At 51.3% G+C, this 136,353-nt stretch overlaps 9 protein-coding genes across 14 annotated transcripts in view; 6 read left to right on the top strand and 3 right to left on the bottom strand.

The window, feature by feature from the left end:
• Positions 1 to 6,158, top strand: part of POU3F1 (POU class 3 homeobox 1) — a 7,136-nt gene extending 978 nt beyond the window's left edge. Inside the window, exons 1-3 of one of the 3 annotated variants that reach the window (XM_082233570.1) lie at positions 1 to 670; positions 2,676 to 2,749; positions 5,972 to 6,158. The exon at positions 1 to 670 is cut by the window's left edge and continues 978 nt beyond it. In XM_082233570.1, coding sequence (XP_082089696.1) covers positions 1 to 316 — 316 coding nt within the window. In that variant the 3' untranslated portion in view covers positions 317 to 670; positions 2,676 to 2,749; positions 5,972 to 6,158. Of the gene's footprint in view, positions 671 to 1,070; positions 1,522 to 2,675; positions 2,750 to 5,971 lie in introns of those variants that run through there. The other 2 variants (XM_082233571.1, XM_082233572.1) reach the window with 2 other exon arrangements.
• Positions 6,159 to 22,332: 16,174 nt separating this feature from the next.
• On the bottom strand, positions 22,333 to 29,250 carry UTP11 (UTP11 small subunit processome component). The gene is made up of 8 exons (XM_082230902.1): positions 29,135 to 29,250; positions 28,170 to 28,231; positions 26,907 to 27,009; positions 26,014 to 26,127; positions 25,392 to 25,485; positions 24,801 to 24,931; positions 23,166 to 23,276; positions 22,333 to 22,811 (listed from the first exon to the last, which is right to left on the bottom strand). Exons 1-8 carry the CDS (start codon positions 29,195 to 29,197, stop codon positions 22,728 to 22,730), a joined length of 762 nt encoding a protein of 253 aa, XP_082087028.1. The 5' UTR covers positions 29,198 to 29,250; the 3' UTR covers positions 22,333 to 22,727.
• Positions 29,251 to 34,270: 5,020 nt separating this feature from the next.
• On the bottom strand, positions 34,271 to 56,326 carry FHL3 (four and a half LIM domains 3). Of its 3 annotated transcripts, none has more exons than XM_082233567.1 (6): positions 56,196 to 56,326; positions 38,190 to 38,377; positions 37,073 to 37,247; positions 36,732 to 36,901; positions 35,614 to 35,800; positions 34,271 to 35,478 (listed from the first exon to the last, which is right to left on the bottom strand). In XM_082233567.1, exons 2-6 carry the CDS (start codon positions 38,343 to 38,345, stop codon positions 35,327 to 35,329), a joined length of 840 nt encoding a protein of 279 aa, XP_082089693.1. In that variant the 5' UTR covers positions 38,346 to 38,377; positions 56,196 to 56,326; the 3' UTR covers positions 34,271 to 35,326. The 3 variants fall into 3 exon arrangements, with proteins under 3 accessions (XP_082089693.1, XP_082089695.1, XP_082089694.1); XM_082233569.1 differs by lacking the exon at positions 56,196 to 56,326 and adding an exon at positions 55,993 to 56,016; XM_082233568.1 differs by lacking the exon at positions 56,196 to 56,326 and adding an exon at positions 45,385 to 45,545.
• A 4,695-nt stretch (positions 56,327 to 61,021) lies between these two features.
• Positions 61,022 to 69,094, top strand: SF3A3 (splicing factor 3a subunit 3). Its single transcript, XM_082233244.1, has 17 exons — positions 61,022 to 61,206; positions 61,320 to 61,367; positions 61,979 to 62,031; positions 62,286 to 62,391; positions 63,612 to 63,684; positions 63,931 to 64,022; positions 64,423 to 64,505; positions 64,843 to 64,981; positions 65,165 to 65,233; positions 65,635 to 65,702; positions 66,240 to 66,347; positions 66,593 to 66,662; positions 66,764 to 66,928; positions 67,031 to 67,141; positions 67,437 to 67,527; positions 67,897 to 67,952; positions 68,837 to 69,094. Exons 1-17 carry the CDS (start codon positions 61,111 to 61,113, stop codon positions 68,912 to 68,914), a joined length of 1,506 nt encoding a protein of 501 aa, XP_082089370.1. The 5' UTR covers positions 61,022 to 61,110; the 3' UTR covers positions 68,915 to 69,094.
• Positions 69,095 to 71,123: 2,029 nt separating this feature from the next.
• On the top strand, positions 71,124 to 79,482 carry LOC309538023 (uncharacterized protein). The gene is made up of 9 exons (XM_082233249.1): positions 71,124 to 71,522; positions 74,879 to 74,950; positions 75,501 to 75,560; positions 75,697 to 75,764; positions 76,129 to 76,227; positions 76,694 to 76,859; positions 77,138 to 77,202; positions 77,685 to 77,780; positions 78,266 to 79,482. Exons 1-9 carry the CDS (start codon positions 71,339 to 71,341, stop codon positions 78,515 to 78,517), a joined length of 1,062 nt encoding a protein of 353 aa, XP_082089375.1. The 5' UTR covers positions 71,124 to 71,338; the 3' UTR covers positions 78,518 to 79,482.
• A 506-nt stretch (positions 79,483 to 79,988) lies between these two features.
• Positions 79,989 to 100,443, top strand: INPP5B (inositol polyphosphate-5-phosphatase B). Of its 2 annotated transcripts, XM_082233237.1 has the most exons (22): positions 79,991 to 80,151; positions 80,265 to 80,335; positions 80,706 to 80,803; positions 81,300 to 81,329; positions 82,112 to 82,228; positions 86,736 to 86,838; positions 88,028 to 88,198; positions 88,688 to 88,789; positions 89,508 to 89,622; positions 90,389 to 90,505; positions 91,323 to 91,510; positions 92,511 to 92,622; positions 93,141 to 93,250; positions 94,862 to 94,997; positions 95,596 to 95,706; positions 96,352 to 96,514; positions 97,499 to 97,734; positions 98,116 to 98,232; positions 98,576 to 98,660; positions 99,224 to 99,351; positions 99,463 to 99,574; positions 99,936 to 100,443. In XM_082233237.1, the coding sequence occupies exons 1-22, from the start codon at positions 80,095 to 80,097 to the stop codon at positions 100,058 to 100,060; spliced, it is 2,604 nt and encodes an 867-aa protein (XP_082089363.1). In that variant the 5' UTR covers positions 79,991 to 80,094; the 3' UTR covers positions 100,061 to 100,443. The 2 variants fall into 2 exon arrangements, with proteins under 2 accessions (XP_082089362.1, XP_082089363.1); XM_082233236.1 differs by having other exon boundaries at positions 79,989 to 80,366.
• A 1,571-nt stretch (positions 100,444 to 102,014) lies between these two features.
• Positions 102,015 to 118,156, top strand: MTF1 (metal regulatory transcription factor 1). Its single transcript, XM_082233242.1, has 11 exons — positions 102,015 to 102,163; positions 102,944 to 103,404; positions 106,132 to 106,370; positions 107,882 to 108,013; positions 108,811 to 108,884; positions 109,319 to 109,452; positions 110,492 to 110,569; positions 110,838 to 110,940; positions 111,486 to 111,997; positions 112,184 to 112,247; positions 113,528 to 118,156. Exons 2-11 carry the CDS (start codon positions 102,994 to 102,996, stop codon positions 114,007 to 114,009), a joined length of 2,229 nt encoding a protein of 742 aa, XP_082089368.1. The 5' UTR covers positions 102,015 to 102,163; positions 102,944 to 102,993; the 3' UTR covers positions 114,010 to 118,156.
• Positions 118,157 to 119,418: 1,262 nt separating this feature from the next.
• YRDC (yrdC N6-threonylcarbamoyltransferase domain containing) lies at positions 119,419 to 122,731 on the top strand. Its single transcript, XM_082229159.1, has 5 exons — positions 119,419 to 119,984; positions 120,336 to 120,450; positions 121,319 to 121,438; positions 121,691 to 121,833; positions 122,144 to 122,731. The coding sequence occupies exons 1-5, from the start codon at positions 119,596 to 119,598 to the stop codon at positions 122,238 to 122,240; spliced, it is 864 nt and encodes a 287-aa protein (XP_082085285.1). The 5' UTR covers positions 119,419 to 119,595; the 3' UTR covers positions 122,241 to 122,731.
• Positions 122,732 to 123,113: 382 nt separating this feature from the next.
• On the bottom strand, positions 123,114 to 127,089 carry MANEAL (mannosidase endo-alpha like; the record flags this gene model as incomplete). Its single annotated transcript, XM_082229158.1, has 4 exons — positions 123,114 to 124,348; positions 124,892 to 124,968; positions 125,508 to 125,617; positions 126,609 to 127,089. The coding sequence occupies 4 exons, from the start codon at positions 127,087 to 127,089 to the stop codon at positions 123,712 to 123,714; spliced, it is 1,305 nt and encodes a 434-aa protein (XP_082085284.1). The 3' UTR covers positions 123,114 to 123,711.
• Between the last annotated feature and the right edge of the window lie 9,264 nt (positions 127,090 to 136,353).

Here is a 136,353-nt window from a genome sequence, read left to right as displayed (position 1 = left end):
GGCGCAGGGCCGCAAGCGCAAGAAGCGCACCTCCATCGAGGTGGGCGTCAAGGGCGCGCTCGAGAGCCACTTCCTCAAATGCCCCAAGCCCTCGGCTCACGAGATCACTTCGCTGGCCGACACGCTCCAGCTGGAGAAGGAGGTGGTACGCGTCTGGTTCTGCAACCGGCGGCAGAAGGAGAAGCGCATGACGCCCGTCGCCGCACCGCACGCGCCCGCCATGGACCAGGACCTTTACGCGCAGGGCGCCGACGCCTCGCCGACGCTCCAGCACCACCATCAGCACCCGCACACGCTCCAGAGCCCCGGGCAATGACTCGGCCCGGGCGGGGACGGCTCCCGAGGACTGGACTGGCCTGCCTGGGACTGGCTGCGGGACCTGCCCGCAGGGCCAACGGACTGCGCCCTCGGGGGCCGGCCGAGAGAGCCCCCGGCGCGGCCCTAGGACAGACAGATGGCCGAGCCGCCCCGCCCGACGACGACGACGCCGGACCGGGCAAGCAGCAGCAGAGCGCGCAGAGGCGCGTTAATTTATTCCTACGCCTGCTGGCGACCGACTCTCTTTCTAATTTAAAGTCTCTGTATTTATTTGAAACTCCACCGACCGAACCTGGAGCAGCAGCAGCAGCAGCAGCCTTATGGCCGGCGGGAGAGACGCGAGAGGCCCAAGGTTTGAGCTGGATGCGGTTTCGTCTTGCGGGGGGCGGGGGCGGGGGGGCGCAACCTCTATTGCCAGCCGGGCGGTGTCTGGGAGAGGCCGCCTGGGTTCCCCAAAGCGACCCACAAGGGACTCGGCGCTCGCTTCCACTTTGCCCCTTGAATCCAGCAGGCGCGGAGGTTGAGGGACCGGGTCCGAACTGCCAGCACCCAACTCCCGCCCTGGCCCTCTGTGACTTCCCTTTGCTCGCACGCCAGGTCCGCCCCGGAGCCGGGGCCCGTCTGTTGGGCCGGGTCCGCCTCTGTATCATCCTGCTCCGTTTTTATTTATGTTACAGCCAATATTTTATTACTCTCATAAAACATTTATCCAGGAACCCGCCTCGTGTCTTTTTCTTTTTTGTCCCCATCAGCGCCGGAAAGAGGAGGAGGAAGGTAGGACAGGGCATGACAGGACAGGACAGGGCGCGAGGCAGCTTCCAAGGCGGCGGCGGAGACTCTGGACTCGGGCAGAATTAAGGCGCTGGGGCCCCGGAGACAGCTATCGCTTCCCGCAGCCCCAGAGGTTTTCTTTCCTCCGCCTCCCGCCCCAGTGCCTTAAAACTCCCTCCAACAGTGGAGAAATTTTCCCGTGCCCCCGCTGAGACCCAGCGCCGGCCCCTTCAGGCCTACAGGAAGCGTCGGCGACCCCAGTCGGGCCGTGCGTTTGGCTCTCTCGGTTTCCCCAGAAAACGGTATTCTCCGGTCCATCAGGGTTCCTGAAGAAAGGGCCCGCTGCTCTTTGAATGCTCCCGAGGGCTCCTCAACTTCCCTGGGAGGCAGCCATGGGCTGCCGGGCTTCTCTAGCCGGTCCCGCTCGGGCGGGCAGAGGCGCTCGCTGGCCGGGTCGGGGCCGCTCACCTGCCTGCCTGGTCTCCGCTTCCCCACGGAGGCCCCTTCTCCGTCCTCGAAGCGCTTCGGGGTGGCAGCGAGGCGCTCCTCCCGGGTGCAGAGAGCCCTTCCCAGTAGATTAGGAGGTTGTCGGGACGAAGCCGGCCGGGGAAGGCTAGTTCAGTTCGGGCTTGCCAACCAGGTTGCGAAAAAGTCAGTGGAATGCGAGGCGACATTTTTTGTTTTGTTTTGTTTTCCTGTTGGGACCTCTCGACCCAGCTTTGTGGTCCTTGCGGAAAAGTTCTTTCTTTCTGGAGGGTTTTGAACTCTTCCTTTTCAGCGTCTGCCGCGGGGGGCGAGAAATCCTGCCCCCACTGGCAGCATCTTTTGTTATGTAGGAGCCTGGACCAATTTGGAATCCCCGCAGGGCAATAATTCACCAAGTAAAAACAATCTAGCAAACACTTTTAAGACAACAGCCTTTGAAAAAAGTTCTTAGCTTATACAGTGAACTAATTGAAACTGGGTGGTTTCAAACTGGCGGTTAGCTCATTTTATTTAGGACAATGCTATAGATGCCTGCGTGAGCTCAGTGAGGCATGGGCACAGAGAAGCGTAAGTAGGAGCGCAGCCGTCTGAATGCGCTTCTATGCCACCTTATCCGCTCATCTCTGCAAGGTGGCGCTTGTAAAACGAGGAGCCCCCAGTGTTCCGAGGCCGATCCAAGAGAAAGTTCTCCTTGCCTGAGCCTCACTGAAATGAAAGGGCGACCCAGAGGGCGGGGAGGGAAGCAGACAGACCCCCTACTCCCCAGCCTAGGCCATCTGTCTGCTGGTTCCCCTGAATTCTGCTGCGCCACACGCAGCTCCAAAATTCGCCATTGTCTCCTGGTGACGCCGCTGCCGGGGTCACTTTCTGGCATAATCCGCCTGCCCGCGCTTGATGCAAATGAACACATTTCAGAGTAGAGGAGAGAACATGCATTTGGAAATCTGCTTCCCTCTCTGGATTGCTTTTGTCTTCCTTTTGATAATGCAAATGCCCAGGCGGAAATGAAAATGCAACTTAAAAGAAAGAAAAGAACCCCCCCCCCCCCGAAAAGTCAAGGAGACTCATTCAAAGTGTTTGTTTCGCTGCTGTATCTCCAGGTCAGGGAGAGTTTGCGGTGGAATCTGATAGCCCAAGTGGGGAAGAGTTTAAGGAGCATCATTTGGGGAAGACGGTAAGTCTTTTTGGAGTTAGTCAGTCGCGTGGCCTTTCTCCTCCTCCCCGCTATTCACATACTGAAAATGCAGAATCCGAGGGGGAAACCAGAGGACCCGCAGTCCGCAAAGTCGGCTGTGAAATAGCCCAAGAGAAGCCGGTAAGGGGCAGGAAGCCCCTCCCTCGCCCACCTCAAGCCAGCCTCAGGCCCTGCTGCTTTCTCCGTCCTTCAGCCTGCACCCCCCGCCCCGCCGCCTTTCAGTCTTTCGAGGCCACCCAGGGAGCCCTTTTCCTCTCTTTTCTGTGCTGTCAAAGGTCGTTTTAAGACAACTTTTGTTTAGCCCTGAAATGGCATTTCGTGCGAAAGGCACGACTCGACCAGGGTTGCTGCTGCTCGGAGGGGTTTCTTTTCCTTTTTTTTTTTTTTTTTTTTGCTTGGGTTTTTCTCTAGGCTGCCGGAAAGCTGCGCTGAAGGGACCCTCTTTTGGGGGAACTAGCAGCGCGCCCCGATGCGGCTCTTCGGCAGAGCCACTTTCTAGAGTTGTCTCTGCCCGGATGGGGCTTGCTAGTGGCGGGGAGTGGAAGGTGCTGAGCCCTACCACGCCGGTTGCTTTCTCCCCTCCCCGAGAAAAAGACGAGGCCCCTTTCCTTGCGTGAAAAAAGAAGCCCTTTGCAAGAGGTGGGGAACTAAGGGGACTCCGTTCAGCTTTTCTCCGCTAAGAAGTCAGAGGAAGGGACGTCTTGGTCGCTCTGCTTAGGCGAGCGGGTTTTCTTGGGGCGGGCCAGAGGTCAGGAGTCTTCGCTTCCAGGCAGCGGCCTCCTCTTCCCTTTGGGAACGTGGGAGCAGCCTCTGGAGATGTGGAGGGGGGCCGGGGTGGTGAACCAACCCTTTGGCGAACTTTCCGAAGCTGGCGACCAAGCCCCAAACGCCTTCCCGGTTTCCCTCCCCAGGATCCTCCTTTGTTGGGGAGGAGAGCTGACCGCTCCAGCCCCTTCATTATCCGGGTCCCCCTCTCTTCTGTATCCCGAAGGCTTCTTCTGACGCAAATGGGGACCATGCGAGAGCAGAGGGCGGCTCCCTTTGTCTCCCCAACAGTCCCAACACCCCGCTTTTCTTTTTTCCAATGGAAAGGGTCTTTCCTGTCCCCATCCTCCCCACCCCCTCCTCCGCGTTCTGGCCCATCATGGAACTGAGCCCTGTCCCCGCCCATCTGCTGCCTCCCCCCCTCCCCCTGAGTCGCGCAAAGAACCGGCTGCTTCCTTATTTCCACCTTTCCAGAGAAGATGCGCAGGAGATCTTCTTGGTCTTGTCGGCCAGCTGTGTGCCTGGTGGCCCTGTGAGCTGAATGACTTATGGAGCCGGCAGCTACCTCAGCTGTGGTGGGTCTCATGGACTTGTCCAAAGGGCCCCTCGAGTGTGCGAAAGTGCATTGTCCCCCAGGGTCACGCGGGGGGGGGGCGTTTCTGTGAAGACAGAGTGCCCCCTACCGCCTGGCAAAGGAAGCGCAGCAGAATACTAGGTCACTCTGGCAATTTGTGGGGCGTTGCGGGGGGCGGGGGTGCTTCTGCTGGAAGCAGAATATATATGAGTTGGTAAGTTCCATCAGCTCACGAATGTTGATGAGACGGAAAGCAGGTTTCGGAGTGATATGGAATTCTGGACACATAAGATGCCGCGGGAGGGGAGGCGGCGACGTGGCTTTTTCTTAGGCAGCTGTTTCTGAGCGTGGGGAAGATCCAGGGTAGTTCAGGCCACTGACTTCCTGACATTTGCTCTTGCCCGGCTGCTGTTAAGCAAGCTCCCCCCCCCCCCCATTGTCATGAGCCATTTTCATTTCAGATGTGCTCCAAAATCTTTACATTGTGAGAGGAGAGGGCAGAGGGGGAAGGGAGGGGGCGCTCAATCCGTGGCAACCAAAAGGCAGCACTAAGCCCCCTTCTCCTACCCCCACCACGCCCCACTGCGCCAAACCGTGTCCCTGTGAGCCAAACTGGGCTTTGTGGATGCCACCAGACGCGGCCCAGTCGTGACAACCCGAGGGAGGGGGTCCCTCCTCTCTCCCGCAGGATCACCCCAGAGCGCAGCAAAGGGGTTGGAGCAGATGGGGCGCGCGGGGGGGGGGAGCACCACCGATTCAGTGGGGCTCCAAGAAGGGGCAGGGAGCTTGGCCTCCGCCTTGGCACCGTGTCCCGTCCTCTCACAGCTCCGCCAATGGCGCGCTGCTGTTGCTTCTGCCACCACTGCACAAATATAAATAGACGGTGCCTGCAGCTTAATCAGGTGTTTTCCTCGGTGACTCACATCAGCTCTATCTGCAAAAGTTTCAATTAGATCTAATAAGAGCGGGCTTTGTTGCTGTGAGTAATCACAGGAAGGGCTGGGGAATTGGGAGGCTGCAAAGGCAGCATTAAAGTGCGCCGGGCTCGGCTTGCGGGGAGGAATAATGCGCGTGTTAAATCAGGCCTCCTGCATAATTCATGCCACTCGGTATCACGTCCCCTTTTCCCGGGTTGCCCTAAACCAATGTGGCTTCCCATAAAGCCCAGGATCATTGTCTGTGGTTGCTGGAGGTGCTTCCCCAACAGCAGGGCAGGCTCTGGAGCGGCGGCTGATGCTGCTCCTCGTTCTGGGCTTTAAGTGGAACAAAAAAAAGGGCTTTCCTGGGTCACATTTCTGGTCACCGGTGCAGAAATGCCCAAAGGCTTAGCTCCAGCATTCAGCTCCCTTTTGCTTCCTAACAGACAGCGGCCCTTTCTCATTCTGTGGGTAGTGGAATGCTGTTCACAAGTACAAAGATTTAAATGAGCAGACACAGGATTTCCTTCTAATGATGAGCTTTTTATTTTTATATTAAATTGTGCTCTTCAGGCCACAATGGTTAAAATGTTGTTTTTCAATTTCCCTTTTCCCAGTAGTAGCCCTTTACATGGAATGATGCATTTCTCACTTGTTTTAAACAACTGTAACCTTTTAAACATAACCATTATTGGAGTATTATTCTCCGTGTTTTCATGAAATGAGCTAGAAAATGTGTTTTATTTATTCATGAGGATATCGTGAATTGCACTTAGGACATTTCAATTCAATTAAAATGTACGTGTGCATAATTTTATAATAGTTCATTTGAACTAAAATAAAATAAAATAACTGGATACACAAGATTAAAATAAATTAAATACCAGGAAGCCTTTTTGCTAAAACTAGAATTCGGAGAAGTCAAAAGCAAAATGTTTTCCCCAGGTAATAACTTAAAGGACATCTGCTGGAGGGCGGGGGGACAATTCTCATGATGCTTCAATCTTAAACTGAGTTGTCAGTATCTGAAATTCTTTGCTTAACTTTGCCTTTGCCTGGACTGCCATGAATGTTGCTATAAACTGCGCACAAAAGAAAACTTAAGCATTTTGAAGGATTCTTGACAGAACTGGGGGGGAAATGCACTGCACTTGAAAAAAAGGTGTCATTATTTGAATTACAATCATTTTTTTCTCTCTTTTAATTTCATTTGTTAAAATGGAGTTTAAAATTCAAGGAGCTCTTATGGATACAACATAAACAGTTCCTTGTTATTCTTAAGGATTTTAATTGTAATCTTGTAATCCAGGTTTTTAATTTTAAAATGGTCAGAAAGGGGATATATTTAAATTTACATGTACTTCTAAATTATTTGGACATGTGTTTAAGTCTGTTTCTAAATGATTTGTGAAGCTGCACAGAGCCCACTTGCAGCTCTGTAGTTCCTTGGGGCAGGTATTTCAGGTCCTCAATTCTGGCCATGCATTTGGAGAAAGAAGACAAATGCCTCTCTCCCACCTCCTGTCCTGTGGCAAGTCTCTGATGGAGGGGGTTTGGTGCAAACTCTTCGGCTGCTACAGCCCTTTCTCCTCGACTTGGGGGGAGTCAACCCCACAAAGCACTCTATAAGCCTGAGCTGAAGGACAAGAACTGGACAACGGTGGCAAGCTTTGATTAAAGCCCAAATTCCTCACAACATCTTCATTCTGTTCTGTTTTTCACCCTGAAGGTTTTCAAATGTCTGTCACTGAAAGATGCCCCAAAGGGCCCCTGGGGAAAGGGCTGTTTTCTTCTCCTTTGCTGTGCTGGGGCAGGCCAGGGTGGCAGGCAGAGCATCCTCCATGTAAGTTTATCACCCCATTTCCTCCAGTATAAACAAAGTCAAACAGAACTAGAATGCATCGTCTTTACAAATAGGTTTCTAGGGAGAACCTTCACGCAGAAATGTTTCTTGTTCGTACCTATTTTGTTTTTAAAAAATGTTGTGGGTTGTTGTTTTTTTAAAAAAATCCTGCCTTCCTATATAAAAACATGCAAAGTGAAGTTTGGAACCTCTTAGTTTGTAAAAAGTAATATGAAATGGGGTGCACACACATGATAGAGGGGTGTAAAATTGTGCATGGCACAGAGGAAGTGGAAAGGTGGAAGTTTTCTCGCCCCCAACATTCTCATAATAGCACAGAAACTCAGTGGGGGGGGGGAGGTGACGGACGCTTCTTCACACAGCACCCAATTAGGCTGTGGGAGTTGCTCCCACACAGTGTGGCGTTGGCCACATTGTGGGGCTTTGGCCTAAAGGAGGATCCGGCAAATCCAAGCCATGATGTCTGCCTCCAGCCTCTAAGAGCAGAGAGCCATGCCTCTCAAGGCTGGTTGCAGTGGATCAATGGGGAGCAAGAGCCCTTTTCCCCACGGACTGCCTGTCAGCTTCCGAGGGGCATCTGGTTAGCCACTGTAGAAACAGGATTTATTTATCACTTATTTATTTAAAAATGTACACTGCAGTATCATTTTATAAAAATAAAAAATCAAAGCAATTTACAGCAATAAAAACATAAAACTATAAAGTTAAAAAAAAGCCAAGAATTAACCATCGTGGAGGAGCGCATTCCGAAATGCCTGGTGGAATAGAAAAGTTTTCGTTTAAAAGTTGGCACAGAAGGCGACTGCTGAACCTCTATTGGCAGAGTATTCCACAGCATTGGGCCCATGATACTAATGGCCGATGACACTGAAGAATGATGCTGGCCTAGCAGCAAGCCCTTTGGTCTGATCCTACAGCCAGGCTCATCCTTCCACCACCTCCTGGGCAGGAACATGGAGCAATCTGGCAGCTGATGGCAATTTTGTTTTAATTTTCCTTTGACTTTTCCACGCCAGAGTTTGCTCTGCTCTAGGGGGGGAAGAGCTGCAAATTGCCAGCTCTGCGAGCTTTTCTGCCCGACTCTCAATCCATCGGCTCAGTCTGCTGCAGAATACAAATATTGCTGGAGGAAGATTAAAAACAGGCCTGGAATGGCAAGCAGCTATAACTCTTCCCCTTCACACTAGAAGTTCTTGGCTGTCAACATCCTAAGGGTGAGAACAACGGGCCCTGTTTGTGCCAAAGCCAAGAGGGATGGAGGCCAGGTGAGGGGTTATGGCAGATCTCACTCTTGCCCATCTCATCCAGAAGGTCTAACAGAATCCATGGGCAAAAGATGGAGGAAGTCAAAGGGAGCAGCAGACTTAAGGAAATCATAAGGAGGGTGGGGGAGGGACTGAAAAAAAATAATGAAAAATGGCCTGGTCAATTGCTCCACAAAGCCGGCAAAGTAAGGAGCCACTCAGCAGCCTCTGAAGCATGGATAAGATCTAAGAGAGAGAAGTCCCAACTGCACCCCAACCTTGTTGCCTTTGGGCTTGCATAAAACACATCACTACTGGTGGATGGGGTGGGGCTCTCCTAGCAAGCGTTCAGGATCCACAGTGAATGACTTTTTATGCACAGTTGGTTAGAGCATGGTACTGATAATGCCAAGGTTGCAGGTTCGATCCCCATATGGGAGAACTGCATATTTAGGTTGGATAAGATGATCTTCAGGGTCCCTTCCAATTTTATGAATCTAGGTCTCATATGAAGCAAATATGATCTTATGCAAGAGAACTGGAAGGATGGCAGAAATGGCAGAAAAACACCAAGGACCTTTGAAGAAGGGCTTTGGCTGTTGGTTGAATGTTTGTCCTTCCTTTCTACTAAATGGTGCTTAACATTTCTTTGCTTTTTTTTCTTTTTTTCCTCCAAGGAGCTCAAGGTGGCATACACAGGTCTCTCTCCCCTTTTTATTTTCACAACAACCCTGTGAAGCTAATAGACAGTGACAGGCCTAAGGTCACACCCAGCAAGCTTCATGCCTGAATGGAGATTTGAACCCTGGTTTCTCAGGCACTAGTAAAACCATTTCACCACGCTGGTGTTCTGTTAACAGCAAACACACACAATGGGATGGAAAATAGCAACTGGGACATAAAAACAGGTCTGCAAAGCATTATTAAAACTAAACTAGTAAAATTGAAACAATTCAAAATTGAACCACTGCCCATTGAACCAATGCTCCCCTTCACCATAGACCTGGCTTTCTGCTTTGTTGATGGGCAGGGAAATTCTCCTACCATTTTGGAGTCCTGGGAAGGAAAGGAGGGAGGTGGCCTCTGCATTGTTTGATGAAGGTGTTGAAGAAACAAACTGCAAAGCTCTCAGATCTCGGAGTCAACTGTTTCCATGCCTTTGAGTGGCTGGTTGTGGCAAGGGCAGCCCTTGAGCTCTGCCTGCGTTGGCAGTCAAAGCCAGGCTCAAGGGGCAGGGACCTTGCACCCTGGGCCACCCTTGGAAATTCTGCTGCGCTGCCCAGTGGAGTTTTGGCTCTGCCTTTAATTGCTCTTCCTGGAGGCTGGGAGGTGGGAGCCAGGAAGAAATGCCAAGGGATGATCAATGCGACATGAAATCCTCTTTATTGACCACCTTTCACCTCTGCTTAAACTAATGACGGAGCCTCCACTTATCTGTCCCAGGGCTCTAGGCACATCAATTTCACAAGGCCACATAAATAACCAGGGGTCACAGGGCACCCCAGAGCGGCCTGTCAAGTGACCTGCCTGTCTGTCACGGAAGGAGTGGTGGAGCTCCAGCTACGGAGGCCAAAGTGGGCCCCAGATCTCTCACCAGGCCAGGCCTTGCAGCGTCTGGGTCTCCCTTCTGTAAGCTGCAAACCAGAAACTGCTGGGTCCATCAGCCACCAAGGGGCAGTGTGTTTCAGATGGACAGTGAGAAGAAACTGGTGGGGTGGTAGCCAGCTAGGGCGGAGGCAAGTGACTCAGGTTGTGTGGCTCACAAACTGGGCTAAAGGCAAGGGGCTCTCAGAGGCACGCAACAAGGCAGCCTTAAGGAGGGGATTTGCATGCCGAGGTGTCACCAACATTACCCCATTCCAGAGCAGCAGGATTTTCTCTTGGGTTCTGCCGCGTGTGAGATGTCTCCACCAGTGTACTGGGTAAAGAGGCAGATGGAACGTGCCCTTCACATTTGTTGCTGATGCAAGAAGGGGGAAAGTGGAAGTTTGCCTCTATTCTCCACCCAGCAACCACAAGAGCTGCTCACAGCAATGAGCATAAGACTCATGGGGAGGGGGTGAGATGAGGGGATCAGAGGATGGGACTTACGATTCAAAATGCCCTCAGGCTGCTTCCAGGTGAGTGTTTATTGTGGGGGTGGGAGATACTTCTCATCTGTGCGAGTTTTTCCACAGGGTTCACATGGCATCATTGCATCAAAATGTCATCTTGCACGTACACACGCACATTTAATCTGGATTTATCCTTTCTGGGGGAAATCTTATGACAAAACAAAATGGTAGGTGAGCCACCTGCAATGTCTGGAAGACCCATTGATAGCACTAAGCCCCCATCTGGAATGACCCTCAGTTGAAAATCCCCTGCTATAAGGAACAAGTTCAAGAAAGATAAAAGTAAAGGGAACACTTCTCGGCCAAAATGACAGAGAGGCTGCTGGGATCTCTGGCCCAACCGAAGTAAAGCAGCATGACAACAAGGATCTTGCAAAAGCATCACCTGCAAGGAATGTCATTTGGGGCTGCACCAATAATTCCAGCATTGCAAGCAGGGGGTAGTGCCTGTGTTTGCCCTAGTGGTAGGTCATGGCCAGCGTGCTCTGTCCAGTTCTGGCTAACACCTTAAAGAACTGGAGAGTACAGAGTCAGAGGAACACCACAAAGATTCTCTCTCTCTCTCTCTCTGTCACACACACACACACACACACAGACAGAGAGAGAGAGAGAGAGAGAGAGAGAGAGAGATCAGGCAAAGGCCAGAGCAACTCTGGGTATTAGCTTATGCGATTGATGCAGCGGGGCACAGGTTCTATGCAGCGGCATAGCTAGAACAGGAAGCAGGGCTAGCCATCCATGGGGATGGGGCAAGTCACTCACCGGCCGGGGAGAGCCGGGGCAGGGGCCGTCCACCTCCCGCTCAGCTGGAGGGCGGCTGAGATGGAGCTAACTGCTCCGGCACCTGGAGCGACGCACATGCTGTGCACCCAGGGGTAGGGCTAGCCACCTGTGGGCCGGGGCTAGTGTCCCAGAGGGTGGGATGGCGATGTCACCTCCCCAGGGATGACACCCGGGGCAGACTGCACCCACCGCACCCCCCTTTCTCCACCAATGTGGCTGCAGCCAGGAAGGAGGGGGCAGCTGGAGCGCGCTGCAGGCCGCGCGCCACACACATCCCATGCTGCATTTTCAGGCAGCACTGGGCCCATCCACTGGAGGGCGCCCTGTAGCTCCAGTGCTGCCTGTGGCCCCCGCCACCCCTTTTCTCCGCAACTGGTTTTAAGGATGCTTCGCTCCATTCTCCTGAACTTGCTGTATGGATCAGATTGTTCTTAGATGATATGGACACGTTCTGTACTATTTACCTCAAGGTGAGCTGTTCTAGACAACAAAACATGCACCCATTTCCACAGAGGTGCTCTAAGAAGGCCCATGCGGTGCTTGTCTGAGACCCAGGTGGGAGTTTTGTTAGAATAAAGTTATAAACTCAAACCAAAAAGTAGCTGGTCCCTGACAGCTCCCCGCCCCACACTGGCCAGCTTAGCCCTCTAAGGATTGGAGCAAGTGTACTTGGCTGTCCCCCTGCGCCTGCCCCCCACCTTTGCACAAGCCTGGCCCTAAGTGTGTAAGTTGGAAGGTGGTGGACTCTCCTTCCTTAAGCAGAGATTGGATAGTCATCTGTGATGCTTGCATCGCAGGGAGTTAGACTAGAAGACCCTTGAGGTCCTTTCCAACCCTAAAGTTCTGTGATTCTCAGTTCATTCTGAAAAATGGTGTTCAGAATGCCCAGATCCTATTAGCAAAGACATTCCATTCCATTCCCAAATCAGTCGGGCAGTTCTGTGCCAGCTAAAATAGGCAGAGAGGTCAGGAACAACCCAGCAGTAGGCTCTGTTTCCGATTCTCCTGACTAAAGCCTGACCCTGGAGGAAGGTTCAGGATCCGGTGGCCGCACAGCAGCTCCTCTCCCCCTTCTTGGCAGCCTGGCCAGTGCTGTGCAGGAGGGCCTCAGCCCCACGCCAGCCCAGCGCGCGTCACTGGCTCAGGGCATCCCTTCCTTCTGACGACAGTTGGCAAGCGGCTGCATAGATGGGATGGTTGCTGCTTCCGTCCACCCGAGGCCTCCTGGCCAGAGTTCAGCTCTCCCGTCCTGGAATGCAGCTGGAACACGGAGTGCATTCAGCTGGGGCTGGGCAGGGCGCTGCACTTCACCCAGATGTGCAGCAGGCAGGCGATGCCCCCCTGACTGTTCCAGAAAGGAGAGAGGCTCCCAAAGCGATCCCACGCACAGGGCTAGCCAGATGGGTGGCATTTGCCTGTCTGCATCTGGCAAACACAGCTGTCCCTGTGCCAAGGGCAGTGGGCACATTCCAGCAGCCCACTTTAACTACTATTTATTTATTTCATAAAATCTATACGCCACTTGATTGGGGGGGGGACCAACAATCTCAAAGCGGTTTACAAAAAGGATAAAATTACACAATCACCACTAAGAAGAATTAATAACAATTTATTTGGAAAACTGTTAAAAGGATATGCAATGAAATTCAACCAAGGGGAAGCGAGGAAGTCACTTAACAATGTTAATAAGTGTAATTTTCAATAAGGTTATGATTTATGTTTGTTTGTCTTATGTGTTTGTTTGTTTATAATGTTGTGAAAACCAATTTAAAAAATTTGGGGGGGAAATTAATAACAATTTAAGACTTTCAAAAAGTTAAAATAACAATAGAGTAAAAAGAGATTAAAACTCGCATCCACTTTCTGAATCTGTGAGTAGGCTTGTCTAAGCAAGGATCCTCTTAGCAGGCGTCAAAAAGAGTACAGTGAAGGCACCCGCCTGATATCAATAGACAGGGAGTTCCAAAATGCCAGAGAACCTTTTGGCAGCCATGAACCCTGTGATGGCCTGGACTGAAGGGACCCCTCTTGCCTGGTCCTTCATGCTCCCACCACCTGTTGTGGGATGTGACATCACTGTAGCAGTCAAATACACCATTTGCTGTTTGCCCAGAGTACAGAGTGGACACACAGGGGGATGTTACTCCAGCCAGGAGGACTTCCTGTCACACCTGTCTGGAGCATCCTCCCCCTGCATGTGACCAGGTAGATGGGCAGGCGACCCTGGGAGACCCCATAAAAGGGCTGGTCACGCAGCCATCTTCCCTTCTTTCGCTGCTTCACCTTGTTCCATCTTGTTGTTCTTTTGCTGTCTGCTGGCTCTCAGCCAGCAGCACATGGGCTTAGTCCCCATATGGGATGAACCCACACTCTCTTCTGTAACTGCAAGCTAAAGCCTGCCTTCAGGATCACACTGTGAACTGAATGTAAGTAAACTTCTTATTACTTTTAAGAGAACACTGCTGTGTCTTTATTCTTTTTAAGAGGGAATCAAAGGGGAATTTACCAGGAACAAATCCAATCTGGACAAGCCAGACTGGATTGCTTAACTCAAGAGATTCTAACAAATCTACCAACTAGCTTCTTGCGATATACAGGGGAATGTGCTCTGCTACCAGCTCACTAGCGAGAGTGAGGAAAGATAATATTTAATCAAGATATCCTCTCCTACTATCCTCAACATTCCCACACCTGTCACCCTGATGGGATCTAGGCCAGGCAACTCTGTTAACAAGGCCCTCCATGATCCCAAAGCGGAACACTCTGCCCCTGACCTAGGCAGAAAAAGGGGTGGGGATGTGACTTTTCCAAGAGATGGGAGTGATGGGGTTCTGGCACACCTTGAAGCCCTTTCGAAAGGGTACTTGGCACATGCTCAGAAGCCTCTTTTGGGAAGCAGGTGTTTCCTTTTCAGAGGAGAGCTGCATCCTTTGATCTGGACACTTTGTGCAGGGGGGCTTACTGACTGCTTGAGGGGTGCTGCTGTGCCTGGCTGCTGAGCTGCGCTGCATCCTGCCCTCTGTCATTTCTGGGGGTGGGGGGGTGGACTTTCTTATTTTGATCTTCCCTTTCCCATTGACTTCTCTTACTTCAGCCCCAAATGGCCCAAACAGTGCCAGGCCCACAGCCCTCCCCTACTGTTGCCTGCTCTGCTGCAGGAGCTTCTGCCCTCATGGAGCTTCTGCCAGCCATCCCAGGGGAGCTCCACCAGCCCAGCAGCTCATCCACTCATAGGAACATCGGAAGCTGCCTTATGCATCTGGCTCAGTATTGTCTACACTGAGTGGCTCTCAGTGATTTCAGGTGAAAGTCTCTCCCAAGCCTACCTGGTGATACTGGGGATTGAACCTGGGACCTTCTGTATGCAAGGCAAATGCTCCACCACTGAACCTATGTGATTCCTCCTTAGCCTTGGACTGGTGGATTGCAGCCTGATCCAAGAGCAGTTGCAACAGAATAAAAGATTAAGAAACAAGTCCCCCAAATGCATGGTTAGGTTAAAAGTGGATCCTGAATCTGAAAAGGCTGGATATACCTGCTCTATGGGATTGTACCCCGAGTTTGTGGTAATTGGGCCCCTTTAAAATCAAGTTTGCATAGGAACTGAATGGAGCCAGCCCAAGATTCATGGGCAGCTGTGATGAGAGATTTCACCTTTGGGGGGCCGAGACTAGGCTCCCAAGAGAGCAAGCGAAAAGCCTGACGCAGGCAGCCACCTCCCTTTGTGTGCATTTATATTATTATATGCAGCAGAGGGAACATTCTTGCCCAGAAGATGCCCGGGGAGGGGCCGAACGGCCGCCTGAGCTCCCTTTGTGCAGCCTCAGCCTGCGTGGGCTGAGCCACGGATCGGGGTCCCTCCATGCAGCGAGCACAAGGGCCACCCTGTGAGCAGAGCGGGCCTGGGAGGGTGCCAACAATCCTCGGAAGAATCAAGGCTTGTTTTGGAAGGTCAACCCCCTGGCCCTCATGTAGGTGGGCAGCAGTAGATAAGAAGGAAACATTATCTCTCACCACGCAGGTCTGCAAGGCCCATTTCGCAAGGCTGGCACAGGCCACAGAGCCCTCAAGCCCCCGGGGAACAAAGTCCCCAGTGTGGGCATTCAGCAAAGCCTTTTCTTCTGGGGGGAGGAGAGGAGGGGTCTCAGCATACACTCAGCAAAAGCACACACTGCTGACAAGTCCCCTACAAAGGGCACTTGAGCCTCTGGCAGAGCCCCTCATAGGCACACAATTGTCTGCCTGCTGGGACATTTATTTGCTCGGGCAGCAGAGACACCACTCCAAAAATGTGACTCCTGGAACCACAGTGTTTCCCACCCCCAAGCAGTGGGAGGCTAGAGCCACCTTAGAGGAGGGGGCCGGTCACTTGAGGACATGCACATGCCTCCCACCCACCCCCAACACATTCCTTGGGACTCCACCCAAGGAGTTGAGCGATTAGGAAAGACTTGGGGGCATAAACACAAGCAGGGCTCAATCTGGGCTTCTTCAATGCACTGAACCCCTGCCAGCCAGCCACCCACCATGTGCAGCTGTGCGGACTCCTGTCTCTCTGTTCTGCTGTGGTGGGATAGCCAGCTGGAGCTGGTGACCAGTTGCTGCTGCTGCTGGTGGTGGTGGTGGTCCTCTTTGAGCCAAGGCAACCTTCTGATTTCCCTGTACGGCCAGTAAAACCGTATTCTGTCTTTCACAGGCAGACAGACAAGGGACTCTAATTCATACTCTTTAGATGAGGTGGTGGGCTGGGTGATGACTTCTTCTTCTGAAGTTGGTAGCTCAGTCACCACTGCTATCCCACCAGGCCTTTTACAATGGAAACCCCCAATCCCCCAGAGAAATGATGGTGCAGTTATTTCTGATGCAAGGGGCCTTATTCAGGAGGTGGGGGGAGGATTGCTACCCTATGGGCATTGGTGCTACAAACTCCTTGGAAGTAGGGCATAGGTAGGCCTTTTGAGTTACAGTTTCCCGTCTATGGAATACTCTCCCCAGAGAGGTCCTTCTGGCACCTTCATTTACCTCCCTGTCCTAAATGAGATTCCATACCCTGGAAGGTTGAGGTCCACAGTTTAGGAGCACTCTTGGATGTTCAGGGGGCAGCTGTGGCTCCAAGTGGTTTTGCCCAATTTCCAAAGTGCATCAATTCCACCTTTCCCTGGAAAAAGAGGTGGCCACTGTCATGCATGCTACCATCCTATCAAGATTAATGCCTGAAAAATGCTCTTTGTGGGGCTGCCTTTGAAACAGGTCTGGAAATCAAGAGGCAGTTGCCAGAACCTCACCCAGGCTGTTTCCAGAGTTGTACAATCTGCAAAGACTGCCATTTCATTTCTGGGCCCAATTCAACGCCCTAACAGTTTGAGGCCGGGATTTGTGAAGGGCCATATTACAAGAACTTACTGATATAACATGAACCTGCTGATATCACACTGTGTTTGCCTTGCTCCAGGTCACGTTTCCATTAGAGGTGCACTCAGCTGGGATACAGGAGGCGAGAGTCGTCTTTACAGTTGCAGTACCCAGGAAACCAAAGGAGCCCATTCATTTAAGACCCTTTGGGCAAACTGTAAAAACATGTTTATTTCACCAAGCCTTGAGTGTTTTCCTCCCCTCCACTGCATTTATTTTAGTTAGCTCCAATTTAACATTTAAAAAAATGTGTAACAAGTTCTGCATTTTATTTTTTGCTGATACATTTTTAAAGACTGCAAGCCACCATAGGGCCCCTTTGGACCAAAAGAAAGGGAAAGAAAATCCCTGGAGGCCGTGCCTGGAGATGGTGCTGTGCTTGCAGAAGGATGGATCCCTGGAAGTGGAGCTGCCAGCAAATAGTGGTCAACATCAAAACAGCTCCCCACCTCCCTGCTTGACTCCCACACCTTTACACACCTCTGCCTCATTTTATCTTCTGTCCCGCTCCCCTGTGACCAGGCCAGGCCTGTCCTGTGCCACTGCAGATGAACTAGATCTCACAGTGGGGTCTCTGAGGAAGCTTCCTTGCTGTGCAGAGGAACCAATGCAGTTTGGAAGGAGGGGGATGTAGGTTTCCTTCACTGACCATCTTCTCCTCTGCCTCCCTGCAACAGCCTGGCATGGATCAGCCACCGCTCTGGGTCCAAACTGGTGGGAAGGTGCTCCTGCTATGCATGGAGGTTAAAACTCACTCAGGTAGTGGGGCAGGCAAGATTCCCTTTGGTCCTCCTTCTCACCTAATTACTACAACCCCCCTGTGAGGTAGGTTAGGCTGAGAGGCATTGACTGGCTGCCAAGGTCATCCAAGTGAGTTTCACGACTCAGGTGGGGATTTGAACCCTGGTCTCCCTGATCCTAGTCTAACACTCTAAGCACTACACCACAGCGGCTCTCCAAAGAATATCATGGTCTTGGTGGACTGGGAGTCTCTTTCAGTCAGAGGCTGGAGAAAGAGCCAGGCCTTGTGGGAGCTCCCCCAAAAGGGCATGGAGGGACTACTTAGACAGTAGGGAGATATTTGGGCAGCTGGGGTGGATGGGTGTAGACATTGCATGTACCAGCAGGGCTCAGAGGGTGGGCTGCATGAGGCCAGGAGCATGGAGTGTGTGCTGGGTTTTATGAATGACTGAGAGGGAAGGAGCCTGGGTGCACCTCTCTGATTCTCTCTCTGGGCTCAGGTTTGCACGCAGGGTGGGTGTTTGTTTGCTTGCCTGCCTGCCTTTGCACCTTGGCAAAGCTGCGTCTGTGTCTGTCAAGGGGGCTGGGAGTGGGAGAGCCACGCCTGGAGCTGGGAAGGAAGGAGGCTCCCTCCCTCCGTGTCTTGGCGATAAACTGCCCGCCGTTGCCAAAAATAAATGTTCACGTTCCAAAGGCGCGCTCAGATCGCACCAGCAGCAGCTCATTAGAGATGCATATCGCTTGGCGGAGGTCCCACACCTTCCAGCTCATTATAAATATGCAGTTGCTGCTGGCTCTACCCCAATCATCTCTGCAATCAGAGCTTTTAATTAGGTTAATTAAATTGTATCAAACCTCGCAGGGACACAGTTCCCTGATGCTGATGAGCAGCCAAAACAGACCTCGGCTCCAGCTCTGACTAAGAAGAAAGCCTGCCTGTCCCCCTGCCCCCAGCTCATGACAATGCATGAGGAAACTGCTCGCCCCTCCCAGAAGAGCTGCGGAGAGGGCTGACTGGGGGCTGGAGGGGGGCTCCTGGCAGGGTGTCCAGGGCAGCCCATCCAGGGGGCTTTCAAGTGCAGGTGTGTGTGTGACTGGTTTGACTGCTTGGTCCTCTCCACCAGCAAAATTATTTCCCCAGAGGGGACCCCATGCCACTTCTTTGGGCTGCTCATTCATTCTGCCCTGAAACTCCACAGAAGCCCCCAGGCTGGATTTGGCTGACCCGTCCTTCTTCTCGCAGCACACAAGTTAAACTATGGAACTCGCTCCCACAGGAGGCAGTGATCGCCACCAACCTGAATGGCTTTAAAAGATTATAGACAAATTCATGGAGGAGGTTATCAATGACCACTAGCTGCAATGGCTATGCTCTGCCTCCACAGTTAGGAGAGGCAGAAATGCTTCTGAATACCAGCTGCTGGAAACCTCAAGAGGGGAGAAACTGCCCTTGTGCTCAAGAGTCCTGTTTGCTGGTTTTCCTTTAGGGCATCTGGTTAAGAACCGTGAGAACAGGATGCTGGCCTGGATGGGCCACTGGCCTGATTCAGCAGGCTCTTATGTTCTCCTCCTGCTCCATGCCAGGGACTGGCTTTAGAAGCAGCTGGGGCTGGAAGGGGCTGCAGCAATGGTTCAAGGGAAGCCTTGTCAATATGTTCCTGGCACACTGTGGCAGCTGTTATTAACTGCCCTGACCCGCCTGGGAAAGAAGCAGAGGCTACCTTGAACCACCTCCTTCTCTGAGGACTCAAGCACAACAAGGCACCAAAGGCCCCTCGCCAAGGACCCAGCGTGGAGCTCCAACCATGCCAATGCTATGACTTCCTGTGACAGAGTGACAGCCCATGTTCAAGCCATGGGAGGCCTCATGTTGACAGCTGTGCCCAAGATGTAGGGCTAGCTGCTCCTAGCAGTGGCAATGGATACGAAAGTGCAATTGGGTTGCTCTTTGTCAGAAGCCACTCTGGAATATATCAAACTACATGCAAAAAATCCCAAGTTCAAACCCTGACCTCTCCCCTTGCTTTCAGCAAGACACTGCCTGAAACCATGGAGATTCGCAGCCAGCCCCAGTGAAAGCAAGGCTGAGTGAGATGGGCTGGCATGGTGGTCTAGGACAGCTCCCTACGCTATGCAGGGTGCAGGCAGGGAGGAAAGCTTCAGCCTGAATGAGCCCAGTGGGATTGCAGCCAAGGTGCTCAGTTGCCTCCTATCTGACAGAGAGAAGGCTGCTGTTGCTGCTCTGGAACAAACTCTTGATCATGTTGAATGGTTTCTTTAAATGTAAAGGTTCATCATTGTTCCACTCCATGTGTATGTCTTTAAGGGGCCAGAGCAAGGGCCAGAGCAAGATAACGAGACCCAGCTTTACAGCTGTGAAACATAGCAGGTGCTGCTGAGTTGTATTTGATTAAGGCGTGTCAGCATTTGGGTAGAGTATATAAGGAGCAGCACCTAGCTCTCCCATTACCCTGGGGGATGGGTTGGTGGTTGGGTCATGTTTGTTTGTTAATGTATTTAGTGTAAATGGAGTTTTTGTTTTTCTTATTAAAACCTTTAAGTACTTTTTGAGTCCTTTCTTTTTAATGCATGATCTCCCCAGCAAGCTCTCTGCAGCGTTACTATACTGCAAAAAGCCAACAGATCAATCTGCAGGCTTGCAAAGAGATTTAAAAAGAAGCCTGCAGGGCTCTCTTCTCCACAAACACACCTATCCTCACACACCTCTGAGGCCAAGTTCAGAGAGCAGGGATAGGCAAACACTCTTGGCTTCCCCCGATCAGCCACCCAGAAGCCCAGGCAAGTGGCCCCCAAGCAGCCCAGGCTCAGGGCAGCAAGCGGGCAGCTGGCTCTCTGCCCAGCTGTGGCACAAGCAAGTAGGTTATTTCCCAAGAGGGCTCCACCACCCTTTGCCACACACTGAGTCACCTGGAGCCCAGATGCACCATCACCCAGCAAGGAGACGGGGAGGAGGGAGGAAGGAGCTTCCAGCTCCCAGAAACCTGCCTGTTCAGTTCCTGTTACTATAATTATCCCCAGCTGCTTCTCTCCCCCACAGATCCCTCCAGGCAGGCGCTGGGGGTTCAGAGACCCCACCCCATGCTTCCCACTACAGACTTCACCAGGGTTGAGAAATACAGGAAAGTCCTGCAGCAAAAGAGCTGTATGGGTGCCTCAGCAGTCAGTGGGGCTGAGCATTGTCCCAGGGACACTAGAAGAGAAGAGAGATCTGTACAGCGGCCCTGGTTGCCAAACTAGGCACTTTTCTGGGCTTCTATCTGCAGCGGGAAGGGCCTGGAGGCCCTTATGGAAGCCTTTTCCACATTCCAAGCATGAATGATGCCAGAGCTGGCCAAGATGACCCCAAATCCAAAGAAACTGGGTTGGGGGGGGGGCTGAGCACCTCTTTTGACGAGGTAAGGAGAACCTGGCCACAAGCCTCCAGCAACCCCTTGGCTCAGGAAGCTCCATGCTGACCTGCTAGAGACAGAGGCATGAGAATCACCTTCCTACAAATGGCTCTTGCAATGCCTACTCAGGGAGGAGGACGTTACCAAATGCTACTGCTCACACTGGCTGCATCATCTCCAGGCTCAGAGATGGGAGCATGTTTCTGAATGCCAATTATTGGGGGGATCAGAAAGGGCAGGGAAGTGCTCTTGTACTCAGCTCCTGCTTGTGGGCTCATTTAGGCCTTGCGAAATAAGAGTGCAAGACTAGATGGGCAGCCTTTGGTTAGATCCAGCCACAGGCTCTTCTCATGCTCCTCTGCAGCCTTTCACCCTCACAAAACCCTGTAGGGATTGGATGAGGTTGCAGGAAACAATACTGCCCCAGGTGTGAGATGAGCAGGGTGACTCTCTGCAAGATTGAGGGCCGAAAGAGGAAAGGAGGGGCCAACCTTAGCAAAGATTTTGCATGCCTTGTCTAGGAAGCAAACCTCCCTGCACCTAATCCTGGGTTGCTGAGCTACAGCGTTCTTGCTGTAGGTGGGATTGAACACCTGCCACAAGTGGGCAGGCACACTTCCAGGACAGAGTCTGCTGGGATGTCTGCCCCAAAATGCATTTCAGATCCTTCCTTTCCACTTCTGCCTTATATGTGGAAGAATGCAGGAGATTCTGATGGTGTGCATCATACCAAGTAAACAGGGCTCTGCGGGATCATCGGCCTGGATCACCAAAGCCTACTGCCTAACATACAACCATCAGGAGCCCAGAGGAAACCAGCAGTGGCCCATCTTGAAAAAATACAGGATGCCCCTCACTCTCTTGCCTCCTCATATGGTTGGAGAACATGGGGGGGGGGGACAACCAGAGGGGCACTCATCGAGGTGAGAGCCTGCGGCCTGTGGTGAGGGTGTCCCAGCTGGGCTTCCCTCTCTGGCTGCCGAAACCCATTTGCAAAGGTCCACCTCAAGAATGCAATTCAGCCACACACATTAAGAACAAAAGTAAACAGAAACCCCAATTGATCTTGCTGGAGATAAAGACCTGAGCCACACCACAGGGGTCTGCATGCTGAAAGCAGCATCAGCATCAACTTCATCAAACAACATTGGCTCAGTTCTTTGGTATCTCAGACGGGGGTCCAGGCAAGCAGCCTCTGGCTGAGTGGTTAGGAGCACTCCAGCAGCTCCCTTTCTGCTCTGGCTGGGTTTCCCCTAACCAGCACAGTCCTCTGCAGCCACAGAGCAGCACTGCCACCTGCTGGGCATTCCACACTAAGCCTCCACTGCTAGGCAAAGTCCAAGAAGCTCAGATGGGCAATGCCAGCTGGCTGCTCCTCTGGAAGGCTCTCCCTGCTGCCCTATCAGAGTGGCACAATATATTGTACCTGCAGAAAGCAGAAGGTGGGCAGAACTTTACCCTCTCCACATCCCAGGCGGGGCTCAGCCAAACCCCTTGCAGCATCCTTCCGAAGCAAAGCAGCCTATGGCAAGCCAGCCAATCAGCACAGATCACCGAGTGGGGGAATCTGGGGCTGTCACGACTCCCAGCCAATCCTCCCCCTTAGCTCTCTGCCTACACAAGAGGAAACCAAAGTAAGCCCCATCCCAGACAGGGAAAGTCAATATTCTTGTAATCTCAACTGCCAAATAACTTAATACATGGAGTGAAGAAAAGAAGTACCTTCTTTATGCAAGTCTCACTGCTCATTTTGGTTTGAATTTATTATTATCCACCCACTTGCATTATATACCCAGGTGTTCCAGTGCAGAAGTTCAAAATCTGGAGAGGAAGAGACATTTTCTTGCCAGTTCTGATGGGTTGACAAGGCCACCTTAGGGCCCCATCTCTGCATGTTCAATGAGCCCCTTCACACAAGCAATAGAAATCAGAATTGCACCCACTGGATTTGTTTGAAAAGAAGGTAAGAAGGTATACAAGACAACATTTATTCTGAAAACGAGAAAATGAATTTGTGCAATGAGACGGCTCCACCAAGAAAGGCCACTTGCCGGGGTGGGGGCGGGGGGGAACCTCCTCTAAGTTATCGTGGAATAAGATGTCCTTCATCATACCCATCACAGCACACGGCAGTCAGCGCTTCCGCCTGAACTGGAATTTGTAAATAGCTGGCTGGTTGACGGTCTCTTTCTTCAGCTTCACTTTGTGGGCTTTGTCCTGAAATTGGGGAAGAAGAAAGTGGGGCTTCTTAAAGCAACGTACCCTTCTCATAAGGCTCAAGAGAGAAAAGCGAGGCATAGGGTTGGGGGCTGGGAAGCAGCAAGGAGTCAAGCAACCCATCTTAGATCTCTCAGTCTCTCAATCTGGTTGTTGAACTGCCCACATAACCCTTGGGAAGCAGGAAGGGCTGACTGATCCTCTCTGAAGACACACATTGACCCCCCCTCCCATGTTCCCTGGAAAAGAGGCAGGAGAAGCCACTGTAAGGCAGTAGCAAGATACTGCCACCTTAGCCAAGAGCAAAGGGAAGCAATGGTAGGTGGAAGGCAGAGACACAGTCTGCTCCCTCACCAAAAGGTCCTTCCGGGTCTGGAGCTTCTGAGCGATGACAAACATCTTCCGCTCCCTCTCAATGCGCTGCTTCAGGAGGCTGTACTGACTCTTCCTCTGGCGGGCTAATTTCTTAAGACAAAAAAGAGAGAGAGAGAGAGAGATTTATTGCTTTTGGCAATGGACAGAAACAAGTCCTCCCTGAAACACCAGGTGTCTCCAACCGATCTTAAGGAGAAGACACCGTGCCCAAGGCTTCCTCCAATTCTTTCTCGGTGGGTTAAGTGAAAGTTCCCAGCATGCCCCACTTTCAACCCTGCAGGCAAACCTTCCCTATTCCAATAATCTCCAGATGTTGTTGGACTACAATTCCCATCATCATCCTTGACAAGAAGTCATGCTGGCTGCTGTGAGTTGTAACTGAGGAAGGGCACCTTCACCAGAGCCCATCTCATAGCTAAACATTAAACATGTGAAGAAGCCTCCTGCAGCCAGATTCTCAAGAGAAGCCACAGACACCCTGCAGTCAAACTTCTCCCCTGGACTCTCAAAGGGACTTTCCCAAAGGAGCATCTTCCTTTCAACCCAACCCTTCCTAACGATTCACAGCAACAGGCCATGGAAGGACATAAACATATACCGGGCCAGTGGGATGGGGTGGGTTGACAAAAGCAGGCAGGCTGCTCTGGGAACACTGGAGGTCTCACATCTCACCAGAGCAGGTACAGAGGGAGCTTGGGCCTCTCCTGTAGGCCTGGCTCAATGCCATTTCCAGGGAGCATGTTGCCGATCCCCACGGCACCCAGGCCCCAGGCTGCTAGACCCAGCTTTCCCGAGCAAGGCCATCTCACGGCAGGTGTGAGCTAATTAGCACCATTGAGGACGACGGATCCAGACTTGTCGCACCTTCAGAAGGTGACTCAGTTCTCCTGGAAGAGGAGAGAGCCCACCAGTCTGAACTAGCACAGTGACTTCAGCAATATGCCAACAGGAGGGTGGGGACCTTATCTCCCATCTCCCGCCACAGCTGTCTCTGCCTCAGCAGTTCTGGATGGCCTCTGCATTCCTCTCAGGCTGCCGGGTATTGCCCAATGTTTCTGCTCCTCTAGGCTTCCTCCTCCTCCGTATCCCAGGCAGGAGTCATGTGACCTTCTGCAGAGCTTCCTGATAGGCTGGAGCCACTCAAACTGAAAGCGGAGGAAGAAAGGGGGGAATCCCCTTCCCCCACTCTCAAACACACTGAGCAGACGTCTGGCTCCCTCTGGCCCATTTCCCAAATCATGCAATCCTGAGGGCTATAAATAAAATCAGCAGCCGCCAACCCCGGGCTGAGAAATATTTTCCTTCTTATCCGCCTACCTAGATTAACACGTCACCCCTGTATCTGCAGGGAGCTGAGAGAACTCCAGCACCTCTCCGCTAGTCCTCGTGGCACTTGGGGCGATATTTAGCAAAGTACCCAGAGTAAACCCCTTGAAATTAATAGCTGAGATCCATTCATTTAAGTGGGTCCACACAAGCAGAACTCAGCTGGCTACAAGCCGAAGTATGCAACCATGGCTCAGGACGAGAACGTGGGTCCTCCCACTTTGACACTCTCAGTTTGGCTCCCAAGCAGAAGCCTCTGGGGAGCTGATAAGCAGCAGCTGCACAGACCTTCAACTGGGCCTGGGTGGTGGCCCCCCGAACAGCTTCCTTCCGCAGAGTTTCAAGGGTCGGCCGGTTGTACACTCTGCCCACCAGCTCCGGTGCAGTGTTCAGATGGGTGGCAATGTCAAATCGTCGCACTGGAAAAAAGAGGAGACCCTGGGGTTGGCAAAGTCAGCCAAGAAACACCACTCATCCGACACTCAAGAGCCCTAAGGAAGGGTCATGCAGAACAGGAAGCAGCCTGGGGACTTCTGAATACCAGGTGCTGGAGGGCACAGGAGGAGGGAGGCCTCTTGTGCTCAAATCCTGCACTCGCAGGTTTCCCCTAATGGGCATATTGTTGGCCATTGTGAGAGCAAAATGCTGGACTAGATGGGCCCCCTTGGGCATGATCCAGCAGGCTCTTATGCCTCTGGCAGCTCCCTCCCTTTCCCTCTTCCAACTTCCATCCCACAACATTCTTCAGCACAAGCGCATTAGAGTCAAAGGAGAAAGATAAGAAGGAAGGTTCTTCTGAAGGAAAAGTAAACAAGAAAGAGGAAGGTGGGGGGAGAGCAGCCAAGTGCCCCCCACATCCGCCATACATGCCCCCCTTACCTTCCTTCTTTGTGTCAAAAAAGAATGTGTGTTTGTTCGGCTGCTTGCCCTCAGCTTCCAGCAGGTGGAGCTCCGACTTCAGCCTTTCAATTTTCTGAGGGAGAAAAGTGACTCAAGTCTTCATCTTTGAGAGCACAGGCTTTGCACGCAGACTGTGAAAAGCACAGTCCCCAACACCTCTGCCTGACAAGCAGAGGCCTTCCTCTGCCTGGGATGAGTTGCCACCAGCCAGAGTAAGCAACAGAGAACCAGTGGGACCAATAGGCTGGCCTGATAGAAAGGAGGGTCCCCTGAGGCCATCTGTCTAGGGCAGCCTCCCAGCACAAGGCATGTCCATCCAGCTGCCAGGCAGCTCTCCATGATCATTCATCCACAAAAACCAGACCAGGGTGCCTCACACAAAACAGAAGCACCTTGGAAAGCTTGACGCATGGCTCTTGCAAGCAAGCCAAGCCACATATAGGACAGCCAAACACAACCACTACTCCTTCCCAACTCCACACGTAGTAGACCAGGGAGCAGCATTTACAGGGGTGACTGTTAACCCTTCAATAAGTGCCAGGAAGTAGATTCCCTTTAAGTCCAGTGGGAATCCCAGAGGGTGAAGGGAATGTGCTCTAACCTTGACTTCAGCTACCCGCTTCATCTCAATGTATTTCAGGTCCTGTGTCTTCATCAGCTTCCGCTGCTCCAGCGTGGTTTCTTCTTCCTGCTTTTTAATTATGTGAACTCCATCCTGCCAGTAAGAAAACATACATACTTTCTGGTCAGACACAGTCAGTGGTGCCATAAGATCTTAGATTGGGCTGGGGCAACAGAAACGTAAAATGACAACAGTCTCTGCAACAGATCTGACTGGTTAGGCACTGTAGAACAAGCCAGTAACCCCCCTTTTCCCTTTGGCAAACAAACAAGCAAACAGAACAGGAAAATTAAACAGGTATACTCCAAAGACAAAAATAGCAAGGATGGGGTTTCTTGTGCTCCACAAGATGTAGGAAAGATGAAGCGGACAAATATACAGATGCAAACAAGGGCATTTATCCCTACCACCACCCAGTCAGTCAAGCCATGAAGGTCAACAGTAGAATCTACACTGCAACTGTCTCTCCCCCAATGCAGCCCCACATAAGAAGAGCCTATCCATCTGGATGAGTCCAAAGACCTATCTAATTCTCTTCTTATAGTGGCCAACTAAATGCCCAACAGCAAGCCAATAAGGAGGACTTGAATGCAACAGCACTCTCCCCACTTTTAGTCTGCAGTAACTGGTATTCAGAATCAGACTGTTTCTGACAGTGGAGGTAAAATAGAGCATAATCCTCTATGCATTTGTCTAATCTCTTTTAAAGCTATTCAAAACAGACACACACACACACTTCAAAAATAGTCCCATCCTATTCTCTACTCAGGCTAATAAGACTATTTGATCCGCTCTCTGCTTCTTGGACAAAAAAGCAGGAAGCCATGCCCCCCCCCCCTTATGCAGGGCTGTTTCCCAAGGTAGACTCTCACCTGGAGCTGCACACGGGTCATTTTGTAATAGAATTCATCCGGGTTCTTCTCCTCGGCCTTCCTGCGAAGCGCCTGGAGTGCATTCCGCTTCTTATGGTAGTCACTGAAAAGCAACAAAACATCCACATTAGCACAGCCTTTTCACACAAAGACTTTCCTCCACAGAGAGGCTACGAGTGAGCTAGAAAAGGGGGACAGGGAAGAGTTGCTCCTTCCTTTACGCTTCTGAATATCAGCTGCCAGGCATCACAAATAAGGAAAGTGCAGTTGCACTCACCTCCTGCTTGGAGGCTTCCCACAGGGATTTGTTTTTCCACTATGAGACTAGGATGCTGGACTAAAGAGGCCTTTGGTTTGAACCAGTGGCAGGGCTTTTCTATTTCACCAGGAATTAATGCAAGCCTTTGCCATGAACACACAAAGTGCTACAGATGATTAGGGGAATGTTTTACCCTCCAAATGTTCCAGATTAGTTTACTGTAACACACTCCACATGGTGCTGCTCATGAAGACAACTCAAACCTCAATTCGTTCAAGATGCAGCAGTCACACTGAAGCCTGGAGCTCCATTTAGATGGCACACAACCCATATTTTAAAACAACTACATTGGTTGCCAATTCATTCTTGGGCCCAATTCTAGCTGCTCACAAGAATTGGGCCCAATAAAATTTATTGATCAATAATAATCAATAAAAATACTTAACTGAGGTTCTGCTCCCCCAACAAAAGCCTACCTCCCAACAAAAAAACCTGCCTACACCCATGGCGGAGACCTCATTTCCTTGCCTGCTGCAAGAAAAGCCTTCCTGTTCATCAACTGTTGAGCAGGGAAGTGCAATAGCAGAGAGCTCCTGCACACCATTTTGGGGTCAGCACATTTAAGGGTCAGACAAACTTGACACAGCCACATTAGTGTGGTGCAGTGGCTAGAGTGCTGGACTAGGGACCTCGGAAACCAGGGGTTGAATCCCCACTTGGCCATGACACTCACTGGGTGACCTTGGGCCAGTCACCGCCTCTAAGCCTAATCTACCTCACAGGATTGTTGTGGAGATAAAATGAGGAGGGGTGGGTATTAAATGAAGAGTGAGAAGAACCATGTACACCACTTGGAGCTCCTTGGAGGAAAAGGTGAGCTATAACTACATTAATGATGATGATGATGATGATGATGATAATCACATTGCTGCAGTGCAAGATACTGGCAGGTCCTAGTGAGCAGCTGCAGGAGGCATATTGTGAGAGTGAGGGACATTACTCACTTGGCACGGAGCTTGTAGTCCTTCTTCTTTTCAAGGATTCCAAGATTCTTTCGGGAAGCTGGCTGGGGGATGGGGAGCAGGGAGAGAGAAAAACAACACACATGGGGACAAGTGCTCAATAAACATATATGTGCAAGGTGCCTTATTTAAAACAAACAGACAGACAGACAGACAGACAGACAGACAGACTACTGAAGTTTAAGCTTGTTTTATAGCACATTTATTAATACCAGGGGAAAGGCCTGTTAGCTCAGCAGCAGGGTGCCTGCCTGTTTTCCATGCAGCAGGCCCCAGGTCCAATCCTTGCTAGCATCTCCAGTTAGGCCTGGGAAAGGACCCTGGAGACTGGCCACTACTGCCAGTCAGTGCAGACCATACTGAGCGAACTGGGCCCGGTTGTCTGACACCCAGCTACCTCGGAAGGTGGCGAACTCTCCTCCACTGGAGGTTTTTAAGCAGAGGACGGAAGGCCATCTCTCAGCGAGGCTTTTGCTGTGATCCCTGCATTGCAGGGGGTTGGAGTAGATGAACCCTTGGGGTGGGGTCCCTTCCAACCGGGCATTTCTACTGAACAACTGGACCGTCCGCAACGACCCAGAGGGCAAAGGGGCCTTTCCGTAGGAGAAGAGGGAGGAAACCTTCGGGTACTTTCCTAATGCAGCTCCGCTTACAACAGGGAGGCGTCGGAAGCGACACCCCCCAAAGGCGGAGAGAGGAGCTCCAGAGACGCCTCGGCTCTAGAGGGGCAGCCCTGGCCACGACCTCTAACCTCTTCCCCACCCAGCCAGGGCGCAGGGCAGCGGCCTCTAAGCCAGGCGAGGCCCCTGCGGGGGTCACCGGCCCCTCTGCTGCAGGCAGAGCCCAAACCTGGAAGCGACACCAGAGGCGGGCGGGGAGGGAGAAGCCGCCACCGGAGACCGTCCGCCCGTCCCGCTCCCTGCGGCGCCTCTGTCTGGTGCACCCACCTGGCTCCGCTCGCGGTGCTCCCGCTGGCGGGACTTGCCCGCCTTCTTGAACGCCGCCGACATGCTTTCGAGAGCCAGGCACTTCCGCGCCGTCGACTTCCGGTCTCCATCTGGCCCACTTCCGCTCGGCGGAGAGCCGAAGAACTAGGAACGTGCAGAGGAGAACGCGTGCACGGATAGGAGGAGAAGCGACGCCTCCCGTTGGGATGGAACGAGGGAGAAGCGTCAGCCGCGGGGCGAGCAAAGGAGGCTTCGCCGGAATTCCTTACTCGAGCTCGCCCTGATCCCCGGCGAGGAAATACAGCTGCCTCCTCCCATTCACCCAATACCCTGGATCAGGAATCTCCAACCTTACAAGACCCATGACCCACTTTTTAATAGAATCATTGAGGCATAGCTGTCAACTTTTCCCTTTTCTTGCGAGGAATCCTATTCGGAATCAGGGAAATTCCCTTTAAAAAAGGGAAACGTTGACAGCTATGCCTGTAGGGGTCATATAGGGTCCCTAAATAGGTCATCTGGTCCAACCCCCTACAGTGCAAACCCAAGCAGGCATTTGGGGACCCATTTCTTACTCTTTTATCGTATATTTGCATGATGGAGTGCTCTTCTCGCAAACCACCTTGGATCAGAACCCATTAGTGAGTCCTGACTCCCGACCCATCCAGTGCCCTCCTGGGGGATCCTGTGAGGTTTAAATGTGGCACAAGTCCTGCTGCCACTGAGTTCAGATGTGAGGGAGGAGGGTGTAAGAGGAGCCCCCACCCCCAGTTCCTCATTCTCTTCTCATTTGTGGTGCAACAAAGCATATTTGAAGGGTGTTGCTCCCCTGCCCTAGTTTCTTATTCTTTATTTTATATTTCGGCTATAAAGGAAATTTTTATAATAATTACATTCTGTTGTGTTGCATTCGCATTACTGAAATACCCTCAAATGCAAGATTTTAACCTAAATGTTCCGAACGTAGATGCAGGGGCTCAGGAGAGAAGCGCTCTAGGAGACAGGCACACAGTAGCAAGCAGTGGTCAGTGCCTGGAGCACCTAGCAGAGACCTGAGGGCACAGGAGAGGTTTGTAAGGGGCAGAGGGAGGAGAGGGGATGGGTGTCCCCTGAGTACTTGTACCTCAGCCTGGGAGGACCATAGTGCCTTCCCTGGAGGCTTTTAAGCAGAGATTGGATGGTTGGATGGCCATCTGCCAGGGATTATCTGCCAGGTTGGATGGCCATCTGGCAGGGATTGTTGAGCAGTGCTTCCTGCATTGCAGGGGGTTGGACTAGATGACCCTGGAGTCCCTTCCAGCTCTACCATTATATTCTGTTGCTAAGGCCATGCTTACTCTTTTCCCTGCTCCCTACATCCAGGTTGTGATTCCCAGAGTGATTCTAGGCCTTTGCAAATAGAAAGCTTAACTCCATGTTTGTGCTGAATACTTCCCTTGGGTGTGGGGTTATGGTAGGGTTAGGCTGCTCCCTGCTGTAAGGGAGGAAGCGTCTTACAGCAGTGCAGTGTAGAAAAGTGGTGCAGGGGAGAAAAAGAAGACCTTTAGCAGCAATTGCACTTTGTAGAAAGCCAGTGTAGTACAGTAGCTAGTGTGTCAGGCCACTACTTGGCCATGAAGCTCACCTTGGGCCGGTCACTGCCTCTCAGTGATACAGTCCAGAATTCTGCCACCTTCACTTTGCTTTTGAGGTGTAGATCAGCTCTCCGTTTCTGGGTGGCAGTGGCGAGAACGATGGCAGTGGAGAGGCAGCCCCACAATGGAGCAGAACGTCCCCTCAGCCGAGGAAGAACTCACTGCAGCTGGGGACCCCCCTCCTCACCCATCTATCCCTTCTCCCGTTGACCTGAAACAGCTGCTTCTGGCACTGGCTGGATGAGGAAGCTGCCTAGAAGAGGACCAGGGATGTAGGGACAGGGAATAGAGTCCACTGTTTAGGAAATGCCCTCCACCCGACTTGTGCTGGGACAGCAGAGAGGCCTGTACTGCTGCTGTGGGACATGTGTGTGACAGGGAGGCTGTGTCTATGGGAAAGGCAAGGCTAGCTGCTAGTTTACCATGGGCAGCCATTACAGCAGTGGGAGAGCTGGGAAGCAGAGCTCACTCCATTATCAGTTATGCTGGGACAGGCCAGTCCCATCAGGTCTCTTTTCCCTTCCATGTCATCCTGGGGACAGCCATTGCATCAGTGGCAGAGATGGGAAGCAGAAGGCTCATTTCTTCAGCTTTGCTAGAGGGCTAGCTCCATCAGGCACCTCCTGCCCCTGAACTGAGCCAGCTGGCCAATATAGAAACTGTTCAGAAATTGGTGCCTGAATTTGGAATTTGATTTTCCTCTTCCCTGCCTGTCTCTTTTCCCTTGTGTGTCATGTTTTGAGTTTTCTTTAGATTGTCAGCCTGTGGGTAGGGACTGTCTTGTCTTGATTGTACCTAGGCTGCCCTGAGCCCTTCTTTCCAAATGCTCTAAATAAAATTAATAATAACATGGGCCTGGGGATCTTTGCTCTTGGAACTAGTGAACCAAACCACTGTGGTCTCCGCAACAGCCCCACAGTTGCCACTTAGGCTCCACCTTCCCTGGCTCTTCCTTTGTGCAGACTTGCTGTTGCTGACCACCTGCGTGCCCATATCCCAAGCGCTTGCCTGTAGCTCCTTGAGCAAGGTGATGGGAGGCCGGCTCTGTTCTAGAGAGCCTTCCCCTGGAGGCTTTGAGCTGAGGCCGTGTTGTGGTTGGGAGGGGATGGCTGAGTCCACCAGGTGGCATGCCAGGGATTAGAGAATTCAACTCACAGCCTTGGGTCAGGTCGACCCATGAGCTCATCAGTGCCTAGGCCACATACCTTAGGCCAGCACTCATCTTCAGGTTGGGCAGGCTAACCGAGCCCCTTTTGGGAAGAAGCAAAGCCCTCGTTCCTCTTGCTGGGGGTTCCCAGCAGACAGGCAGAATGTGATGCGTGTCTCCATAACTCAGCACACCTTGATTTGCACATCTCTCTACAATCTTGCCATGCTTCCTGTCTCAGCAGAGCCACCTGTGGGGCACAAACCTTAAGCTGTCCATGTTTCCCCTTCCCAACATCAATAGCCTCCTCACAGTGGGAGGCAATTGCAGAGGCACTCAGGACCATGGCTGGCACCCCTGGGTGGAGGCAGTTGCTATTTGCACTCGAGTCCTGCTTGTGGACTTCCAATAGAGGAACATGGTTAGCCATGGTGAGAATGCTGGAGCAGATGGGCCCCCTCTGGCCTGATCCAGGAAGCTCTTTTCCCAACACTGCAGAAATTATAAGTCCCAGGGCCCAGCTGAGCTCCTTGGAAGTATGACAGTTTTCCCCTCGTGGAGAAGGCAGTGGGGTGGGTTTTGCAAGCAGCCCTTGGGGAGAGTCCTAGCCCACCTCCCTCTGAAACTAGATACTGTCCCAGGGAAGACCAGGCTGCTGCTGGTGGGGACTGAGGACCTCAAGCCATAGTCCTGCCCAGGGTGCAAGTGGCTGAACCAGAGGCAGGAGCATAGGAAAACTGCTCTTCCTGTTGTGACATGGGAGAGTGCCAGTGGAAACTGATTTGAGTCTCTGCCCTGGACAGCACTAAAGGGGCATTTTTGGAAAGGAAAGGCATGCAGACTTAGATAAACAGGGCCAGGTGCCGAGGGAGGGAGGGAGCAGGCAATTGCATGGCTGATAAAGGCACATGGGTATGTGTAAGATTCTCCCCCTTTCACTGTTCAAAAGCATTTTCTCACTCCAAGACTGTGAAGCTGGCAAAAGGAAGGGGCCCAAGGAGGAGTGGCTACCCGCCCCCCCCCCCGTCCCAGCATGCACAGGTGAAAACAGGTCCAAACAAGCCAGCAAGTGACCAGCTCATCTCTCCTGGAAAGACTTTCCTGGACAGAACAGGCGGTGGGCATCTAGAACTAACCAGCCCAGTGAAGCAAGCCCAGCATGGCCCACAGGGGGCAGCTTCTGCTTGGCAGCACAGGCCTTTGCCTGATCCAGCAAGGCACTTTTTCCAAGGCTTTAAGAACTGCTGAGCATGCATTTTTGCTTTGCAACTTAAACCCTTCAGTGGCCCACACTGGGGTTCCAGGGAAGGAAATGTCGAAGTCAGCATTGAGGAGTGTGCTGCAACTCCTAAAAATGAATGGGTGGGGTGGGGGAGAGGCACATCTAAGAGCAAAGCAAAGGTCTCAGGCCTCACAGACCTCCTTGCAAACCCTCCTTCCCTGCCTGAGCCACAACGCGCCCCCCCCATGTCACCCAGCCCAGCAGTTTCCCTCCCTGTGGTTCCCCAGCCAGAGGAGCCTCCTGCATCCAAGGCCATTTCCACCCCCACCGTCGCCTTCCAGCCTTGCCCCATTACCTCACCACCCTCCCACTCCCTCCCCACAAATAAATCAGGCAGGCAAAGCAAGTCGTGACCCATTCATGTTGGGATGGGATCCAGATGTTGCCGGCCACAGGCAGCTGGGCCATTTCCTTTTTTGGAGAGGAACGCCAGGCCGAGGGGGATCCCAGGGGCCCAGAGGTAACAAAAGCCTGGTAGCTGGATCTGTGGGGGAGGGCTGAGCACCCCCCCTCCCTGCGCTCAGGGCTGGATGGGGGAAGCTGCTTTCAGAAGAAAAAAGGCTGTTCCAGAGATGCACAACAGTTCATTGCCCAAGTTTGCAAGAGTGGGAGCGGTTCCACTGCATCAGCCCAGAGATCAGCTGCCCTGGGTCCATGTCCCAGCAAGTCCAGGGAGCGGGACAGGGTTGCAATTTCAAGAATATTTTGTCTTCTGTTTACAAGAGTCCAAGGAGCCCCCACCCTGCTGCAAAGAAGGCTGTATGCAGACAGATTTGGATCTCAAAATGTGTGTGTGACCGTCCTTCTGACAAACACAGAAGGGGTGGAATTATCCAATTTTCCTTCCAAGCAGCCACAGGGCAAAGTTTTGCATCTTCTCAGCCTGCTCTGAAAGCCACAAATGGGAGGTGAGGTGGGGGGAGGAGAGACAGGCACCGATTGCCCTGCCGCCTCCCCTCCCCCCCCCCAATGTGAGAAAATCATTGAGAAAATCAAGTGCAAATTCCTGATGGGACAAATGCAATATTTCCCCCCCCCTCCCTCCCACAAGTTGCTAAGAACGACATCCATGGTCCAGTAACATGGTTTATTATATAAAGCCAGAAAGCGGGGGCGGGGGGGCGGACACTGGCCAGATATGGGCAAGGCTAGGAGGAGTCCCCCCCACCACCACCTCCGACAGGCAGAGAGAGAAAAACACACACACACACACTGACTCCCCCACTGCAAAATATCCAAGGAACTGGCTACACAGTACATGAACAGGATGGGGGCAAAATATTCCCTGGAAGAGGGGAGAGAGAAGGAGCCAGGAAGAAAGTTTAGGATATAGAGAATAGGGGCCGGAAGTGGCTTCCTGCAGCTGGAGAAGATGGGGGGTCACTTTGGTATCGTTCTGGAGATCCTGCTAGGCAGAGCAGCTGGCACTGAGCAGGCCACAAAGTCACTGTGGGTGGAGAGAGTGCCAAGGCCCACCCAAAGGGTCGTGAGCACCCTCAGCGCTCACCCTGCAAGGGAGACCCACTGCTGAAGCCTTGCCTGTTTTGACAAGTTTGCTCCTGGGTCCACTCACCCTCCCTGCCTACCACTGCAGACAACACTTGGGGGGAGAAAGATGGGGGGCAGGACCCCTGGGGGGCAGGGAGGAGCAGCACCCTCCCTCAGAGGCTCGTAAGAGGTGGATGGGGCGGTGCCCTCCCTCCAGCCTCTGCTTCCACCTCCCTCACTTCAAAAGCAGGGAGGAGGGGGGACTCTTGGCAGGGGGGGAGAGCTTGGAGCTGCTAGGCCCAGAAACTGGAGGCTCAGGGCAGGGGTTGGTGGGAGGTTGGAGAGGCTGCAACCAGTTCAGACATACATCCCCCCTGCATCCCATGCTGGGGTGACCTTGCATAGACAGGCTTTGCTGGGCTGCAATAGCAGGAAACAGGGGACAGAGGGAGGGAGCGGTCTCCCACTTCGCAGCACAACCTCTGGGGACAAAGTTATGGAGGCGTGTGGATCCAGCCCCCGAGGCCCAGCCACAGAGAGGCAGGGAAAGGGAAGCAGGGAGGGAGAATCCTCTCTGCCCCACTGTTGCTGCTGCTTCAGGATGCAGGAAGCCTGGAGGACAACCGGCACCAGGCCCGGCCTCAGAGGTCGCTAGCGCAGTCGCGGCAGAGGATCTCCTCGTTCTCCGGGATGAAGCCCTTGCCCACGAGGGAGGCGGCACAGCGGGAGCAGCTGAAGCAGTTGTGGTGCCAGTGGCGGTCCTCAAAGGAGACATATTTGCCCCCTCCAAAGCCTGGGGGGAGAAAGAGAGGAGGATGGAGAGTGGGATGTGGGCACAGCTGGGACTTGCAACAGGGCACCCCTCCCTGGCCCCTATCCTCAGGGACCGCAAAAGGCCTCCGTGTCTCCACCCACCTCCCAATCTCACCTGTGATGGGCTTGGTGCAGGCACTGCACTTCTTGGCGTAGAGGCTCCCAAAGCACTTGACACAGTAGGGCTGGTCTTCCTGAGAGGTGAACTGCTGCCCGGCCAGGGGGGTCTGGCAGCTCGTGCAGACGAAGCACTCCTTGTGCCAGGGCTCGTCCCGGTAGGTCACGCCTCCCTTGGTCAGCGACTGAGCAGGAGAACAGAAGAAGAGTCTGGGTGCTGGATTGGGCCAAGGGTTGCCCCTCCAGTCTAGCATTTTGCCCTCACACTGGCCAGTCGGATGCCTTCAGTGCAATGGCAGGAAAACAACAACTACATTTTGAAGCTGGAACTGTCATGGGGGCTCCTATGCAACCAGTAATGAAGTTTGGGTCACAACTGTTAGCTTCTTCAATAGGGTTGACCCAACACCTTTACAATGTCTGTGCTGCTGATTGTCAAACTTTGGGATTGTTGAAATATAGGTAAAGGTAAAGGGACCCCTGACCAATAGGTCCTGTCATGACTGATTCTGGGGTTGTGGCACTCATCTTGCTTTCTTGGCCGAGGGAGCCAGCTTTTGTCCACAGACTGCTTCCAGGTCATGTGGCCAGCATGACTAAGCTGCTTCTGGCGAACCAGAGCAGCACACGGAAATGCCGTTTACCTTCCCGCCTGAGCAGTGCCTATTTATCTACTTGCACTTTGATGTTCTTTCGAACTGCTATGTTGGCAGGAGCAGGGACCAAGCAACGGGAGCTCACCCCAATTTGCATTGTGCCACTCCAGTTGGGTCTACTAGACCCAAAATTGTTAAGCAATGTGGACTAAATTGCTTCTGGGGTCCCTCTGGTATTAGGGGCCGTGAAGCTTCAGCTTAATTCGTTTCATAGTAGATCTGCCCCTGCTCCAATGGGAAACCGGCAAGCAGAATTCGAGCCTGAGAGCAGCACTCTCTCTTCCAGCTACTGATATCCAGAAGCATTGCTGCCTCTGACTGCACAGGCGAAAGAACAGGAGTAATATGCACAGAGCCCCCTGTCCACCCACCCAACCCAAGCCTGCAGGGTCTGAGATGCCCCCTGCCCAGCTGTCCCCCTCCCCCCGCACACCAATTAAAAAAGCAGGCGGGGCCCCACCTTCTTGCAGTGGGTGCAGCGGGGGGCGAACTTGCTCTCGTAGCACGGGACGCAGTAGTAGTCCTTCTGCTCAGGGATGAAGGAGCGAGCCCCGATGGGCTGCTGGCAGCCGCTGCAGAGGAAGCAGTGCTCGTGCCACGTCTGGCCGTTGTACTCCAGCTTCCGGGAGCCTGTGGTGGGGCATCGCAGGGGGTTGGAATGGATGACCTCTGGGGTACCCCCAAATCAACAGCACTATGATTCTAGGGAACCCATGCTAGCCGTGGTGACCCTGGCTACAGAGGTGGCTCCCCTTGCCCCCCTCCCTCGTGGCCATGGGGGGAAGGGGCAAAGCAGCCCACCTGGCATGACCACCTGCTGGCAGGCCACACACTGGGAGGAGAACTCCCGGCAATAGCAGTCGTTGCAGAGCAGCTCCTGGCCCTGGCAGGTGAAGGGCTCGTCGGCTAGGGAGCGGTCGCACCGGAAGCAGCGGAAGCAGCCCTCGTGGTAATGCCGGTCCTCGTAGTAGAGCTCCTGGAGTTGGAACGGAGGAGAGGAGAGGTCAGGGGGCAGTCGCAGTGAGAGGCAGCGGGTGGGGGCTTGTCTGAGAAAACAATGGCCTTATGCTATACTCATGGGGTGGAGGGAAGAGGCAAACGCACACCTTTGAGGAGGAGGAATTTGGAGCCCACTCTTACCTATCTTTCTGTGGAAGAGGCTCTAGGGGGCCAAGAAGCAAAGCGCTGCTGCATCACAGGGGGCTGGACTAGATGCGCCCTGGGGTCCCTCCCAATTCTATGATTCCCCAAAGGTCACCGGTGAGCAAGTACAGAAGCAGCCCTAAGCGTGGGCCCATTTCCTCCCATTTTGGGGGTGCAGTCAGGCCAAAGTGGGTCTACCTGCCCCAGCAGCATCTTCTCAAGATGCCCCAATGGGAAGCCCTAAGCAGGGCAGAGGCAGTGGCCCCCCTTTCCCATGCTGCCTGGCAGTCAAAGAGAGCCATTTCCTTTCCCCACGGAGGTCTTGTTCAGCTCACCTTGCTGGCTAGCAAGCGGGGGTGGGGGGGTGGAAGGTCATCTCATTTTCCACCGAGCAAAAGGTCCTCCTTTCCTAGCCTGTCCTTTCCTTGTATCACAGCTGGTCCCTTTCAGGAGGCTGCACAGACACCTCCCCCCCCTTACTCATGAGCTAGAGAACTTGCTTTAGTTGCCAGAAGGTCCTACCAAGAGGGGACACACACCCCATTCCCCTTAGGGGTGCTGCCTGCTGGATCCATTTAGCACATGCTTGGAAAGGGGAGGAAGATCAGCTTCATCAATGGGACTGGTTGTTACTTCTAAAGGTGCCTGACATACAGGAGGGGCACTGCAAAAATCCCCTGTGCTTGGAGGATCCCAGCTCATGCCTGGGCCAAAGGCACTAGGAAGACAAGGAGCAGCCACCGCCCCCCAGGGTCCCCCCGCCTTGCCCCCTTACCCTGCAGTCGTGCCCGATGGGCTCCTTGCACTCATCACAGGTGTTGGCAAAGTGGGTATCATAGCAGGGGATGCAGAAGGGCCCCTCGTCCACCTGGATGTATTTGCGCCCGTAGAGGGACTCCTTGCAGCTGGCGCAGTCAAAGCCTTCAGTCATCCTGCTGTGGGCTGGGACTCTGCACAAGGGTCCTGGGGGAAGAGGGAAGAGAGCGGCTGTTAGCCTCCTTGCCCAGGCAGAAAAGAGGGGGGGTAGGAGAGGACTGTTGCCTTGCTGGCTGGCAGACTAGCAAGGTCACCCAAACGCTTGCAGGCAAGACCGAGAGAGACTCAACTCGTTTCTTCCAAACCCTTGTTGCTTTGGGGTGCTGGTAGAAAGGACAATGCCAAAAGTACTGAATTGCATGCACCCAAATTTCCAGTGCAGCTCCACACACCTCCCTCAGCAGCTCCTAACCCTGACAAGGGTTAAGTCCCAGTTGGCAGTGACAGAAAGCTGAGCCAAGGCTGTTCCTGAGCATGTGTTCAGCTGGTGGGGAGGGATGGGGAAGCCACTCAACCCTGTAGCAAAGGAGAGTGCCAAGTCCCACTCTGGCTTCACAGATCCAGTCACCTCTCTCTCTCTCTCTCTCTCTCTCTCTCTCACACACACACACCCACACCCACACCCACACACACACCAAAATCTGTAATTTAGGGCTCGCTTATAGCTGCCCCTTTCTGGAAGCAGCAAACGTTCCAGGAGCCCTGGGTTGATACGCTGCAGATCAGGCGCTTAGGAGAACCGAGGTTGCCTCTCCAGCTTTTTGCAGTGGGGGGGGGGCTCTGCTAACCCTCCTGGCGAAGAGGAGCAAAGTCCCCTTCCGAGGAATCACTGCATTCCCCCAGCCCCGCAACCTGCAGCCCCTTCCTGCTTGTTCCCTGTGCTAGCAAAGAGGTCAAGGAACCTTTGGAAGGCAGGCATCTGCTGCTCTCCAGATTGGAGCTCCTGCCGCATGCCTGGACTAGCTGGCCTGGAACCAGAGGAGGGTGAGCCATAGTCCTGGCCTCCAGGAAATTCCAACATTTCAATCCTTTCGAAACAAACCAAAGACAAAGGGGAGGAGGAGGAGGAGGCAAATCTCACCGCCCCCCTGCAATGCTGCTTTGAAATGGGAGTCCCTGCCTGAGCTCCCTTCGGGGTGTGGGACGGGGTAGAGGGCAGGGCACACAATGGTTGGTGGTGCAATCCTATGTGAGAGTAAGTGGTGTTTACTTTTTGAGTAAAATACGCATGATTGTGTTAGTACTTGCAACAGATGATTCTATGTAGTGACAGTCTATCATTCTTGTAGAGAAGCCAGCAAGTATTATCTTCGGGGAAAGGGTTACTTGACCACATCTGGCCCAATCCAATGCTGCACGCTCATGAATGCAGCAGGACTTGCTCTCCAGTAAAAGTAGACTGCAATCTTGGATCCTCAACTTCTCCTTTCAGTTTTATTCTATTTGTTTGGTAAAAAAATTATATACTGCTTGCAGTGAAGAACTTTGGGCTCTCAAATTTCTCAAGACCGCTTCTGCCACTTGATTTTAGAAAAACCTCAAAGCTGTTTACAAAAAAAAATGGTTCTATTAGCTGCGCCTCTTAATGGCCGCCTGACATGCAGAAATTCACCAGGTGAAGCTCTTCATGACATGGCTAGACCAGTGGTGGGAAAAGCAGGTTCCAGCCAGAGATTCTGCGCATGTTCTTAGAAGTAAAATGCTTCCCTTCTTAGAGTGGAAACAGCCCAGAACAGGGCAAGAGAACAATGCAAGGCTTTGATCACGGCAAGCTGGGTGACTATTCCCTTCCTGCAATAATACCTGGCATGTATCAACCCAGGTCAGAGAAGCCACGCTGAAGCTTGTGTGCATAGATGGGACATGACTCCTGGGAGGTTGTCTCAAATTTGCCCTAACGTCTTTATGTCGGAAGGACTGCACAGAACCTGGCAATTACTGCTTTAGGTGGTGGTTCTGCCTGCAGCCTCGGCCGTTTTGGAACCTGTTTTTTGGAGAAAAATTACACACCTCCCCACAAACAGGACCCTGCCATTGACTCACGTGAACCTCTTCACAAACCAAAATCTGAGCAAAGCTTTCATGAACTGTCTTCTGATGGCAGCCGCCTGGCTCTGGCAAAGCTCAGGGAAGACCAAAAGGGGTGTATTATCATCGCTGGAGTATTATTGGTATTGTAATTAAGGGCCTCTAGCAGCAATGATCGAGAAATTAATTAATGCAAAAGCTCAGGGTACTAAAAGGCCTCTCAAAATCAGACAAGCTTACTAAAGTGTTTTTATTAGATGTATTAATTAATGCAAAATAGCTTTTTTATAGCATATGATTTTGCACTAACTTTCCTTTAGAGAAATTGTCAGACCTATGCATTTATATCTCTTTATCCGAGCCCCACCCCCACCCCCTTTGCAGGGAGATTTGTATGCTTTCCTGTTATTGGTTATCTTTCTGTCTTTATGGTATCTGTCTGAAAATGAAAAATGAAAAACAGTAACTTTTCTTTTTCAAACAAATGCACTCCTGGCCATACATAAAAGCCAAAGAGCACAAATTCTGACATGCTGCTTTAGGAAGCTTCTTGCCCTGGGGCCCTGCCCCAAAGCCAGCCACAATTTTCAAAGAATGGGGAGGAGGAAGAGAATTGACTTCCTGGATACGGGATACAGGAGGAGCAATTCTGTGCCAGAGGCGGCCAGTCCCTTTGCCAGCTGAAACTCTCTCTCTGTAACTGCCAAGGCAACATTAAGCCCAGCCCAGGCAACACCACTGATCTACCTTCCTTTCTGATTTTAGAAGAGCCCCGTCTGTCTCCTCTTGCTCACCTAAGAGAGTTGCCAGTGCTACCCCAAGGCGATCTGCACAACCAAGGCCCACACTCCGGCTTGTATCAGCTGGACACCTTTGCTTCGGAAACCCCTGAAGGTCAGCTGAGCTCCAGGGTTCAGAATTCCTGCAGGACTTGCGTATGGCCACCCAAGAAGCAAGAGGCATTGTGGGAAGTGGCCTTTCAGGACAAGGGGGAGAACAGGACAGGCTGCAAGGCATTTTACAGAAGGCACAACACAGAAACGGGGGCTTCTCAGGGTTCTGAAGCCTTCTGCCCACAAAGCAACAGAGCCCTCCCAGGGAAACAGAGCCACCCTGTCTCAGCCTTGCACAAAGGGGGAGACACCAGCGGTTGGGTGCTCCCCCAGTAGGCAGGTCTCTCTAGCAAGGGCTCTGCTGCGTTTACTAAGCACCCAAAGGGGAATTGAGTGCCACAACTGTCCCTTGCTGAGCTTCCATCTTTGAGGATCTCCCCCAGGACAGGGCGGCGTCCTGCTGCTGCTGCTGCTGCTGTAGGAGCAGCAGAGTTTCCCTGGTGGCAGAAGAGGGGGGCCGGCAGAGGCAACAGGCTGATATTGCTCAACGACTCAAGGAAAGTTTTCTCCAAATTTGGTCAAAACAGTCCCTCTCGCTGTGGCTCTTTGTTTGGAGAGCTGCAGCTTAGGAGGGAGTTATTTCCAGCGGGAGGGACATAAATCAGGTATCCAAAAGTGAAGGCACAGTGGCAGCTCTTGGGCTGCAGCACAGCCAGCTTTCCCACATTTGTCCTCTTGCGCCCGATATCGCAGCAGTGAGAGTTCAAGGGAAGCCATGGCAGGGAGGGGGAGAGAGTGTGCAGCCGAGACCAATCCTGATCCGTTTTCCAGGCTATTAGACAACCATAGTCCTCCCCCTGCCCCCACCCCCCCAGGCAAGCCCTTCAAAATCTGGAATAGCACCAGACCCTAATGAGCAGGAAGTAACTCAGTTTACCATCCCTCATGCAGGCATAGGAATCCAGGCCATCTGCCGTGGGCAGGGATGCAAATGGCAGCCCTTTGGGGATGGGAAAGGGGTCTCCAAGAGTGTGACTTGGGGGGCGGGTGACGCTGCAGGCAGGAGGGGAACACGGAGCACCTTTTCCTCTTCCCCCATCAGAGCAGAGGTGGATTGAATTTCCATCTGCACAGCTGAGATTTTCCAGACCTGGTGAGAGTGGGCGCGCGCGCACACATCATCTGGTATCAATTACAGTCCCAGCACAAGCCGGAGCTAACTGCAAATCCGTCTCTGCCATTGCAAAATCTCCCCATGGGGACCAGGGCTCCTTCCTTGCCAACTCCTTCCTCTGAGCAGCCTGTAGAAGGAAAGCGGCTCACAGCTCCAGGCTCTGCTGGCCAGGGCACCAGGTGGTATTAAGGGATCTTGGAGCTGGGAGCAGAGTGTTCTTTCAACAACAGGCACTTCGACTTTTTGGTGCCACAACAAACCGTTGCTTGCTCCGAGATGCCAATTTGAAGCAAAACATTCCATCCTCTTGGGAGATGTCTGGAGGTGCTATGGGACACCTGGCCGCCTTGAGTCCATCCATTTGCTGCCTGTGGAAAACAGCAGGCTCTTGCCCACAAAACCAACTGGACAAGACTGCAGAGAGCAAACGTCTGGCTTTTCTCAGCCTGAAGGGTCAAGGCTGAGGGAATTCCCTCTGCTTTTTTAGGAGGAGAGATCAGAAAGTCCAGAAACTGGTGGAAATAGCCTAGAAAAGACAAGATCCCTCCATGAGGAAGGCTTCCAGAAAAGACAAGCCACCCAGTGGCTGGCCCTCACTGCCTTAAAAAGATGATCCAGAGTTTGCCTTCCCCAGCCGAGGCACGAGAGGGGAAAAGCTACTTTTGCACACCTGACACCCCAAAGCATCCACCTTATCAGCTTGGCCCCCTTTGGGGTTTCTCGTCTGCATTAGTCAAACAGGCCCGGCTTCCTCCCTGGCTTTTTCAAAACCCTGTGAGGATTTCTGCCAAGTTACAGAGCCGGATGGGATCTTGTGCCCCTAAAATGGGCAAGGGTTTCTTGAACTGAGGACCACTGAACACATAAAGAGCCTGGCTGCTGGATCAGGCCAAAGGGGGCCTGTCTAGTCCAGCACTCTGTTCTCACAGGGGCCAGACAGATGCCTCTCTTCTGGAAAGCCACCAAGCAGGTCAATGGCAGGGCTATCCCCACCTGCTAGTCCAAGCAGCCCATGGTACTCAAAGGCCTCCTACCTCTGGCAGGGCAGGTTAAGACCATGGCCTGCAGCAACCTGTTCCATCTTCCCACATGAGGGGAAACAAGAAGGTGCAACCCTTCCACCAAAGCCCTGCTTACTGGGATCGTGTAGCGGCAGCTTCTGGCGAGATCCCACATGATCTCTGTAAGATCTTACAGAAAGCCGCCACCACTTCTCCTCACTTCTCTGGTGGTGGCGATGGCGGGCAGGCCCTGACCCTAGCCATCGTGAGCCTGATCACCCTCCATGAACTTGTCCAATTCTCTTTTAAAGCCATCCAGGTCAGCAGCAGGTGGCCATCACTACCTCATGGAGGCCTTCTTCCACTGGAAAAGGGAACGTTTGCTTACAGGCAGGTTAATCTTGGTGGAAAAGGAAGGCTGACACATGCAACACAGAATCTTCCACCCAAGCTCCATGTGTGACATTTTGGGTAGGGTGTGCAACTGATGGAGGCAGATACTGTGAAAGGGGTGGCGGAAACAATTGCTAGCAACAGGCAGGTAAGGTAAAAATTCCACCACACACCCACAGGAAAAGCTACAGGAGTGTGGTGGGCATGATCCAAGAGCCTATAAGGGGCCCCCCACCCTGCAGTGCCATGAACCAAAGGGCCTACATTCTGCACAGGGGCCTCACAGGCCAGGTGGGTCGAAGAGGCTGGAGGTGAGTCGCTTTGCCTCACCCACCTGCAGAGAGACAAGCCAGCAACTGTTTGCTCAATTGAGAGGAAACACACACTCAGAGCAGTGGCATCTCCAACCCACCCACACAGGCACAGCTTGCAACACTGGAAGGAAGACGTTTGTCTTCCTACATGCTAAGCTGTTTGGTCACAATTTCCATTTGCTGCGCACACAAGCACTTTTTTCTGGCCTGCCAAGGTTAGGCAAATCAGAAGGCCCTGTAAAAATGAAAATAACTGAAAAGAACACGTCGCCCGCTGGCTTCAAAGAGGGCTTCCTTGCTTCCTCCCTAGTGGATGCCCTACTTTTTGCACCAGGTGTTAAGAGGACACAGCACTGGCACCAGCTCTTTTCACAGCACACACAAGCCCCTCGACATGCCCTTGTCACAAGGGCACTGTGGAAGGAGGCATTCCCTGTTGGGGCCCATTGCCAGTGGGGATGGTATTTCCCCTGGGCAACTCAACCCTCCTTTTCTCAAGAGCACTCAATGACACCCCAGACACAGGCAACATCCAAATGGCAGTCAAGCTCATAATAGCGGTGTCTGCTTTCCACTGGAAGGCCTTGACCTTCGCTGTTCCTCTGGCCCACGCAGCTATCAGAAGCAACTTCTCTCCAACTGGAAAGGAGCTCCCGTATTTGGGAGGCAACCCGAGTCAAGCACAGACTCCTGACAGTTGGTGAGTCATTTTCTGGGTTTCCTCTAGCACCTCTCCGAGCAGAAGGCTGAAGCATGAGCCGAGGTCCCTTCGGACTCCCAGCCAAGGAGTCGCTGGCTCACAGTCTCCGCGGCGCTCGAGAAGCTACGAAATTACCCCTTTGCGGAGGCTCTGTAACCTCTGCTGTGGTGCGGTTCAAACAGATACCACCAGCAATTCCTCCCAGCCCAGAAAGTTCAGACAGTTTTCATTTTCTGAGTAACAGAGCATTTTTGTCGGGTGAGGTAAGCATCCTCCAGCTGCCAGGTCCTGCTCTCCGCTAGGATTGCTTAAGAGCATTGCTGCAGGAGGTTTGGGTGGTGCTAGTGAGACACACACACACACGCACAGCAGGCGAGAGGCGGCAGGCAGCAGCCCAAAGCAGAAGCAGAAGAAGCAGAAGCTCTCCTCTCCATGCAGCTGGGCAGGAGGACTCCCTGGGGCCTGGATTTCCCCTTTGGCACACAAACAAGGCAAAGCCCATTGTTTTGGGGGGAGGGAGACAAGGAGGGACAAGGAACATGGCCCACCCTCTCCAAATGCACGTTCTGAATGCCTTCTCACCTAAACATAAGAGGAGTCTGCTGCTGGATCAGACCAATGGCCCATCTAGTCCAGCATCCTCCTCTCACAGTAGCCAACTAGATGCCCCAGTGGGAAACCAGCAAGCAGGATGTAAGCACAAGAACTCACAGGGCTCCTTTGGTTTCCAGCAAATGGTATTTGGAAGCATGGCTGCCTCCAACTGTGAAGGGAGAGTAGCCATTGTGGCTAGTAGCCATGGATGGCCTTCTCCTCCATGAACCAGCCGAATCCTCTTTTAAAGCCTTGCAAGTTGGTGGCCATCATTGCCTCCTGCAGGAGCAAGTTCCATAATTTTAACTACGCCCTGCTTGAAGGAGGACTTCCTTCTATGTGCCCTGGAAGCCAAGCTAGGGTGTGTGTGCGTGTGTGTGTGTGCGTGCATGTCTGCATGTCTGCATGTGCGCACAGTCCCAATTGTGAACATGTTTGTTTTCCACGGTTTGTTGCTTTTAAGTTATATGCAGCAGGCAATGGGGGAAGCATCAAGTCCCACTCATGTATCTTTCCAAGCGCTGAAAAATATGCCCAAGTGCCCTTTGCTGCAGACGGCATTCATATCCAGTAAGTGATGAGATTCAGGCCATCTGAAAACAAAAGGCACTGTAAGAAACCCATGAAAAAGGGTCCTGATGCATTTGTCAAGGGGGAGGTTGCTGCGCCAGAGAATGGTCATCCAGGTGGACAATGTCAGCAGCTCAGCAGGTGAGCAAGCAGCGCCTGAGGGGTGCAGGTGACACATCACAAACAAAGCTGGGGGCCAAAGAATGGGGTCCCTTGCCTCTCTAACTGTGCCTGAGCCCTACATCAGACCAAACAGAGATGGTCTCCCCCACACACACCACCCATTTCTCCTGGAGTTTGGCCCCTCATGTCTCCAGACACCATGCAGAGACCTCGGGGCTGGCAGGAGGGGCCTGAAGGTTGACAAGGAAGGCAGATGTGAAAATCCTCCAGTCTATTTTTTGCCCCTGCACGATCCAGGCTCAAAAAAGAATAGGGAGGCATCTCCCGAGGATGGTGAAAGCAGCAGGTGGGAAAGGGCAGGCTCTTAAATTGGGAACGCACCAAGACAGAGGGGGTCAGCTGCCTCTGACATTTTGTGCGGCCACGTGATGGGGCACAAGGGGGACCCCTCTTCAAGAGCTGCCTCTATTCTGGAGTTGTATTTTTAGTCTGGGAGATGCCAAACATTCAATGAAAGTGTGTGTGTGTGTGTGTGGTGGGGGTGGTGGAGAGAGATTAGAGACCTGGAGGCAGCAACTGCTCTTGGCTCAAGGCTGTAGCTAGAAAGCAGAGTGGCAGGGAGGGTGTCCTGGGGGGGCTAATGCCACCAACACCCACCTGCCAGGCTGCGAAGGTGCTGAGATGGATCAGTCGCCGCAGATAAATGTGGAGCTTGCAGGAGGTGCTGCAGCCCCAGAAGGTTAAGCCACCCAGTTGGGAGGCCAGAAAACTTTCTTTCCTGGGCAGCTTTAGAAGGATGGAGTCCCCAAAAAACAGCTGCCGACACATTACACTCAAGCTGCATAGAGGCACCCTCTGTGCAGTGGAGAAGCCTCCATTTCTCACTGCAAACCTTCCCATGACATGCTGAGAAATGGGTGCAGAAGACACAGGTCCGAAACGGTATCCGGGCAGGGGTGCTGGGTTGGGTGAAGGAGCCCAAGGGACCAATGCAATGAAAAAGGTCCCTTGAACCTCTCAGTCCAAACATCCAGAAACACTTTGTCAAGAGCAGCATGAAGGTTTTCCAAGCTATACAGAGGTTTTTCCTCTCTTTTTCAGAAGTACAGATTTGGATCTCTTTGAAGCCTCTTAAAACTTTCCTTCTGGGGATACCCAGTTCTGCAGAGAGGCTGGAGATTGAGTAAAAACATTCCCAGCACCCTCACACAGCTATGATTCCCAGGGGCTGCTGTGAGAGTCAAAAAGGGTTTTCATGAGATTCAACTCTGTTCTGCAGACATGTGCGCACAAACACTAAAGGGTGTGTCTGATGTCACACGCAGAGAGAAAGAGCACGCCTCACCCAGGGCATCCAGCAGGCCCCTCTGTTGCACAGCATGGAAAATGCCAGGAACAAGTCCAAATCCCAGGCAGGGCTGAGCCCCAATTGCCATCAGGGGACCAGGCAATAAAGGCTGGGAGCAGCCCAGAGAGCTATTTGGACTTCCACCGCCAAATCTCTCATGAAGGGGCTCTCTCAGGGGCTTAGGAGCTTCCAAAACTGATGGATGGGTGGAATGGCCTATAGAAACAGGGCAGAGGGCAATGCTTGCAGCTCCTGGCTTGGCTGGAAAAACCCCAAAGCAGCCCCCCGTTTCCGGGAGAAAAACAGAGCAGCAACAGCCTTGCTGTACCAGGAAACCCTCTGGGGCCAGATGGGGACCTCCCAACGAGGAACTTTCTTTGGATGAAAGATGCCCCATCCCTGTGAACCCAGGATGTCTCCTGGGAGGAAGGAGGAGTGATGGTTCCCTGGAGGAGAGCTGGAGAAGGAACATTCCAGGCTGCTGAGTCAAACTGCGGGGGGAGAAAGGGGTGGATGTTGTGGCTGCCTCACTAGCCTGAATAATTGCCAGCCAAAGATAACCTAGGGGTCTCAGAGCGGGCCTTGGCATGCACTGGGTGAAGCCAGGAGGGGCTCCCCAAGGGCCATGGGCCTGAGGCTAGGGCCAGCTTGAGGAGCTGTCCAGGGTCACAGACGCTCCAAGCTTTTCAGGCCCTGCAAGAAATCCTGGCCACTATTCCTCTTAGGGACACTGTGAACCCTCCATATGAAATTCAATGGCCAAATAGGAACACTGAAGTCATTTCCCAAAGTGGCTGGTTCAACCCTGAACATAAATTCAGGCAGCCCTTCAGGAGGCACCTTTGACCTTCCCAGGTGCAGAGAAAAACCAGCCAGCATGGCCCCTTACATGACCTCCAGATTGCAGCAGAGCCGCCCATCACTTTGAAAGGTGAGCACAGGGGAGATCCAGCCCCAGTCACCTTACGGAGCCTCGTTCCCCAAAGACAGCAGTATGCTGGGGCAGCACAGCAGACCCGGACAATCCTGAGCTGCCCCAACACGCCCTTTTTCCTCCAGAAGGAGCTGCTCTCAGCAGAAGAGCTTCTACCGAAGCACACCAGAAGCAGAGACAGAGCCTGTCCTCAGCAAGACTCCTATGGCTCCATCATCACTCAGGTGCAGGCAGGGTGAGCCCAGCCAGACACGTAGCTCCAGAGAGGAAACCCCCCCCCTCCTCTCCTGGATCAACCTTCGTTAATGATTTCCTAGTGCTCAGAAACATTTAACTCTTTCGGATGTCTCCCCAATCAGTTACACAAGGAAGGCAGCTTCTTCCCACCAAGGCAGGAGCAGCCAATAAAGAAGGAAAGAGCTGCTTTTCTGCCATAGTCAGACCACCCCCTGGAGGCCTGTGTCCACTTCTGGGCACCACAAGAATATTGACAAGGTGGAATGTTTGCAGAGGAGGGCAACCAAGATAATCAAGGGTTTGGAAATAAAGCCTGAAGACGAACAGTTGAGAGAGTTGGGACTGTTTAGCCTGGTGAAGAGAAGACTACCTAGAGTAGGCAGGGCTGGATGTATGTGAGAGAGACAGACCCGAGAAAGGACAATGAGCTCAATTTAGTTCTAGGACTGAAAGCAAATTCCTGGGCTCAGAATGTTCTCCGAGGAATCCAGTGTGTTAATTCGGTGTCTTTGCACCTGGTTCTGGTTGGCAGATCTTGGAGTTCTAGTAAAAAGAACAAGGAGATCTGACAAGTCTGAAGTGTGCCCACTTCCCAGAGGTCCTGCTTAAGTTTTAAAGGAGGTGGGGAGTGATGTTGGCTCAAGCCAGCCTGCCTATGTCTGGGAATTCCACCACCTATTGGAAATCTGGATTATGTGGGGATTGTTCACGCTACAAGTTATAGAGCGCGATCCAGACAAAGGATGTCCTGCATGCCCACAGGAGCACCCATTTGCAGGCTGGGCCCTGGCACTGAACACAGATGGCACTGAGACTGAGCCCCATGGAAAGAGTGGGCAGTATGGTCATCCCAAGCTCCTGGGGTGGGACACGCTGCCAGATGGCCTTGTAAAGACAGGCAGGGTGATGGTTAGCAATGAGAGAACTACCATCCTTTCCAGCTATGAGGCATCAACACTCACTCCACCTTCACTGGTTCCTCTTTGCTGCAACTGGACATATTTGCAGCTATGAAAGCCAAGAGAGAGGAAAATCCTGGCTGTGCAACAATGGAAGCCCCACTGAATCTGTCATCAGAGGCAGCTGCTTGGCCCTAGTTTGGCAATGAAGGGCACTCCATGGGGAGAGAGGCCAGGATGCTGGGGTGGGGAGGGGAGGTTTTTGCAGATCCCTCTGCTGGGATTCCAGGCTGCTTGCATTTCCTGTGCCACATCCTCTTGCTGGGGGGCTGATTGAGCAAGCAATTTCCCCTCTTGCCATAGAAGGGTGGCAGGCAGGCGGGAGAGCTTGTTTGTGGCAAACTGAGTGCAAGCTGGGTTCTGGTTTTCAGAAAACACTGGGCACTGAGAAGAAGCAAGTCTGTCTGGCCGGCCCAAGTGCTGCTGGGCAGAAACACCACTGACCAGAATTTTTTGAGTTCTGGACTGGAAGGGTCCAGTGTCTCCTGCTGCAGGGAATCAAATATGGCATTTTAGTAGAAAAGGAGTGTGCCTGCAAAGATGATAAACAGCTGAGAGATGTTCCTACAGCCAAGTCAAGTCTGTGATGCAGTGGTGAGGCTGCCGGCCTATGACGGGTGACACCAGGGTTCGAATCCCCACTTGGCCATGAAGGTCGCTGGGTGACCTTGGGGACCAGTCACAGGCTCTCAGCCTAGCCTACCTCATAGGGCTGTTGTGGAGATTAAATAAGAACAGGGAGGAGAAGCAGGTAAGCTCAGTGGGGAAAAGGTGGGATATTAATGCAATAATAAAATAATAATAAAGGAATAAATAAAACAAGTCATTCATTTGTCTTTAACATGAGAACACAAAAAAGCCCTGCAGCTGCATCATAACAAAGGCCCCTCTAACAGATCAGCAGGTTCTCTCAGCAGCCAATCAGATGCCCCAATGGGAAGCCCACAAGCAGGATCTGAGACCTGTGATTCCCAGCAACTGGCATTCAGAGGCAGAGCACAGCCATTGTGGCAACTGGGAATCAATAGCCTTTGTCTAATCCTCTTCCAAAGCCATCCATAATGGTGTCCATCACAACAAGTAGGAGTGGATTGCATCCTTTAACTTGGTGCGCTACGTGAAGAGGTCTTTTGCTGCTCTTTGAATGCCTGCAAGCAGCAGCAGCCCAGCAGAGCTTGGACCTTCCTCCCAGTCACCTCCAGCCTGCTCTGTAATGAGTCACTGAGCATGAGTCCCTTTAAGAGCTGAACAAATAAATATTAGTAAAAATGAGGAAGCCAACAGAGGCTGGGTCTGCACTCTGCTTCTTCCGCCTCACACATTTCCCACAACAGGAAGCCCCACATCCACTGCCTTATTCCAGCAGACTTGCGGAGGGCTTCCCATGTGGGGAGAAACAGGATGCAGAACCCCAAAACCACCTAAAGCATGTCCCTGCCCCTCAACTGGACAGCCCTCTCCACGTCTTGTGCAGAATCGCTGTGTCCCACTTAAGCAATGCCGTGAAACAAGGTGTTGTGGTCAGAATGTCAGACTAGGCCCTGGGAGCCTAGAGTTCAAATCCCCACTTGGCAATGAAGGTCATTGGGTGACCCTTGGGTCAGTCACTGCCTCTCAGCCTCTATTTATAGGAATCTTTTGAATTCTGGACTGAAAGGGTCCAGTGTCTCCTGCAGGGAATCAAATGTGGTGCTTTAGACAGCCAAGAGATGTTCCTACAGCCAAGTGTATGGTGTATTGGTGAGAGTGTCAGATTACAAGCTGGGTGAGACCAGGGTTTGGATCCCCATTTGGCCATGAAGCTCACTAGGTGACCTTGGGCCAGCCACTCCCTCTCAGCCTCGCCTACTTCACAGGGTTGTTGTGGGAATACCATGAGGAGGGGGAGAACCTTGTACACCACCTTGGGACCCTTGCAACAAAGGTGGGACATAACTGTGATAATAATGAAGCACACGGCTAAGAAATGGTTTTCAATAGGATTTGGAGGCACCAGATTCTGACACTCCAAAGCTAAACAGCAAAATGTGTGCCAGTCCCACCACCAAGCCTACATGGCGTTCTGGGAGAACCCCAGAGTTAAGCTGTGCTCCATACCACACAGCACCTCCTTTTTGCACATACATTACTCTTTCTGTGCTTTCAGTAGTTGTCCAGCAACCAGACTGCCCCACAAGCATGTGTGAAAGTCCCAGGATCCTGCCCCCGAGGTCCCTATGAGGCATAAGCACAACCGTGAAGCCCCCAGGAGTTCTGGTACTCAACCCCCTATGAAGAAGGGTTGAGCACTGAAGGAGCTACCCTCGCCAAAATCCAAACCCTGCCTTGGGAAGGGGCATCTCAGCACAGAAACCCTGTGTATCAGGTTCCCCTTTGGGAGCCAGGTGCCTAAACTCAGCAGTTCTTGCCTCCCAGCCTTGGAGAGTCACCAGTTTCAAGAGCTTGGCGTTGATCAGCTGCTTTGCATGCAGAAGGTCTCTGGTTCAATCCCCAGTGTCATCTCCAGGGAAGGTTGGGAGAGACCCCTGCCTGAAAGCTTGGAGAGCCACTGCTGCCAGTCAGTGTAGACAATACTGAACTAGCTGGACCAATGGTCTGACCTGGTAACAGGTCGCTTCGTATGTTCATATCTCTCATTTCCCTAAGCATCAGGGTGATAGCAGTATCTGCAGCTTCACCTTTTTCCAAATGCCTCTCCTTTCAGAGTGCAAATATCTAACTCACAGTTATATGTCTTTGGATAAGTGATACTAGTAAAAAAAAGAGAGAGCATGAAATGCCACTGCCACCACCATCACAAGCTGGATCTCCTGTGGTCAAGGCAGGCTCTGAGTGCCCCAAAGCTCAAAGATGCTCCTTCCAGGAAAGGCAACCACAGCCTTGGCAGCAGAGGAAGAGTCACCAGATGAGATGCCAGATTGGCATCTCCAATATGATGCTGGCACCGTCTCAAATAGATTAGTCAGTTTATCGTCTGCAGTGAATTCCTTTGTCTGAGGATCTCTTGGTGTGATAAGGCAAGGCTGCCCCCAGAACACTGATGCAACAGCAGCCTTGGAGCCCGGCCTCCAGCCTAGCCCAAAATGACAAGGAGCCCTCCAGCGCAGAAAGCGCAGGCTGGCTGGGTATGGCCAAGGGTTCAGCCCCATCCGGCCTCCCCTAACTGAAAGAGGAGAGTCAAAATCTAGCTATGATGAGGCATCTATGCAAAGAGACCACGTTGGCTTCCAGCTGCAGGCCCAGCACCCAGCAGGTTGCACAAGCTTGTGGGGGCAGGCCAGGTTTGAGCCAGCAACACCCATGTTTGTCAGCTCCTTAAAACGCCGCCCATTTAGCTAAACAGACCTGTCCCCTATGCTCAGTGCTGCCATAACAAGAGAGGAGTCTGGGGCAAGGTCTCCAGTTCTAGACCAAGAGGAGGGCAACTTAGGTGGCATGCACACCCACTTTACAGTTTGCTTCAGCTGCTTTTAAGCAAACAAGAGATGAGAGTATTCACACATCATAGGAAGATTCCCCTGCCACCCAAGCGTTGAACCAGAGTGAAATCACATTGGGCTCTTTGGAAGCTTATCAGAAGCCCTACAAGAGGAGTTTGGCCAAGCAGCCCAAATGAAAACTTCCTGCCTTACTAAAGTAGATCTTCTCCTGCCATGTTTTGCTGCAGAGCAAGAATGAGATCCTCAAGTAGATTCTGAAAGGCATAGAAAGCATCCCTCGATGGAAGGAGGTCACAGTCCACCAGGGAGCATTTGCAAGTGTGAAGCTAAAAGCAGTGGCTTCTCGTGAGAAAGACCCTAAAGCTGGATCAGGCTGAAGGCCCAACTAGTCCAGCATCTTGTTCTCATAGCAGCCACCTAGAGAGCCAGTGTGGTGCAAAGTGTTGGACTAGGACCTGGGAGACAGGGGTTCAAATCCCTACTGGGTCATGAAGCTCACAGGTTGACCTTAGGCCAGCCGGTCATGGTCTCACAGCCTAAACCTACTTTGCAAGATTGTGGTGAGGACAAAATGGGGAGAAAGAGTAGTATGAACTACAGCACCCTGAGCTCCTTGGAGGAAAGGTGGGGTTCAAAGTGTTTCTCAAACTTGGGTCTCCAGCTGTTGTAGGACTACAACTCCCATCATCCCTGATCACTGGTCCTGCTAGATAGGAATGATGGGAGTTGTAGTCCAACAACAGCTGGAAACCCAAGTTTGAGAAACACTGCAAACTAACCAGATGCCTATAGGAAGCCTACAAGCAGGACTTGAGTGTAACATCTACTCTCCCCACCTACGATTCCCAACAACTTCAGAGGCAAAGGGAGAACATAGCTTTATCCTCCCTGAACTAATCTAATTACCTTATAAAGCCATCCAAGTTGGTGACCATCACTAGAGCTTGTGGTAGTGAATGCTATAATATAACTATGCACTGAGCAAGGAAGGACTTCCTTTTGTCTGAATCTCCGAACATTTAAAGTCAGGAGGCAGCCCGGTGGCTCAAGGCTTCATATTTCCTATCAGTTTCTTGTTTGTGCAAAGGCAGTTGCTTTTACTGCATTGCATTTGGTATGAATACCTACACACACACACACTAAACTACGTTGGAAGCCATTTGGATGAAATATTTTAATTTAAGAAAACCATGTAGGAAATATATTACTCAGCCACCCTGCTGACTCAAGATGAAAAGGTGTCCCCATGTGCTTCAGAGATGAGCCCAGTCACCTTGGGGCACAACACAAACTCAGAAAAGTGGATTTCCTTGTGAACAACAACAACACATCCTTCCTTTCCTCCAGCCCTGAACTGTCCACAGCTGGACAGCCCAGAGACACCCGCAGCAGCAGCAGCAGGAAGAGAGGGCAGGCTTCCCCTTTCCGCAGGAAAAGCAAACATGGAAGGCAGTGTAAAAGAGCATGGTGGCAGTGGAATGAATCTGGAAGTCCTGGAAACTTGATTCCCAGCACACTTTTTCAAAAAACAATGCACAAAGCATCTGTTCACAGGGAGTTCATTTAAGCCAGTAGCCATAAAAACAAAGGAGCTGGAATGAATCTGTTTACAAATGTTGTGGGTGGGTGGGAATGTTAGTTAGGACATTTACAATCAAGAAGCCTGATGCTTCAACTCAATATCTTATGCCAAGTCAACTGTGGGACCCTTGTGGCCACCGCTGGCTCCCCTGCCTGCACAAAAGGTATTTGCCATATTCGCTGTGCTGTCTCCTCCGAACCCTGTAACTGGAGCACCTACATTCCCAAGATTGCCAATTAGAGCATGGTCATATTTAGGGCACACCCATTTGGGACAGGGTCTGCACTGGGATGGAAGAGAACCTGACTGAATCATTCTGTCTCATTGACCAAAACTGTCAGCCTATCCAAAACTGAAGGGACATCTGGCTGTGCTCATTTCCCCATATAACCCCCTCTCCAAAAAAAATTTCGAGCGTCCAGAGCTCCCAGTTGAGGGTTCAGCACTCACATGAAGAAAATCCTCTCTTGGGGGAGGAGATTCATAACACACAAAGCAGCAACCTGAACCTGAGGGTATGAGCTCCCCCCACCCTGCAAATCCTGTAACACATCCAAACAACATGGGACTGGTGTTGAAGATGGACACAGCCACATGCAGCAGCTGGCGGGGGGGGGTGTAACCCGGACCCCCAAGCTCAGCTCTCAACTGGTCTTTGTCACTCACAAGACACGGAGTGGAAAACAGATGAGAATGGAAGGGGTCTTGCGGGAAGGCAAGGGATTTCTTGTCTTTATAACTTGGTCTTACTCTCAAAACCTTGGAGAATGTTGAAGGCAGGCATACCCTACCGTTAAACAGGGTCAGGCTGCCCCAAGCGGCAGATTTTGGGGAACCTTTGCAGGGCACCCCCAGGCTAGCTGTTTAGCACAAAACTCTTAGTGGTCGTCGGAGTTTTCTGTGATAACCATCGGCAGGGACGAGTCAGCGCCATTTGGGCTTCCTGCCTCAGGTACTAAACGGGGGGACACCTCCTGCCAAAGCGCCATAGAATCCCCAGGTATTATTCCAACTTTCCGCAAATTCTCCTGCCACGAGATTTCTCCCGCATCCTCTGACCCACACGGCGCTCATTCACACATTTGCTTCCGACGTGAAGAGTGGAGGTGGGAAAGGGCCTTCCGGAGACGTGGAGACCCCTGGGCCTGTTTTGTTGCCCCCCTCCCCGGCGTTGCTGGGCCGGCGCGCTTTGTCTCCGCGCGTCGGAAGCTGCACAGGACGGGGAGGTCCTCCCCACCCCCTCTGCCCTACCTGGGCGAGGCTGCACAGCGCGCTTCTAACCGCGAAGCCGGGGAGGGGACGCCTCCCTCCGCCAAGCTCGGTTTTCAAGCCCCCCGGCAACCGCGTCCGGACGCAGCGGCAGCTCCGCCTTTGCCGTCGGGGGTTCCAAGGCGCGTTCCCCTGCGGGCAAACTTTCGCTGCCTCCCGGGACCGGTGAGGGGACCCGCTTGCCCGGGGGTCAAAAGGGTCTCAGCCCGCGCCCGGAGTGGGGGAGGTAGAAACGGGTCTGAGCTCTTTTCGCGCGCGCGCACCCGAAAAAAAGGACGCCTTCTTCCGTCGCGCAGGCAGCCGAGGAGTCGCGCGCCGGTTCGCCGCGTCCTACTCCGGCTGCTCCCGCTGGCAGGCGCTCGCCACGCGGAGCCGGCCAGGGTGCGAGCGCCGGGAAACAAAGCCGAGGCGGTGCCACCCCCCCCTCGCCCCCTGCCTCGCTCCCTCCAGCCGCCGCCGCGCCCACCTGCTGCGCCCTGTCCAGCCGCGGCTTCGCCAGAGGCGCTCGGCTTGTCCCTCTTTCCGCCTGCCCGAGTCGAAGTGGCGGCGGCCGCGCCTGCTTCCCTGGCCTGCCCTCGCGGGGCGGAGCCGGAGCCGCCGCCGCCGCTGCCCACTAGGGAGGGGAGGGGGCCGCCGTCGCCGCCAAAGGGCCCGCCCAGCAGGAGCCCCCTGCCGCCGGCCCAGAGGCCTCCTCGCCGCGGCTTGGCCAGGCTTCTTCCTGGGCGCGGGGCAGGCTGCCCCCGGCCGGCCGGCCGGAGGGGCAACAGCAGCAGTCATCGCCGGGCGTCCGTCCTCTTGATCCTGCCCCGGGACTGGATCAAGGCGGCTCCCCTGGCCCGACGGTGCCTGCCCCGACCTGGAACAGCAGCAAACGCAGCATAGAGTACAGCAGCCCTAAGGCGGTGGCGGCATCGCTGATCCCGGAGCCCGCAGTTCCACTGCCCCGGTGCGCTAATTCAAAGGCGCAAGAGGCTTCCGCTGTGGGTTTCTTTGGAAATGAGCCCCCCTATACCTCGAATTTTAATGGGGCTCATGTCCAAATAAGCATGCACAGGATTGCGGCTTTGATCTTATATTGCTCGTGGTTATACAGATTATACTAAAAGTAAAGTTCCATTTAGGACAGCCGTGTCCCGTTTGAGGCCGCCCGATCCAGTGGGACGACTCCAGTGGACTCTAACATAAATAGAAGCATTCCCCGCTCCGATGCTGCTGGGTCAACCCTGAATGCGGGCTCTTCCCGGGCTTAGCCTGATAAGTCGCATCAGACCTCTGCTGCCTCCCTCCTTGTTGCTCTGGGTTGAATTCCCTCGAGCCGGGCTTTCCTGCTTTACAAAACAAACAAACAAAAACCGTGAAAGATTTACCAACCCCCAATCCTCGTTGCTCCGATTCAAGTTGGAACTAGAATCGCTGCAACTCCGCTTCCATTTTTCCAAAAGGGCTCGTCCTCTTTTCAATACAAAATGACAAGAATCTTCACAGCATCCCTAGAAACAAAGCATGGCAACCTGGGATGGTCCTGATGATGACGCCAACACACAAACATGAACTTACCACAATAGGGAACACATACACCTGCCAGAGAGACCCACCTTGCAGCTGATACCCTGCTACTGTCTGTCTCCACACATAGGGGGAACAGGGGACAAGGGACAGGGATCCCACAGTCCTTCTGGGCCAAGGGCTCAAGACCCACCCAGGGAAGGAAAGTCTTTTGACAAGGAGCCAATGGGAAGACAGGAGACCCTACAACAGCAGCTGTAGCATGCCTCCTGTTGGGCACTTGTCTGGGGAGCTGGGGATGGAGATGGAGCTTCTGCCCCCTACTCACTTTTGGCATATCTTGGGGGGGGGGATCTCGAGTCAGGGGCAAAAGAGAAAGATCAAGGCCACAATACCAGCAGCTCCACAGGGCAGGTTCCTAACAGCCACAGCAGCACACAGGAGTCAGGCACTGAAGGAGGCTTTTGCTACTCCACCCCTTGCCCCATTGCCTTAACTCCTGATTATGAAGGGCTGGCACCCTGGAGAGGTAGAAGAGCTCGTGTTTGCCATGCAGGGGTCACAGGTTCCCATGCAGGATATGACCCCACACCAGGACACCCACCCTTCATTCATACGTACCTAAGCACATCAGGGGAGCACTGTATAGACCAACCTTCTGGCTCCTATATTTGGCCCACCACTCTCCCCTCACCCCGTGACCATTTTCTCTTCCGTCCTATTGGCCAGCCCTGCTGGGCAGCATCTCAGCATGACTCTTCATTGCTTCCCACAAGTGATTTGAGAAGCCTGCAGGGAACCTGAGAGGGGAGAGCAGGAAGTAACCCATAGTATTTAAAGGACTGGGGTACAGACCCATTACACCCACATCTTTGAATATCACCATGGTGCATCTGCAGCAGCACAACTGGACACCTTCATCTGCCCCAGCTGCAACAAAACATGTCTCTCCCACATCGGTCTCTGCAGCCACAACCTCTGGGCAAATTAAGGTGGATGGTTGTGGTTTCACCTGCATTGTGTTTTGCAATTCACCCAGCCACCCTGGAAGAAAACTTGGGTTTTTTAAATGAAGTTTTTAAAAGAGGGGAATAGGTCAAGAGATGGGGTGGGGTGTTCGTCTGCCCCCTAACAGTGCCTGAGCCCTTCAGACTCCAATCCCTCTCTATCATGCCCTATCAACAAATATGCAAGTTCACAGCCCTTATTTAGCAGCATCCAGGATGGAGGTGATTCTGAGCAGCAAAGACACAGGAATGAAGCTGCTGAGCCCCAATCAGGAATCCCAGGAGAGCATCTGAGCCTGGGGCAGTGGATTAATGTGTTCCCACTACAAACAATACTAGGAATGCCTTAACATGTTGCTTTAACTGTCATGGGGCTTGCCAAAGACAGAGCAAAGAGGTAAACCCCATGCAGGAGCATCTCAGCCACTTCTGCAGGTAATGGGGTGAACCTCCCTGCTGGACACACAGAAGGGAGGAATTGCAACCGGAGCACACAGTTCCTGAGCCAGCATACTGTTAAATGTGTGTAAAGTGGGAGAGAAGGGAGATTGTGCCACCTGGGTACAATGCTGTGCTCATGACTTAGCCTCTCCCACTCCCGCCCCAAGTTAGGAGGGGAGGGGAGACGGCAGTGACTGTGTGTGTACCCACACACCCTGTCCTCTTGCAACTTACAGGGTGGGGGAGTGATCCTTGAAAGGTGTGTTTGGCCAGTCACTCATCCTGAAGACTGGAGGAGAGACCCTCTTAAGAATATTAGGGGGGTGGGCAAGGGAAGGACCACACCATGTGAAAAATGAACATAATATTTTAACTGCATTATTCATTTTCAGCTTTGTATTCTTGTTATTTAAAAAAGTGTGTCCATAACCTAGGTTTAAGGTGCCATTCAGCTCCTAGCTTTCTTATCTCAGTTTCTAACACTGTTACTCATATGTAGCAAAGGGAGGGGACAAGAGTAGGTTGTTGCTTTGCTGCAGACGGCACCTTGTTTCAGCAGGAAGTTGGTGAGAGTTACGATTGGGAGTGACTGTGCTTTTTATCATTATAGTGATGGGTGGTTTGGCCTTCATTTCGAAGAGAAGAGAGCTTATGCAAAGAGAGTTCCGGTGAAGAGTCCAGGAGCCTCTGAGCCCTCAACGGTGATCTTCCAGCTATTCCCCCACCATAATAATGAAATGTTCAGAAAGTTTATTTTGTAGGGTTTGGATCCCTTTTGAATTTAATAATTAATATTGTACAAATTTACAGCCTGCCCTCACTCAACAACTTTGTCCCCCCCCCCAAGCTTTTGTGTCCCTATTTATGGGACACAATTTATGTGTCGATCCTATTTATTACTTCCAGGACAAACAAGTGTGGGATGTGCCCTGGCTCCCTTGAGCCCCCTCTCTATAAACACCCCTGCAGCCCCTTTTTGTCAGAAAAGCAACCTAGTCAGAACATTACCAGGTGGGGGAAGGGACCAATTTGCCATTTTGTCGGGTACAGGGAATGAGCCAGTTCAGCTTCACAGTCAAAATGCCCCCTGCTGCTTTCACACTCATTGAAGAAATATGGGTGAGCAATAAGTGCCCAGGAATGGGGCACTTATATGCAGCTCTCAGACTAAAAATAAAATAAAATAATGTTCCTTGCTATAAGGCAGGGGTGGCCAATTCCCAAGAGACTGCGATCTACTCACAGAGTTAAAAACTTGCAGTGATCTACCCCCTTTTGGGGGGTTCAGGTAAAAGTTTTTTTAGGGAAGAGGAAAGCACCCTTTTTGGGGGTGCAAGGCAGTAATGTTGAGCTTTTTTTAGGGGAGACAAAGTTGTTGAGCTTCTTTGGGGGGAGCCAGTGATCTACCACAGACGTCTAGTGATCTACCACTAGATCACGATCTACCTGTTGGACGTGCCTGCTATAAGGCAAATATCTGACATTTACAAGTTATCAGGAAGAAAAGGCACTGCTACTGTGGGACAAAGTTGGGGGACAACTTTGGGCGATCACTGGTATTGGTCGCGCGCATCCCCGTCCCCGTCCTCCTCCGCCGCCGGGGGTTGCTATACTGGTGGACAAGGCAGCTTCGCCCCACTGCTGGGGACGGGGAAAGTCGTGGACCTCCCACTGAAGGCAATAGCTGAATCCAAGACGCTACTTCCCTCTGTGTTCCACCAAGCCCAGGACGGGGCACAGCTTGATTTGAGGCACACCCCATCCCCACCGGCTGCAAGAGAAGGTCCTCCGGCAGGGTTGCCCTGAAAGGCTCCTGGCCCGTTGGGCGCCAGCAATCGCAACGCAGCAAGTAGGGGAGTGGGCTGCCCTCACAAAGAGCTTCCTGTCTCATCACTTAATCAGGCGCCCCCAAAACACACACACACACACGTGTCTCCTCTATCTCGTCTGGCCCAACGGGGGCTTCTTCCGCGGCCAGCAGGAGCTGAAACAGCCATCTCTTTAAAAATGAAAACAATGGGCAACTCTCAGCCTCCAGCCCCACGCCCGCAGGGATACAGTTTGCTCCATTCTCACGAGACATTCGCGTGTCGGAATGGTCACAAAACTGGGCACGATCCTCGTCCCCTCACCCCCCGGCTCTGCAAGGGTTAATGTCGCTCGCGGATGAAGGGGCTGTGCGACGGTTCGTCCCCCGCCCTCGCCAACCCCGAGCAGCCCCATCCGCCTCTGCACATCCCACGCCGACCCCCATAGCTATAGCCATAGTGTTTCCGCCGGAACTCTCCTGCGCCGGGGAAGGAACCGCGAGGGACCGCTGGAAGCGTGGCTTCCGGTTTTGAGGGTTCGCCACTTCCGGTCCCGCCGAGCGGGACTCGAGTCGTAATACCGGCCTCCTCCTCCGCTACTGCTGCCGCCGCCGCCGCCATGGAGACTATCCTGGAGCAGCAGCGCCGCTACCACGAGGAGCGCGAGCGGCTGATGGACGTCATGGTCAAGGAGATGCTCACGCGGAAGTCCACGGTGAGGAGGGGGAAGGGGAGGTTGGTGGCGCCGGCCCCGCATCGCCCCACACCCGCGATTGACCCGCACCCCCTCATCCCTCTTTGTCTCTCTCTCTTTCTCCCTCTAAGCAGCTTCGAGACCAGATCAACTCGGACCACCGCACGCGGGCCATGCAGGATGTGAGTAGGCCGGGCCTTGTCTTGTGGAGGGGGGGCGTTACCTTACTGTTTATTCATATGCCGCCTTTCAACTAAGAAGGCTTCCAAGGCGGCTGCCCAGAACAAACGGGTATATACAAATGCAAGAAAGCAAGTCCAAAATAACGCAAATGCAAATGATAACATATCTGAAGGATTCCAGCAGGATTGAAAACTGAACATATCCACGCTCCTGCCAAAAAGGCAAAGAGCATTCCCTAAAACAAACGTTAAGAAGAGATAAGAATGCTTAAGTCATCATCTTTGCCTTATAAGGGTTCCAGGTGGGGTTGGGAGGGGACAAGGCTGGTGCCTCTTGATGGTTCCAGCAGACTCTCCCCTGTAGCAAATGATGTTACATTGGCATAGGTGGCACTAAGAAAACTTGGAAAGCAAGTAGGAGGCATAATTCAGTGACACAAGATGCAGGAGCAGCAAGTGCCTCAAGACAACCAGAGAGGCAGAAGGGACAGCTGATGGTGCAAGGCTGCCGTTTTACCATGAAACCCAGCCCTTTCTAGCTTGGGGAGGCTGCTGCTGCCACCAGAGCTGTTATGGCTGACTCCTGGGCCTTGCCCTTCTTTTCCTTCCAGAGATACATGGAGGTGAGCGGCAACTTGAGAGACTTGTACGACGACAAAGACGGGTAAGAAGGGTCTTCCTCCCTGGCAGTTTCTTTGGGGAGGGGGCAGCAGACTTTGAGCTGGCAAGACCTGGTGGGGGCCTCCAGTTGAATGGGTACTGGAAGGGAGGGGAGCACTTAAAATCCAGAAAGCACAGACTGCTGTTATCCTTGTTCCATGTGCAGCACCAATCAGGCCAGATCCCTTATTTCTTTCTCCTTCTGCAAGCAATCCTGCTAGCCAATCTGAAAAGGCTTCCTCCTCCTGTTTTCTATAGGTTGCGGAAGGAAGAACTCAGTGCCATTTCAGGGCCCAATGAGTTTGCTGAGTTCTACAATCGTTTGAAGCAGATTAAAGAGTTCCATCGGAAACACCCAAATGAGGTGAGGTTGTGTGTGTGTGTGTAATGAATCCTCAAGAAGTAGCACCACTGACTAGTTGCCCTACTTGGTCTAAAGACCCTGGGATTTCATGGTTGCTTCTGGTATTGTGAAAGTGACTTGACTGCCTGTGCTGTAGCCTATATTCTATATTTTCTAGTTTGAACTTTGCTTCTAGTATGGAAAGATGCATACAGGAAGCAATCTCCACTACCTCTTTTCATGCTGACCTTTTATGCACCAAATACACACTGCTTTTCTTCCCAAAACCTTTTGGCAGTTGTTCAACTTCTCTCCTTGTCTGCCTCCAAAAATTTGGTAGTGCAGTGGTTCCCAAACTTTTTTATGCTAATTCCGCCTTGGTTCCATAAATTCACCTCCAGTACCTCCTTGCCCTACAAAAAGCATTATTCAGAATAGTGGTTTGCACAACTCACTAAAGAAGATAATACCACAATAAAATGCAAAACAGTAACAATTAATTGCATGCTTATTCAAAATCCAATTAAAACTATTTATCTTAATTAATTCAACAGAATTGATGAACTTGATCCAGTAATACTTGCTTTTCAAAGTCTGATAGTTATTTAGCAAGATTATTAATTACCACATTTAGTGACTACTTTACTATTCAGTAAATTTGTAATGTGATGGACAGACTTGATAAAGTGAAATCTGTTTCCCAATGTCTGGTTTAAAGTCACTTTGCAGGAGCCTTAAATCTCCATGTTTTGTAAGAGTTTATTTCTTTGCTTGGAGAGAAGTTGGATGACTACACCAAAATCACATTCCACCAAATATGATGTTGGAAATGCAACAAGGAGTTTTTTTAACCATTGTCAATAGTGCAGGATATCAATCAGAAATTGCCTCAAAAGTGATAAGAGTAAAAGAAATAAGCAGTAAGAAGTGAAGGAAGTGTTTCATTCTAGGCTCTATCCTGGTCAATCATAAATAAGCGAAAAACATGCTTGTAGAAGCACATCTGCAGTAACCCCACTCCACCCCAGGAGGTGATAATACCCACTTAGGGAACCACTGTTGTAATGTGTCTGTTCCCTTTGTCTTCTGTTGTCTCTTGCAAACTTATTTCTTTCCTTCGTGTCTTGTCTAACTACTAGCATAAGGTCTAATGTATTTTGGATCAGGTATCACTGCATTTATTACCTGCTCATTATCTAGCCTATTAATCCTAAACACCTGTAGTAATCTGTCCCTTGTAGATTTGTGTGCCGATGTCGGTGGAGTTTGAGGAGCTCTTGAAGGCTCGGGAGAATCCCAGTGAAGAGGCTCAGAGTAAGTTTTAAATCTAACCTGTCTGGCATAACCCCTTACTTGGCCTCCTATTCTGATGCCCATTACACATTCCAGATAGTTGGAACAAATGGGCAGAGGACCTATTGCTGCAAGATTGCTTCTTGCTTGTCTTCATCTGCACTGTAGCCAAGCTAGAGGAAATGCTCTTTGTTCTTGGCCTGGGGATTCAGTTCTCTTCCTCATTATGCCAGTTCTGAGTTGTCTGTCTCTATTTGTTTTCTGCAGACCTTGTGGAGTTCACTGATGAAGAAGGATACGGCCGCTACTTGGACCTGCATGACTGTTATCTCAAGTACATTAACCTCAAGTCCTCAGAGGTGAGATTTCCAACCAGGTTGTCTAGGATTTGGAAGCATCTCTTGTCCTCTGTTCTATACCCAAATGGCCCTGCTCACCAAGTATAGCATGCATTAGAGTGCAAACAGAAGGAAAAAGGAATGGAGAAGGAACAAGCAACAGGTGTTCAAGCACTAATTCTTCATAGCTTCAGAAATATTTAATAACCAGGGAGACAGTTCTGGGAAGAGCAAAATGGAGGCAGATGGTCCCAGCTGAACCAATAGAGTTTGCCTTTCTGTCTCCCTTTTCCGCCTAATGGAATGGAGCTAAGGGGGTGAGCAGCAGGGAGTAGGGATTATCCAGGAAACGATTCAGTGCCTGCATTGGGATCTTGCATGAAGTCACAGTTAATTATCTCTTTTTCCCTGTCCTCTGCAGAAATTGGATTATATCACATACCTGTCCACTTTTGACCAGCTTTTTGACATTCCTAAGGAAAGGAAAAATGCTGAATACAGGAGGTGAGAGCTCAGAACTTTTGGGTGGGGGGAGGAAGAGAACAGACATTAAACTCTTCCAAAGCCTCTAATGTATCTTTATCAGTCTGGGCTATTTTTTGTGTTCTGCTCCAAAAGTTTTAAAGCCATTCAAGTTGTTTTATGCCCCCCCAAATCCATTGTGACCAGATTTTCTCTGTCACCCACGTGGGCTTAGTAACAAGCCGAAAGAACCATAAACCTTGTTTGGCATCTTTCTGTGTAGGATCTCTGTTGGCTGGCTCCTCGCAACGGGGTGAGGAGCATTGTTTGATTATGAGGCAGTCACCTCCTCCCTCTCTTCCCTTGGTGATTGTTACAGGTACCTGGAGATGCTCCTGGAATACCTGCAGGATTATACAGACCGAGTGAAGCCATTGCTGGACCAGAACGAGCTGTTTGGCAAAATCCAGGCGGAATTTGAGAAGAAGTGGGAGAACGGCACTTTCCCTGGTTGGCCGGTGAGCAGTGCCCAGGATGGGGTGGGAGCTGGAGGTTTGGCAAGATCATGGTCCCATGGAGCAGGTCTCTGCTGACAGGCTCCTTGAACCACCTTAGGAGCTCTAAGTATTTGGCCACCAAAGCTCTGGACTGTGTTTTGGGGGGGATCTTGAGCCGCTAACCCTCTTGTTGTCTCTTGGCAGAAAGAGACCAGCAGCGCCCTCACCCATGCTGGGGCCCACCTGGACCTGTCAGCCTTTTCTTCCTGGGAGGTTTGTTTGCCTGTCTTGTTGGTGCTGGGAAGGGAGCAGGAGGGGAAGGGATGCAGCTCAGAGGCAGAACACCTGCTTTGCATGCAGAAGGTGCCAAGTTTGATCCCCAGTGACATCTCTGTTTAGGGCTGGGAAATACTCTCTGCCTCAAACCCTGGGGAACCACTGCTGCTAGTCAGTGTAGACGATACTGAGCTAGATGGACCAGTGATCTGCCTCTGTATAAGGCAGCTTCCGAGCTTTCCAGAACAGTTGCTGCTGCCGCCGCCGCCTTGTTTTCTGTGGTGTGCAGGGACTTCGGCTAGGTTCTTGCTACCCATTGCCCGGCCAAACAAGGGAAAGGAGATGGTTAACTTACAGCCAAGTCATGTCAGCTCTGTGCATTTGTGCTTCTTCCACAGGAATTGGCCTCCCTTGGACTGGACAGGCTGAAATCTGCACTGCTGGCTTTGGGTCTGAAATGTGGTGGGTAAGTAAAGGATTTGTTTGGAGCTGGTTGTGGGGGGTGGGTTGTTGTTGCTGCTGCTGCTGGACCCTGTGTATGACACCCAATGAAGCTGAATGCAGATAAAAGAAAATATTTCTTCATGCAGCACAGAGTTAAACTAAGGAACTTGCTCCCATAGGAGGCAGTCATGGACACCAACGTAGGTGGCTTTAAAATAGGGTTAGACAAATTCATGGAGGAGAGGACTGTTGATGGCTACCAGCCCTGATGGCTATGCTCTGTTTCCACAGTTGGAGGTAGTGATGCTTCTGAGTACCCTTTGCTGGAAACCACAGGAAAAGAGAGTGCTCTTGTACTCGATTCCTGCCTGTGATCTTCATACTGGGGCATCTGGTTGACCTCTGTGAGAACAGGATGTTTAACTTGATGGGCCACAGGCCTGACCCAGCAGGCTCTTATGTTCTTACATGAGAGGTCTGGTTGTTTGGATGAGCTCTGGGTTTATCCGGATCTGGAGATGCAAGCACGTAATGCGTTTCTTCTCTTCCTCCTCTCCAGGACGCTAGAGGAACGTGCTCAGAGGCTGTTCAGCACCAAGGGCAAGTCTCTGGAGGCCCTTGACCCTTCTCTCTTTGCCAAGAACCCAAAGACAAAGGGGAGCAAGCGGTGAGGCCCATGGGGGTATGGCTGGGGTGAAGTTGAACATATCCTGCTCAGATCACCTTCCGGCAGAGGGGCAGTTCCTTGCTTCCTTGCTTCTCTGCCAGTGGCTGGGTGGGAGAGATGCTGTCCTTGGCCTTAGCTTTGACTAGCAACCTGAGCTGTGCAGCCCATGTGGGTCCTCCTGGTGCTGCAAGTGGTGTGGTGTGTGTGTGTAGCCTTATCCCTTCATCGAGCCGTTTCCTTGACAGGGACACTGAGAGGAACAAGGACTTGGCTTTCCTGGAGGCTCAGATCTACGAGCACGTGGAGATTCTTGGGGTAAGCTCTGTCTCCCATTCTTCTCCCTAGCCATTGGGGTTCTGTTGTGGTTCAATAGGCCTCCTACTGTACTCACTGCCTCTGTTTCCCAATCCTTGTAGGAGCAGCGGCAGCTGACTCATGAAAATGTGCAGCGCAAGCAGGCACGGACTGGTGAGGAACGCGAGGAGGAGGAGGAGGAACAGATCAGTGAGAGTGAGAGTGAAGACGAAGAGAACGAAATCATCTACAACCCCAAGAACCTGCCCCTTGGGTGGGATGGCAAAGTAAGCCCGGCTCATTGTGGGGCTCACAGCACACCCCAGGGGATGGGAGGAAGTGACTGCTTTGTGTGCTCACTCTCTCTTCCTCCCCCCCTTGCCTTCCAGCCCATCCCTTATTGGCTGTATAAGCTCCACGGCCTGAACATCAACTACAATTGTGAGATCTGTGGGAACTACACCTACCGTGGGCCCAAAGCTTTCCAACGACACTTTGCGGTAGGACACTGGAAAGTGCCAAAATATTTATTTGGGGGGGGGGGTGTTTGAACAAATTATCAGCTTGCATGAGGTTCAGGGCTCTTGCTAGGCAGTAGTCCTTGAATCTTAACACTTGCAGAGCCCCCACCCATGCAGGCTGCTTTTTAGCTTAGCCTTCTTTTCGAGACCCAGGTTGTGTGGCAGTTCTGCGCAGTGGCACAGGCCAGCCTCTTCTCTGCCCTCCTTCCCCCCTCCCTCTGGAGCACTTTGGCTCCATCATGGCCAAGCCTTGATGCTCCTCTGTGTTCCATAGGAATGGCGCCACGCCCATGGAATGCGATGCCTGGGAATCCCCAACACAGCTCACTTTGCCAACGTCACGCAGATTGAAGATGCTGTTTCATGTAAGTAGCCACAAGTTGCCTTCCTGGCCCTGGGCTTGCCTGTGGCTGCCAGTTTCACATTGTGGGGGGTGGGGGCCATCCTGTCAGAGTGATGGGCCTCCTCTGTCAGCTGCTGGCTTGTTGTGTGATTTATTTACCTCTTTGCTGATGTGCCAGGATCAGCAGAGTGACTGGGTGGGTGGAGCTTCTCAGAGGGGCAACTTGTGTGGCAGGAGCCTGATCCTTTACCCCTGGTTGGGCAGGGGTGCAGGGCTTCTGGTGCTTCCCCAAGCAGAGTAGCAGCTATCCCTCCACCTGGGTATCTTGGATTGTGACTGGGAGCGAGCAGTTGACAGTCACCTCTGACAGTTTGTGCATGTGTGTTTACAGTGTGGGCAAAGCTGAAGCAACAGAAGGCTTCGGAGAGGTGGCAGCCGGACACAGAAGTAAGCTGGGTTGGGACATCCCTTGCAGTTGTCTGTTGGGAATGGGACTGGGAGGACCAGGCCGGGGGTTAGTGGTGTGTGTGCCTTCAGCTCCGGTCCCCATGGCAAATTCTACCCAGGTCCCCAATGTTTAGCAAAGGGAATGCAAAGGCTGGCGCTGGCTAGCCATGCCCACTGAAGTCATGGGGGATAAGAACTATTGGTTGGTACCGGTCACGTGACCAGGGGAGCCTGCCCTGAAATGTCCCAGGGTGGAGAGGAGCTCCTCCCATGTCCACATTGGCTGTTTCCTCCATAACTGTCCACCCTATTTCCCCTCCTACACAAGCATCTGTTGTGTGTCCCCGCCCCACTCCCAGCATGTAGTTAACTGGCTGCGGGGTTTCATTGGTCTAAACATGTTTCCGTGCATTGGCTTCTCCTTGGGCTACTGATTCTTCCCTTTTGTGCTTTGGTGAGGGTGTTTTGGTCGCATAAGCAATAGCACTCAGGGCTGAATGTCAGAAACAGGGCATGACAGCTCAGTGGAGCCTCCATATTCAGATGCAGCATAGAGGGGTGCTGGAATGCTCTCTGTTGTTCTCCTGCCTTGCTTCAGGGCTTCCCAGAAGCACCTGATTGGCCAAAGGAGGCTGGACTAGATTGGCTCCTCAGAGAGTCTCAGCAGAGGCAGTGCATCCCATTTTGCCGCTTGAGGCGGATGCCGCTCCACTTCTCCCCCAGTGGCCGGGCTGGCAGGGTGCCCGCAGAGGCTTCTGTTGCCTGTGGCAGCAGCTTCTGGGTTTCAGCGCTTTGCTGTCTCCATGGTGGGGGAGACCTTCGCCTTAGGGCCCTGGTACTGCTTTCCTGGTTTTCCCCACACCTGGGATTCTCTGTCAACCTAGGAGGAATACGAGGATTCCAGTGGGAACGTGGTCAACAAGAAGACCTACGAAGATCTGAAGCGCCAAGGCCTGCTGTGATCAGAGGAGACGTTGGCCCGACACACCCCACCCCAGACCTCCCATGTAGCGTGTGTGCCTGTTCTTCCCTCCTCCATGGGAGCGGGTGCTTCAAGGACACTTACAGCTCACAGGGTGATGATTCCTGTAACAATTTTTTCATAAAAAATAAACCTTAGTTTTAAAGGCAGAAGGAATGGGCACCTGGTGTGGTCTTCAGCTTTATTTGATAGACATGTTCAGGCTTCCAGCTTCTTTCACACATAATGCATCCTTGTTCACTAGAAGTGGGACACAAGGCACAGATTCAGTCCCTCACTGAGAACTAAGCCAGAGTTGAACTTTCACTTCCCAAAGATACAGAAAATACTCCCTCAGAAGCTGGTGGACTCTTTCATTGGATATATTTAAGAAGAGATTGGATGGCCATCTGCCAGGGATTATTTAGCTGCGATTCCTGCACTGCGGGGGTTGAACTCAAGCCTTTGGGGTCCCTTCCAACTCCACAGGTCTATGATTTTAGGGTTGTTCCTTTGTACCTCCTTGTAGTTCACTAGGCCCATTTCTGTTTCAGTTGAGTGGAGAGGAAAAGAAGAAAGTGCCTTTGTTTGCAGCTACTCAAGGCCTGGCTGTGACAGGCAATTGTGTTCACTAGGTTTCCCCAAACCCACCCGCTTCTTCAGCAGCTGCTGGTAAATATCCTGCTACTGCTTCCAGCTCCTGGGTCCTAATGCCTACAGGCACCTTTCTCTCTGAGCAGAATGCTTCTCTTAAGGGCCATTTGCTCTGGAATACAGCTATTGTGGCTCTGAGGCAGGGAGTTCCTGGGTGGAAAGGACAGGCATGCTCTTGCAGGCCTCACATGCGTATGCGACAAGGGGGTTGCAATCTAGTTGGAAAAGGAGGTAAAACCATCCAAGGTGGCTGCAGTGGTGGTGGCGGTGGCGGCTGCTCTGGCAAGCCACAAGGGAATACCATAACATGACCCACCACATGTAACATCTGTGTCTTGTGAAGTCTCTGTTTGGGGAAGGACCATACCTCAGTGCTAGAGCATCTCCCTTGCAAGCAGATGATCCCAGGTTCAGTTTCCTGCAGCATCTCCCGGTTGTGTTGGGAGAGACTCCCACCTGAAATCCTGGAGAGCTGCTGCCAGTCAGTGCAGACAGTACTGAGCTAGATGGACTAATGGTCTTGATTCAGTATAAGGCAGCTTTCTGTGTTTCTCTTCTCCCTGAGTTTAGTTCCTCTTTTTCTTGTTATTTCTCTGCTGCTACCCAAGGACCCCAGAGACCTGCTGGGAACAGAGAGCGTGGCTAATTACCCTAATTGGGATGGATTTGTTGCTGTAATTGCCTGAGCAAGGCGAGGCCCTGATGGGCACCTGGGGGTGGCTGCAGCCTGATTGGAAGTGGGAGAAGGGCAATTTGGCTGAGCTGTGTTCTTGGGTGCCCTGGTTGGGGGAGATTTGGGGTGTTCTGCCATGGGGAGGGGGGGGCTAAGTTCAGAACCTATTCCATCTCACTTGAGGAACAACCCTAGACTTGTAATGGAACAGCAGCATTTATATACAGTCACACAGACTCCCTTTCTTGATAAACTGTATTGGCAGCATTTAGCCACACACCCAGACTCTCTTCTTTGAGAAACTCCCTCTCGATCCTCCCCAAAGTGGCCACTACACTTTGTCTGGCAAGGTCTTTGTTGCTGCCAAGTTTCTGCAATGCATCACCCAGGTGAGGAGGTCTCTAGGAAAGGGTGGGATGTAGGTTTTGCCTCCTAGCTGTGGCTTTCAGCAAGGCAGCTGCTCCATCCTCAAAGCTGTTAGTCTCTCCCCGCTTCCATCCCGAAGACTCCTTCCCTGGCCATTTCTCTCAGAACAATATAAAATCCTCCTATTTACTCTTCCAAGCTTTGCCAACTCTAAAGACTGAATTTTTTAAAAAAGAAAGGGTAACCCCCCTCTCCCCAGGGGTAGTATGAGGGGGGTGGTCCCAAGTACCCCAGGTCTCCTGCCCCTTCACTCCACCCCATCCTTTTTGTTTTGTTGCATTACTGGTGAGACCCCCCCACCCCCCACCTTAATTTATCTCTGTACACCTACAGCAGTCTATTGCAATCAGTATTGTGGACCTGCCCCCCAAGTAGTGCCCCTCTCCACAGCAGCCTAACCTTTTGTCCCATTGAAAGATGTTTCGTAGGTGGAGAGGAACTTCCAGCTGTTGAGCGGCACATGCAGATCTTTCTGATACCAGAGGTCTGCCTGAAAAGCTTGAATCATCAGATCCTTATTGTAAACAGCATACAGTCTTTGTTGGGGGGAAGGATGGAACTCCTTTCCCCATCTTATGAGGATTATCTTAAGTGCTCTGATGCCTTTACTCAAAGACTCCCTGAAGCCAGCCTTGGTGATTGTGCCTCATCCTGCCATGTGTTCTGGGCCCCATGTGGGGAGAGCAGCCTCGGTTGCCCAGAGCATCATGGAAGCAAACCCCTCCTTTCTCCCACCACTCCACTCTACCTGCTGGTTGGTGCCATCTCCACCTGGGCGGGGAGGAGGGCTCCCCAAGGGGCACCTCTTCTGCCAGCACAGGAGGAAGACATTGCTCAGACAGGCTTCTAGGGCGAGGTAAGTGAGCGCAGCTGGTGGGTTCCTTTGGGGGACTAGCTAAGGAAGGCGGGAGGGGGGTGCATGTTTGATAGTGTGTATGTATGAGAGACCTGCCTGCTACAGAGGGGACTGGTCCTCTAAATGTATTGAGTTGGGCTTCTGAGTGAGACAATCCATCCCTGGATGAAGGAGAGTTGGCTCCTCAACTTGCATCCTTAACGTACGATGGGATCCTGAACAATCAGGTGGGGTGGAGGCCCTCTGAAAGAAAAGACATTCCCCAAACCCTACCAAGCTCCAGCTCCTTAGCTAGAAGGATGGTCTGTGGATTATACATTTTTCTGGATTAGAACTTGAATGCTTTGGTTCCTGAGGACTCCTCTGAATTTGCAGCGCTTCCTTGAGGTTCTAAGAGGGTTGAAACCAAGCAAAGGAACAGAGCATCGTGGCGTGAGCTTTGGTATTCAGTTCCTTTCTGGCAGATCTCTGTTTTGGGAAAGTGAATGGGCTGCACTTCATCATCCAAACTGGTATCTTTCTCAGATATGCAGTGCCTTTAGGGAAGAGCCCAGGCCCTGCTTTTAAAACTAATGGCTCAACTGGTCCCCCAAGCTTCCAAAGTGGTTGTCAAGAGTGGTGGGGATGACCCAGGGCTGAGATGATGAGGTTTTTTGCTGACTGTTGAGTGTAGGTTGGCTGGCCAGAGGTGCTGGTAGGATATAGGCTTCTGTTCTTGAGGGTTTCTGTCCTTGATATCTGTCTACAGCTTTCCCATTTTTCCTCTGGGGCTCAACCAAACACAGGGTTGCTGGGCCAACAGCACATGTCATTAGCGAGGAGCCCTGGGCCTTTGGGTGTGTCATTTTCCAGTCTCCATGGCAGCCACTGCTTGGGGACCTGCAGGGGTTCCTGGAACTCAGCCCACAGCCTTCATAGCTCTTTGTACTTGTTGCTGCAAGTGCTCTTACCCCTTTGACCGCTTCACCAGCAGCTGCTTTAATGGCCTTAACGAAGCACCACAAGAGATCAAGGCCTTGGAGGGTTATCAGGCTAAAGGCTAAGCAGATTTGACCAGGGAATGAGACACAGAGCAGCCAAATGCTCAGTGCGAGAGCCGTTGTTGCTGGTGGGAACAGATAATAGAATCATAGAATTGTAGAGTTGGAAGGGACCTCAAGGGTCATCTCATCCAACCTCCTGCAATGCGGGAATGTAGGAATCTTCAGCAGGATGTTGACTGGTGGTCATTCTTCTTGGTGGCACAAGTCAAGGTCCCACAGTGGACCAGCGAAACTTCAGATGGTATGGACTCCTTGAATTTATCCTGCGCAAACCTGCCAATATGCCCAGCACGGATAATGGGGGTGCCCCAGAGGTGAGGCAGGGGCAACTTCTGGTTACAGGAATGTGCTCGCTGGAGGAGGTTTGCCCATGTCTGACTGGTGTGTTTTGTGCACCAGTCAGAGACTTTCTCATTCTGCCTTTGACTTACTGACTCTGCTTGTTAGATTTTTCTATGTTCCTGCATTAAGTATGTATTCTGTCCTGCTGCCCCCCCCCTATTTTACTTGGGGTTTACTTGTTAAATCCTTTGTATTTGTTGCTAAGCCCCCTGGGAATAGTCATGCTATGTGTTTTCGAAACAAAATAAGTATTGAATAGAGACATAAAATGATTACCCTTTAATGAAAGTGTTACCAATAAACATTACCCCGTTTAGCGTAGTTTATAAAGCTGATGAGCATATATTAACTGTTTTAATGACTTGCTTTAATTAAGAAGACATTGCAAGATTTCCCAAAGAGGAGGTTGGGGGGGGGGTGTCATAGAATCATAAAGTTGGAAGAGACCACAAGGGCCATCGAGTCCAACCCCCTGCCAAGCACTTCCAACACTGCAGGGAAAGGCTAAACCAGCAACTACCCATAATGGCACTTCCTGTCCTCTAGGAATCCAGAAGAGGTTTCACATGGAATAAGATGCATGAGGCTAATTGTAGGAGACACAAGAGAATCATATTATCATAGAACTATATAATTGTAGGGTTGGAAGGACTTCAAGGGTCACCTAATCCAACCCCCTGCAATAGATAAAGTGATCCAGAGCTGCAGCAGCTCACCCCACCCCCATCCATCAATTCGCAATCAAAAGCAGCCAGACTTTCTCTAAGACTTGCTCAGTGTTAGGTTTTGCTGAGTCTCTGAGCAAAGAAAGCTTGGCAGTTACTAAAAATGCACCTCACTGCGCACAACTTGATGCTCCAAATTGACACTCACTTTCTTTTGTCAAGAAAGCTCCTAAGGTTGAGCTTGGCTTGGTCTTCTCTCTTTGCTGCTCTCATATACCTAAAGGCCTCTCTCTGCCTGTGACCTTCTTTCCACAGCCTTCAGCCATCCCAAGGTCTCCTCCCTCCAGCAGCTCCTCTTGCATGCCTGGAGCTGCCTCCCAGGATGCCTGCCTGCGAAACCCCCTCCCTGGCTTTCTGCAATGAAGCCCAAGGCCATGCAGCCAAAATGGAGGCACATCCAGCTTGCTTGCTTGCTTGCTTGCTTCCTCTCCTCTTTCTCTGTGGTCATATTTAAGACTGGAAGCTCATCAAGGGAAGGTGCTGCCCTCCTGTAAAAGCATCAGGCACACAGGCGGTACCACACAGAAATAATGGGGAGGGGGATGGTCTTCCCTGCAGGTCTTCTCCTTTTGCTGGGTTTGTTTAGCACTTCATGGCTCAAAATTGGCAGCATCTGTTCCCGGAGGTGCTGCAGGGCTGGGATCTAGCAACAGCCTGAGGCAGTGAAGTTGTTGTGGGGGACGGGGGACAGCAGCCTGTGCATAATCACTCTCATAGAGAAAGACCAAGCTGACTTTCCCCAGGAAGGCAGGTGTAATGTCTTCTGTTCTGACTCCCTCCAGTGGATGTTACAGTACTTGTGGCAGCTCAAGTTCTGTCCTTGCAGACTGTGACCAGATCCAGATGCTCAGGTGGCTCCAACTATACTGGCCAGGTGGAGAAATGGCTTGATGGTTCAAAGCATCTCCTTCTGCCTTTTCTCCTTGAGTGAGCCACTTTTCAAGGGCCCACCGTCCTATTGTGGGCACACCTGATGCTCTGATCAGATTCCTAGCCAGTGACTGCACAGCCTCATTACCTGGATGAGAAGACCAAAACACAGGAATGTGCAAAGGGCCCTGCTTCATTCAACCCATTGCTCCTAGTGAACTGAGATAGGTCCTGCCAAGACCCTGTTTAAGATCCTTTCTACAGCTTTGTCTTGAGTTTAGGGGTTGCTTGCATCGCCTCCTTGTGCTCGGGGTGTGCGTGCTGAGAAATCTGAGAAATACATACATATGTTTCTTCCCTGTTGCCCACTCTGCAGGGTCCTACAGGATTAGATCCCCTTGGCTAGAGATGGCAAGTCCCAACAACCACCGGATTCTCCCAGCCCAGGGTAAGAGGCTTCATTGTGGTGGAATTTCTGGCAGAGGTGACAGCCTGACATGTGACTCGCTCCTTGGCGAAGGTGATATATGGAAGACATAGAGTGTCTCCTGAGCAAGTCAGAGGAACCGGGGTAGTATTGGGGAGTTACTGTTTGTTGGATTTCTGCTTGCCCAACCATCTGGTAAAAGAACAAGAGCCCCACCCTAAAGCGCTGACAGAGGAAGAGGGGGGCAGGGGGAGTGCACCACCCCCGACACCACGATCCTGGTGGGGTGTCATTGTGGCTGTCCCCCCCTGCACTGGCTGCCACACCCCCACAAGCAATGCGCCACACCCCCGGGACCCGCGCCAGCCACGCCCCCGCCTGCTCTCTGCCCCTGGTGCCAGAGCATGAAGCTCTGCCACTGCCCTAAAGAACAGTGGTCTGCAATGGGATCCATCAATGCCTTGATGTGACATTGTCTGATGGTCCCCTGCAGTGAGCTGTGGGTGATAGAGGTGCCTTTTCTCTCTGCCTTTCAAGAAACAAACATGGTCTTACTTTTTTCCATCTGCAGGCATCTTTCTCCTCTGGGTTGCTCTGCACTTCAGTACTTGGACCTCTTGTATACTGGCAGGTGAGAGGGCTGGCTGGCTATGTGCTGGGAAGGGGAGGAAGAGGCGGATCCTTGGAACTTCCTGCCATTAGCAGGAGCAGAGACTTCCTTGGCTCACACCCCAAGGTATTTACTAACCTCTTGCTTCCTCTTTCAGAGCCTGGGCCCATTTCAGGAGCACCCCTCGTCCCCAGCAGCTCAGCGAACAGCACAGGCATGATGAACGTAAGAAACTGACCCAGTATGGCGCTGCTGTGTGTTGGGGGGGGCATGTTGGGCACTTCCCAGTTGGAGGTGATGGGATGGGAATGTCTGGGTGTGGGGCAGACATGGACTGTCTGCTCCTGGCTGGCTGCAGCCCTTTGGTGAGAAGGAATGTCCTGCAGATGGAAGTATTCATCGGGTAGGTTTGTATGTGAGAGATATGAACCAGGAAATGATTCAATTGGGAGGTCCAAGTGGAGGTGGCAGGTCAGGTCCAGGTCGCAGGTGAGAGGTGCTACTAGGGTAGAGGATGCTTGGCCTGGGGAGGCCAGGGCAGCTGCCTAGTTTTCTTGCCATGAAGGTTCAGCTCCATCTCCCTCTGCAGCTCACATGCCAGAGCTTCCAGTGTTCCGGGGAGCGATGCTACCATGACGAAGCTCATGGGAACAGCACAGAGACCTGCCACAATGCAACACACTGTGAGGTAGGGAGCCTGGAGGTGTTATTTGAGTGGGGTTGTTTTAAACAGTTTTAAAGTGTTATATGTCAATCTGTATTTTGTATTTGTATTTTTTTGGTTTTATAAAGTTGATTAATACTCTACAGCCTTTTAAAATGGGTTTGGGAGGTATTCTTCTGATGTTTTTGTTTTCACTATTGACTTTTGTTTTTACCTTGTATTTTTATCCTGTGAACCACCATAAGATCTTGAAGAGTGGTACAGTATATAAACTAATAGTAACAACAACAACAACAACCCCGAAGAGGCTGCAAAGGACTGTGGGTGGCCTTGGCCTCTGTCCTGGACTGTGTTCTTACAAGTGTGTGTGGGGGGGTCAGCTACGGTGGGGCTGGTGGGGTCCAGCCACTCCTGCTTCTCTGCATGGATCATAATGCAGCGATGGTCAGTTGTCAGCCTTGCCCTGCTAACCCTTTGGTGGGTCTTGCAGCTCTTCCGCCTCAACACTACCAGCTACACAGCCCGGTGCAGCAGTGAGTGTGGGGGAATCAACGGCACCGACATGTGCATGCAGAATGGCACCATCAGAATGAACTTGTGTTCAATGGAGTGCTGCAGCTCCCCAAACTGCCTGCTCCTCAACGCTACAGCCTATGGTAAGCTCCCCCAATGGGAGGCCTCTTAAGATGCTCGGCTTGGCAGGATTACTTCTCCCTGGGGAGGCTGAGCTGACCTATGGGGCATCTGGGCAGAGCTGCCTTCTCAGAGGCCTTTCTTGGCTCTCGGGACTCAGTCCCTGGAGCAGCTGAAGGGCATGATTTCAGCCCACAGCCAGCCTCTCTCTGACCTGCCAGTCTGGCATGACAGCTTCTCCCGTCGGTCAAGAGGTCATGGGGGCCTCAGCCAGCTCTTCCATCTCTCATGTCTGTTCTAGGTGATCTGCCGCCCACCACCACGCCGGCGCCCACCACTACCACCACCAAAGCACCCCCTAAAAATGTAGGTGTCACTTCATGTTCTGGAAGGGATGGCTTGTTTGCTGGCGGGGCAGGTGGCATCCTCAGAGTGGGTGGGTGGATGAGTGGGAAATGGGATCCTGGTTCTTTTCCTATGTCCTCCCTCCTGCCCAACACCAGGGATGCACCCCCCCACATTGGATCAATCATTTAATTGAAGAGCTGTTGAGCAGAGGAGGAGATCCCTGGGGGCAGGAAAGAAGTTGGGCCCACTTCCTCCCAGAAGAGTCTGGGCTTTTTTGTGGGGTTTGTCTGCCTTGCCTGCCTCTCTTTCCTTCCTGACAGCCATGGATGGCTCTGGGCCATCCAGTCCAACCTGCAGAGATGTGTGACTGTCTGAACCCAACTTGACAAATGCCTGCGTCCTTCTGAACAGCCCTGATTTGTCTGGGGATTTGGCTGAATCCAGTGCACAGCCCTGGTGTCCACAATTCAATGGCCTGCCTCTCTTTCCTCCCTCTGTAGGGGAAAGTGTGCTCAAGCTTCACCTGCCACGGAGAAGGGTGCTACAAGGGACAGAAGCACGCAGCCAGCTGCATTGTGGGCTTTAATTTTTGCGAGGTACCGTTCCTGTAATGTTAACACCCCCTCCAAACGCCCACGCTCTTGTTCTGCCCTCTGAATGAAGCCCTTCCACAGGGAAGGGGTCTGAAGTGTTGCTGCAGTGCCTTAGAATGCAGCTTGAGCCTTGTAAGCTCCTTACAAACCAGCAGGAGCTGCGTGCCTCAAGAGAGCAATGTGGAAAGGGGTGGGCAGTGGCCACCCTGATGGCTGTCGTGAGGATTCTGAAATGAGAATAGTTAGCTAAATGGGTGCTGGAGCATCCAATGGAAGTCTGCTTTTTAGGACGAGAGATCTGAAGTCTGAGGAAGAAAGTGGGAGGCCCACCAAATCCCCATCAGCAGCCCTGAGTGCCAGCTACCCTCTGCAGGCACCCTGCTTGATTCTGGGGCCCCCCACAGTACCAGTGCCTGAAACAGCAGCCCAACTGGTTCCTGTGTCTGCTACTTGTGTGGGCCAATGCCTCCTTCTTTCTCTCCTTCCAGATGAAGAAAACCGGCCCCCACTTTGTGGCTGGATGCAGCAAAGTCTGCAAAACGGCTGGCCCGCCCTGCTCCGCAGGGTCCAAGGTGCCCTGCTACCAGGAGTGCTGCCCGGCGATGCCCAAGACCAGCTGCCTGAAGCTGGATGGCAAAGTGCACTTCAATGGAGCCAAGCAAGTGGTAGCCCTCACCCCCCTGCTCCAGCTGCTGGCGTGTGCAGCCGTCCTCAGCCTGAACTATGCTCTCCTGTTCTAGGCTGGGCACAACTGAAGCTGTTCGGGTCCTTAGGTGGTGGCAAAAAAACAACTCTCCCTTCTCTGCCTCTCTCTCCCTCTCTGCCTTGGGGAATCCACTTGGTTTGGGCCTTTCTCACGAGGCATCCAGCAAATGCCTTCCCCCCTTCCCTCCTTTTTCTTCCAGGGCCAAGTGATTTATGAACCTTTGGGCTATGTGAGCTTGTGATAAAGGGTGATATATAAATTGAATAAATAATAACAATAATTTAGCTCAGACCTACATAATCAAGAGCCACTTTCCTTCCCTCTGCCCTGGTCTGAACGATGGCAGGAGATCTGAGCTGGAGCCAGCAGGTCACAAGCCTGATCCTGGGGGCAAGTGACAGAAGAGACAGGAATTCTCTTTTGGATTAAATAGGGGAGGGTGTCCTATTTATCCAGGAGCAGCTATTTAACTGTTTGGAGACTGTTCCAGGTTTGCAGAAAGCTGAAGGTTGCCTTCTGTTATTTGACAGAGTCCCAAGGGCTATACAGAAAGCCTCTAATCAGGGTAGGGGGGGTGAAGGAAAGGGAGAGAGCCCCCCCACCTTCTTCTTTAAACTAGAGTGACTCTGCTCTCTCCTGGCTTCCTGCTAGCTGGCTCTGTGAACCCCCTTCTGGCTCTGCAGGGGTGATGGGCCAAGCTAGAAGGGGGGGAGTTTGCTTATCCCCCCTAAAGGTCCTTGCTGCCATGGCTGATCTTAGCTGCTGCCTTAAATGAGGGACCCACTTTCTCGCTGGGCTGCCTGTCCTTTCCACCCACCGCCTCACTCCTAGTATCAGAAATGTTTCTCTTGCCTAAAAATTGCAAATAAATCTATTTAACTAGATGAGCAGTGTGTGTGTGTGTTTAAAGTCCATGTCTCTGCCCTGGGCCTGCACCGTGTCTCCTCCACAGAGGCAGAAAAACCACCCAAGGTTTTGCAATCACTGCAACAGGTAACTGCCAAGATCAGCGGCTGATCAATGAGGTCTGGCCCTGGTCGCCTTCTTGCTTTTCGGATTTCGCCTGCCGTCTTGAGCATTCTCAGGCCGCCACACTATGTACTGAGGGGCGGGGTGGGGGGCCCTGCACCTTCCAGGAGGAACTGGCAGCATCATTTTAGGGAAGTGGCAAGCTGTCAATTGGCAGCAGACGGGGCGGGTGGGTGTCTAGCTTCGGCGAGTCCGTCGAAAAAGAAAGGGTTTGCAGCCCGGGCAGTAGCCGCTCCATGGGCGGAAGGCCGGTGGCAGGAGCCCGGAGCCGCCCTTCCCGCGCCTCGTCGGGGCCTGGGAGCGCCCATGCGTCGGCGGCCTCCTCCTTTCGCCTTCCTGCACCCGCCCGGGAGGCCGGAGCCGCCAAGGCAGCCGCGGCCAGGCCGGAGGCGGGACCCGTCTTCTCCCCCCGCCCCGCCGTGCTCAAGGAAAGAGGCCTGCAGGCTCCAGCGCCGCCGCTTACTCCTCGGCTCGGTTCCTGACGCTCCCCGGTTGCGGCGCGGGCTGCCGGCCGGGTCCGGGTGACCCTCTCTCTCCTGCAGCAGCAGCGGGGAGTGCTGCCTGCTCCGCCGTCCGCGCAGGATGGATCAGTCGGTTCCTATCCAGGAATCGCTCTCGGCGGGGGAGACCTGCCTGGTCGTATCCTTTGGGGGCCGCCCCGGGAAGGACCCAGCGGGAGAACGGGCAGGGTGGGGCGGGGGTCGCTCGCCACTCCGGCACTTTCCGGCCCCTTCCTTGACCTCCGGCTGCAGGCGGTGCAGGGGCTCCTGGCTGGTGGGGAGAGCCGGCTGCTGGGCCTGGTGGAGAGCCACGGCAAAGCCATGTAAGTCCGCCGCGCCCGGCAGGTGGGACAGGTGAGACAGGTGAGGGCAGGAGCCGGCCGTGGAATAGAGGAGGCGGGTCTCCTCCTTCCTCCCCGCCCCTCCGTGCGGCTGCGGCTGCTGCTCCTCCTTTCCCAGCTCCTCCGTCTCGCGCGGCCCCGGAGAGGAGCAGGTTCCCGGGAGCGAGCGGAAGGGGGCGCTGGGGATCCCAGAAGGGGGCCGGGGGAAGTGGGCTGCGGAGAGCACAGAGGGAGGAGCGGGCTTGGGAGAGCAGCATCTCCGGGGTGCTGAGACGTGGTGGGCGAGGTGCTGGGGCCACGATCCTGGTCTCTGATGGGGAGGGCGCGGGGTCTCCCGGCTCTGTCTCCGCAGGATCTGCCTGTACAGCCACCGGCGCATGGCCATCACCGCCGAGGACGTGCGCCTGGACAAGGTCCTGCTCCTGCAGGAAGGCTTTGCCGTGGAAGAAGGTGAGGGCTAGCTCTCCTTTCTGGCTTATTGACTTCGTTGCCACATTCCTCTGCAGGAAAGGCTCTGCTGCCTCCTCTCCTCTCCCGCGACTCGGGACACTTGAAATGATTCCCGTTGAGCCACTTGAGTAGGAGGAATCCAAGACAAATGACCCCCAAAAGAATCAGGTGGTGGGGGTGGGGGTGGGTGTACTCTTTGGGGAACGTTGTCACCCGTGTTTCTGTCCCTTGGCCACCCCCACCCCCAGATAATGATCATTGACCAGGCCTTTGTAGCATGGTCGGTGTGGGTAGGGAGAGCTTAGGGTAACCCCTTTGGTGGCATTTGCACCAGCCACCAGCCAGGCAGCTTTTAAACTATTGTTTGTATGTTTTTAGCTTTCTGTATTTATCTGTGTTGCTTTAATTTGTGCAAGCCACCTTGAGTCCTGGGCTAGGAAGAAGGCAGGATACAAATAAATAACTAAAATAATAAAAATAATTTCTCCTTTGACAGTTGCCGGGGAGAATGACCTGCACATTGTAGGTAAGCTTCTGCTGTGGTTCTTGTAAACAATGATTCCCCAGAAGTGTGATGGTGCTTGCCCTTCACTTCTTGGATTGCTTCACTCCCTCCCTGGCAAGCAGAGCTGTGAGCAGCACCAACGGGGCCATGGATTGTTCTCCACACTACACAAATAACCAAACTGTTGTACCTGGGAAATGCTACAGCATTCACTGACTGGGCAAAACACAGGCCAAGCCAGCCAGTTCCCACTGAGATGAGCTCCTCTGCTTGTTTCGTTCTGCTTCCACTAAGTCTTTGTTTCTTATTTAATTTCTCTCTCCCTTCCCGCCTCCTGCCACCCTCCCAGAGCAGCTCCTGCAGCCCACAGAGCAAATCTTGGGTGCCCAGCCCCACTCTTTCTGAATTCTGAAACTTCACCAACCACACACTTCAAAGCCAAAGCTGAAATATTGCTTTTTGAAAGATTAAAACTTGCCTTGTTTTTGTGTACTAGGCACACATGTGGAGCTTTGCCTGAAGGTGCTGCCACTGATCCCCACTGCTGCGTCCATATGTATATTGTTCATTTTATAAGTGTGAATGGTGCCCTTCAATACAGATATTTCCATGGTCGCTTATGGGGAAAGAGAATGATGCAGCCATTGGCTTCTGGGTAGCTTTAGCTGTGCCCAGGTTTGTCCATGCTGCTGCATGGTAGGGCAGCAATAGGAGTGCTCCTGAAGCTTATTCTCCAGAAATGTTTCTCCCAAGGTCAGCCCACAAAGTTGTTCATGCTGCTCTCCTCTCTCCTTCTCCTATAGGCTCTGATGTCACTGTCCAGATCATCTCAAGCGATGCCAACTTGCTAGTGCAGCTGCCTTTTGGTTCCCAGACACAGACTTTCTTGACAGAGGTCAGGAAGCGCTGCAGCCCAGCAGGTACGATACTCTGTTACTCATGGGAAGGCCTCGAAGTTTGGGCTACATTTAATTTTGCAAAGGACTGGAGTGGGGGTCAGTGTTGAAGTCCTGAGGCTTGTATGGGAGCTTGCCACAGTGACCAATTCTTTAAAAGGCTTCAAACCACCATATACTTGATTGTCACTGATGCGTTTCAGTGCAGCATTTCATGATAAGAAATGTGGTCTGGGCTTCCAAGCCCTGGGCTTCCCTTGGTCACAGTTTGGCAAGGTTAGAGGAGCCTACGTTGTGCAAGTAGTCTAACAACCCACTGAGGAACAGACAGAAGTATCTTGGTCCCTGATGCTGGCAAGGACGTAGCTTGGATCCTCCTTGTTACAACAGCTCCACTGTTGTTACAAGGCTGCCTGGTTGTTTGCAGTTCAAAATGCTGGTTGTGATCATAAAACCCTATATGGCTTGGGTCCAGGCTATCTGAAGGACTGAATCTCCCCAAATTAGCCTGCCTGGGCTTTGAGATCTCCTAGGAAGGCATTTCTCTCAGTCTCACGACTTTCACAGGCATGCTTGATGAGGACATGAGAGAGGGCCTTCTTCATGGTTGCTCCCAGATGGTGGAACTCCCTTCCACAAAAAGGCTAGCTTTCCTTTAGCCAGCAGTCAAAAACTTGTTTGTTTTGACAGGCCTTTGGCCACTAACTGGCTGTTGTGGTAGGGTTTCTGAGCGGTGGTGTGTGTGTGTATGTGCGTGTGCGGATTTAAATGGTTTTAAGTGGTTTCAGTGCTGTTTGTAATAGGGTTAGTTTTTAATGTCTGTATTGATTGTTTGTGCTTAGTTATACCATATATGTTTTAATTTATGCTGTGAGCTGCCATGGGTCCTGCACTGGGAGTATGTCAGAATATAAAATAAACAATTAAATCCTCTGCCTGTGAGAGGATGACCTGGAGAGAGCAAGTGAGCAAGATACATTTGTCATGGTGGGACAGATCCGGTGCTTGCTAGCTAGTGCAATGGGGCCTCCACCAGACTCAAAAGCCCCCTCTCCTGTGTCACTCTAGGGCAGAATGGCAACAAGACAGCAACTCTTCCTATGTGCTGTTGTAGATGAGTGGAAAGACAAACCAGAAAGAGAGCCTCCGAAATATATCCTAGTGCAGCACAGTGGGTCCTTCTACCCCCTCCTTCCATTAATGGGGTCCTCCTTCTACCTAATTTATTAATTCCATAAAATTTACACACTGCTTGATTGCAAACAACCTTAAAGCGGTTTACAAAAAACAACAACAACCAGGATAATATTATAAATAGGAAGCATTAACAATAATTTAAGACTTAATAGAAGTAAAAATAACTATAAACAAAAACAGATTCAAACTCACATTAGCTTCATAAATATCTGGGTAGGCTAGTCTAAATAGAAATGTTTTTAGCAGGTGCTGAAAATAGTAGGGTGAAAGCGCCTGCCTGATATCAATAGGCAGCGAGTTCCAGAGTGTAGGTGCTGCCACACTAAAATGTTGAATTCTTACAAATGTGGAATGGGTATTATTATGAGGCATCTGTAATAGTGCCAGTTCTGCAGATTGGAGCGGTTGAGTGGGTGAACAGGAGGTAAGGCAATCTCATAGGTAAACTGGTCCCAATATGTTAAGGGCCTTATATCCTAATAATAACCCATTGAACTTAACCTTGAACTTGTGACTGCCCCCTTTCCTGCCCAGAAGTCCAAGGGGCTGCCACTTTCCTCTCCCACATCCATCAATCTCTCTCCCCCACCCCTACTTTCCCAAAAACCTTAGCCTTGTCACTCCCAACTGCGGTGAAGCTCAAGCGCACTTGATCGGACTCTTTTAGCCTTTCTCCCCTCGCCCCTTAATGTTCCGCCAGCGGGATAGACGCGGGAGTAGAGCTGCTGGCACGACCAGTATTATGTATGGCGGGTCGTCAGCGCACACGGAGCTTCCCAGAGCATGAGGGGCCCGGTCCGCCTGCAATGCGAGAAAATGCTCATTGTGATGGTCATGACCATCAACGATGAATCAAGGTATTTTTAGCCGCGGTGGCGCGCGGCGAGGGAGTCCGCATCTTGCCATCCCTCCTGTGGGGGCGCTGCTGAGCTCCGCTGGGCTGATCTGGATCCGCTCCACCCTCGGGCGGGGGCGTTTCTAGAGGCGAACCCCACTGTGATTGGTTGAGCCGAGCGAAGGGTGTGGTCTGGTGGGCAGCTGCTCCTGGGATTCAGACCGGGCGATGTGCGCTTCTTGGCGGCGGCGCGCAGGTAGGAAGAGGCGCGCGCTGAGGACTAGGTGCTTGATCGCGACTCGGGAGGAAAAGATGACCCGCCGTTGCCTGTGGTGCCCGGCCGGCCGGCTGGCTAGCCTACTAGCGGGAAGCTCCGTGGAGCGGGGGGTTCTCCAGAATGTGCCCTACCTCGCAGGGCCGTTGTGAGGGAAGCAGGGCCGCCGCCACTTGCATCGCCTGGAGAGGCGGCAGCAGGTCCCGCCCATACTAGAGCCCGGTTAAGGGAAGGAAGATGCTGGGCCCCTTCCCCGACGCGCGCTGCAGCCCTAGGCCAGCCTTGCAGGTGCTGGCTGGGCGGGGGCAGCCCCGAGGCGCGCCCTCTTCCTGCTGCTCCGGGCTACCCGCCTTTTCCTCGGCTGGCGCTTCTTCCGCGCAGGCAGGAAGGAGGAGGAGGAGGATTTCGCCCTTGTACTTTGGCTGCATTTTCCACACACCCAAAGCGGCTTTTGCCCTGCCTGGAGGGATGGAGAGAGCCGGGAGAGATCCGTTGGCCCGGCGGCAGGAAATCCTTTGGCGGCAGGCAGCCGTCCGCTCGTCTCGGGTCCCTGGTTGCTCCTGCAGCAGCAGCAGCACCTGCTGGTTCCTGGCTGGGAGCCCATTCTGCCTGCGGGGAAAATGCTCTCTGGGCGCGGTGGGCTTCAGGGCTAAAGGATCCCCCCTCCAACACTTTCCTTCTCTGCCCAAGCAGCCCCCATCTGCTGCCTGGCGATGCTCCATGTGGAGGCAGGAAGCTCTGTAATGTTGCAATTTCAAGGCTCTTTTCCCCAGTCCCAGGCACGGCTGGCTTCAGGCTTTCCTGGTGGGTGGGGGTGGTGCAATCCCCCACCCCATCCGATGCTCTTCCCTGGCCTGGGCTTGTCTGCGAGGGCAGCAGCGGTTGGGCTGCTTCTGGCCTCAGAGAAGTTCGGCTGGTTTCTCTCCCTCCACCCCAGTGCCTCTTCCTTTCGTCATCCTGCAGAAAGTGGATTACCAAGAGGAGCGGATGTTGCCGTTTCAGCCAAAAGAATATAGAGATGTTGAAAGTGGAGCTTACTCACAAACACTTGACCCGTAGTCTACCGAAAGAAAATTCTTTACAGACAGTATTCCTCATTTTGAACACTGGGATGTTGGGCTTTAGGAGGGAGCTTAACCTGCTGTTTAAAAATGTCCAGGGTTCCTAAAGCATTAATCAGAACTCAGTTTCAAATATTCAAACTTCTGAAGTTTGAAGGTTTGCTAAATTGTGACTGTGGTTGCACTTCTTTTTCAGTACCCTGGAAGACCCCCCCCCTCCCCAGTATGTGGATCCATTGGTTCCTTGAGCTTTGAAATGTGACTTAAAACAAAAATACAGCACCATCAAAAGCTCAGTATCTAGGAATGTAAGAGATTGTGAGTGATTGGTGTGTCCGTGTGCTATTTGTGGACTCAACCTCCCCCGCTCCATGCTGCTGAATCACTTTAGATGTTTCTGGCTTTGCTCAGGCAGGCTTATCTGGTGCAGAGAGGGTTGCAAAATGGGCAGCTTTGCCTGCACCCCGTGATTTTAATACTCTACTTCTGGCCTGGAAGAAACATACAGTAATGTGAAAAACTGCTCATAACACCGTTGGCATTCGGATAATCTGCTAATAACACCGTTGGCATCTGTCTGTCTCAGGAGCTGATGGAGGGGTGTGCTTTTGCAGGTGAAGTCAAAGACCACTTGTAATTAAGTAGTCTAAAAAAACCAGTAACGTGAAGCACAGATGACATTGCTGTTTCTTTGGGGCACGTGATTGTCCTGCTGCCTGCTTTTCAGATTAGTAAGGGGTGGCAGAGAAAAGGTGGCGTTTGTGTAGGACCAGAACATTAATCCCTTGGAGAAGGCAGGAGCGGGAATTTGGATCTGGGAGGCTGCCATTGGCTATGCTGAATCCTCTTCCCTAGCCCACAGGACTCGCTTCTTCTGCTCTCATTGTGGCCTGTGGCTCTGATCTGTGCTAAAAGGCAGCTTGCTCGCTTTCCTCCCAAGTTCTCCCTCTTGCTATGTTCATCTTTTTCCGCTTGGCCATCCCTGAGACCAACTGTGAGGAGCGCAGCATTCTGGCAGCCTGCCCTTCCCCCCACCCCAAGGAATGGTGAAGCCGAGATAAGGAGGAGCCTCCTCCTTCTCTGAGAGTCAGCCTTGGGCAGGCTGAGATTTCCCAGGCACTGGTCAGAGACAGACAGCTTTCATGGGCTTCCTTTTGCTTCTAGGAGTTGCTGGGAATGAGGACCCAAAGCAGAAAGGGAAACAGCCACCAGCTATGAACCAGATGGGCAGCACAAGTGGTGCCAGTCCTGCTGCTGCCGTTCCCAAGTAAGTTGAACATGACAGCCACAGCCAGCCTTGGAAACATGTAACATAATGGGGTCAAGAGTGCCTCTGTGCCTTTTGCTTCTGGGGTTGACAGGCTTGGATTGCGGTTCAGAGGGTGTCTTTTTCTCAGGCAGACTTCCAAAAGTTAACAGGAGCAGAACCTCCCTGAAATTTCTTTTACTATCCCTTCCCTCTCCCTTTATAGCAGTGGTTCCCAAACCTTGTCTGGCCACTGGGCCCTTGGTTCTATAAAAGGCATTATTCAGAATAGTGGTTTGCATGACCCACTAAGGAAGATAATAACATAATAATAGCACACAGTAACAATTGCATATTTATTCATAATCCAATTACAGTGGTACCTCGGGTTACATATGCTTCAAGTTACAGACTCTGCTGACCCAGAAATATTACCTTGGGTTAAGAACTTTGCTTCAGGATGAGAACAGAAATCGTGCTCTGGCGGCGCAGCAGCAGCAGGAGGCCCCATTAGCTAAAGTGGTGCTTCAGGTTAAGAACAGTTTCAGTTTAAGAACGGACCTCCGGAACGAATTAAGTACTTAACCCGAGGTACCACTGTAGAACTAATTGGTTTAATTCAACAAAATGAATGAACTTTATCTAGCGTTACCAACTTTTCTAAGTCTGATAGTCATTTGCACCTGCAGCACTCACCCCCCCGCCTCTTAGCACCCCCTACGCAGGGAATCCCACAGCCCCTCAGAGGGCACCACTTTGGGAACCACTGTTTTAAAGAGTAACCTGCCTGACGTCTACTATAGCAATTTGGAAGCAAAGGACAACCCCTACCGTGTGCTTGTGCAAGGCTCCCAAATTGGATTGGGCCCACAGCTGGGCCACTCCAAAGTGCCAGATAAGACCCTGTATCTAGGGGGGGGGGCAGTCCTCACCTTTCCTCTTGCAGACCTGTAAGGGAGGCAGTGGTCCTGAGGATGCAACACTTGTAAGTGTAGAACAAAGTGGGTTTTTCCTCCTGGCACTAACTCAAGGCAGTGAGGGGGAGGCATGTGGGGTGGTGTTGCAGCCCCACCTTGGCCCTCCTTGTGCCAGCGTGGGGCTCCTGGCTCCGCTTTGCTTTCTGCCGATAGCAACAACACCTGAAATAAACCAACCCCTGCCCCCCTTCCCAATCTTCCTCCCTCCCTCTGCCCTTTCCTCTCATTTCCAGGCCCAACAAGCCCAAGAATGACATCACCAGCGAGATGGTCCGGTCCTCCAGTGTGCTGGTGTCAGAGGAGATGCGGGGCTTGTCCATGCAGACTTTTGGGCTGAGAGACACCATCATCAAGTCTCAGCTCCTGCAGAAGGAGGACGAGTACACATACCTCCAGGGCTTCAAGTAAGGGTGATTCTGAGAGAGCAATGCCGGGTGTGTGTGTGGCAAAGGCAGCTTCACGCTTCCCCCAGGGGGAATGACCCTGAGCCTTTTCCACCACAAATGCACAAGCCCCTTGGCTATTTGCCTACTAATTTTATTTATTTATTGCATTCATATTCCACCTTTTTCTCCAGTGAGCTCAAGGTGGCATAGGTGCGTGTTTCTCCCCTTCCTCATTTAACCCCCACAACGACCTTGTGAGGTAGGGTTTGCTGAGAAGCAGTGACTGGCCCCCAAGGGCTCAGCTTCATAGCTGAGAGGGGATTCAAACCCCGGTTTCCCAGGTCCTAGACCAACACATTAATCATTGCACTACGCTGGCTCTCATTCGGGTGCCAGGGCGGCTGGGCCTGGGTGTAGAAATGGCAGTGGGGTTCCTCCTCCTCCTGTGATGGTGGGGCAGAGGTTGTTGGCAAGATCTGGAGCAAGATTTTGTGTGTTTCTTGACAGGTTTTTCGTGGGCACATACAATGTGAACGGCCAGTCGCCCAAGGAGACTCTCCAGCCCTGGCTGAGCCACGATGCTGAGCCCCCAGACATTTACTGTGTGGGGTACGTTTTTCTTATCCATTTATTGTTATGTTTCTCGTCCACCTTTTATCTCCTCCAGGAGCGAAAGTAACATGCATGGGTCATCCCCTCCTCATTCTGTCTATACATCAGCAATGTGAGGTAGGCGAGCCTGAAAGGCAGTGACTCACTCTCAGGTCACCTGGTGAGCTAGGTGGGAGGGATTTGCACCTGCCATGCCCTCCTGCCCTAGTCGTCTTCCTCCTCCTCCTCCTCCTCCTCCTCCTCCACTTGATGAGCATTGCCCACTTGGATACACGTGTGTGAGCACTTAACACTTGGATGCCATCTGGTTTAATTGACCCTTCATCTTTCTGCTTCACTAGGTAGAGGAGGTCTCTTGCTCCTGCAGTGCCTCGTGGCCACAGGAGGCAGTGTTGGCCACCAACCTAGACTGCTTTAAAAGAGGATTGGACAAATTCATGGATGGCTATTAGCTTAGAATGGCTAGGCTCTGCCTCCACAATCGGACGCAGCAGTACTTCTGAATACCATTTGCTGGAAACCGCAGGAGGAGAGAGGGTTGTTCTTGTCCTCTATTCTTGCTTGAGGACTTTCCATGAGGGCATCTGGTTGGCCACTGTGAAAAGAGGATGCTGGACTCTATGGGCCATTGAGCTGATCCAGCAGGTTCTTCTTGGGTTCTTCTCCATGGAGGGAGGGTATGCCCCTAGCTCATGGTTTGCTCTCTTGAATGCAGCTTCCAGGAGCTTGACCTGAGCAAAGAGGCCTTTTTCTTCAATGACACGCCAAAAGAAGAGGAATGGTTCAAAGCTGTGACCGAGAGCCTTCACCCGGAGGCCAAGTATGCCAAGGTGAGCTGGCTTCAGCTGCTGAGAGGGCCCAGTGACCCCTTCTTTCTCCCTGAGGCTCTTCTGCCCCTTCATGCAGCCCTCTGTGTGTGTGTTTGGGGGCGGGATGTTCTGCAGAAGAGGTTAATGGCAGGGGTTGGGGACAAGGGGACGTGCTTCCCTGTGAAGGACTGTAAAAGAGGCTCATGCCTTTTCCAAGTCCACAGGTGATGGGGAAGGCAAAAAGGGGCCTTCTGCAAGGACGGGGGGGGGGGGAGCGGGCACTTCCATTTTCCTTCCAGGGCAATGTGAGCAGCAGCCAGTGAGGTCACACCTGGCATATTGGCAAGCTGGAACGTTAGCAGAGGGCAACCAATAAAGGGCATGGGAAACAAGCCTGATGAGGAACAGTTGAGGGAGTTGAGGATGTTTAACCTGGAGAAGAGGAGACTGGGAGGTGATATAAGAGCCATCTTCAAATATCTGGAGGGCTGTCACACGGAGAAAACTTTGTTTTCTGCTGCTCCAGGGGGTAGGACACGAACCAGTGGACTCAAATGACAACAAAGGAGGTTTCGACTAAACATTAGGAAGGACTTTGATAGTAAGGTGGTGGAGTCTCCTTCACTGGAGGTTTTTAAGCAGAAGTTGGATGGCCATCTGTTTGGGGATTGCTGAGCTGTGATTCCTGCATTGCAGGGGTGTGAACTAAATGGCCCCAAGAGGTCATTTCTCTACAGACCTGTTATTCTATAGCCTTTGTGTCTTTGCTTCCCTGGTTAACATGCAGGTAAAGCTTATCCGGCTTGTTGGGATCCTGATGCTATTCTACGTCAGGACTGAGCTCGCTGTGCATGTTTCTGAGGTGGAGGCCGAGACGGTTGGCACGGGCATCATGGGGAGGATGGTGAGTATTCATCAGGGGAAGGGTCTGCTGTTGCCATTCTGGGGCCACCCAGACCTCTCTCTGTGAGAGCCTTGTAGGGTGGTGCCCCCTCATCTATCTCATCTACTCTTGCAGGAGAGGGACATGAGGGGGCCTCTGGGCTTTGTTTGGCCTGGGTACCAGGCTCCCCTGCAGAACGTGGGCTGCATCTGGACCCTCAAAAGGTTTTGAGGGGTCCCAACTCAACCCCACCCCCACAATTTGCCAAACTTTTTTTTAAAAAACTTTTTTTTAAAGGCTGTTACTATTATTGCATTTATATACCATTCTTTTGCAAAGAGTTCAGTGTGGTGCGCACACTTTTCCTTTGCATTTTATCTTCACAACAGCCCTGTGAGGTAGGTGAGGCTGCCAGGCAGTGACTGGCCCAAAGTCGTCCAGTAGAATTCGTGGCTGAGCGGGGATTCAAACCCTGGTTTCTCCCGGATCCTAGTCTGACACTATAACCACTCTGACTTTGCACTATCTGCTCCTGTGGGTCCTCCGCAATGATTCTGTGATCCCCAAAAGTTTTTGTCAGTCACCAAAATTTCTCCTTTAATTAATACTTGGCCATGCCCACTTCTACATAGTTTTTTTTTTTTTTAGCCCCTTGGCCCCCAAAAGGTTAGCCACCCCCTGCTTTGTAGGCTCTCTCTTTGCACCTTCCTGCTTGCTTCAGAGAGGTCTTGGCTGGTTGCTTTGGAGTCTCTTCTGCCTGCTCCTTCCATAGCAGGCAGGGAATAGAGTCGCCACCTTCTCTCTCTCTCTCCCGGCTTCTCTTCTGCTGCGAATGAAGGGCAACAAGGGGGGAGTGGCCATCCGCTTCCGGTTCCACAACACCACCGTCTGCTTCGTGAACGCCCACCTGGCAGCCCACACCGAGGAGTACGAGCGGCGGAACCAGGACTTCCGTGATATCTGTGGACGCATGCAGTTCTGCCCGCCAGAGCCCGGCCTCCCACCCCTCACCATTGGCAAGCACGAGTAAGTGGGGGCAGGGGGAGGGAAGCAAGTGGGAAAGGATCCAGCCTTGTGGAGCAAATATGGAAACTTGGCTTTATGGGTTGGGGAATAATAATAATAATTTTATTATTTGTACCCCACCCATCTGAACTGTGTTTTTTGTTGTCTTCTTATGGTATGTCTCCTCAGGGCCTTGTTTCTCTTCACCCCCCACCTCGCCCCATTTCCCTAATTTTTTAATATTTGTTTGGCTTCACGTAAATTTGATTCTATTACCTACCATTTCTTTCTTTTTAAAAAATGAAAAGCAGTTTGGGGAGTGGCTGCTTAACCCCATTCCTTCCTGGCGTTTTCCCTTTCAAAGTACAACCCCACCCCATCTTCCATGGTGTCTTTCTCCCATGAAGGAGGGCATTTTGGATGGAGAAACAGCTGGAAGGAAAGGAATTCAGCAACAGCAGCTCTCCCTCCTTGTGCTCATAGACTTCTATAGTTGCTTTTCATTTGCTTTTGGAAAAAGCCTCTCCCAGGAGACAATTGCATGTATCTGCTGTGTAATCTATAGTTTGGTTGTGCTGCTTATTTCATCAGCCAAGACAGTGATGGGAGTCCTCTGGACTACAGTTCTCATCATCCCTGGCCTTGGCTGTACTATTGGGATTTGGAATCCAACTGGAGGACTGCATATTTATTTGGGGAAATCACCACCAGTCTCAAAGCAGCTCTCTTTGCCAGCACTGTAGTCTGCTGCCTGTCTTCCGCCTCCTAGCTATGTGAGGTGGCTTCAAGTCTAGGACTTGTGTGAAGGATCATCTATTTCCCAGACCTTCTGGTGGTCACTGATTTGCTTCCAAGTTAGTAGGAGGAACTAGGAAGGTTGTGGGTGGGCAAGGAGCTGGGAACATCTCTTCATTTGCTGGGTTGACACTGTGCATCTTGGGGCTACGTGGCTGGGAATGGGAGCTATGAAGAGCCTCAAGGGTGCTGGAGCCATTTCCTTACACCAGCGCCTCCCTTGCAGTGTGGTCTTGTGGCTGGGAGACTTGAACTACAGGCTGGAGGAGCAGGACGTGGAGCGGGTGAAGAAGCTGGTGGAGGCCCACGATTTCGCCACCCTTTATCAGCATGACCAAGTATGTGAGGGAGCTTTCGGTAGGCAGGCGAGATCTGCCTTCCAACAAGGGTCAACCTTCCAAAGAGAGAGTGCAGAGCTCTTGCGGCATTCATGGGGCCAGGGCAGGTGTTGGGGAATGCTGCTCTGTTGCTGCAGCTGGTTCCAGAAAGTGGCTAGGAATGGCTGGGGAATCTTTCAGCTACAAGAGTCCCTTTACTTCTCCTTTGAATAAATGTTTTCATTCAATTTTTGAGAAATTTGTAAGCAAATTTAACAAAACACAACTGGACTGTTATTCCATCAAGACTGAAAACAGTCCTGGTGAGTTCCAAAGGAGCCTTAAGACAATGTAGCATAACCAATCAACTATTTTGCTCTACTAAGTCAGGAGTTCTAATGGACGTGGTTGGCCTGTATCAGGAGGCAGGATTTGCTGCAAGAAAGCAGGAAGGGAGGCGTGGACAATCCCGAGGGAGGCTTGGGTTCAAAAGATGCTTTGCTGCTCAGTTTCACCTCTCCGCTCTCTTTCCTTCTCAGCTGAAAAAGCAGATGGAGGCCAAGGCGGTCTTTGAAGGCTTCCTGGAGGGAGAGATTTCCTTCCAGCCAACGTACAAATACAACACTGGGTCTGATGACTGGGACACCAGGTAGGCTTGTCAGGAGCACCACAGCCATTTTGGGCGCTCTGTTCTTTGCATGTCGCCAACTCTAACAGGGAAGTGGTGATGGTCCAGAACAGCCAGAGGCTTCTCTTGTGCAGATGCTTCTCTGTAGCATCTGCACAAGACTAGACCAAAAAAACCACACGCATGCAAAGCCATTTTAACCTGTGAGCTTCTGTTTTGTTTTTTGTTTTTTAACCCAGTTAATAGCTCTTAGAATGCTGCTTTGGAGAAAACCCCCCTGAAATACACAAGCTAGTGATGGCCCCACCTCAGAGGGCTTACAAACTGGGGGAAGCAAAAGCAAAATGTTCCCCTTGGCTTAAGGCCGGCAAGGGGATGTGGCAGCCCTTCCCAGCATTTTGAAAGCTGCCATTTTTGGTCAGTACAGTGGTACCTCGGGTTACAGACGCTTCAGGTTACAGACTCCGCTAACCCAGAAATAGTACCTCAGGTTAAGAACTTTGCTTCAGGATGAGAACAGAAATCGCGCTCCGGCGGTGTGACGGCAGCTGGAGGCCCCATTAGCTAAAGTTGTACTTCAGGTTAAGAACAGTTTCAGGTTAAGAACAGACCTCCAGAACGAATTAAGTTCTTAACGCAAGGTACCACTGTAGTTGGACTTTAAAATGGCATGAAAGGGTGTATTTTACTGGATGTATCCCACGACATGGGAAAAGTCATCTCTGTTTAGAAAGAGGCCTTGGAGATTTCTAGTGCAGAAAGACTGCAGATCTAAAAATAAGCAACTATGAACTTTTGGTTACTTTTTATTACATGTTACTGTTATTTTTATGAGATGTTATTTTTTGTGGTTGCATTTTTAAACTAAGTTGGTTTTTTTTAAAAAAGTTTTTAATGTTGTATTTTAAATTGTTGCAGTCCGCACTGAGATCTTGGAGTGAAGGGTGGGTAATAAATTAAACAACAACAACAATGTCCCTGGACTTAGGAAGCTAACCTCTCCTGATGTAGTTTACAGCAGCCTTGTAATTTTATTTGGCAGTTACATAATTCCCTTTTGGGAGGTTTCCAGTGGGGTGCACTGTTCTCTTTCCAAGCTCATCCCATGTGGCTCTTAAGCCTGGGGCCAGTCCACTCACACTTTCCAGAGCAGCAGAATTAATAGAACAGCAACATCCATGTGGGGTATGGGGAAGCTAATGGGGCAATGCGGACCCCCATTCCTAGGACATCTCTAGAAACCGTCCCTGCAGACTTCAATTGTGGGCTGTCAGTGACTCCTACATCTCAGAAGATGGCAAGGCTTTGTTCTTGGGTTGAAAACAGCTGGTACACCCAGAGCAAAACGTTCCTCCACACAATAGATCACCACTCCATAGAAAAATAGCGTATTGAGGAGAGGACTAAGCTGGAACCAGCATGTCTGATATGCTAGTTTTCTTCTGGCAGGGACTCCTTTCATTTTGGGTATGGAGTGACTGAGGTCTCCCATCTCTCAGGGTATTGCAGACGCTGTCTGCTGTTTCCACAGTCTTCATGTGCTCTCCTCCTGACAGAGCAACAGCAGAATGGACGGAGCCAAGTCTGGTGACCGAAATGACCGTTCTTCTCCTTGCTTTGCCTCCCATGCAGTGAGAAATGCCGCACGCCAGCCTGGTGTGACCGGATCCTGTGGAGAGGGAAGAATATCTCTCAGCTGAGCTACCGGAGCCACATGGCCTTGAGGGGCAGCGACCACAAGCCAGTCAGTGCCATCTTTGACATTGGGGTAGGCATCCGCCTCCCGCAAGCCCAGCTGGTGTGAGAGCCTGGGGAGGGCTCCCGTCACTCTGGCTCCCTCCGTTTTGCCACCCTCTCCTTCTCTTCCACAGAATCATAGAGTTGGAAGGGCACCCCAAGGGTCATCTAGTCCAACCCAGAATCCCAGCAACCTTGGCTAGCTCTGAAGCTGGCCAGACACTGTGCTGCACAAGCAAATGCTGCATCTTCCACATTCACATCCCCAGCCTTGCAAAAAATCAAATCAAATCTTGGGCCTCCTTTCTGTAGGTCTTTCCTGGGCACCTAACCCCATGGTGACATCTTTCCTTATCAGCTGAGCTTATACAGTCCAGGGGTGAAAGGGCTGGGACAAGGATTATGGCTGGTGTAAGCCAGAGGAGTGGGATTGCAGGACCCTTTAGCACTTTGGGGGGGGTGCCCCATGGGATGCGTTTGACAGCCAGCTTCCTCTGGAGCTTGGGTGTTGGGTGCTTAGTTAATATGGCAGGTGGTGCTGAGGACTCCCGGGAGGGGGAACCTCCTCCCCTCTGTCCCTCCCCCCTTCTCCCCCCAGTGACCCTTCTGCTGCTGCATGTTCCATTCAGGTGAAGGTGGTGGACAAGGAGCTCTACCGCAGATCCTTCGAAGACATAGTGCGCTCTTTGGACAAGATGGAGAACGCCAGCATCCCGTCGGTCACCCTCTCCAAGAGGGAGGTAGGATATGCTGCTGCTGCTGCCCTGGCCAGTGGGCAGCATCAAGAGGCTTGCTTCTGGAGATACAGCCCCACTGGGCCTGCTGGCTCAAGGCCACGTTTGGGGCACGGCAAGTTCATGGCATTCCACAGAACGAGCCTCCCAGCGGACCTCTTTCCCAAGCTTGCCGCGGGGACCTGGATGCTCAGTGGAGCTTGGGGTCAAGCCCTTAGTTCATGGAATTGTAGAGTTTGAAGGGACCTCAAGGGTAATTTAGGGTCCAACCTCTGGCATGCAGGAATCACAGCTACAGAATCCCTGACAGCTGTCTGTCTGACCTCTGTTGGAAACCCCCCAATGAAGGAGAGTGCACCACCTTCCGAGGGACTCTGTTGCACTGCCGAATGGCTCTTACCATCAGAAAGTTCTTCCTAACCTTTAATTGGAATCCCCTTGCTTGTCCCTTGTCACTTCCATTGGTTCAAGTCCTCCCCTCTGGAGCAGGAGAAAACAAGCTTGCTCCATCTTCTATGGAGACAGCTCTTCAGTTATTTGAAGAGGGCTTTCCTATCTCCTCTTAGTCTCTTCTCCAGGCTACATAAGCACAAGTCCCCTTTTCTTTCCCACCCTTCTCCTCCGTGTTTGTGGTTCTTTCCCCACCCACAGTTCCTCTTCAAGGATGTGAAGTACATGCAGCTCCAGATGGCGTCCTTCACCATCCACAATGGGCCCGTTCCTTGCCAGTTTGAGTTCATCAACAAGCTGGACGAAGAGGCCTACTGCAAGCCATGGCTGATGGCAAACCCCAACAAGGGCTTCCTGTTACCTGGTGAGCTGGGAGGTCTCTGTCTTTTCATGGTGTTTTACCACCCTTCCTACCTGATCCTCCCCCCGGGTGACAGCCACAGATTGCTCTTGGCCAGCCCAACCTGATTCAGCATCCTGTGGCTGTGTGCACCTGATCCATCCAAGGCCCTCCAAATATGCTCAGTTTGATTCAAGCTTCGGACAAATCTGGTTCAGAGCCCCAATAGCCACAGTTGCTCACAAATTAAAATATCACTTCATTGATCTGGAGAATAGCTGTGTTTGTAGCAAGAACAGCAAAAGTCCAGCAAAAAATTAAAGACAGATTTATTGCGACACGAAGTACCTTTTGCATTTCACCAGCTGTCAGGGCAGGGAGGGCTCTGCGTATCCATGAGCAGACTCTGTCAATGCCTCATCCAGGGACCCAGACAGTCTTCTGCCTGCAGCTCTTTGGACTCACAAAGCAGCCACCCCTCCCCTTTTCTTGGAGATGTTGTCAGGTGAGCAGCTCCAGGCCCCTCAGTTTGTATTTATTTATTTGTATTTATACCCCGCCTTTTTCTCCAAGGAGCTCTAGAGTGGTGTACATGGTTTTTCCCCCTTCCTCATTTAATCCCCACAGCAACAACCCTGTGAGGTGGGTTGGGCTGATTGGCCCAAGGTCGCCGGGTGAACTTGGTGGCCAAGTGGAGATTCAAACCTTGGTCTCTCCCAAGTCCTAGTCCAGCGTTCTAACCATTACACCACACTAGCTCTCAGTTTATCCTTTGAGGCCTTTGACGCTGTGGATCCTGGTGTGTGTTGACAGTGGGGCTGGGTGAGCATTTTGTGGGTTTGCTCTGGAATGTTTCTTTCAGCAGGAGCTTGCTCATCTTCCATCAGGGACCTTCCTTGTAGGGATCCATCTTTCCTCCTCTTTCTCCCCACCCCACAAACTACATGTGGTTGTGAGATGCTTTGAGGCTTGGTGTTGTCACACTGTCCATCTTCCTTCTCCCTGAAGATGCCGAGGTGACGGTCGAGTTGGAACTGTTTGTGAACAAGTCAACAGCAACGCACTTGAACTCTGGAGAGGACCAGCTGGAGGACATCCTGGTGCTGCACCTTGACCGGGGCAAAGATTACTTCTTGCCCGTGTCAGGGAACTACCTGCCCAGCTGCTTCGGGTGCCCCCTGCAGACCCTGTGCCACATGAGGGAGCCCATCCAAGAGATGTCGCCAGAGGCCATCAGGAAGCTAGTGAGTTCTTATGGCCAACCAAGTCTGCTGCCCTTCATCCCAAAGACATTTGGGGGGAGTTGGCTTGGGAGGAGGATTGCAGACTAGGTGTCTCTTTGGGGACCTTCCAACTCTGCTTCATGTGCAATGCTGCTTTGCAGAGGATGCTGCCTCAGACTACACAGTCCTTCCAGTCCAGGACTGTTCACACTAACTGGCTATGGCTCTTCAGGCGGCGGTGTGTGTGTGTGTGTGTGTGTGTGTGTGTGTGTGTGTGTGTGTGCATTCCCTGTCCTACCTGGAGATGCCATAGGGAATTGAGCTTTGGAGTCTTCTGCGTGTAGAGCAGGTCCTCTACCACTGAGATTATGGCCTTTCGCCAACCCTGTTGCTCCCTTCCAGGTTCTGCTGCCATTGTGGTCAAGTGACAATGATGCCTCCTGGCCCGAGAAGCCCTTGGACATTCCTAAGGAGTTGTGGATGATGGTTGACCACCTGTACCGCAATGCTTGCCAGCAGGTTTGAAGGATGCCCCTGGACCTGAACATCCTTTTGTGTGCTTGGCCTTGTTATGGGAAGAGGGAAGGATAGGAGCTTAGCTTTGGCAAAGCCCAGCAGGGGCAGCAGCGCTCATTAAATGCTGGGGAATGAACAGTATCTATGGTGCTTGCTAACTAACAAGGGGGCTTCTACACTGTTTGTGCCCTGGAGTTTGGCTGCTTTGGGTTCATTGTGCCCTTGGGATGTGTGATTGTATTCATGGGTGCAGCTTCACAGGAAGGCACTTCCAGCAGATCTAGCAAAGGGAAACTGATCTTTTTTTGCCTTCCTTGCCTTTCACTGTGGCTGCTCATGTTTGCAGGAGGACCTCTTCCAGCAGCCGGGCCTGAGGGTCGAGTTTGAACAGATCCGTGATTGCCTGGACACAGGGATGATGGATACGCTCAGTATCCTTGGAGGAAGTGTGTTTGAAAGAGGGACTGGCATTATCTTTCTCTCTCCCACCCCTTGTAATTCAGTACAGTACAATTGCATATTATGCACGATTTCAACCATATGTGGTTGAAGGCAGGCTGGTTGAAATTCTACAAGTTAAATGCAAGCAAGGCAGAGGGCTTAAATGCTCTTGCCACATTGGGAAAGCCTTCTGGTGTTTCTGGAACGTACCCCTGCATAAGATGCAATTCTACTTCATTACCGTGGAGTCTGCTGATCCTCTCTGCAAAGTACATGTTTACCCCCTCCCTCCCTTAGCAGTTCAGTCAACCCGATCCCCATCCCAGCTACCTATGAGCTGGGTTTCTGCGCCAGATGAGGCAAACATTTCTCTCCCTGTGAATACCTTATTGCAGCTAGTTGTCATCTTGCATTTTTTTACTGCCTCTGTGGTTGTGCAGCCCCCTACGCTGGTGCCTCCTTGTGGGTGAGTGGGCTTTCCCAGTGTCTCAGCATTGCAGCTGGCACTGGCCTCATCTTGGCGACTGCCTGTTCCTTAAACATCACTGGCCAGATGGCAGCAACCACTCGGTGGCGGAAGCTTTGCTGCTCTTCTTGGAGAGTCTTCCTGAGCCGGTCATCTGCTACACGCTGTACGACAAGTGCTTGGAGGCTGCTGATAGCCATGTGCTGAGCAATCAGGTGAGCCAGTAGAGGCCGGCTGCCAAAATGGGAGACATGTAATGCCCTGGTCCCTTAGTGGGGGACGTGTGTTTGCATGCGTGCAACAGCTTCCTTCTCTGTTGTTCCCAGGTGGTTTCCACACTGCCCAAGTGTCATAAAAACGTCTTCAGTTATCTGATAGCATTTCTGCGGGAACTACTGCAGCACTCTGTGAAAAACCACTTGGATGTGAATATTCTTGGTGAGAACTGATCCTGGCTTTGGTGGATGATCCTAGGATGAGTGAACTGGGATAAACGGGGTCGTGACCTATTTGATTTAAATGTTTTGGCATGTCACACACCTGACAGGAATGCAGCTCATTTAACTATGCCCTGGAGCAGCTTGTTTCAAAACATAGGTTGAGCCAAGTGGAGGTGGTGAGCTGGCATCTCAACTCCTGTGCATTTAATTATTCGGGACACTGTGCCAAAAAACCATCAGCTGATGAAGTGGGCCTTGAGAAGGGCAGGCATCCCCCTTGATAGCTCCTTACATGGAACTCAGATGCCACTTTTGTATGCAAACACTAATGGATTTTTTTTATCATGTTTCCTGTGCAGGTAGCATATTCGGGGGGCTACTGCTCCGTCCCCCTCCTGGTCACACCAAGCCAGGCATTGCCGAGAAGCGGAAAGCTCAGCAATTCATCCAGCAGTTCCTCTTGCGGGAAGAGATCACACTGTGAAGGCCGAGGACTAGTAACTATAGGCAGGGCTTGTGTAAAAAATAGTTTTGTATATTCAGAAAATTAGATTTTGCAGTAATTGTGTTTTTTTTTTAAAAAAAATGTAAAGACATGTACATACTTTTTAATTCTGGAGCACAGGTCAGGTGGGAAGACGCAGCTGCTACTGTGTTAGCAGCACTATAAAGCACAGTGAGTTTTTATATTAAAAATCCAGTCTGCCCACTGGATCTTGACTGTGGTATGTCATGTTTTGTGACAAAACAATGTCCTCCTTTATCTGCCATTGCCTTAATGCTTAATCTTTGATAACCTAAATCAGCTACTTTTATAAGCAAAGAATGTAACATAAATATAATTAAACATTTTAACTTATTAACGTCCATGCTGCTTGCTCTCATTTTTAATCCAAGGAGGTGTCTGGCTTGGCAGCAGGAACACCTGAAGGGCGCCTTTGGGATCTTAACATAAGAGCATAGAATCTGCTGCATCAGGCAATGACTCATCATGAGCATAGCCATCATGGCTAGTAGGCTTCGATAGCCCTCTGTTGGATAGAGATCAGGAGTGTGCACAAAGCTGGCTTAAAGCTAAATCTCTGGCCATTCAAATGCCACACTGGCTTCATGTCTAGTTCATGGCACTTGCTGGGAGCCTGGTTCACTCTTTTTGACTGGAGGGAGTCTGTTGATTCTCTGAATGGGGTTGGAGGCCCAGGACTGTGATCACATTTTGTGTTCTTACAAGGTATGAAGGCATCACAGCCAGGATTTGCTGCCCTGACTAGCAACAATGTTTGATGCTGTAACTGCAAGGGAAGTTCTCACTTCCTCCTTTTCAGTCCTGCCTTCCTCCTCTTAGTGGGCTTACCCTCTGGCCCTCCTAGCCTAGAAAGTTTCCTGTGCCCCTCTAACAACCACAGTGGAGGGTTAATGGAACACACAACCCTTCATAAATTGAAAGGAAGTGTGTGGTGGGGCTCTGAGGATGTGTGCGCAAGCCCCGTAAGAAGTGAGAGAAACATTTCTCTCCATTTCCTACACACTAAGCTATTGTGTCCCTTTCATTACCTCTTTCTTAAGTCTTCAATTGTTGCAAGCCTACTGCTTGATTATTTTGGCTGCCTGTTTCTGCCCTGCTCCCCTGGTGTGGTGATGGGGCACCTGCCAGGTTCTTTCAAGCAAAGAGCAGCCTTGATTGACTGGGTTACCACCTACACTGAGACTGGAGTGATAGGGAGTCGAGAAGGCAGGCAGGAGACCCCCCCCCTGTGCTCACTTGGGGCCCCTCCAGGCAACCTGCTCATTAACGAGCCTTTTAATTAGCAAGCCTCTAAATTATAGAGCCTTCTCCCTGACTTCAATAGTACCTGCTCATCCTGGGGTGCTTTTATAAACTGCTTTGGCATTATTATTGTTTTCAAATGAAATAGAGGTCTATAAAATAGATATGCCAAGGAGCGAATCGTCCTGCGTTCTTCAGGCTTTTAAAGCACCTCTCAATCATTCATCCACGCCACTCTTTTCCAGTGCATTCCCTCGCCCGCTTTCCAAGCTGCTCGAGCCTTTTTCGGGTGGGCAAAAAAACCGTTTCAACTCCAGCTACGCGCCGCGTCCTGCCTCCCGCCCCGGCATCTTCCCGTCCACTTCCCGCAAAACAGATGCAGCCTGGACTCGGTGCCAGAAGAGGCTTTTCGCTCTCCATAAGGGGAGGGAGGCTGCAAGGTCGGCCTTGCCAGGGTCTCGGATAATTCACAACAGCCCTGCAATGAAGACGCGCCCCGCCGACGCTCCAACTCCTCGCGGGTTTGAAGGCATCCGTCCCTCCCGAGTAGACACCGCCGACGCACCGCTCTAGCCTCTCTCCATCTGTGGTAGGAGGGGGCGTGGCCGGAAGAGGTGCTTTCCCGGCCTGCCCCGCGCTGCTCGGAAGCGGAAGCGCGAATGTCTGAGGAAACCTCGGGCGGACGGACCGAGCGAGCCGAGCGGACTGACGGGCGGGCGAGCGAGCGAGCGAGTGCTGGCGCTCGGGCTGTGCGTGGCAGCCGGGCAGGCGCCATGGCACTGACACGGGCCGGGCTGGGCCTGGAGCTGGACGCGGCCGGTGAGATGCGCGCGGTGCGGACAGGCGGCCCTGGAGCGAAGCGAGCCTGGAGCTCGGGCTGCCCCGAGGCTGGCCCTGTCCTCCTCCTCCCTGTCAGAGAGCCGCCCTCACGCGGCGACTCGTGGGTCACTGTCGGGGGTGGCGGCGAAGCGGGGCCGCGAATTCCTTTCCCCCACCGGGCGCGGCGGCAGCTCCTTGGGATTGTCGAAGCGGAGCTTGTTGGGGCGACAGAGCCCTCCTTCGGCTGAGTCTCTTTTCAGCCGCCGCCGCCTCCTCCTCCTGCTGCTGCGACTCTTTCAGTATTAAGCGGGGAGGGGCAATTAGCCAGCCTGGTGACCGAAAGAGTGACCCACATAATGTAGCCTTTCGGCTAGGACATTTGCAGAATTTTACAAGCAGTCGATGTATATACACGCATATCGTTGGCTTGTCTCCTTCAAAAGCCAGAAGGCGCCATGCAAAACCCAGCAAGTCTCCAATGCTAGGGCGGGGGGCGGGCGGGAAAAGAGGGAGAAGTAAGACTTTAAAGATGCATGTTTTTTGTAACATTAGCACGACACATTTTGACTCAAGTGAGCCTTCTGCAGGGAGTTATCTGTAGAAAATATAAGGGTGCTGGCTTCACTGCACTTTAAAAACCTTGTAAAGCACGAAGAACTGAAGCAACTATGTGCAATAAAGGAATCCTAAGACAGTAAATTGGGTGTCAAATGGAAAACAGTACTACTTACTGAATGTTCATGAGTTCTGACTGCTCTGTTCTACGTGATCTTTTTACAGGTGAGCTGTCTTATGTTCATTCCGTGACCCTTCTGGAATGCCACTAAACCATGGGGGAAAATAGTCCTGAGAATGTCATCTATTACAAAGTGGAGGAAGATGACTTGGCCCAGGATGATAAACTGTTGTGGTTTGTGGACAAGAATGGCCTTGTCCCATCCTCATCCAGGACAGTGTATGACAGAACAACAGTCCTCATTGAACAAGACCGAGGGCCATTGGAGGACGAGGAGGATGAAGGGCAGTGTGGGGATCACTTGCCTTTTCTACCTGATGGTCACGAGGACAGATTTCCTTTGATAGCTGACCATGAAGGAATGTCCCAGGGTTATGTTCAGCACATTATTTCTCCGGATCAGATTCATCTGACGATCAATCCTGGCTCAACTCCTATGCCACGAAACATTGAAGGAGCCACCCTTACTTTGCAGTCAGAGTGCCCTGAGACGAAACTGAAAGAAGTAAGTAGCAGACTCTACTCTAATCCTGCTCCTCTATCGGGAGGCCTGCCATATGACTGTATGCAAGCCTGTATTGCTTTTTGTGTTGCATTTAAAGCTCACGGGGTCAGTTCTGGAAAAGTCATCATCCAAAAACGCCCAAGAAAACAAATTTCCTGATTCTGTAGTGTTTGGCCTTTTCCCATACTTGTGTAAGAGAGGCTATGCCTAAGCTGATCCTGGATGTTTTCACATGTTGCTTTTCAAGTCAGGTTTTTATAATTCAAAAATGCACTGTTACACTTCCAAGTATCTTTAGGAAAAGGGTGAGCAGAGCTTCTCAGATTTTGGGGGGTGAGAGAGAGCAGTGGTTTCCCTTATATAGCAGGCATATAGACTTGCCTACTTTCCATACTAAGCAGTGCATGGTTGAAGGGAAGCTTTTGCTACTTTTTCATTCTATACACCCTGCATTGGGAGTTTTCACAATAGTAGAACATTATCGCTAGGGCTGTGTGTGCCATGTGTGATTTTTTAAATAAATGTTTCTGCACTGGGATAGAAAAACAAAAATCTATGACCAATATACATTATTCAGGTTTGCGCTGAGTGCCACATCTTGTAATAATGTATAGTCAACACTGTGCATAGGTGAGACAGAACAGACAATAACGGAGAGAAGCTCCGAACTGTCTGAGTTTTGATTTATGGATTAGCAGGAGGGTGTATGCTTTAGAGAAGCAGCTAAGAGATACTTCTTGACTTAAACCTTGGAATGACCCAGAAAATAATGAAGAGGGCCTTTAGTTTTTGGAGTGCTGATAATGAGCAAAATTCCTCAAGCTTTATTTTTTATGAATTAATCTATCTTGAATTTAAGGATGTTTTATTTGTTCAATTTATAAACAAGCAGGCACATACATTGAAACTGGCTTAAGAACTGGTGCGTCAGTCTTATCTGAATTGTGCTTCGGTTTATTGGCTCTCATCAAGACCATTACCAAGGCAAGTCATTGGTTCAGCACATCCACTGCTGTTCCCACAAATGTAACGGAGAAGTAGAACTTCTCTTATAAGGAAGCAGATTGAAACTTTGCACAAACAGAATCCTGAGAAAATGGGTTTAGAAGTTTGTTTCTGGCCCTTTGAAATCGTAGGTTGCAGTTTTAAGTCTGCAGATCTTAAAGCTGCTCTTTTGGTTTCAATATGATGGCCACAGTGTGGTTTGATGACTTCAGCCATATATAAGCCCAGTACTTCTGCAGATTTAGAGAAGGGCTGAAAGTTCTTTTGATATACCTTTTGCCTTCTCAAAAAAAATTTAGGAATATTGAGACTGACGTAACTTTAGGTATCATAGAATAACTATCTCTTTCTTCTGCTCTTATGGAGGACAAAATCCACCAGGAGCTTCTAGTCTATTGCCTTATGTACAAATGATAATTGAAAGCAGCTGCTTGGGAAATGGTGGCGGAAGAATACATATTTGTGTATGTCTGAGAATTACAGAAGGGAGCAGCATTTAATAACCTATCCTGAAGGAAAACTACTGTTCACATTTGATTATGACAGGGCCTTCTCCATGCTGGTGGACTCCCAACTCTCATGTCACCCCTGGCCATTGAGCAGGCTGGCTGCTGGAAATTAGAGTCCAGCACACAGGTGTTCCCCACCCACCCCGGTGTGAATAATACTTTGTTTAGTTGTAAATTAACATAACTTAGAAGTCACTGTTTGGGAAATATATGAATTAGTATCAATGGGAAACTTGATTTGATGCGTATGCCCCTTTGTCAGAGTCCCATTGGCACATTCTGTTGCCAACCTGATCTGACCTGCACATGGAGAACAAGCGCACCCTGTGCCAAAGGGAGCTTCCTTTGAAAGTTGTGCTGCTGACTGCTTTGGGAACCTGGCCAGAACCACAAAGTCTGGTCATCAACCCCACAGCTGGCAGTGGGAGTACAGGAGCAGCACATGGCAACCTTGGCAAAAAACTAAGTTAAGCCACTGAAATTAGTAATGTTGCATCAGTTGCCAAAAAAGGTCTCTGACCCTTCAGGTATCCAGAAAGATTACATTCTGCGGTTGTGCCTGTTTGTAAGTGGCACCAAACTGGGCAAAGTCTGAAGAGCTGAATAAAATATCTGAGCCTAAAGCACCGGTGACAATCCAGGGTCCATTGAGAAAGGGACAACAGTGGCAGCAGCAGGGTCTTTTCTCCTTGGAAACAGCACAGTCCACAATGGAGTGATAGCAGCTCAACCAGAAGGAGTAGCAGCAACATCTGTGAAGAGGGAGTTGGGGAGTGCTTTGCAGGGAATTGGGGGATGCACTTCTCTGCCTTAGGCCTCTCAAAACTAGGCAGGAATCTCTAGTCTCTCTTGTAATAATTTTAACCATCTGCAACCATTTCAGGAGTCTTTTTAGGTTCCAAAATTTTTCACGTGCAAACCCTCAGGCTACATAATCCCTTATGTTCATTTGTTTTCTTCTTATAACTAGCTTTCCTTTTCTTTCTTATTTTTGATACATTTTGCATGCTTTCTTTTTTTACCTGTAGAGGGAACATCTTTAAAACCTTCCCCTACCTACAGGGTCTTTTTTTTTTTGCAGCCAGTATTCATGATGGGCCTTTGGCCTGATCTAGCAGAGCTGTTTTTATGGCAACTCTTGAAGTTAACAGTGGAACCCTTTATGATTCTTTGATCAAGAATGGAAACTTAAAGTACATCATGTTTCTGGCAGGTGAAGCGTTACCAGTGCACATTTGAGGGCTGCCCTCGGACCTACAGCACCGCAGGTAACCTGCGCACCCACCAGAAGACACACCGCGGGGAGTACACTTTTGTGTGCAACCAAGAGGGGTGTGGAAAGGCCTTCCTAACATCCTATAGTCTCAAAATCCATGTTCGAGTCCACACCAAGGAGAAACCTTTTGAGTGTGATGTCCAGGGTTGTGAAAAAGCCTTCAATACACTGTACAGGTAAGAGCAGGAGCATTTCCTCCTCTGTCTCTCAAGACAGTGCCTTATTATACACACACAAATGAAATGTCAAAGATGTAACCACAATGTTAAGCCCAAGGGCAACTAAGTTGTGGCTCTCCCAGTGTTGTTGGACCTCCAACTCCAAGTAAACCCCAGCATGGCCAAAGTTCAGGGATGATGAGAGTTGTAGCCTAGCAACATCCAGAGAGGGACCTACAGGTTAGCCACCCATGCATTAAGTGAAACATCTTTCCTGGGGGAAATACTATTTTCCTTGCAGAAATCTCTCTCTCACACACACACCAGTTTTTGTTAGCTCCTCCGAAGTTTATTTCTCAAAGTCTAGTTTCCAATTGAAAGGCTGCTGTTCTAAGCTGCCTGCAAGGGTTTTGGAGAGGAGCCTACTTGACTGCTAGGAAGGTGCTTGGACTACTGCAATGCACTCTATGTGGGGCTACCTTTGAAGGTGACCTGGAAACTGCAATTAATCCAGAATGTGGCAGCTAGAATGGTGACTGGGAGTGGCCGCCAGGAACACATAACACCGGTCCTGAGAGATCTGTATTGGCTCCCAGTACATTTCTCAGCACAATTCAAAGTGTTGGTGCTGACCTTTAAAGCCCTAAACGGCTTCAGTCCTGTATACCTGAAGGAGCGTCTTCACCCCCATCGTTCAGCCCAGACACTGAGGTCCAATGCCGAGGGCCTTCTGGTGGTTCCCTCATTGTGAGAAGTGAGGTTACAGGGAACCAGGCAGAGGGCCTTCTCGGTAGTGGCACCCGCCCTGTGGAACACCCTCCCATCAGATGTCAAGGAAATAAGCAGCTATCCTGTTTTTAAAAGACATCTGAAGGCAGCCCTGGTTAGGGAAGTTTTTAATATTTAATGCTGTATTGTTTTTAACACTCAACTGGGAGCTGCCCAGAGTGGCTGGGGAAACTCAGCCAGATGGGCGGGGCATAAATAATAAATTATCATTACTATTATTATTATTATTTCAAGGACACGGGTGGCGCTGTGGGCTAAAGCCTCAACGCCTAGGGCTTGCCGATCGAAAGGTCGGCGGTTCGAATCCCCGCGGCGGGGTGCGCTCCCGCTGCTCGGTCCCAGCGCCTGCCCACCTAGCAGTTCGAAAGCACCCCCGGGGGGCAAGTAGATAAATAGGTACCGCTTACCAGCGGGAAGGTAAACGGCGTTCCGTGTGCGGCTCTGGCTCGCCAGAGCAGCGATGTCACGCTGGCCACGTGACCCGGAAGTGTCCCCGGACAGCGCTGGCCCCCGGCCAATAGATGTGAGATGGGCGCACAAACCCCACAGTCTGTCAAGACTGGCCCGTTCGGGCAGGGGTACCTTTACCTTTACCTTTACCTATTATTATTATTATTATTATTATTAGCTGATTTTGCTTCTCGGATAGAAGCTGCTGTTTCCCTGTGCCTCCCTTGTTGGTGAGGCTCAGTTCAGAAGAAAGAGGCCTGTGGTAATGGAGCCCACTTCTTTCCTTGTAGGTTAAAAGCCCATCAGAGGCTTCACACGGGAAAAACATTTAACTGTGAATCAGAGGGTTGCAGCAAGTACTTCACCACACTCAGTGACCTACGGAAACACATTCGGACCCACACCGGAGAGAAGCCATTCAGGTGAGCCAGCTGGCTGGAGGCCCTGATGAATCCTGGGTCCTTTGTCAAGCCTTCTGCTGTAGAACAGGCCTAGTTTCTCCTAGCTTCCTGTCTGGCCCTACATGGGGGGTTTGGACTCTTACTCTTGAGCCACATGGCTTTTGACTCCTCTCTGGCCTGCAAAGTGTTGGTATTGAGGCTTTCTTGCCCTGGGTCCATCTTTAGTGAATGTCCTGTGTGTCTGGCAGGACCCATATAGCCTTTCAAATACATCATCATTCACCTAGTATTTTTGTTGCCCTGTGGTTGTAATCCACATGTGGGGAACTGGTGGCCCTCTAGATGTTGTTGGACTCCAACTTCCACCAGTCCCAGCTTGTGTTGCCAAGGTCAGGTGAGGAGAGTTGTAATGTAATGTAGCAACACCTGGGGGTTCCCACCACTTTGCTGCTTAGGAGAATTTCAGCAGCAGTCCCAGTACTGCAGTAGTGGGAGAAGTCACCGGTGCAGGGTTTTCTCTCATTGCAGGTCCTCAAAGGCCCAGGAGCCCTGCCCCATGCTGATGGTGCCCTGGTCAACTACTGAGCTCCATCTCAGTGGGATTGTGAGACTGCATTGGCGGATGTTCTGCTTGCTCTCTTTAAGTCTTCCCTAAGTTATAATACCATGTTCAAGAGCAGGGCTTCCCTTCTGCAGAACTTTCCACTACCCTGTGTGCAGATTAATGCATGGCCTGAGGCTGCTGGGAAGCAAGAGGTGTGATTGGAACTGGTTTCTGCATGAAGCTCCTTGCTGATTTCTCCATCCCTCTCCTGTAGGTGTGATCATGATGGCTGTGGAAAAGCCTTTGCTGCAAGCCACCACCTGAAGACGCATGTCAGGACCCACACCGGTAAGGCTGGGTCTATTGAATCTCTTTCCTGCTTCCTTAATGCTAAGCAGCTGCAGCCTAGATGTGGCCTCATGGAGAAGATGTTTGGCGCAGCTTGCCTGATAGGTCTGAGTGGTTAGATGATGCTGACTCAAAATAAAAGGCCAGTTAAAAGTTTAATAAACTCAACCTTGCTGAAAGCAGCCCAGGATATCTTGGGAAGGAGAAGGGAGCACTTTATGAGGTGACAGTCAGGCCACATTATTTTGTGTTGAAGCCTGCCAAATCAGGATCTTGTACAATGGGCTCCTGGGCACCCCTTACCCCTTACACACACTGAGCATGGGAGTGTGATTTAGTCTCTGGCTCAGTATTAGCGATCCTGGAGCTGCTGAGCAACAAGGAACCCAGAGAGTGTTGGATGTGTACAAATCCATAGATTTTTGCCATTGTAGGTGAAAGACCTTTCTTCTGTCCCAGTGATGGCTGCGAGAAGACTTTCAGCACACAATATAGCCTCAAGAGTCACATGAAGGGACATGAGAAGGGGCCCTCCTATGCTATGCTGTCCAACAACAGCATCTCTGAGGTGGGTGCCTTTTTCTCAGAGAAAATGTCGTTATTGGTGCACTAGATAGCATGGTGTGCCTTGGTGAGTGCCTGTCAGTATCCAGAACTCTTGTGGAAATCCAGCTCCTTTGGGACCTTTGCAGGTGAAATTACACATGCATGCAGAAAGGTAATCTGCTTTTTCACACAGTGCATCGTGCTGTGGAACTCTCTGCCACTCAAAGAGATTGATGGCTCGATATGAGCAACACTGTCTGTATCTGTAAAATATGTTTATATGCTAATGCTATAATCGTAATGCTGGTGTTCTTGTTCTTATGGAAGTCTAAAGATGAGCCTAGTTAGATGTGTAATGGATTTCAGGAATGCTGATTTATTAGGTTCAAAAAAATGCTAGATAGGGAAACTGAATATAAATGCAGACTAGATAAACTGATGGGGGAAAGTAGCCCAAGAAGGGTTAGAATTCCTGAAAAAGGAGCGGAATCACAAAAAATCCCAGTGAGACAGAGAAATGGGAAACCTCTAAGAAAATGAATGCTTCTGCACAACAATCTTTGTAAGGAGTTCAAAAAAATGAAAAGGCATGTCTAAGAAATCGGAGGGGCAGGTCATCAAAGATGGGCACAGATAAGTAGCTCAGACTTGTAGGGACAGTGTCAGAAAAGCCCCTGTCTGTGATCCCAGAGAGTCACTGTTAGCCACATAGACAGTGCTATTGATCAAGGGCCTGGCTCAGTACAAGGCAGTTTCCTCTTTTCCTGTGTCATCCCAACAGCCATAGTGAGGGCCTTTGTGAATCCTTGGGGATAAATGGCATTTGTTGTAGTTTCCTTCTGCTACCAGCTGCCTTTCTCAGTTAGTGATCTGTGACATTTCACATAAAATTTTTAAAGAAAGGGATAGAAAATGTATTTGGGCCTAAGTCTCTGATCACCCTCACTGTTGATAAGTCAAGGACTAGTGCTCTTGAAGAGACTGGCATTGTGGGGCTATAACCAAGCTCATAGTTGCAACTGCTGCATTGCTTAATGTAGGCTTCCTCTCCACCTCTGCAGGATACAAACCACTCACTCTGTCTCAGTGACTTGAGCCTCATGTCCACAGATTCAGAACTGCGGGATAATTCAAATCCAGTAAGTATCACTTCTGACAGCACAGTGGACAATGTGGGTCATAGAAGCAGCCTTCTGCCATTTTTTAAAGAGCTCACCTTCCGCCATTCCTGTGGTGGACTTCTGTGGTGTGGCTGGAAGCAAGCAGGCTTCTTGTATCTCCCTGAGCCAGGTGCTTCAGGGATGTCTGTTCTGAGCAATGCAGCCTGAGTGTATTGGTGGCCTCGCCACCAGGCTCAACCACAGACCAGCTGACTTTGCATGCCTCACTGCTCCCTCCTTTCCCCAGATGCATGGACAAGACCTGAGTACAATCTCACCAGCAAGCATTTTTGAGTCCATGTTCCAGAGTCCGGAGCCTCCTGTAAATCAGGAAGACGCTCAGCACACAGGTACAAGTCTGCATCTTCTCTTTCATTTGTTCCATAGATCATTATTAATCTTGGACAGCACAGAGAATTTAGTGAACTGCCCCAAAAGCTTAACAAGTGGAGGCCTTGGTAGGCTTTTGGTGTCAGGTGTGCAGGGGTGTTTGGTTGGTGGGAATTATACGTGCTGCATCATACTATAATTCACAGAGCAAAGCTAATGAAGAAAAACACTCTCTGGTAGCCCTGGGTGGGAGAAGAAAGGCCCAAAGGGGATTAGCCTGTTTGAGGAAGCCTGAGATGGACTGCATTGAATAAAAATGCAGTGACTACATAACGTTTGCTGTCTGTGGCTTCCATGAGTCTCACCAGAGCTCAGACAGCAAGAGCAGTGTATGGCCAGTGAGGCCTCCCTTTTGCAAATGCCATGGGCCTTCTTGATATAAATGCTGGTGCTGTTTCTGCCTGGGCTACCATCCAGATGTGTCATGGCCACAGCTGGGATCCTGCATGAAGTGCTTTTCAGGATCCTACTAAAGCTTTCTCACCATATGCTTCTCTTTTGGCAGACGCCTTGGTTAAAGATTTTGGTGGTGATGCAGACCCAGCCCCTGCTGCCCAGCCACCCCTTGGAGAAGCTGCTCCTTTGTCTCTGCCACTTGTTCTTCAGCTTGGCATCTCTGAGCCTTCTCCCCCAGCACTGCTTCCTGCCTCCACTGGCACTCAGCAAGCAGCCTACGGAACCCCTGCCGCTGTCCTCCAGTCTCCAGAAGTGCCTGCTCCTAATAGCACACTCTTTGCACCCAACCCCCAGGACTTCCTACAGCACATTCAGGCATCTCCACAGCCTGTTGGGAATCCCCCTGTCCCAGCAGCAGCACCGAGTGTTGCTGAGGTCCTCCCCAGTGGGGTTCAGACTGTGCCTGTTGGAGGGAACTCTGTGCTGGCTGGCAGCCCAACCATCACCATCACCCCATCACAAAGTGCAGCCATTCTGCAGTCCAGCATTGTCATGGGAGAGCAAAACCTCCAGTGGATTTTGAATGGTGCCAGCAGGACCTCCCAGAACCAAGAACAAATGGTGAGTGACCTGAATCCCATGCTTCAGCCCAGAACGTGTTATGAAGAGGGATTGAGGGCTCCAGCAGGTGGGGTAGAGCTGGCACTGCCCTGTTTCCAGAGTGGGCTGGGGTACTAATATACTGTTTGTTGATTTCTGGACTTGGCCCTTGCATTCAAAAGTCTTTTTTCTTTCCTTATGCCAAAGCCACAGGCTCCAGTGCTGGAGAAGGTCTTCTTTACCACTGCCCTTCCTGTTGCTGGTAATGCAGGTAAGTGACACATCCAGGGATGACAGTCTTCCCTTTCATCACTGACACTCACAAGGGCAGATGCTGAATGGGCTGGAGCTTGTGTCATGTCAGGCAGGCAAGGGGGGCTGGGAGGGGGCCGTTGAGGAACTTGCCATTAGCTTTCTTCTTTGGGGTGTATTAGCACTCAGTGAGGGATAAATCCTCATCCCAGGGCATTTGCTTCCCTCCGCTTCTCTCAGTGAGTGAAATCAAAGGAAATACATCACCTTCCCATGTATTTGACCTGTGTGCGTCCCTCTGTCATATTATTTCAAATTTATTTATTCTTCATGAATAAATTGTATAAATTCCAAAGGGAGCCCAGCCCAGCTCACAAGAATAAAATGACATAAAAACATTGTTAGCATTGTTGAAATATTACAGAAAGCAAATAAAACCAGCCATGTACAAGCTTCATAAAACTATTGGCCAAATGCCTGGATAAATAAAATAGTTCTATGTTTCCTGAATGCAAGTAAAGGGGTGGGGGGCTTCCTGATTTCCCTTGGGAGGGAGTTCCATAGCTGTGGAGGTGCCACCAAAAATTCCCTGTGTCTCAGGTGCCTGTCCTTTGCACTGCTACTCCTAGTGAGGGGCCTCTTTCCCCAGATCACTGGATGGTGCTGGTGAGGCCACTCTTAAAGTTACTTGGTTCTATATATTCATATTAACCCCTTAAATTGGGCCTAGTGGCTTATGCAGTGGCCTGAGAAGTGAGATGATACAATCTCTTGCCATACTGTACAATAGCTAGGTGGCACAGCAGTCAGTCAACCTGGAAGAAAAAATGTGAGAGCACCTTTTAGCTATGAGTGACTGGGCCATGTGAACTTTAACCCCAGGTTATGGACTAACAGTTGAGCCAGAGAGAATGATTCATTCCTCTCTGAGCAGAAAATGGTTACTGGGTGACACAACCCTGCAGCCAGGTCGGCTGCTAGAGAGTCTGTGTCACCCTGTTTGGTTTCTGATTCCTCCAGTTTTGTTCCATCACCTGAGCTTCCTGTTGCCTCAGCCTCAGGCCAGGAATAGGCATACTTGATCCCAGCAGCACCCAAGCTTTGCACCTGGTGTCAGGCATGCAGAGGGAGAGAGGGAATGTGGGGGAATCATGTCGTGAGAACAGGCTGGCAGCAGTGGTGGGTGGCAAAACGTGCATTTCTTCCCATTAGCATTTCTGTTGGGAAGCCCTGAGAGGTACAGATGGACAGGCGCAGGTGAGTGCTGGTGCCTCTGAACTGACTGTTGTTTGTCCCCAGGGAGCTCTGTGCAGCAGATTGGCCTGAGTGTGCCCGTGATCATCATCAAGCAGGAGGAAGCCTGTCAGTGCCAGTGTGCCTGCCGGGACTCAGCCAAGGACAAAGCCAGCAGCAAGAAGCAGAACTGCTCCTCACAGGGCTCCAAGGCATCAGGGGAGCCTCCTGCGGCAGCACCAGCGCCTCCACCTCAACCCTTTCCCATCAACTTGGCTGCCAGCACCTCCTCTGCTGCTGCTGCTGTTGGTGCCACCACCACCCTCTCTTCCACGTTGCCTCCTTGCGAGCAAAGCACTCTGGCAGGGAACCCCTCAGACTCACAGAACCACTCCCTAAGTGCCATGGATGTCTCAGACTTCCTCTCTCTCCAGAGTCCCGAGGCTTCCGCCTCCGCCTCCTCCCCACTGATTCCAATTGAAGCCCTGCTACAAGGGGAGGAGGAGCTTGCCCTGGGCGGAGGCCGTGGTGGCAGCTTCCTCAAGTGAAAAGGCGAAGGCAGTCCTGTCTCTTTATTACGTTGGCTTGTTGTGACATGAACCCAAGCATCACTCTGAGCGAGTTTTGAGGGCCGGCTGCTCTCTGGTTGCACCTTGCCAGGGGCACGGGAGGTTCTAGTTACAGCTCCTTGGGGGTGCCTTTACTACTAAGTGTGCACTATTATGGGGGGAGGGGGAGAGAGAAGAAATGTTTGTTTGTTTGTGAGGGAGGGAGGAGCAAGACTGTGAGGCGATCTCTTGTTGTAGAGGCAGCTGCACTTTGGCAAAGTGGTGGACGGGGAGACTTGAGTGCTGAAATGCAGGCCAGGCACATCATCATCATCATCTTCATCATCTCTCCAGAGTTTGCACATGTAACTCAGTCGGCTTGCTCCAGAGTAGGGGCCCTGTGGTTCCCACATCTTTTGACAGATTACCTGCTTGGAAGGGCGAGTGCTGCTGCCTCTTTCCAGGTGGGCTGCTTGGGGGTTTGCACAAGTTCAGCGGCTGAGAGGATTTGCACTGATGCAGCTTGATCAGAAACAGTCACCCAGCACAGCAGCTTCTGGGGCTGAAAACGCCCCTGTGGAAGCTTGTAAGGCCTTTGCAAAGGTGGATTGGCAGAGGTGCCTGTAGAAGACTCAGCTAGTGAGGAGGGGCTGCTTCTGCCACTTAGGACCCACCCAGCTAGTTCTGGCAAAGCCCATTCCCTGAATGTCTCATGGCTGCGTCATGTCACGAAAGTGCTGATGCTAAGCTGGCCAGTCCTCCCAACCCTCCAGTCCCGTCCCTCCCCCCCAGGTTTCCTCTTCGCTGTTCAGCCTTCCCAGTCCCGCTCTCAGCCTGTGCATTGGAAGGGGCATCCTTTCTTCTAACTTACTCAGGGTAAAATCCTAACACAGACTGCCCCTCCCTCTCCAAAAGCCTCTAAGGTTTCAATGTCGCCTCGGAAATGTTTTATTTATATGCCATTGTTACTTTTTAAAAAATAGATGCCATTCATACATAGTGTTCTGTTTGGTAGCCAGCCTCCTTGTGTTCTAAGGGAGACTTCATTCATCATGTAGGCAGAATATTTGCCTGGCAGACAGCGGCTGTGGGGTGATGGCAGGCTGGACAGGAACACCAACAGGAGTTGCGGAGTAGAAGGGACTTGAGTGTGTATTTGTCTAGCTTCAGTGACAAGCTACCTCTGCTAAAATCCCCTCTTCTCCACAACTGTTGAAAGTGTGTGAGCAGCCCACCTGGCCACCCAGTCTGAAGGGCAGGCTTAGGTGTGTTGATGGGTAGCAGAAGGATCATCTGCTCTCAAGCATCCCCTAGGCAGTAGCAGGGCAGAGACTGTCCTTGGGCTGGAGATCTTTTGGCTGCAACAGTTGGTTGGCCTGCTGCCTCTTGGCCATAGGGCATAGGCGATTGCTTGTCCTAGAACTCCAGGTGTGACGGGATTTGGTACTCTTTGCAGGGCTTCTCACTTTAGCAAACAGCTGGGGACTTGGGTGAGCAGAGCCCGGAGAGCTGCCTGTGACAGCAGCCTGTCCTGTCTTGCAGGCCGCTTTAGGCAAACTTTGTCTGGCACTGCTGCCCTGCTTGGGTGTGTCTGGGAGGGCTGCACACGGTGGTGGAGAACAGGACAGCCCTTGGGGTTCTGTTCCTTTATTTATTTATTGTGTTGTTGTTGTCGTTGTTGTTGTTGTTAAATTGACCATACAGACTGGAGCCTTTTGAATCCCTCTCCTCCTCTTCCTGTGCTGATGAGGGTTGCAGAGCCCAAGGTACCCCATATTCAGGTGTGGGGAGGGTGCCAGGCTGGGCAGTCAAGAACTGGACTTTGCACAGTTCAACCCCTGAGCTGCTGAACGTCTGTGACTTCCAGGCCTGCAGGGAGGCTCAAGGTTGGGTGGCTTGGTCAGGCAAAGGAACCAGGGGGCAACTGAGGACTTATTTCTGACCCCTATAAAGACCCTACTGGGGGTGGAGTCTGCTGCATTTGCTGGAAGCTGCTGCTGCTGCTGGAGTCTAGAGAAGGAAACATTTTGCTGGGGCTCCTCCAATGACACTAACATGCTGGGCTCTAAAATGCACTTTAGTTCTCTTTAAACTGACTGCTGCAATTTTCTTTTGTAAATAACTTTTCACAAAGTTATTAGGGTTCTTTCCCTCCTTTACCCCCTCTGAGTAAAAGTTAAATGTGGTTACGCAAAAAGAGCACTTAACCTCTGTGCAATATGTGTAGCTAGGCGTGGCGTCCTCGTACGCTCTGTGTGTGCGTCCAATGCGTGTCCATGTGCGTGCGTGTGAGATTAACAGAATTGATGTGGGAACTGGCTAAGCTGTGTGCTCTGCCTTCTTCAGACTTATGCATGTTTTAAGCAAATGTCCAGTCTATGCAAAACTTCCACTAGGAGCCTGAACTGAATGGAATCAGGTTGGGTCACTCACTCATTCCGAGGTGACTTTGGTTACAGTTGGATACATTCATAGGGTCGCAGCTGCCATCCTTGTCTTCTGAATGCCCCAGAGAGGGAAGTGGAGGGCAGGGAGCCAGATGCAAGCCGTCCTTACATTGGCATGCAGCACCTTCTAGGGTGGATGTCACATTCCTGCCTTACTGCACTGCAAGGGTCTCTACTGCAAAACTGGAAAAACCCTTTATTTCCCCAAAAGGAGTAGTATTTTCCTCCTCCACCTTCTCCAAGCACATTGCTAGTGATTGATCTGTAGAAGTGAGCTATTCAAAATGCTAAAGGTGCAAACGAGAGAACCTACTCTTGAGAAATAAGAGACACAGAAGGAGGCAGCTGCATTGCCTACTAGCTACCCTCTGCAAAACCACAAAAGGAAAAGCTTATTCTTTTTAACATTACACACTCTGGATTTTTCTTTTTTTTATCAGAGTATTATTTCTCCTTTATGTCTTTTAGAAATTGTGTCTCCAGTTTTGGGTTTTTGTTGTTTAAATAAGCATCCCGTGTAGCTGGGTTGAGGGCTGACCTTTCAGCTTTTTCCATCTTACATTGTTTCATTTGGAGGTTTGGACTCTGGTTCTGCACTGAGAAATGCCAAGGAAACTGGATATTTATGTAGGGTGTGTGTGTGTGTATGTGTGTTTGTGCGCGCGTGCGCGTGTGTGTGTGTGTCTCTGTTTGGGGAAACGGTGTGTAGCCCACACTGTCTTCTTAGTCGTATGCATGCTGGCCAAAAATGGTTTCTATGCAGTGGACACTTTCAAGGAAATGCAGTTTCTACTTTCCTTAACAAATGAGTGTTTTGGCTTTTTGTTCCCCTCATATGAACTTCACTGGTAAAGCCCAGGGAGATATTTTAATTTTTATTCTTCTGCAATCTGTTCATAGAAATGGCTCATTCCTTTGCTCTGCAGTGTTGTGTCTTTCCAAATGCTCTTTTTTGTGGGGAAATGGGAAGGAGCTGCCATTCATTCTGGCAGAGACAGAAGTTAAGGTTCCTGGGGTACCTGAGAGAGGGTTTAGGCTGCCTCTTTCCCAGTCACTGCGGGTAGGGAGATGTGACCATCTGTTAACACTGCATGTGTGAGATAGAGGTGGGGGGGGGAGAGAAAAACCTTGCACAAGGGGGAATTTCAATCCCCTTTCCCATAACTGCCACCTTCCCACATGGTGTGTGGGCTTGTGCCCTAGAGTGGTGTAACTGGAGGCCCCCAAAGGCTCTCGGGTAACTTTTGCAAAGTGCCTTTCTGGGTCTCCCCTCCTAGCCCGGATTTCCTCCACAACAACACATGGCATTGCTATGGCTCCATTCCAGAGCTATGCAAGGAGTGAAGCGGAGATCATTTGAAGTTGCCAGTTTCTCTCAGGAGTATGTGTTTTGTGTTTAAACAAATTTAATTTAACTGAAACATGGGAACAAATGTCCTTGCATTGAGTGATGTGAAGATGTTAGTTACAGGTACAGTACTTCCAAAGGAAGAGCCTCTCCAAAACCCCAGAAGCATAAACATGAATTTGTATTTTTGAAGAATGTAAAATGTGAAATAACCGTGTTTGCTTAACTGCTCCATTTTGTATAAAATTAATATTGTACTTTGAAATACCTGCAAGGAAGTGGAAATTAATTTTTTAATTGAAAGCAATATTAATACCACTGGGATCCTAATTAAATGCTTATTTAAATCTGGTGCTTTTGGAGGAATTATTTCTGGAGGTGAAGAGAATTATTTTCAACAGGTTTTAGCTTAGTGACAGAGCACACACTTTGTATGCAGAAGGTCCCTGGTGTTCCCCGAGATTCTGAAGGCTTCCCCGAGATTCTGAAGACCTACTTAGACAATATTGAGCTAAATGGACCAAAAGTATGAATTGGGATAATGCAGCTGCTTGTGTTTCAATGTACTGGAGAAGGCAAGAATGCAGTGCTCCAGTCTGCCTGAGCTGAAGTTTAGGAGGAAGTGGTAGCTGGAGATTTAATCCAATAATTAGCTGACCCAGAAGAGTGACATTGCCCCAAGTGAGGTATTCCATCTTTAGTTTGTGGACAGGGTTAGTGCATCCACAATGCCCCATGCCCTGGAAAGCTGCTGACTGGGCTACTGTAATGCATTGTAGAGGGCTTCTCCCACAGGCACCTGGCAATTGTGGGAAGAGGATGCTGGACTAGATGGGCTCTTGATTTTCACTGTGTGTCCTGCGAGGGAAAACCTGATCAGTCGATGAGACAGGGTGGAGCCTTCTCTGTGGTGGCGCCCCATTGAGAGAATGCTGCCTCTCCCTCCTGGTTGACTAGTGCTGAGGAGGAACCTGGGGTCGGGGGCGCTTTGCCCAAACACTAGGATGAGCCCAAGGGGGCAAATGCTTCTCGCATCTGCCTCGGTTGCTGCTTGTTTATGGTGCTTGGCTGCTCTCTCCTTTGGACACTTCTAATTATATTAATAACTTTGTATTAATATTAATAATATTAATAAATAATAGTACTTATATTCTTAGCACCTATTAATAATAATAGTTAATAATCACAACTGCAAATGTTGGGGTGTTAGGCTGCGACCAAGTATCCTCCACCTTTTATTCATAGCAACTATTATGTTACTAATTACAACGGCCGCTTGCGGCGCGTGTGGGGAGGGGTCGTGCCTCCGCCGCCCCCCAACCCAGTCCGGTTCTCGGCGCTCCACCCGGCTAGCAGGGGAAGAAAGCAACTGCGCAGCCGCAGAGTGGCGAGCCCCTTAGCACGCCTCGGGCAACGAGACACAGGCAGAGTCGGCCCCTGGGAAAGCCAAGGCGAGGTCAGTCTACCACTTCACATGTCTATGGTCTGCAATTGGCGTCCGGGGGCTCACGCAGAGCCTAAACTTCCTGTAAGGAGCGGAAGCAGTGCTTGCCCGGGACTCTCTAGGGCTATCGCCTCTCTCGACTTTGTACTGCTGCGCCGCCACTCCTTCTGTCCCAATAGCCGGCGCCGGGCAGAAGTTGCGTCATGGCAGCGGCTTGCGGCACAGGAAGTGTCGTCCCCGTGCGAGGCGCGGGTGTAGGGGATCGGCGAAGCGTAGAGCGTCGTAGTGTTCGCTTGACTGGCTGAGCCGCTGGCCGGAGAGGGGCTCCTTCGTCTTTCCTTCTGCGCATGTACAGAGCGCCTCTGCTGCTCGGTCTGAGGCTCCGGCGTTGCTGGCGCTGCTCCTTCTCCTCGTCCTTCCCGGTCAGACCTTGGCGCGGCGGCGGGGCTGCTGTTTCTGAGGAGGGCGCACCTTCCGCTCCTGGACTACGGGCCATGGCGAGGGTCCCCCTGCCGATACCTCTGCCGGCTTCCGGGCCGGACCGTCAGTCGGCGCTGTTGGCGGCGGCGTCCGCGCTGCGCGAGGGCGGCCTGGTGGCGCTGCCCACCGACACGGTCTACGGCGTGGCCTGCTTGGCGCAGGACTCGCGGGCGCTGGGGGCCGTTTACCGCCTGAAGGGCCGCGCCGCCAGTAAGCCCCTCGCTATCTGCCTCGCCGACGTCGAGCACGTCTACAGGTGCGGCGGGGTCGGCGAAGCAGGTGGGGGTCTTGCAATGGGGGGGTGGCCCTCCCTCCGCCTCTCCTCCTCATCCTTCGGCGAAGCAGGGAGTCGGTGGATAGGGCCCCCGGCCGCTTCTGCCCCTTCCAGGAAGGCAGAAACCCAGCAAGCCTTTGGCATTGAGGTGTATCAGCTGATTAATCCTTTTATTTCCAGTGGCGTTTGAAGTTAAAAAACACAGGCGCTGATTTTATTTCCTTCAGTCAAGTATTAGTCTGATAGCCCACCCCTTTGTTTTGCTGCTTGCCTTTGGCTGCGTGGCAGAGGTTGGGCTCACCTTGTGCATACTTTCTCCTTCCCCTTTTGTAGGTACTGTAACGTTTGCGTGCCTGACAAGCTGCTGCAGGAACTCCTTCCTGGGCCAGTGACGCTGGTCCTGGAGCGCTCAGACACCCTCAACAAAGACTTGAACCCCTTCACCCCAGTGAGTCTTGGCTAGCAAGTTCTATAAAGACCCTTTTACCTTTTGGGGAGCTCCCAGTTTCCCAATAGGGTGCTTACCAGTTGGGTATTGGGTGTGCTCTTAGGTTGACATCAGAGTGGACCTTCCTCCATTCCAGGCTAAAAGGCAAATCTTATTGATTAGGAATATTAGTGGATATTTTAATTTTCCTCGGGATTATTTTTTAAAAAGCTATTGCCGGACTGCAAGTCTCAAGCTAAGCATGGCTACTTCTTTTCCTGTTTTAGTTTCACTTAGTTATGTGGCCTGGGAGGGGTGGCTGCATTCTGAGATGGGTGGGATAAAGGTGCAACAGATTCCTACTTCCTGTCCTTTTCAAATGAGCAGGGGTGTATGTGGGTTGTTCTAACAGTGCAGAGTGGGGAAATCTCCATATCAACCTGCCCACAAGATCTGCCAGGGATGCTCTTCATGACCTGGTGGTAGTAGTGGAGGCCTGACTACTTAGGATTTTCTCTGTGTCTGTGCATTAGGAAATTTGTTGATCCCCCTTTCTGTTGCCTAGCCTTTTTATATTCTTATTCCAGCAGGCATTTAATTTAGTGTGTTAAGGGGTTTCCTGTGTTTTAGTAGATGAACTTATTTGCTACACCTGCCCTCTTAGGTTTTTTTCTTAAAACTGAATTTAACTTGTGTTGGACTTCACTGTAAGCTATCCTGAATGCTGTTGTGCAGTGGAAAGTCGGGCATATACTGTATATGTATGCATGCTTTCATATACATGCATGTATAAATATCCTGCCTTTTAAAACTATATATACATAAAAGCTAAAAGTAAGTAGTGGTACTCATTCATCTCTTCCTCTCCCCCACCCTGCTTTTGTTACAGTTAGTTGGTGTCCGCATCCCCAGTCACTGGTTCATCAGGGAGCTGGCCAGGGAGTGTGCTGGCCCTCTGGCCTTAACAAGCGCAAACATCAGTCAGGGGGCGAGCTCCCTCACAGTCACGGTAAGGGCTGCTTGAAACCTGTAGGACGGGATGATAATGGAAGCCTGGGTGGCTCTCCAAGTCCCCAGGGAAGGGCATTATGTTCCATTTTGTTTTAATTGGCTTGCTCCTCTCAGAGGGTAAAGCCACTGTGTGTTTAAGCAGGAGCTTATGGTACCCTTTTCTCTGTGGTTGTTGGCTATTAGCATCTTGTGGTGCACACTGGCTCAGGAGCCTGCTGAGCTCTTATGCTCTTCTTCTTTTATATTTCAGGAGTTCCAAGAGCTCTGGCCTCACCTGTCACTTGTAATTGATGGGGGCCCCACTGGGGACATCCATAGACCAGAGTCCCGTCTAGGCTCTACCGTGATTGACCTTTCTGTTCCTGGCAAGTTCAAGATTATCCGGGGAGGATGGTAAGCCTCACACAGCCTCCTCTCCACCTGAGTGGCATTTGTAGGCTACAGAGTTGTCTTCCTCTGAATAGGATGGAACTATTTAGCCCCAGGACAGTGGTCCTTGGGGTGTGTGTGGTGGTGGTCCTAAAGGAGGCAGGCTCCTCCTGCAAATGATTCCCAGAAGCACACCTGCTTACTCCTGCAGGTGGAGTGCCTTGTGAATTGGGTCAAACCCACGGATGATGCTAAATTAACCTTCAAGAATATTAAGCTCCAAACAATGCAGATTTTGTCCCTGGCATCTTACTCCTTCTTTTCTTTTCTGCAGTGCACTTATTCAGACCGTTGAGATCCTGGCAGTCAAGTATGGCCTGACAGCTGAGCTGCCTATATGTGGTCAACTCACACAGTCTCTGGGCAAGTAGATGGTGTGTGACATATCAGGAAGCTGTTTGAAAGAGCCTTGTCCTGGAAAGTATAACTCTGCCCTTCTTGGGTGCAAAGGGAGCCTCCCCTCCTTTCCCAGTTGACTTCTGTGACTCCAGAAGGATCTGGCCCTGCTGGGGGGCGAAGTATTTTCTCCTTCCTGGCATTTCCTTTCGGATTTAGGGAGGGGCACACACTTCTGTGCCTAAGTATCCCTCCCTTTTAGGAAGTCTGTCCTCTCTATCCCTTGAACACTTGGCCTGGAGGGGTTGAAGCATTTGAACAAGACAGTGCAGCTGACAATCATGGAGTGTATAGAAAAGCAGGAAGATGCATTTTGAGGGGCCCTGGTAGGTGGAGCTTGCCTGTGACCAGCGGGGACCAAACTGCCTTGAACCCAGCTCTACTGAAAACAGAGACCAGACCAGCCACTGACGGGCAAGCAACAGGCTGCGTTTTTGACCAATATCATTAAAATGGAAACCTAGTGTATGTTGGCCTCCATGTTCTTTAGTATGCGGAGGGTGGGGAATTCTAAGACTGGGGGAAATTACCTATTGAAGGGTAATCCTAGTGGTGTAGGATTAATGGTAAAATGAGAATCTAGCTCATTTCCCCCATGCAACCACTGTAGAGTTCACTTAGTAACTTTGCCTGAACTGCAGGCATGGGGCCCAAACAGCATTGCTCGTCTTTCCAACCTATTCATAGGTTGGAGTACAGTACAACTCACTCCGCAAAGTATGCAACAAGCTATTAAGGAGCAGTCTCCATTTGAAGCAAACGGCAAAACTCCACGCCCCATTAGGTCACCGGAGCATCACCTTTTCTGCTCTTGCTGCCTGTCTTGAAGGAATAAATGCCAACACCAGTGAGGTTCTTGTTTTATTGCAAGACTGGGTGCATTTCTGATCATTGGAATTCCAAAGACATAATACAGCATGTGGTTTCTGAGAACTTTCCTGCATACACAAATTGTCTAGGTTTTGTTTTTTTAATAAGGGTAGGGCTCCATCAGGTTATGTTTGCTGGGAGCAGCAACAGGGTAGAGGTCTAAGTAGCAGTGGCAGCAGAGAAGGAATAAATATCCCTGGAACTGAATAGCAACAGGGATGTGCTGTTTAGTTTAGCACCTCCTGCAGAACTCAGATTTGAAATGAATTGTCCTCTTGGCTTGCAGCAGGCAAAGAGATTTATTCTTTTAAGGAAAGCTGAGGGCTTGGAGTGAGGAGGATTGCAAGAGCACTAGCCCAACTATATCTGGGGAGTTTTGCACAGTCATATATCGGCGTGCTACCCTGCAGGAGCACAGCAAACCTCAAGAGGTATTTCAACATGAAACGCAGCTCACCCCTCTTCACCCAGGTTCCAGAAACTTACAGCTCTGAGAGCAGCTTCTTCCACCTGAATGGCTACCAGCTTCTCTCTGGGTCTCTTCGTGCCCAGGAAAATCAACCCTTCACAGCTTGCTCACATGAGCCACTGCTCTTTCTCTTTGCTGTAGTGCTCTGCCCACCTACGGGTTAGTTCCAGGTACATGTCTGGCTGGTGGGGCAAGTAGTCCAAGTAGAGCCGGGTCAGGGTCTTCTTGGGTGTGGCCTTCTCGATCTGGGTGCCTTCGTGCCATTCATTGAAGGACGTGATGGAGACTATCTCTGGGCGCACCATGAGGGCGGCCTGCAGGGCCGTCTCGTAGTACTTGCCGTTTACCCTGTTCCGTGTGTTGTGGTTGTTCCAGGGGCGGATGCTGGTGTCGATGTAACCAGGGCCCACGCTGGGGATGAAGAGGAGGTTGTTGGAGTCACAGAAGGCCTTGATGGCTTTCCAGTTCTGGTGGGAGGAGCCGTAGGAGAAGCCGTTGGAGGCAAAGTAGGTGTAGAGCCCATCATAGCCGGCGGAGAGGATGTCGTGCTTGTGCCCCTCCTCCACCAGCAGGGCGATGAAGACGGCGTCATATGGGGTGTTGCGGAGAGAGTGGGAGCCGGAAGGGGTGAGCAGGTTTGCCCATGCTTCGGGTGGCGTAAGGTATGAGTCATAAATATAAAATAAAGGCAGCCTCCGGCCTGTGCTGGTCTTGTATCTGTAGAAAGCATCATGTGTTCCATACCTGCCAAGATAATAGGCTGTTTAATGCCCCGCATTTGGCCTTATAAGTCCACAAGCAGCCTAGAGAAACTTGGTCCTGCTCTTAGCAGAGAAGGCAAGTTGCCTGGTTTCCCCCTGCTCTGAATGTTGCATCAGTACCCTCTTCGCTTCCAGTTTCTCTGATTCTCTGTCTGCCAACAGATACCCAGTGAAAGCTGAGCTCCAGCACTGGGGTCCTTTGACAGGGAGACTGAGCAAAGAGCCCCCTTCTCCCCCTACCAGCCAGCCCAGCAGCCTGACCCCATCACCAGTATCTGAAGGTTTTTAGGTTTTCTTATGAGGGCCATTTTTCTCCAGCCAAAAGAGCAGATTGCCACAATAAGTAGCATTTAAAACTTACAGTTTAAACACTCTTTATTTATTAAATAAGCAATGCTCATCTTCAGCCCTGAGTTATTGGGTTTCACACAAGCAAAAGTGGCCCTTTGTTCTACGCAAGCCTCTCAAGGGTAGGAATGGCCTCTCCTATCTTTTTAACCCTTTGCTTTCTGAGTACTGTACTTACTTGTCTATGATATATTTCACATTGCTGTGCAGAGTGTTGTCGTCACGCCCTTTATATGGCTGTATGTGGAAGGTGACCTGCAGAAAAGGAACACGGGGCAGCAGCAGTTGTGCAGCACCCCCAGCCACACAGTCAGTGGACAGCAACAACTGCAGGAGTAATCTCCCACCCCTGCTCCCACCCACATTAGTCCTATCCCTTCACCACAACAGTTAAAAGTTGTTAAAGGAAGGTGGTGGACTCTCCTTCACTGGAGGTTTTTAAACAGAAGTTGGACAGCCACCTGCCATGTAAGATTCATTCTTCCCCTCCATTTTTGTTCCTTCTTATGTATCAAAATCAGTTTTGGGGTGGAGAGAGAAGAGACTGAACTGTCACAGGCAGGCATGGCTCTGTAATACTATTTTTATTCCCTGAACTTCCAGATTTCCCCATCCCATTACAAGGCTTCAAGCAGGGAGAAGCTAACCAATTAACAGGGACCCCCTGTAGTTCCCCTTTGCACTGTGGATGACTGCTCATGAGTGGAACCCCCACCAACCCTGGCTGCCACGTATTTGGAAGCAGCTGTCATAAAACTCGCCTAATAGCCCCAAGCAGTGGTAACAACAGGCACCTGGATTGCGTATCTGTGTGCGGCGTCCAATATGAAGGGCACCAGGCTCTCAGAGGGCTCACCATTGTCATCTGCTAGGCCAGGGGGGTACCAGGACAGAACCATGACTCCTGCAGAGACAGAGAAGATTGTGCCCACCCGCAGGAGCAAAGACTGCCTTCAACATCTGGCTGCTTTACGATCTGAAGATGATCATGCCCCCCTTAAATATGGATGTTGAAAGCCCACTAGGCCAAAAAGATAGTCGGAACCATTGCACCTACCAGCCCCCACCCCTCAAAGAACTAACCTGCCCCTTCTTCACTTGATGCATAGAAACTATGGAACTCCCTCCCACAGGATGCAGTGATGGCCACCAGCTTGAATGGCTTTTAAAAAGGTTGAGACAAATTCAGGGAGAAGGCTATTGATTGCTAACCATGGAGGCTATGCTCTGCCATCACAGCTGGAGGCAAGCAATGCTTGTGTATAGCTGTAGTCCTGTATAGCAGTTGCCCCCGAATCCTGCTTGCAGTTTCCCACAGGCATATGATTGGCTCTTGTGAGAACAGGATGTTTGGCTCTGACTTGGTAGGCTCTCTTTCCTGAACCCTTGTTCCGTGCCTGCCAATAGCAAGACATCTGGCCTCTGCAGCAAAAGTGGTGATGGGGGGAGGAGCTGTCCAGGACAAGGCAGTGCTGAAATTTCATCTGAGGTCCAGATGCTGAAATTTCAGACTTCAGCCTCTCGGGGTTGCCTGGAAACCCCAGAGGAAAAAAAAAGAAAGGTCTTTGGCTTTGGATGCCGCTAGCGCAGATGTGGCATTTCCAACCCCCCACCTCCCACCCACCAAAGTTAGACGAGTTGCTGGCAGGGGAGGCTGTTATCCTTTGAGGGCTTCCCCTCTGTGATATGAGGGATATTTTGCGGCCTTTGATGCTCCCAGAGACTTCAGCAGCCGCTGATTCAAGAGGCGACGAGGGGCTTTATGGGGCAGCTTCTGAGCGGGGGTCGGGGTCTCGATCGCCCTCGCCAGCGCGGCCAGTCTGCCACCCCTCCCCCGGCCTCCTTCCTCTCCGCACCCCTACCCCGCGGTGGGTTGGGGACGCGCCCTCACTGACCGATGGCGGCGGCGCGGAGCTGGCGCATGTGCTCCTCCAGGACTGCCGGGTCGCGGGAGCTGTAGGGCCCGAGGGCCGGGTAGAAGCTGGCTCCGATGTCCTCGGGGGGGCTGTGGCGGCCTTTCGGGTAGCTGGCCGAGATTTTGGGGTCCCAGTGGGGCACCATCACGTGGTCCCAGTGGAGGTAGCGGCTGTCGAAGCGCGGCGTCCCGTACCACGTGTAGTAGAAGACGTGCAGCGAGGAGGAGACGGACGGGGCGTCCCGGTCGGGTGGGTGCTGCGCCCCGTCCGGGGGCGCGGGGGAGTCGGCTGGGGCGGGGGCCTCCTTGGCCTCTTTCTCCTCGGGCCAGGGCCCCGGGAAGCGGCGGCGCCGGGGGTCGTCGGGTGGGGGCTTGAGGGTGCGCAGCGCCAGGAGGGCGCCCAGGACGAAGAGCGCGCAGAGGAAGAGCGCCAGGCAGGCGCGGCGGCGCAGGCGCACCATCCCGGCCCCGAGCCCCAGCTGCCGCCGGCCCGGGCGGGCAGCCTCCCCGCTAACGGCCCAGGCGAGGCGCCGGCGCGGCACTTGGGCCCGTCTGCCTCCCGCCCTGCCCTCCCAGGCGGAAGAGCCCAACGGGCGGCAGGCCGGGCGACGCGCACTTTCCCCCCCGCTCCCGGCCGTTGGATGGTACGGTCCATGAATAGGGGCGGGGGGAGGAGGCCGGCATTAACCTCTCATTGTCCAGCCAGACTGCGCTGGGCCTGGGTCAAGGCACGGAAGCTCCTATTCAAGGCACGGGCGTCTTTTCTCATGAAAGGGTGGGCAGGGAGCCCGAGGGAGAGGACCGGGCAGGCGGCGAGCCACGAAAAGAAGGGATGATGGCAGTTATTGCAGCGATGACCGAAATGCTGCACAGACCCTGCACCAGGAAGGGTACCCTATATAAGGGATATTCGGCTGCTGTGCCAAGTCCTAAGTCGCCGGAGGAGCCCAGCAAGCCTCTTTCTGCCGTTGAGCCATCTAGCTCAGTCTTGGTGGTGCTGGCTGACAGGTGCTCCCTATCCCTACCTGGGCCCTCTGCATTCACGTGGGTGCGCTGCTTAAGAGAGAGAGAGAGGTGCAGCTGGCTCTTCTCAAGAACAGCAGGCGGTGTGAGGGTACATGCTTAAAAACAAAAAACAAAAAACGGGGAAATGATAGTTCTAAGACGAGAGATTCTAAGAGGGCAAAACACAAGTGGAGGATTGCCAGTCAATTCTGCAACTGGAGAGCTCCTCTGCCTTGGACAATGCATTGACAGACCGCAGGATAGCAAATCTCTTGTTCCCAGAGGCGTAGCGTGGGGGAAGGGGGAGCAGTGGCCCCAGGCGCAACTTTGAATGGGGGGCAAACAGTCGCCCCCACAGCAGGCTCCTTCATTGGAGCCTGGCTCCGTGCCAGAAGGAGCTGCGCCTTGGCTGCGGCGCTTGTGCCTTTTGCAGCTCCGCCCCCCCAGGGAGGAGAGCAGGAGAGTCGGCGACAGTGCTGCCGTCCACCCACCTTGGCAGCTCCCCGCCCCACTCCTAATCCTGAACTGTGGCGCGTGGAGGGTGCCCTCCGCGCCCTTCGGGGGCGCGCCCCGCACACACACTCTGGGTTGTGCCGGCACACGGTCCTACGCTGCCTGTTCCTTCTGGCACCAGCTGGAGTCTGGTCCTAAAGCTCTTGGTGGTGCAGAATGCAGTGGCTGGATTGCTGATGGGCAGCCAGCCGACAGCAGGTGTGATCCCTCTGCAAAAATATCAACACTGTCTGCCCACAGGTTCCAATTCTTTGCATGGTTATTCTTCAGCTTAGAGTAACTTGAGGACCACTGGAACCTTTATATCCCAGTTCAATCACTGAGGAGTGCTGCTAGTTGCCCCCCCCCCCATGTTAGTGGCCCCTACAAGAGACTAGAAGGGAGTGTCTTCATATAAGGAGGAGTTCCCTGTACTCCAGGGGTGATGAGATCCTCTGAAGAAATATGAATTGCTTGGGCTGAGGAGGAGCAAGGTATCAGTCTGGGTCTTTCCAGGGATAAATTACTGGGTGTGGTGCTTGGGCTCAGCTGAATGAGTGCCCTGGCAGCCTTGCATTGCATGCAAAGAATTGGAAATGCCAGAGGAGGAATACCAACTGGAGTTGGACTGCTGGGGGGGGCACACACCCTATCGGTTTCCCTGCATGATACTGGAGAGAGCATCGTCTGCCAGATCTTGTGATACAGGTCTGCTGTAGTGGGAATCTTCTGCACAGGTCTCTCTCACTGACCACTCTCTTTGAGGCTGGTGGCCAGGGAAACCTGGGCCTTACCACTGCCATTCTGTACGCGGTGGGGCTCTGTTCTGTTCTCACAAGGGAGTCCCTGCCAGATGAATGCCTGCTGGGTGGCGCTGTTGCTCATCCTCTGCCTACTCCATTGTTCTTCTAGTTCTGGACCTCAGTTTACATGATAAGCAGAGTTCACTGGATTAGTGATTCCCAAACATTTCCAGGCCATTTCTTTCTTGGTTCCATAATTTCCCCCCAGTACCTGTTACCCTACCCTATAAAAAGCATTCAGAATAGTGGTTTGCACAAGCACAACCTACTGAAGAAATCAACAATGGGATCAAAGTTTAAAGCCATAACAATTAATTGCACATATATTCAAAATCCAATTAAAACTATTTAGTTTAAATAATTCAATGAAGTTGATGAACTTGATCCAGTGATATCAGCTTTTCAAAGTCTGGTAGTCTTTAATATCCCCAGTGTTCCCTTCTTCTTAAAAGCCCCTTAGGCAGCCCACTTTGCCACTGCACTAGACAAAAGACAGTAGATGCTGGTGGAGGCTTATCTTACTGTTGGCTGCAGTTTGGTAGATGGGCAGCAGATGGCACTTTACCACTGTGGGGAGAGAAGACAGGAAATAGCAAGCGCCTCCCCCCCCCCTGCCAGGGATTCTTCTTGCCTCATGGAATGCCTTGCTGCCCCTCCATCCAGAGTGCTGTCCCGCAAGAGGCTCATCAAGAAGATGTTCAACTCTTTCTAGAAGTGGAATATGGCCTTTCCATTTGCTGCATAATGAGAAGCAGGAAGGGGGCGAGCCTGAGACTCTCCTGACTAGTGAGAAACTCAGTTGGTTAGAGCATGGTGCTGATAATGCCAAGGTTGCTGGTTCGAGCCCCATATGGGCCACCTGCATATTCCTGCATTGCAGGGGGTTGGGACTACCTTCCAACTCTACAGTTCTATGGTTCCCCAAAGATGCACAGATTAATGAATCACTGCATCCTCCAACTGGTACTGGGCCATTCTGCAAATACTAGCTTTCACGGTGCCTCAATGCAGGTGCATTGCTTCTTCAGCTTAGCTTAGCTCGCCTCATGCTCGCCTCACAGAGTGAGTGAAATGTCAGCTGCCACCCAGGCACCCTCCTCTCCTCAAGAAAGTACTTGTCAAATTGTGATTGTGTAGAGTACGGGGGAGCACAAATGTGTGTGTATTGGGGGGGGTGATTATGCACTCCCAACTTAACAACTTTTAACCATCAGCTTCAGGAAAATTAATCTAGATTCATGCTTGCTATCCTAAATGCAACTAGCCCACAACTCTTTTCTGACACTTTGCTGGGCCCATGGAGCAAAGGTGGGGAGCTAGCAGTCCAAGTGTGGCTTGTGGGATCTCCTCCCCCCAGCACTACATTTAATTGATGGATCGATTAAGACATGTATAGATCCCCCTTTCTCAAAAGGCTACTGGGCACTTTACATTGCAACATAATAGCCATGCAACATGAGCATTTACATGCAATAATTCATATATGTATATGTATATGTGTATATGTATGTGTGTGTGTGTGTGTGTGTCAAACTGTCCACAGATCACTACACTTGCCTTTCCCCTCACCTCAAAGCTCCCAAATGCCTTCATTTGGAGGTACCCAGCCCCTAACCCCAATGGCTTGCTCTGTCTGCAGTGATTGTAGACAGATGCAGGAGAGGGTGGGAGAGAAGGAGGCTTCTCTTGCTTGGGCTTCTGCCTTCTTTAAGGTAAGGAAGAGCAGGGCAGGTTCGCATCTGGCTGACTTCTGGGAACCTGACCTCCTCAACAACCTGGAAATTCTGCAACTTTTGTTTGGTGAAAGTAGGAAAAATAAAGTACTAACTTTATTAAAAGTGGCTTATGTGAATTAGAGCTTTGGAATCACACAGAACACTTTGTCAGACTGGTTAGGGTTTCTTTTCATTTTGTTTAAAGTGAAGGAATGGGAGGAAGACCTTGGAGGAGCCTACGACTCCAGGAAATTATTGTTTATTCATTTGTTGCATTTATACCCTCCTCTCCCACCCTCAAGAAGCTCAAGCTGGTGTATGTGGATCTCTGTCTCCCCATTTAATCCCTACAACAACCCTGTGAAGTAGCTTAGGGCAAAAGGCAGAGACTGGCCCAAGGTTACCCAGTGAGCTTCATGGCTGAGTGGAATTTTCAACCCTGGTCTCCCAGGTCCTAGTCTGACACTCTAACCACTGCACCACACTGCCCCCCCCCAAAATGCCTCCACTCCTTTGCCATCTTTCATTCTCTGCAGGCTGGACTGCCCCACCTGATAGGGATGGAATAAAAGGCTGTTGGCAAGCAAAGTGGGCTGTGTGGATCGCTTGTTGTGTTTCCAGGGACTGCTGGTGTCTGTGGGGTCCAGATTCTGTAAGCAAGCAGCTGGGTGCAGCTCAAGGAAGGAGGAGTACCGTAATCCTGGGAATCACTTTGCTTTGATCCCATGCAATGGCAGGGATGGAGTGCCTTGAGGCTGGAGGCAGAGGCGGCTCTGCTCCCTTTGGAAATGACTCCTCTTAACTAAGCTGGCTGCTCAGCCATCCTGCTGTCAGCATCAATCTGAGGTTAATTGTCAGGAGGCACCTCCAAGGTGGCCTTTGCTAGTTAGTGCAGGACAGGAAAGGAGATCACATTGGTGGTCGCTGGAGAGAAACCAGCACTTCCCTGCTCATTTTCTCTTTTCTGTGGAGGGAAAGAGAAGCCAAGGCAACTTAGCAGCATTTACATTTTAATGGGAAATGTCTTGCCTGCCTGCTCCTCGAGGGCTCACAAATTGCTTTCCAATCCTGGGCAGCTGCCTCATATGACATCAAAGAGCCCCCCCCCAAGCTCAGCTACAGTAGGGGGGGACATTTTCCCACTTATGGTGGGAGTGCCCCCTGGCATCCAAATTTTGGACTGATGTTTTTGAAGCGCTCTTTAAATGCTCCATCCAAGCCTGCCCCACAACTTGCCCTTCTGAACTTCAATTCCAGTCTCAACCCTTGATCAGCATATAGACAAAATCCTGAAAGGTTCGGTACAATAAAACCACGCAATCAAAACCTGCATTTAACAATTGAAATACTGTTCTACTGTATATAACATTCACAAATCCTCATTGTGTGTTGTAGAAACCTAGCTACTATCCTCATCTTATCCCCATCCTGGTTAAACATTAGAAAGGCCACCTTACATTCACCTGACTGTCACTCCCTGCTAACAATGAACCGATCAATGAGCTTAATCGAATTGTCTGATACAAGGGGCAGTGCAAAAGAACCTGCTAGAGTCAGACTGATTCTATATGGCTCTCTCCACAGGGGCATAGTCTCTCTGCGAATGGAATCTTCCCTGTAGTATCGCCAATGGTAGCTTGCTAAGAAGAATCCACACTAAAATGCTGAATAATTTTCATGAGGATCTTTTTCAAAACTGCAAATACTTGCTGAATTTAAGAGATCCACAAATGACAGATCCTTACCTCCCTAGTGTGGACCTCTCTCTCTCTAGTCTAAAGGTAAAGGTACCCCTGACCGTTAGGTCCAGTCGCAGACGACTCTGGGGTTGCGCACTCATCTCGCTCTATAGGCCGAGGGAGCCGTAGTTTGTCCGCAGACAGCTTCCGAGTCATGTGGCCAGCATGACTAAGCCGCTTCTGGCGAACCAGAGCAGTGCACGGAAACGCTGTTTACCTTCCCACTGGAGCGGTACCTATTTATCTACTTGCACTTTGATGTGCTTTCGAACTACTAGGTTGGCAGGAGCAGGGACTGAACAATGGGAGCTTACCCCATCGCGGGGATTCGAACCGCCGACCTTCTGACCGGCAAGCCCTAGGCTCTGTGGTTTAGACCACAGTGCCACCCACGTCCCTGCCTCTCTAGTCTAGAGGGCTCCTAAGAGGGAAGGGACCAGCCACCCAGCTGGGGCTGCTCCTGCATTGAACAGTGAGCTGCATTGCTCTCTATCTGGCCTACAAGGTACCCTCCAGCTCTGTGTGGGACTGATCCAGGAGTGATGTTGTGGCAAAGGCCACATCACCAGAGGAGGAGGGTATGGAATATCTTTTTCTCTGTGTGCTGCTTCCCCCTCCCTGAATTTGGCCAGGCTGCTTCCCCCTCCTCTCTCTGCTCAGTGGCTCAAACAAGCTCTCTAAGGATGCTCACTTCCAAAATGGGGATCAAAGCTATTAGCCAAGTGATAAGAATGAGCACGGGCACAATGGAAGTGTAATTACACTGAAGTTAATTGAGTTTCATTTGTCAGATGTTCTTCTAAAGGCACATCAGAGATGAATGAAGCTTTCCGCAGTGATCTATATTAAGAACATAAGAAACAGGCCAAAGGGGCCCATTTAGTCCAGCCTCCTGGTCTCACAGTGGCCAGACAGATGCTCCAAAGGGAAGCCTGTGAGCAGGACCTCAGGGCATCTCTTAGAGCTCCCAGCAACTGAAATTTAATAAATAACCAATATTCAGAGGCACCATGACAATGGAGGAAGAATGTAGCCATCCTGGCTAGTGGCCTTCACGAATTTGTCTAATCTTTTAAAGCCACCCAAGTTGGTGGCCATCACTGCCTCGTGTGGGAGAGAGTTCCAGTGTTGTGTGAATAAGTTATTTCTTGTGTCCTAGATCTGCCAACATACAGCTTCATTGCATGGTCCCAAGTTCCAGCATTATGAAAAGACTAGGGAAAACTTCTCTCGGTCCAGTGTCTCCACATAATCTATAGTTTAATATGCCTCCATCATGTTCTCTAACTTCTCATTCCCTTCCTCTCCCCTAAACTAAAAACTCCCCCAAATGTTGTTCCTCTCCTTTTAAGGGGACTTGCACCAACTACCTGATCATTTTAGTTGCTGAATCTTATCCAGCTCTTTCAGAGGCAACCAGAACCGTACACAGTGTGGTCACACCACAGATTTCTATAATGCCATTAGATGTTGTTGTTTAGTCGTTTAGTCGTGTCCGACTCTTCGTGACCCCATGGACCAGAGCATGACAGGCACTCCTGTCTTCCACTGCCTCCCGCAGTTTGGTCAAACTCATGCTGGTAGCTTCGAGAACACTATCCAACCATCTCGTCCTCTGTCATCCCCTTCTCCTTGTGCCCTCCATCTTTCCCAACATCAGGGTCTTTTCCAGGGAGTCTTCTTTTCTCATGAGGTGGCCAAAGTATTGGAGCCTCAGCTTCAGGATCTGTCCTTCCAGTGACTGCTCAGGGCTGATTTCCTTCAGAATGGATAGGTTTGATCTTCTTGCAGTCCATGTGACTCTCAAGAGTCTCCTCCAGCACCATAATTCAAAAGCATCAATTCTTCGGCGATTAGCCTTTTTTATGGTCCAGCTTTCACTTCCATACATCACCACTGGGAAAACCATAGCTTTTACTATACGGACCTTAGCTTTACTATATGGCATTAGATACCAGCAGTTTAATTTTCAACCCCTTTCCTAATGATCCCTAGCATGGAATCTGCCTTTGCCACAGCTGCCGCACACTGGCTCAACATCTTTTATCAAGCTACCCGCTACAGCCCCAATGCCTTGTTTCTGATCTACCACCACCAGTTCAGATTTCATGAGGGTATATGGGAAATAATAATAATAATAATAATAATAATAATAATAATAATAATAATAATAATAATTGTTATTATTATTATTATTTGCCCCAACATGCATCACCTTCATACTTGTTTCTGTTGAGGCTCATTTGCCATTTTACCACCCATTCACTCAGTTCAGAGAGGCCACAGCCAAAGGCCTTATGAAAACCCCTTCCTGGGTTCCTGGGCCCACATTTTGGCATGTTGCATGGTTGGAAGCATCACTTCCCATGCAGCGGAGGCCTCTGTCTTCATCTACCTATCACAGCCTGTAACTAATTGACTGTTGACCATGTGAGGCCCTTGTGAGCTCCAGGCTAAGTTGCCGCAGGAACTTTCTTCCAAAAGAAACTTGGAGAAATTGCTTGATTAGCAATTAGTAGTGCAAAACCAGCAGGTTAGGACTTTCGCCAAAGGTGGACAAGCATCAAAACGGGCTTGTGGGCTCGGCTGCTGCTGATTGTGCCTGGCAGGTCTGTCATCTAATTTTTAGAAGCTGGTGGGGGGTAGGAGCACCTAATCTAATTGTGTTGGTCATATTTTGCATCTTTTAATTACTTGCCCTAGAATTAATTAATGTTTATACGCCTGGTTCAACAGAGGACAGTTCTGGAAATCTCAGTTTGGAGATGCTAGGAACAAGCATTTTTGCCCAGGTGGCTCTTCAGAGCCGTGCAAGGTTGGCACTCCCAGGTAAAGGAAAATGGGATTTCTTTTTCACAGCACCTAGAGCTCACATCTGAAGGAGGCCTGCTCTGGGGCCAAAGTGAGGGCTGGCTTCATGGCTTCTAGTGCCCACATCTGTTCATGCAGGTTAGGGCTCTCAACAGCCATGACCCATAAGGACCACATGGGACCCCTTGTTCAGAGGCACTTCTGATTTTGCATCTCTGGAGGCAAGCACCACAGAATGGCTCTGCTCTTCTTGGAGACTCCACAGGAGCACCTGGCAGCCCATTACAGTGGTACTTTGGTTCTCAAACTTAATCCATTCCGGAAGTCCATTCCAAAACCAAAGTGCTCCAAATCCAAGGTGTGCTTTCCCATAGAAAGTAATGCAAAATGGATTAATCCTTTCCAAACTTTTAAAAACAACCCCTAAAGCAGCAATTTAACATGAATTTTACTATCTAACGAGACCAATGATCCATAAAATGAAAGCAATAAACAATGTACTGCAGTCATACAATCAGTCAATCATTTTTTTATTAATATTTTATTAAATTTATCAGTGAGAAAATTCAGAAAAAATACAAAAACAGAAAAATACAAAGTCAAAATACAAGAATACAAACATTAAGCACAAAAAAGAAGAAAAAAGAAGAAAAAAGAAAAACACATAAAGAAAAAACAAAACTCCCTCTTTTTTAATTTCTCATCTTTAGTTAACTTATTTTCCTGACTTCCTCATGCCTCCCTTTTTTGTATCCCTTTTTAAAAATTAATTCATATCCAATTAGTTTATCTATTATCAGTCCCATCTTACATTTTACCTTGTTGCTAGAACCCCTTCAGTTCATTTCAACATCATCAACATTCAAAAATTTTGCAGTGTTTCTGTAAATAAATTTTAAATTTCCTCCAATCTTCTTCCACCAGCTCTTCTCCCTGGTCTCGGATTCTGCCAGTCATTTCCGCCATTTCCATGTAGTCTATTAATTGTATTTGCCATTCTTCCAGAGTGGGTAGGTCTTGTGTCTTCCAATGCTTTGTGATGAGAATTCTTGCTGCTGCTGTAGCATACATAAAGAAAGTTCTATCCTTCTTTAACACCGATTGGCCAACTATGCCCAGGAGAAAGGCCTTTGGTTTCTTCAGAAAGGTATATTTAAATA

Source organism: Podarcis vaucheri (assembly GCF_965113315.1).
Source record: "Podarcis vaucheri genome assembly, chromosome: 7".
Lineage (NCBI taxonomy): Eukaryota > Metazoa > Chordata > Lepidosauria > Squamata > Lacertidae > Podarcis > Podarcis vaucheri.
The sequence above is the reverse complement of the archived record's forward strand: the minus strand, read 5'-3'. Positions and strand labels throughout refer to the sequence as shown.

Excerpts from the sequence above, each read along its gene's own strand:
- UTP11 (XM_082230902.1), bottom strand. The coding sequence starts at position 29,197 with ATGTCGGCGGCGTTCAAGAAGGCGGGCAAGTCCCGCCAGCGGGAGCAC. Across the intron at positions 27,010-28,169 it reads GACTACAAGCTCCGTGCCAA|TGACTACCATAAGAAGCGGA; the intron begins GTGAGTAATGTC and ends GTTGCTTTTCAG. Across the intron at positions 25,486-26,013 it reads AGCGGGTAGCTGAAGTCAAG|AAAATTGAAAGGCTGAAGTC; the intron begins GTTAGAGCACAT and ends TTTCTCCCTCAG.
- FHL3 (XM_082233567.1), bottom strand. The coding sequence starts at position 38,345 with ATGACTGAAGGCTTTGACTGCGCCAGCTGCAAGGAGTCCCTCTACGGG. Across the intron at positions 37,248-38,189 it reads CCATCGGGCACGACTGCAGG|GAGCTCTACTACGAGGACCG; the intron begins GTAAGGGGGCAA and ends TTCCAACTCCAG. Across the intron at positions 35,801-36,731 it reads GCTGCACCCACTGCAAGAAG|TCGCTGACCAAGGGAGGCGT; the intron begins GTGGGGCCCCGC and ends TCTCCTGCTCAG.
- SF3A3 (XM_082233244.1), top strand. The coding sequence starts at position 61,111 with ATGGAGACTATCCTGGAGCAGCAGCGCCGCTACCACGAGGAGCGCGAG. Across the intron at positions 64,982-65,164 it reads GCACTTTCCCTGGTTGGCCG|AAAGAGACCAGCAGCGCCCT; the intron begins GTGAGCAGTGCC and ends GTCTCTTGGCAG. Across the intron at positions 66,663-66,763 it reads AGCACGTGGAGATTCTTGGG|GAGCAGCGGCAGCTGACTCA; the intron begins GTAAGCTCTGTC and ends CAATCCTTGTAG.
- LOC309538023 (XM_082233249.1), top strand. The coding sequence starts at position 71,339 with ATGTGGGGAGAGCAGCCTCGGTTGCCCAGAGCATCATGGAAGCAAACC. Across the intron at positions 71,523-74,878 it reads AGACAGGCTTCTAGGGCGAG|GGTCCTACAGGATTAGATCC; the intron begins GTAAGTGAGCGC and ends CCCACTCTGCAG. Across the intron at positions 76,860-77,137 it reads CCTCAACGCTACAGCCTATG|GTGATCTGCCGCCCACCACC; the intron begins GTAAGCTCCCCC and ends TGTCTGTTCTAG.
- INPP5B (XM_082233236.1), top strand. The coding sequence starts at position 80,095 with ATGGATCAGTCGGTTCCTATCCAGGAATCGCTCTCGGCGGGGGAGACC. Across the intron at positions 91,511-92,510 it reads CTCACCATTGGCAAGCACGA|TGTGGTCTTGTGGCTGGGAG; the intron begins GTAAGTGGGGGC and ends CCTCCCTTGCAG. Across the intron at positions 99,352-99,462 it reads GCCATGTGCTGAGCAATCAG|GTGGTTTCCACACTGCCCAA; the intron begins GTGAGCCAGTAG and ends TGTTGTTCCCAG.
- MTF1 (XM_082233242.1), top strand. The coding sequence starts at position 102,994 with ATGGGGGAAAATAGTCCTGAGAATGTCATCTATTACAAAGTGGAGGAA. Across the intron at positions 103,405-106,131 it reads CTGAGACGAAACTGAAAGAA|GTGAAGCGTTACCAGTGCAC; the intron begins GTAAGTAGCAGA and ends TGTTTCTGGCAG. Across the intron at positions 108,014-108,810 it reads ACCGGAGAGAAGCCATTCAG|GTGTGATCATGATGGCTGTG; the intron begins GTGAGCCAGCTG and ends CCTCTCCTGTAG.
- YRDC (XM_082229159.1), top strand. The coding sequence starts at position 119,596 with ATGTACAGAGCGCCTCTGCTGCTCGGTCTGAGGCTCCGGCGTTGCTGG. Across the intron at positions 120,451-121,318 it reads ACTTGAACCCCTTCACCCCA|TTAGTTGGTGTCCGCATCCC; the intron begins GTGAGTCTTGGC and ends CTTTTGTTACAG. Across the intron at positions 121,834-122,143 it reads AAGATTATCCGGGGAGGATG|TGCACTTATTCAGACCGTTG; the intron begins GTAAGCCTCACA and ends TCTTTTCTGCAG.